At 40.2% G+C, this 144,179-nt stretch overlaps 3 protein-coding genes across 6 annotated transcripts in view; 1 reads left to right on the plus strand and 2 right to left on the minus strand.

Moving 5' to 3' along the window:
- ZYG11A (zyg-11 family member A, cell cycle regulator) overlaps window positions 1-9,711 on the minus strand; it is a 74,631-nt gene extending 64,920 nt beyond the window's left edge. The window contains exon 1 of the mRNA XM_046660451.1: window positions 9,622-9,711. Within this exon, the coding sequence (XP_046516407.1) occupies window positions 9,622-9,711 (90 nt within the window). The remainder of the gene's footprint in view (window positions 1-9,621) is intronic.
- A 16,210-nt stretch (window positions 9,712-25,921) lies between these two features.
- ZYG11B (zyg-11 family member B, cell cycle regulator) lies at window positions 25,922-112,031 on the minus strand. Of its 4 annotated transcripts, none has more exons than XM_046662763.1 (15): window positions 111,820-112,031; window positions 110,406-110,500; window positions 89,201-89,366; window positions 79,073-79,827; window positions 64,398-64,538; window positions 61,402-61,578; window positions 60,452-60,516; window positions 56,040-56,139; window positions 55,747-55,797; window positions 53,041-53,202; window positions 52,888-52,935; window positions 43,164-43,361; window positions 42,980-43,032; window positions 41,561-41,658; window positions 25,922-27,492 (listed from the first exon to the last, which is right to left on the minus strand). In XM_046662763.1, exons 3-15 carry the CDS (start codon window positions 89,211-89,213, stop codon window positions 27,302-27,304), a joined length of 2,052 nt encoding a protein of 683 aa, XP_046518719.1. In that variant the 5' UTR covers window positions 89,214-89,366; window positions 110,406-110,500; window positions 111,820-112,031; the 3' UTR covers window positions 25,922-27,301. The 4 variants fall into 4 exon arrangements, with proteins under 4 accessions (XP_046518719.1, XP_046518720.1, XP_046518718.1 ...); XM_046662764.1 differs by lacking the exon at window positions 111,820-112,031 and adding an exon at window positions 110,604-111,810; XM_046662762.1 differs by lacking the exon at window positions 110,406-110,500.
- A 21,069-nt stretch (window positions 112,032-133,100) lies between these two features.
- The window catches only part of LOC124238854 (cytochrome c oxidase assembly factor 7), a 13,255-nt gene continuing 2,176 nt past the window's right edge, over window positions 133,101-144,179 (plus strand). The window contains exons 1-2 of the mRNA XM_046660037.1: window positions 133,101-133,260; window positions 136,177-136,317. Coding sequence (XP_046515993.1) covers window positions 133,155-133,260; window positions 136,177-136,317 — 247 coding nt within the window. The 5' untranslated portion in view covers window positions 133,101-133,154. The remainder of the gene's footprint in view (window positions 133,261-136,176; window positions 136,318-144,179) is intronic.

Raw genomic sequence — 144,179 nt, forward strand, 5'->3', positions numbered from 1 at the left:
GCAGTGCATTATTGTGGTTTTCCACACCTCACTCTTACTATCTTTGGAAGTACTCCTTTAATGACACTCTTATTGACATACCCCTATTCTGAGTGTGTCATCTCTTCCTGCTGCCAGTATGATGTTAAATCTCCCAAATAAATATCTAGTTCATCCTCTTCTTTCTAGCTCCATGACCAATTTCTAACACAAGTCACTACCATCCAACTAAGAACATTGAAAAACTCCAAATAAGCTTCTCCACTTTGCTCCTAATCCTTTTCTAATCCATCTCTACTCGGAGTCTAGACTCATCATTTCTAAAATATAAACTGTACTATATAACTCTCCTAACTAACATGTTTTAATGTGTACAAAGTAAAAAAGCAAAATAAACAAAAAACTGTATTTCTATACGCAACCAATAACTGGAAAAGTAAATTTTAAAAATTTACAATAGCCTTTTAAAAACATCAAATATAGGCCCTACCCAAAAAGATAACAAAAATCTAGGTACTCAAAGTAGCATCCATAAAGTCCACCTTACAATAACATATCAGACATGGTAAGCAGCAAGAGAAAAAAAATAATAGTAGAAACAAATCCAGAAATAATTGAAATGACATAATTAGCAAAGACTTTAAAACAGATATTACAATTCATTGATATAAAGCAAAACATAAACATAATGATAGAATAAATATGGAATCTCAACAGAGAAATGGAAGATCTGAACAAGCTGCAAAGGGAACTTCTAGAGTGGAAAAATAAATAATACGGGGCCGGCCCCGTGGCCCAGTGGTTAAGTTTGTGCACTCTGCTTTGGCGGCCCAGAGTTTCCCCAGTTCGGACCCTGGGCACAGACATGGCAGCGCTCATCAGGCAATGCTGAGGCGGTGTCCCACATGCCACAGCTAGAAGGACCCACAACTAAAAATGTACGACTATGTACCAGGGGGCTTTGGGGAGAAAAAGGAAAAGTAAAATCTTTAATAAATAAATAATACATTAGAGAAGAGTATCAACAGACTAGACACTATAAAATTAGAGATCAGTGAAATTGAAGATAGTGCAATAAAAACTAAAGCAGAAAAGGGCTGGGGAAAAAAATGAAGAATAGAGTCCCAAGGGACAATCTTAAGCAGTCTAATATAAATGTGTAATTAAACCTCCAGGGGCTGGCCCTGTGGCCGAGTGGTTAAGTTCATGTGCTCCCCTGCAGGCAGCCCAGTGTTTCGTCTGTTCGAATCCTGGGCGCGGACATGGCACTACTCAACAAACCACGCTGAGGTGGCGTCTCACATGCCACAACTAGAAGGACCCACAACGAAGAATACACAACTATGTACCGGGGCGCTTTGGGAAGAAAAAGAAAAAAGTAAAATCTTTAAAAAATGAAAAAAAAACCCTCCAGAAGAGAGGAGATATTGGGGAGAAAAAATATTTTAAGAAACAATGGTCTGAGCAGCCTGGTGGCACAGCAGTTAAGTTCGCATGCTCTGCTTTGGCGGGGGATTCACCAGTTTGGATCCCGGGTGTGGACATGGCACCGCTTGGCAAGCCATGCTGTGGCAGGCGTCCCATATACAAAAGTAGAGGAAGGTGGGCACAGATGTTAGCTTAGGACCAGTCTTCCTCAGCAACAAAAAAGAGGACCGGCAGCACATGTTAGCTCAGGGCTAATCTTCCTCAAAAAAAACTAATAATTTAAAATTTAAAAGAAAGAAACAATGGTCGACAAGGACAATATGCTATACTTGGATTACAGGAAACTGTTTTGTAATTTAATATTTACTGAATTACAAAATTAATTCACTGGGTAGAAACAATAATAAAACAAATTTTAGGGTTTTCTTAAAAAAAAATGTCCAGGGACCGGCCTGGTGGTGCAGTGGTTAAGTGTGCACATTCTGCGTTGGCAGCCCAGGGTTCGCCAGTTAGGATCCCGGGTGCAGACATGGCACCGCCTGGCAAGCCATGCTGAGGCTCCAGGGTCCCACAGCCCCCCAGCAGGGAGGGCCTCTGCTTGCCATTGGCAGGGAGGCCCTGCACAGCATTTGGAACACCAGGAAGCTCCCTAGAGCAGGATTCCCCACAAGGCAGCAGCTTACAAGCCACCACCAGGCCTACGGACTCTGGCCGTGTCCCAGCCGAGGCAAGTGGCTCCCAGAGATCCTGTGAGAGTAAAGTGGGGCAGAGTAGAGCTCCGGTGAAACGACTACATAGCCCAGGGGGGAACTTCAGGTTCTTACAGCAGCCTCAGTGAAAGCCTCTGTACAGCACTAGTGGAGAGGTCCCGACTGGCAATCGCAAGGCGGGAAGGCCCTGGGGCAAAAGCAGCACAGCTAAGTGAGCTAATGACAGACTGCAGAATATACCCATAGCTCTGCTGGGACCTATAGTGGACAAGTGTGATCTGGTGGGCTCTGTTAGGGACAAATCGGAGATTATAGGTGATCCTGCTCCTGGCTGATGGGAAAGCCCACAACACTGCTGCAGACCACAAGGAGGGAGTGCGTCCAGGTGGGTTGCAGCAGTAGGCACCAGCAGCCTGAGGTCCCCTTGCGACAGCCCGCACAACCGACGAGGGACCCCACAGGACCACTGTGACTACGAGGAGGGGTCCAGACCCAGTCAGTAACAGCTGACAGGGTTCCTGGTTGGGGCAGTCTAAACAGCTGCCCCCACACACATACCAACTGCAACAAGTAGAAGCAGCAACTAAACTCTATCTGTATGCAGAGGCACAAACCCACGCCATCAAGCAGTATGAAAAAATATATTAAATCTCCAGAACAGAAGGAAAATGATAAGCATCCAGAAAACAATCCCAAAGACAATGAAATCTACAACCTAAATGACGACGATTTCAAAACTGCCATTATGAAAAAACTCAACGACCTAAAAGAGAATTCAGATAGACAACTCAATGAGTTCAGGAGCTATGTCACAAAAGAGCTTGACACCATAAAGAAGAACCAATTAGAAATACTGGAGATGAAGAACACAATGGAGGAGATTAAGAAAAATCTAGACTCTCTGAACAGTAGGGTCGATAATATGGAGGACAGAATTAGCAACTTGGAGAATAGGAATATAGAAATGCTGCAGGCAGAGGAGGAGAGAGAATTAAGACTAAAAAGAAATAAAGAAACTCTCTGAGAATTATCTGACTCAATTAGGAGATGCAACATAAGGATTATAGGTATACCAGAGGGAGAAGAGAAGGAGAAGGGGGCAGAAGGTCTGTTCAAAGAAATAATAGCTGAGAACTTTCCAAACTTGGGAAGAGAGATGGAACCTCATGTCACAGAAGCCAACAGATCTCCAAACTTTATTAACACAAGAAGACCAACCCCAAGACATATAGTAGTGAAACTAGCAAAAGTCAACGACAAAGAGAAAATACTAAGGGCAGCCAGGCAGAAGAAAATAACTTACAAAGGAAACCCCATAAGGCTATCAGCAGATTTCTCAGGAGAGACCTTACAGGCTAGAAGAGATTGGAATGAAATATTCAAAACTCTGAAGGATAAAAACTTGCAGCCAAGAATACTCTACCCAGCAAAAATATCCTTCAAATACGATGGAGAAGTAACAACTTTCCCAGATAAACAAAAGTTAAGGGAGTTCATCACCACAAAACCTCCTCTTCAAGAATTGCTCAGGAAGAAGCTCATTCTTGAAAAATCAAAAAAAGGAAAGGGGTTACAAAATCCAGAACAAAGGAGATAAGCAGAAGGACAATAACACAAAGTAACAGCTCTCCATCAGGACAAAATGCAAAAGAACCGGAAACCAAGTGATAAAATGGCAACAGTAGGCCCCCACGTTTCAATAATCACACTAAACGTGAATGGATTGAACTCTCCAATCAAAAGGCACAGGGTGGCAGGATGGATCAAACAACAAGATCCAACAATATGCTGCCTCCAGGAAACACACCTCAGCCCCAAAGACAAACACAGACTCAGAGTGAAGGGGTGGAAGACAATACTCCAAGCTAATAATGAACAAATGAAAGCAGGTGTTGCCATACTTATATCAGACAAAGTAGACTTCAAAGCAAAACAGGTAACGAAAGACAAAAAGGGGCAGTATATAATGATAAAAGGGACGCTCCACCAAGATGACATAACAGTCATAAATATATACGCACCTAACACAGGAGCACCAAAATTCGTGAAGAAACTCTTAACAAAACTAAAAGGAGACATCAACAGTAATACAATAATAGTAGGGGACCTCAACACCCCATTAACACCAATGGACAGATCATCCAGACAGAAAATCAACAAGAAAATTACAGAATTAAATGAAAAATTAGATCAGATGGACCTAATAGATATATATAGAACACTTCATCCAAAAACAGCAGGTTACACATTCTTCTCAAGCACGCATGGAACATTCTCAAGGATAGACCATATCTTGGGAAACAAAGCAAGCATCAATAAGTTCAAGAGGGTTGAAATAATATCAATCATCTTTTCTGATCACAATGCTATGAAACTAGAAATCAACTACAAGAATAAAGCTGGGAAAGGGCCAAAAATGTGGAGACTAAACAACATGCTACTGAACAAACAATGGATTATTGAAGAAATTAAAGACGAAATCAAATATTATCGGGAGACAAAGGAAAATGAAAACACACCGATGTCAAAGAGTGTACTGCCTACGTTTTCTTCCAGAAGCCTTATGGTTTCAGGTCTCACCTTTAGGTCTTTGATCCATTTTGAGTTTATTTTGGTGAATGGTGAAAAAGAATGGTCAATTTTCATTCTTTTACATGTGGCTTTCCAGTTTTCCCAGCACCATTTGTTGAAAAGACTTTCTTTTCTCCATTGTATGCCCTCTGCTCCTTTGTCAAAGATAAGCTGTCCATAGATGTGTGGTTTTATTTCTGGGCTTTCAATTCTGTTCCATTGATCTGTGCACCTGTTTTTGTACCAGTACCATGCTGTTTTGATTACTGTAGCTTTGTAGTATGTTTTGAAGTCAGGGATTGTGATGCCTCCCGTTTTGTTCTTTTTTCTCAGGACTGCTTTAGAAATTCGGGGTCTTTTGTTGCCCCATATGAATTTGAGGATTCTTTGTTCTAATTCTGTAAAGAATGTCATTGGGATTCTGATTGGGATGGCGCTGAATCTGTAGACTGCTTTAGGTAGAATGGACATTTTAACTATGTTTATTCTTCCAATCCATGTACATGGAATGTCTTGCCATCTCTAGTGGATACCAGGGGAAAGGTGGGGTGGGGCGTGGGCACAAAGGGTGAAGTGGTGCACCTACAACATGACTGACAAACATTAATGTACAACTGAAATTTCACAAGATTGTAACCTATCAATAACTCAATAAAAAAAATAATAAAAAAAAATGTAAACACACCGTACCAAATTATTTGGACTCAGCAAAGGCAGTCCTAAGAGGAAAATTCATTGAAATACAGGCTCACCTCAATAAGCAAGAAAAATCTTACATAAACAACCTCAAACGACACCTAACGGAATTAGAAAAAGAACAACAAACAAAGCCCAAAGTCAGCAGAAGGAGGGAAATAATAAGAATTAGAGCAGAAATAAATGATATTGAAACAAAAAAGACAGTAGAAAGGATCAATGAAACAAAGAGTTGGTTCTTCGAAAAAATTAACAAAATTGACAAACAGCCAGACTCACTAAAAAAAAAAAGAGAGAAGTCTCAAATAAATAAAATTAGAAACGAGAGAGGAGAAATCACAACAGATACTGAAGAAATACAAAGGATCATAAGAGAATACTATGAAAAACTATATGCCAACAAACTGAACAACCTAGATGAAATGAATAAATTCCTAGACTCATACAACCTACCCAAACTGAATGAGGAAGAAATAGAGAATCTGAATAGAACAATCACAAGCAAAGAAATAGAAACAGTAATCAAAAACCTCCCCAAAAATAACAGTCCAGGACCAGACGGCTTCTCTGGATAATTCTACCAAACATTCAAAGAAGATTTAATACCTATCCTTCCCAAACTGTTCCAGAAAATAGAAGAAGATGGAGCACTCCCTAATACATTCTATGAAGCCAACATCACCCTGATCCCCAAACCTGACAAGGACAACACAAAGAAGGAAAACTACAGGCCAATATCACTGATGAATATAGATGCAAAAATCCTCAACAAAATTTTGGCAAACTGAATACAGCAATATATCAAAAAGATTATACACCATGATCAAATGGGATTTATACCAGGGACACAGGGATGGTTCAACATCTGCAAGTCAATCAACGTGATACACTACATTAACAATATGAGAAACAAAAAACACATGATCATCTCAATAGATGCAGAGAAAGCATTCGACAAGATCCAACATCCATTTATGATAAAAACCCTCAATAAAATAGGTATAGAAGGAAAGTACCTCAACATAATAAAGGCCGTATATGACAAACCCACAGCCAACATCATACTCAACGGACAAAAACTGAAACCCATCCCTCTCAGAACAGGAACAAGACAAGTGTGCCCACTTCCACCATCAATAAATTTGATAATTCAGATGAAATAGGCAAATCCTAGAATGACAAACTATAAAAACTGACAATCTGTTAGTAAGTGCATACACATTTAGGGATGTTATGTCTTCTTGATGAACTGACCCTTTTATAACTATAAAATAAAATATATGAATAGCTCTATATAATTAAATTCCTCACCCAAGAAACATATAAAAACTTTTCCCCAAAGAAATTAAAGTCTCAATGGCTTTACTGGTGAGTTACACTAAAGATCTAATAAAGAAATAATACCAATCCTCCACAAACTCAAAAAATTCAATAGAGAAGTGTTCCCTATTCACTTTTTGAGGGAATTCACTTTCCTATTCATTTTTTGACGTTAGCGTTATCCGGATACTAAAATTAGATAAAATATTTCTAGAGAGTAATTTCCCTCATAAAACATGGACATAAAAATATTTAACAAAATATTAGCAAATAGACTCCTGCGAGACATAAAAATAATACATCACGGAGGCCGGCCCCGTGGCCGAGTGGTTAAGTTCCCTCGCTCTGCTTCGGCGGCACAGGGTTTCACCGGTTTGCCTCCTGGGTGGGGACACAGCACTGCCCATCACGCCACGTTGAGGTGGTGTCCCACACGCCACAACTAGAAGGACCCACAACTAAGAATATACAACCGTGTACCGGGGGGCTTTGGGAGAAAAAGGAAAACAAATAAAAATAAAATCTTTAAGAAAATAATAATAATAATAATACATCATGACCAATGGGGTTTATTCCCAAAATGTAAAGTTAAATTTGCAATCAATAAAATCCACCACATTAACAGAATAAAAACATACAATCTTAATAAATGCTGAAAAAGCATTTCACAAAATTCAATACACATTTATGATTTTAAAAAGAAAACTCTCAGGGCTGGCCCCCTAGCCAAGTGGTTGAGTTCATGTGCTCTGCTTGAGTGGCCCAGGGTTTTGCTGGTTCGGATCCTGGACGCGGACATGGCACTGCTTATCAAGCCATGCCAAGGCAGCATCCCACATGCCACAACTAAAAGGATCCACAACTAAAAATATACAGCTATTTATCAGGCGGCTTTGGGGAGAAAAAGGGCGGGGGGGGGGAAGAGGGATAAAAACTTTAAAAAAAAAAAAGAAAGAAAACTCTCAGCAAACTAAGAATAGAATAAAACTCCCTTAATTTGATAAAGGCATCTATGGAAAAACCTATAGCCAGTATCACACTTAAAGGTGAAAGATCTAAAATATAAAGATTTCTACTCACCGCTTCTCTTTAACAATCTACAAAAGGTCCTAAAAAACGCAACCTAAAAGGATACAGCCTTGGGTCTACACCATTTCTGTTGTAGTTTGGGACAGCGCAGGGGACCCGTGTGGGTGTGAACCGAGGAGCTAGGCCACTCCCCACGTAAAGCACCTGCATGTCCCTCAATGTTGCCCAAGCCCTCCCTTCCTCCCCCTACCCAACGTGGGGGGAGGGTGAAGGGCCAGTTACTGGGTGTTTATACAGAGTAGGTGGATTTTATTTCACACGCTTTTGAGTTAACGTTGGAAAACTAATCACAACACAAGCAGTTTCTAAACCAAAAATGACATGTTGTAAAAGGACGACAAACATTGGGTCAAAATGGAAAAAGAAAAAAAGGATATAAAAATACTTGCAGATGACAAGATGACAAAATCTTAAGAAATCTTCAAAAAAAAAAAAACCTACTAGAGAAAATAAGTGACTTTAGCAAGGCTGTAGGATACAAGATCAATATACCAGGAAAAAAGTTTACACGGAGTTTTAAAAAATATTCACAGTAGTATCAAAAACAGGGATAAATTCAACAAAATACGTATAAGATCTTTACACCAAAAACTACAAAACACTGCTAAGTAAAATTAAAGACGGCATAAATAAATGTAAAAATAACTATCATAGGGGAAAATGTATTCATGCATCGTGTAATTTTAACAACTAATTGAAACAAAATCTTACAAGGAAAATGAGTGTACATAGTACACGGCGGAGTCAGACAGAATGGACTGATGTGATCACTCTTCTTAAGAAAATCTTGTTTCGATTCCAATCAACGGCAACAAAAAATGCGCTCGAGACACTGTGATAGCACATACTCAAAACCCAGCTCACAAACAAATTTACAAATTATAGAGCAGCTTTTAAAAGGGAGCCCGAAAGAGTAGGAGGAGTCCGGGCTAGATCTCTGCAGGGCACAAAAGCCTCCCGACGAGGCGTTCGTCTGTGCAGCACAGCCTCCATCAGCACCTCCTGCCCTCCTTACTACTTTCGGGTTGAGCCTTCACTAGATTCTGAGTTCCAAGAGCCAGCCCCTTGGGGGGCCGTGGAACGCGGCCTGACATCAGAACGCCCGAAGTCAAGTCCACGGGCAAATTAACTAACTTGCAGAGTTCTCAACTTCACTACACGCCAGAAACACGGAGATGACCAACGCCTGCGAAAGACGAGATGAGCGGATTACCTTAGAGATGCTCTACTCGACACACAGTAGGCGCCAACACGCACCTTCGCCTTTTGCTCAGTTTAGTTTAACTGGCATGGCGGGGGGAGGGGGGGTCACCAACACGTGCAACTGCAGGACTTCCGGCTTCGGGGTTCCAGCTGCCACAATCGGGCTCAGGGCGGTCTCTCCGTTAGGGTCCCCCGGCCCAATGCCCCGGGGAGTCGCGGCATCCGGGGAGCACCCCGTCCGCGACGCACGCGGGGGACGCTCGAGGTCCGGTGCGTTCGGGTTCACCACGGCTACCACCGGCCCGGCTAGCGTTGCGCCCGGCGCTCCCGTCCTAACCCACGCCGCCGGCCACGCAGCCGCCGCCCGCAGCACGCGCAGGCCAGAACCCGAGACCCGGGCGGGCGCGGGTGCGAGGTCGGCGCGCTCGGCCCCGGGCGTCCCACCCGGGGCAGCAAACTCTCCTCCGGCGGGCACCTCCCCAGCGACGACGGGCGCCAGGCAGGGGCTCAGCCTCTCCAGACTTTACCCCCGCGGCGACCAAACAGCCCGCGACGACCGCCTGCGCCGGCCCGGGCCGGGACGTCCCGCCGGGGTTGGCGCGCCCGACGCCACCCCGGGGCTCACCTGCACCACGCAGCTGCCCTGGGCATCCTTCTCAGCGTCGGGAAGGGCTATGTTGCGGGGCGCCAAGGCCGGGTGCAAGAAGTGAACCATGGCGAGCCCCCGCCGGCCGCGCGTCGAGCACAGAGCCGGCGTTGAGCGGGAGCCCGGATCCCGCGAGAGGTGGGGCCGAGACTCAGCCGAGCCAGCCGTCGGGGCACCGGGTCGCGCACGCAGAGCTCGCACCGCACGCCGCGAAGCTTTTGAAACGCCCGGCGTGCCGACGCGCACGCGCCCGCCCCCGCCCCCGCCCCGCCCCGCCGACCCCTCCTCCGCCCGTCGGGACCTAACCGTCGTCCTTCGGCGCCCCCTGGGCCCCAGAGACCAGCCTTCGCCTGCCCAGCCGCCGCCCCCAGACCAGCCTCCCTCAGGCCCACGCCTCGGGGACTGACCCCGTTCCTGTCGCCCCTCGGAGGCGGGCCCGCAGCCCAGCTCTGTGGGGTCGGGAAATCGAGTAAAAGACCTTTCTCCTAGAACTCCCGCGACGGCCCCTCTCGTGTCGGTCCTCTCTGTTTCAACCCCCGCTGACGTGGAATGAATCAAACGTCGATCAAAACCGCTTCTCACCTCCCGACTACACAAGATGAACTCAGCTTTCCGGTGACCTAAAAAGTGCCAAGACCCTTATAACCTGCGCCCAGAAAGAAGCCGTGAGAGAGCAGTAACTTAGGACACGAGCTAATTTAAGAGAAAATAGGTCCTGGGAAAGGATAGTTCTCGGGAGTGTGAGCCGTGGATGACGTCCTGGCCAGGAAGCCCGGCTCAGCCATCTGCTAACTTGTGATCCTTGAGGCAAGATGCTTAATTTCTCGGAAGCTCGACTTCCTCTCAGTGAAATGGGATGAGAATGCGTTTCCGCATAAGGTTAATGTAAGGATCAAGTAAGACAGTGTATGTAAAGCATGTCACAATGCTCGGCACAGAGCAAGTACTTGATAAGTGGATTCAAATGTTAAAATTACTTTTCAATACAAATAACTTTCAAAATGCTTTCCTTTCACATTTATTCTTTTATTTAATCCTCGTACCAAAAAAAAAAAAAAGGTCCTGAGTAGTAGGTATCATCTCCATTTTACTCAAAAGGAAACTGAACACCTGAGAGGTTAGATAGACAAGCTAAGTTTTACGCACCTGAGGAGTGGAAAACCTGGGAGTCAAAATCAAACTTTCTGACTCCATGTCCGATCAAGATCCTTCTTTTTTTAAGTGGACGATTTCCTATCCTCTCTATCCTCAAACGTCCAACAGCTCCTCCCCCAACCAAACTCTCAGCTTCCTCTTTCACTGGGAAAAGAAAAGCAATGAGAAAAGAACATGCCCTGGGGGGCGTGGTGGGGGCGCTTTGCAGTGGTGATGAGGGTTTGGCGAGCCAAGGAGTCAAAAGATTAAGATTTCTTGGACTCTCAAGTTCTGGTAGTAGTGCTCCTTTATTCAGAGAAAAGCATAGGGACAGGACCCATGGGCAGTGAAGGGCTGCAAACATAGGTTGAGAGTAGGGCTAAATTTATAAGGCATAGGTATGTGAGTTATTTCTTTACAAGACAAAGGAAAGGTTATGTAAAAAAGTCGTTAGAATGGTATCAGTGCAGGTGGGGTCTGGTTACTGGGTGGTTCTATAACTTTGAATACCAATCAGGTCGCCTCAGGTCAGGACTTCTGATGCTTCCCAGAGGATGATACAGATGGCTAGGTAGGGCAGGACGCCTTGGGCTTCTCTCCCTGGGGCGGCCTGGATCCTCATCAGTGGCATAGGGGTCAAGTTTGTGTGCTTTGCTTGGGTAGCCAGGGGTTGGTGTGTTTGAATCCCAGGTGCAGACAGACGCAGCGTTCATCAGGCCATGCTGTGGCCATATCCCACATACAAAATGGAGGAAGATGGGCACAGATGTTAGCTCAGCAACAATCTTCCTCAGCAAAATGAGGAAGATTGGCAACAGATGTTAGCTTATGGCCAGTCTTCCTCACCAAAAGAAAAAAAGAAGAAAGAAAAACAACATCCCAAGCTCCCACCATCCTGTCTACTCACCTATTTGTATAGACTCTCCCCCTTTTTGTTCTCTCCTATTACCATGAACTATTTGTGCTCTTATCTAAGGCCAACACCTACACTTGTGCACTAGATCTCATTCCCTCTTGTTTATTCAAAGACATCATCCAGCAAAGTCCCTTCTTCCTCTTGTATTTTCATTGTTTCCCTTTTTCTTAGATCACTGCCACAGCACATAAACAAGCTGATACTTTTCCCATAATTAAAAACAAAAAGTACTGGGGCTGGCCTGGTGGTGCAGTGGTGAAGTTCACACGTTCCGCTTCGGCGGCCTGGGCTTCGCCGGTTCCGATCCTGGTGCAGCCATGGCACTGCTTGGCACGCCATGATGTGGCAGGTGTCCTGCATATAAAGTAGAGGAAGATGGGCACGGATGTTAGCTCAGGGCCAGTCTTCCTCAGCAAAAAGAGGAGAATTCACAGCGGATGTTAGTTCAGGACTAATCTTCCTCAAAAACAAACAAACCAACAACAACAACAAAAATGCTTCTTCTGACCTAATTTCTCTCTGCAGGTATTGCCCCTATATCTCTTCTACCCTTTACAGTAAAACCTCTCTAGCGTATGGTCTGTCCTTGCTTCTCCTATTTTTCTCCTGTCATCTTATTTCACCCCTACCACTCCACTAAACCGTTCTTGTCAAGTTCCAAGTTGCTAAATTCAATGGTCACTTCTCATTCCTCATCTTGACTGTTTAACAGCATTTGACCCAAGTGATAATTTCTTCTACCCTAAAATTCTTTCTAGGGGCCGGCCCTGTGGCCAAGTGGTTAAGTTCGCGTGCTCCACTATGGCGACCCAGGGTTTCGCTGGTTTGGATCCTGGGTGCAGACATGGCACCGCTCATCATGATGCGGGGTCGGTGAGCCGAGGAGTCGAAAGAAAGATTTCTTAGACTCTCAAGATCTGGCAGGAGTGCTCTTTTATTTAGAGAATAGTGTGGAATAGCATGGGGACAGGACCCATGGGCAGGCAGAGCTGGTGCTTGGGGACAAGACCCACGGGCAGTCAGAGCTCCTGCTGCTGCTGCTTCTGCTGCTGCCCCGAGTTGAGGGTTAGGGCTAAATTTAAGGCATAGGTATGTGAGTCATCTCTTTACGAAGACAAAGGAAAGAGCAAAAAAAAGTTAAAATGGTATCAGTGCAGGTGGGGTCTGGTCATTGGGTGATCCCATGACTTTTAGACAAGAATCAAATCGGATTAAGTAAAGGTCAGAAGCCACCACCCTAAATCAGTTACATGAGATTGCCAGACAGCAACCAACTTAAGTTCTTGCCTTCCCCATTGAGAGTTTCTAGGGATAAGGTCATCTCTCTTCTTCTTCCTGGTTCAGAGAGGGAGGCACCTTTTACAGATAGAGATTTAAATGTGTCCCAACAAGGGCAGGTTCCATTCCCCAGAGCCTCCTTCCCTGTCCCAGCCCATCAAAAGCAATCAGCCCAAAACAATCCCGATGCCAAAGAGTCATACCTTGGGGTGGCCAATTTCATGTCCCTACAAGCTCATCCCCCCCTTCCTTCACAAATGCAAATGTCTCTCAAAAGGGCAAGCAAAATTCCAGTCCTCAGAGCCTGCTTCTCATCTGTAGTTTTAAAAGTAACCAGCCTAAAATCCTCCTCAATCAGGCCACATTGAGGCAGCGTCCCACGTACTACAACTAGAAGGACCCACAACTAAAATATACAACTATATACTGGGGGATTTGGGGAGAAAAAGCAGAAAAAAAAGAAAGATTGGCAACAGTTATTAGCTCAGGTGCCAATCTTTAAAATAAATAAATTTTTAAAAATAAAATAAAATAAAATACTTTCTTCATTTGGCTTCCAGGATGCACCTCAACATGTCCAAAAGCAAACTCCTGATATCCTCTCTTTAACCTGCGTTTCCTATCGGTCTTCCCCATTTCAGTATGTGGGGACCTGGAATTGGCCACCCCAAGATATGTCTCTTTGGAATCAGCATTATTTGAGGCTGATTGCTTTTGATAAACTGGGACAGGGAAGGAGGCTCTGAGGAATGGAACGTGCCCTTTGTTAGGACACATTTATGTTTGTAAGGTAAATCTCTATCTGTAAAGGTGCCTCCCTCTCTGTACCAGGAAGAAGAAAGGCGATGACCTTCTCTCTAGAAACTCTTAGTCAATACCAAAGGCAAGGACTTAAATCTGCATTTTATTGTGCTAGTCTGGTAACCTCCTGTAGCTGACTTCCCTCCCCCTCCCAACGTTGGCATTTCTTTAAGGATTAAGCATCTTTCCTTAGGGAAGGAACTGATTGCTGCACTCACCTGTGACCGCCCAGCTCCAGACAATCGACTTGCCTCCTGCTACGCCCACCAAGATAGCAGACCATTACCTGCTGTGTCCATCAAGCAATGTGCCGACAGGGCAATCTTGTGACTATTGTGGGAGGGACATTTCAATCACATGTGAAACACCCCGTTTGGGGGTATATAACCACTATGTGCACCCCACTTCTTCGGTGTCCTTTCTTCCTTCGGGAAGAAAGGCCCCGAGCCATGGTTCCTCATAAAGCTTTGTTTAATTTTCTCTTGCTATTCTGTCTCATGTGAATTTAATTCGTTCTCAGGCCAGACGAACCCACATTTGGGAAGAGGAAATGTCTTCCTCCCCTACAAGTATATGGTAACTCCTTCCTTTCAGTTGCTTATGACAAAAACTTGGAATCATTCTTAACTCCTCCTTTATACTTATATCCCATATCTTACCCATTAGGAAATCTCGTCGGCTCTATCTTCAAAATGTATCAACAAACTGTCTTAGCTCTTCCACCACTGCTACACTGGTCCAAGCCCCTGTCATAACCCATTTGGATTTTTACAACGTCCTCCTATCTGCTTTCCCAGCTTTTATCCTTGCTCCGTTAAAATCTGTTCTGAACACAGCAGCTAGAGTGATCATTTTAAACAGTCATGTCGCCTTTCTGCCCCACTTCCTCCAGTGGCTTCCCGTCTCACACAGAATTTTAAAAATCTTAAGGGTAGTACTCTAGAAGGTTCTACATAATCTATTCTCTCCATGCCCTTCTCTCACCTCATTTTCTCCCCTTTGCGTGTTCTCCTCCAGCACCAGTGGCCGCCTTGCTGTTCTCATGGCTGTCTCTCTCACCTTGGCTACCCTCATGGCTGAGTCTCTTTCTTCAAGCTTTTGTTCAAATGTTGCCTGATCACTAAGACTTCCCTAACTGTGCCACATTAAATAGCAATCCTTACCATCATCACCACACCCTCCCCAAACTTCTCGGCCCTTTCGTTCTGCTTTCATACTTAACGCTATTTGTCATGCTATGTATGTCTTTTATTTTTGTTATTTTCTGCTTCCTCCTACTAGGAACAAATGTAAGCCACATGAGGGCAAGGACTTTGTTTTCTTGTATCCGTAGGCCTAGAACAGTGCCTAACTTATAGAAGGTAGTCCAGATTTGTTGAAAAAAATACATGAAACGGCTACCTGCAAAAAATGAGTTGTAGCTGTAGAGGGAAGTTTCTCTGAAATCAGAGGCAAGGTGGCATCTGTTTGTGGAGGGACAAGTTTGTGATAACTGCTCCTCTCCTCCGGCCTCCCCTGATCTCCTGTACGCCTATCCCTACCTATTCTTCAGTTTTCTTCTTCAATTTAACAGTTTCTGATGATTTAGTCCATGCTCCCAATTGGTCTGTTACCAGACTCATCCTTTCCAGTTCTTTATCCCCTTACAGTAAGCACCCTACCTAAAATACACATCTGATCACTTTCCCCTCCAGTTTAAAACATTTCCATGGCTCCCCATTGTCCTCAGAATGGAGTCCAAACTTCTTAGGATGGTTTTAGATGGCCCTCCATGACCTGGCTCCTGGTTACCTCTCTAATTTAAACCATCAGTATTCCCATTATAACCTCTCCTTGGGCCATTATGTACTGAAATTGTTTCAGTTTTAGAAATGTGCTTTTGCACATTCATTCTCATTCACTCTGCCTCCCCCTACTAAGTAATTCCTATTAATCCTTCAGATCTGACTTAAATGTCACTTGCTCTAGAAATCCTTCATGGACACCGCCTGCCTTCCTTGAACTCTGAAGAACGGGTAGGGGAGGGATAGTCCAGATACAGATAAATTGAGAAGTTTCAAGAAATTAAACTTCTGAAATGAAATTAGAAAACCATAGTCAAGATCTCTTTAAATTATGTTTGGATTTCTTTAAGAACTTTGTAAAATTTCTTAGGTTTTGTCGCTGTGAAGAATAGGGGAAAGATCACGAGCTTTGATGTCAAAAAAGCCTGAATTCAAATTCCATCTCCACCTCTCCTTTGGCCAGTTGCTTAACCTACGAGCTTCACTTTCCTTTTATGGAAAATGAGATAAATACCAAACTGGCAGAATTTCAAAAACTACAAGATTTTCTAACACCCTATGTGTTAGTTCTCTCTTCTCAAAAAGATAGGATGCTTTCTAAGGGAGAGTCATGTGATGCTCTGTGACTTTGAGCAAGTCTTTATCTCTTCATGGGCATCAAAAACACAAAAACCAGCTATTAAGATTTGTGATTTACACATATCTATGTCTATTAGTTTTGGTTTATTTCTCTCATTGTAGTGATTGGCAGTAAAATATTTATTATGGAAAGAGCCACCCCAGGAAGTAAAGAAAGGAGGAGTACAAAGTGTCAGCAGCCCTAAACAGGAAAGGATCAGCCTGGAGTTAAGAGGTCTCCCTGGAAGATTATTAGTAAGAGGTGATGCACTGAAGTAGTGAAATTGAAGAAAAAGAAACTGCTCCTGGGGACCCAAATTAACTAGGGAAATGGTTCTCTAAGGCTGATCCATAGACTCTTGCTCTCCTTTTTTTAAGTTATCACAGGTAGACAGAAAATGAGTAAAATAAGGGCAGATACCTATAAAACTAAATGCATCCATTTAAAGGACTATCCTTTATTCTGACACTATGTCTTCCTATTTATTGGTGTTAACATTCTTTTTTACCTGCGGAAGATTCGCCCTGAGCTAACAGCTGTTGCCAATCTCCCTCTATTTCGTATGTGTGTCGCTGTCACAACATGGCCACTGATGAGTGGTGTAGGTCCATGCCCAGGAACCAAACCCAGGCCTCCAAAGTGGAGTGCACTGAGCTTAACCACTAGGCCATGGGGCCAGCCCCTAACAATTTTTTTTAATGAACTTTCTCCACTACCAACTTAGGTCCAATTGGTGGGAGTGATGGGGAATTGGTGAATTAACTGTGGATTAACTGACAGAAGATAAACAGGAGAAAAATGTATTACATATATGGGAGTATCCTATAGAGAGAGTAGCTCCCAAAACATCTGGGGATAAAGGTTTATATACTGACTTAATAAGGTAGAGAGGTGGCTGGGAGCTTCCAAGGATGGAAGGTTCCGCTGAGTGTTGCTCATACAGTAGTTCCCCCTTAGCCACAGGGGATACATTCCAAGGCCCCCAGTGGATGCCTGAAACTGTCGATAGTACTGAACCCTGTGTATACAATGATTTTTCCAACGCATACATACATATGATAAAGTTTATTTATGAATTAGGCACAATAAGAGATTAACAACAATAACTTCTCTTTGGCATATCTGAATTGCCAGCATCACTTTGCTACCAAAATAAAATGAGTTCACTCCCTGGTGAGTTAAAATCAGGCTCTCTACCAGAAATAGTTGTCACATAAACCAGAGTATATTTGCAGCAAATAGGAGACCATGGGGAATCATTTCCAAAGTCGTGGCTCTCCCTGAACAAAGGGAAGCAGGTCCTTTTATTTCACGTGGGGAATGAATATTTAAAAGGGAAGTTTTGTCATCACATGCAGAGGCAGGTATTAGCTGGTGCAGGTGCAGTCTGAAAACAGGCTCTCACACACATTGCATGTCATACTAATAAGTCCTAGGCTCCTAGGGCGGAGAATACAGAATTAAGATGAGACAAAAGGCATTTTCTGGTCATCTTCAGGTCGTCTGTGCAGATGCTGCTCTTGCAGTGGGGCTCCATCTGGTTCGGGCTGGTTGATGCTGGTAGCTCTTCCCGACAGAGCTCTGAAAAAAACTCTTGAGGGAATGTGAAACACCTTTAAACTGCCTTCCAGCTGCTTATGGAATGCACTGGTAACAACTACACTTGTGTTTGGGGGCCATTATTAAGTAGAATAAGGGTTACCTGAACACGAGCCCTGTGATACCACAACAGTGGATCTGATAATCAAGATGGCTGCTAAGTGGGGCTGGCCCGATGGCGCAGTGGTTAAGTTCGCACGTTCTGCTTCAGCAGCCCAGGGTTCGCCAGTTCAGATCCCGGGTGCAGACATGTCACCACTTGGCAAGCCCCATGCTGTGATAGGCGTCTCATGTATAAAGTAGAGGAAGATGGGCACAGATGTTAGCTCAGGGCCAGTCTTCCTCAGCAGAAAGAGGAGGATTGGTAGCAGTTAGCTCAGGGCTAATCTTCCTCAAAAAAAAAAAAAAATTTATTTCTGAAATTTCCCATTTAATATTTTCAGACCTCAGTTGACTGCAAGTAACTGAAACTGCAGAAAGTGAAACCATGGATAAGAGATATTCTAGTGCCCAAGGTCAGTGTCTCCCTGACTGGAGATCTCCCTGGAGGTAGGGTTTGCGCCAGCTGACTCTCTTAAAGCTCTATTCTAGTCGGATGAGGGATGTTTAGATAAGGTTTCTCTCTGTTTCTTCTGTAGCTCAGATGCTTTCACGTTGAAGTAATCTCTATATCAGTTTGGTGGGTTGTTGGTCTCTTTAGCCCCATATTTTGGGGATGAAATTTTCTCCCCAAATGTGTAAAATCTCATGTTTTAGTGTAGGAGCCACTACAATAACAACACCGAGGGCTAGTGAGGTTGACAATCATAAACTTGGAAAGCTGTCAGTGGGCTCAATTCTTTGAGACAGGCCAAAAGGGTGCACAGGAATGGCCTTAATGGTTAAATCGGATTTGAGCTTGGCCGCAATGGTTAGATTGGACTTCTCTCCCTTATAGCACAGGGATTAAGAGCATAGATTTCAAGGCCCAACAGACCTGAGTCTTCTGTGTGACTCTAACACCTGCCTAAAGCTTGTGACCTTAGCAAAGTTATTTAACACCTCAAAATTTCCTTATCCATGAGGTGGAATAATTATCTTCTTTTCAAGGTTGTTGCAAGGCTTAGCTGAGAAAATAAACTTTAAAACGGCTTAGCATAGTGCTTGCCTTGATATACTTTCCAGCTACATTGGGATTCCAAGTCAACCATTGGAATCTACCAAATAATGAGTGGTATTGATACCAAACCTCTTAATCTCAAATTTGTGTGCCTGACGTGCAGTAAGCCAAACACTGAGACATGGGTGCTTGAAGATGGAGAAAGGTTTATTCGGATTGGCCAATACAAGAAGGTGGGAGCATGAGTTTGCTCAAATCTACCTTAAGCAGAGCAGAAAACAGGGGTTTTTTGTTTGTTTTTTAAAGATTTTATTTTTCCTTATTCTCCCCAAATCCCCCCGGTACATAGTTGTGTATTTTTAGTTGTGAGTCCTTTTAGTTGTGGCATGTGCGACACCGCCTCAGCGTGGCCTGATGAGCGGTGCTGTGTCTGTGCCCAGGATATGAACCTGCAAAACCCTGGGCCACCGAAGCAGGGTGCACAATCTTAACCACTCGGTCACGGGGCTGGCCCCCAAAACAGGCGCTTTTATAGAGCTAAGGGGCTTGGCAGGAGGAGCTTTGGAGAAACAAAAAGGTCAATAAGCCCCTGATCCATCTGACTTTTGGGCTTCAACGGCTGCTGGAGGCTGGCCATCTGATGATCACAACCTCCCCAAAGGCATTCTCTTTCTTCTGCAAAATAAGTTCACGAATCCTCCAGTCGCCTGAGTCACCCCTCAAATTAAACAAGAAAACAGCCAATTGACCAGATTCATCTAGGTCTATGTTGAGAGGCAATCTTGTTCTTATTGAATATCTACAGTAACCTTTAGGTCCTGGCTTCAGTAGTTGAAATTATAGACCCCTTACAACAGTACTTGGCACATAGCACTAATTGATTGACCCCAAATCCTAAACTATAGTTGATGTATTTCCCTAGGTCTTTAAGGGAGAAGACTCTTTAAATCCGCTGCTAGTATCCACAAACAATAGTAATGTGATTTATTTCATGAGCCAGTTTTGGAGGGCTTTTGATTATATCTTTGTCTTCAGGTTCAAAGACATCACTACTGAGATTGTACAAAGCAGCAAAGGTTGTACAAAGAGTGGGGATGCTGGCGTCAAAGCAGTGTCTAGGTTTACTCCACAAATTCCTCTATTTACTATCTGTGTGGTTTGAGGCAAGTCATCTGACCTCATTAGGCTTCCCCTCATCTGTCAAATAGGGGATAATTATCTTCCCTTACAAGGTGTTTGAAGGTTAGATTGAACAAAATACTTGGTTCATTCTTCATATTTGCAGTTTTGAAGGGCTTTAAGACTGAATTGATGAGAGGATAATCAGGCAGAAAATGTGTTTGGTAACTCCTTAATCTCCATATTCAAATATGACAATCACATTCCAGGTCTGTGATTGAAAATGGTCCCTCTTATAATGTGTATTGATGTAAAGTGACAGGAGAGCTAAGGTTTTTGTTCTTAGCTCTTATATTCACATCCCAGTCTAGGAGACACACTCAGTCATTAGAGACGGTCCTTGGGTCTTGACTGAGTCATTGCAAGACAATTTTAATCCATTTTTTCTTTCATTTTATTTTTGTGAGGAAGATTGGCTCTGAGCTAACATCTATGCCAGTCTTCCTCTATTTTGTATGTGGGATGCTGCCATAGCATGGCTTAATGAGTTGTGCCTAGGGCCATGCCAGGGATCCGAACCTGGGAACCCTGGGTTGCTGAAGCGGAGCAGGTGAACTTAACCATTATGCCACCCAGCTGGCTCCTGCAAGACAATTTTAAACAGATGTCCTACTGAATGCATGGGAGTAAGCCATTCATCTGCAATATATGGCCAGTGATGTCATTTCCCCAAACCTGATCCAAAGGCTGACTTCTGGAAGCCAAGAATTCAGTGGGGGTACGCCCATCCTGTGACTTGCTCTTTCATAGGAGCCTGTGTAAAAGCTGAATTTTGAGACTGCATTAAAATCTTAAGTTACAAGAGATAAAAATGATTAACATGAGTGCTCCTGTTTTCTGTCATTTGCCCCCCTCCTCTCAATTTGAGGAGTTACGCAGTTAGTCACACCAGTTCATTGGACTCTTCTGATGCAGATTAAGAGTGGGGAACGGGAGATGGAAGGGTAATCTGATGCAGATTAAGAGTGGGGAACGGGAGATGGAAGGGTAAGGGAGATGGAAGGGTAATCGGGAGGAAAGGAAGAATTTAACCAAGAGAGACTGGGCCAATCTACATAATAAAAACAGAAAATGAGAAAGGGTGGGGGAGGGGGAAGAATGGAGGAAGGCCTCTCATTTTTTCTCTTTGAAGTGATGGCTATAGACAACACAGCTCAACAACTTGTTTGGTTAAATATGACCCAGAGGTATTTATTTTGCTCAGTATGTTCGGCTCATAGTAACACCATGTTACTACTAAGTAAATTATTCAACAGACAATAAAACGTTAAGAAAAACTAATAATTATTATCAAAATTATAAAAAAACTACTTGTAAGAATCCTATAACCCTAACACATCTAATCTCATGTTTATGTATTAGTGAAACGGTGGTATTTGCAGTGCCCATTCATTAATACTTCTATAGCCTCTAAATACTAATGCTGCCCTAAAGTACCACCCTCAAGGACAGTCTCCACTTCTCTGACCATTTGGTGCACATTCTTTTCTGTACCATTCATTTGATGCTTAATCACATATTTCCTAAGATCTAAGAAATCTCATACTATTATGTAACAATATGGTGGGGAGGGGGCACCCAGTGGATTCCAAGTTTGGAATAAGAATTGTAGTGCAGAGTCTGTCACTGACTTGCTGTGTGACTTGGGCAAGCTCATTTTACCTAAGACTTAGTTTCTTCAACTATAAAACAAGGTTTCTGAAACCAAAATCACTAAGGATTCCTCCCAGCCATGAGGTTCATGTGTTATACTTTGTTTTTTGGTAACCTCCTTCACTAAATTCACTTAAACAATACAAATTATATCAGTTAATTATCTCAATAGTTTTGTGAATGAATGTCAACCCAAATATTATGTTCTCTAGGAAGTCTCCTTGGACTGCCTAAGGGGTGCCCAGTTTGCATTAGGTGTGGTCTCTGTGCCTCTATAACAAGCACGGTGGACTGTCTGTTATACAATGTTAAATAATATTTATTTATCTGTTTACTTATCTTTCTTCTTCTCCATAAAGCAGTCAGTTCCAGGAGGGACTTATAAATTATATAAGTTGCAACATTTCAACAGGATCTAGCATACGTATTTAATGAAATGAATAAATGGAGCTCCAGTACTAGAAACATTTGCAGTAAAATCGTTGATCTTTTTCAGCAAGCAATTGTTACAAGTGGATAACTAAGGAATCTGAATCTTGCATTAGTATTAAATTGTAAAGCAAATGTCTAGAATCAAAGTAGACAAGACACATTACATAAAATTTTAACATTTATTTAGGCAAAAAAAAAAATTCCCCAAACAAAAATCTGTACACACAACATTAATACCTAAGTGATGTCCTGATTTAAAATATAGCATGATTCATGTACAGAACACTCCCATTCATCTGGCCACAGTGAGAACAGTGCCTTCAGTCCAGATAATTGAGAGAGCCTTTGAAATGTATACATATTATACTTTCTAATGAATTTTTCATATCTTTTGAAAGGAATTAAATTCTTCCATTAGAATTCAAGCAAAAGACAGCTTTTTCACACTCAAAGTCACTGAGAATTTGACAGTGGGACTTCTACACAAGTCAGGGATTTTTAAGTTGTATTCTCACAGATTATCTGAGAGCATAAATCTTGATATAACATCCTCCCATTTTTAAAGGGAAAAAATGCTCTCAAGAATTTCCTGCTTTTATGAAAGTGTCTCAGCTTTTATTAGCTAAGTAGCTTCTTGCTTCTACAGTGATTAAAATCAACTTAAAAGAACCCAATTTGAACAGTTTTCCCAAAAGTAAGTCCCAAATTAAGCACATACTACTAATGAACTAGATTTACGATTTCCCATACAATAATTTTGATAAATTTGGGACTTTTTAGATATTCTTAACAGCCAGTCTGTCTAGCTATAAAGTTAGGTTGTGCTGTTCAAAAGAGCTTTGCTTCATCCTGAGAAATGAGAAACAGCACTGACTTTCCCATAATGAACCCCAAAAAACTGGGAAGGGGAGAAACAGGCAGAGAAAGCTCTTCTAAGGCTACCAACCAGTTAACATAGAGTGTCTTAGGTTAAGATTTGGAAATCGAAGAATGTAGAATTAGGAGTGTACCATGTCATGCAAAGTCTATGAAATACTAAAAAAGATAAAGCATTTACTCATTTAGAGCCCATTCAGCAAATTTTCCTATCATATTGCTATTCTCATCACTGGATGAAGGGTGGATTTGCATCATTCCTAAAATGAAGAGTTCATGAGTTAACACTAAAAGTTAAAAATGTGTCAATACAAAGCAAATGGTAAAGATTAAACATCCAATATCCACACAATCATGTGAAACTGCTACAATGGATCTGAGAGGGAAAGCTGAAGTTGGCAAACCTCTCCGTAAGCTGTCTTAGAACACTACTCTGAGGGCTTAGCCACATAAAATCCCCAAATAAGTAACACACAGATAAAACTGCCCACATCAGCTGACAGTATGATACTGCCTTCAACTTACACGTTTAGTTTAATAATACTGTTTATCCCAAGATAAAAGTTGCATAATAATTAAATAATGTAAACATAACATTAGAGGGAGAAGAAGGGTGGGTTTCAACATACACAAAACAGTAAGTTTGTTTTCCCTGCTATTCATGACCTCTTTTCAACCTCGGGTGCTGCTGCACATTGTTCTATGGGGGGGAAGTGGGGGGTGTCATGCTTTAAAATACTAAGTCAAAAGCATGGTTCATCAATCTAATCTACCTTAATTTAGCACATAAAATGCGTTTTCATTAAAATGTGCTCCAAAGGACTAGAAGATGGCCCAATCTTATCTTGACACATGGCATAATTAAAAACACAGCCAAATCAAAGTGACGAGGGAGAAAAAGGGCCAACTCAAAAGGTCCCATTAGTAAGAGCAATTTCCTAGGCTGGATATATAGGATTGCTATTTTTAAATATGAATCTTTGATTACTTGGAAGTTCGCAAACCAAAGATATCATGAAATTAAGTTTCCATGGCAGCTTTACGGTGATTCACCTCCACCTTGGATAATTCACTTCAGTTGACTAGTGCCACTACATGGCATTTCCGTCCAGGAGTGAGGAGCAGCAATATTTAAGGTCAATTTCTGGAACTGTGGGCCTGATATGATTTTAAAAATCCTCGGCTAAGATCAGTAGTCACTGAGTCCTTGGCCAGAAAGTAAACCCATCCCTTATTATGACTTATTTCATATTTCTTTTCAACTACAAAAATAAAAATGATTTTTTAGAGTACAAAGACCATAGCAAAACTTACTTGATGGAAGGAATGAGATGCCTTGATTATTTTTGCTTTAATTGTTCTTGTTTTATTCAATGACACCAACATGCATCAGTATACTCTAAAATGTCTGTTTCCTTTAGCAGATCTAAACTTTGCTGCTGCTTGTGGACTGATGTAGTGATATTGTACAATATCTGAGCACACCAATGATTTGAGCAATGAGTGGTTCACCCTAATCTAAATTGTGCTTGAAACAGCACCTCTAAGCCATTGAAGAAGTCATCCTTGAAGGTACCAAGGACTGTTACATTGTAGCACACAAATGCAAAAGGAGGCCTGATCGATTCTAACTGTAGAGACAAGCCAGTTACGCCTCATAATTTCAATATATATATATCTACTATATTTTAGCCAGATTCAAGACTTTACAGATGATTCTGTGCCTTAAACATATACACAATTTTAAAAACCATCCCAACCACAAAGGCACTACAATTTTTATATATTTGGGATGCAATTAATTATTTTGCTTTAAGACTCGGATGTATCTGGTCATTATTCACTGCTCAAAGTAGTAAACTTAAATTTAACTTTAAATACTTCTGAGTCTTTATCAACAAGTTATTCTGAGTAATGAAAAGATTTACTGTTTTCTGTACATTTTTAGCCATTTCTGAAAACAATTTATAAAGAGAAAAACCTAGGATTAGCCTATAAAACATGCACTTTTGTCTTGAACAGGATATGAGAAACTTGATGCAAAACGTCTCAAATAGGCTGTCTCTTAACTAGACAAGCTAAAAGACTTGGAAATGGTCGACATAGCTAGCAACTCCCAAGCTATTGTAGGTATCCTATTTTCTACATTTTGCCTTAGACGTTAAAATTCAGAAAAAAGAGGAAAAATTTAAAAGAATTTTCCATTTCCTCTGAAATAGACAATCTGTGAAAATTTATCTTGCATCTATAAAAATTCCTTACATCAATTAAGTCAGAATTAACCTACAATTTAATATGGTTTTTAGTGATTCTAAATACCTATTTTGTTTTAGTTTTCATCCCTGTGAAGGAGTACCAAATGATTCAAGTATGATTATTGTGATAGTGGTACGAAACGTGTATGACAAAAATGTTATCAGCATAGTAACAAGCCAGCTCCTTTCTAAATAAAAATGTTTCTGAATAATCACCATAATTCATATATACCATTTAAAAATCTCTACTGAAAACATTTTGGCCATCTATGAAAAAATTCAGTCATCTGAGATTGTGATTAACCTTATTCACAAACTAAAATTTAAAATGGGAGCCAGCCCTGGTGGTGTAGTGGTTAAGATCCGGCACTCTCGCTTAGTTCTTTCCTGGTCGTGGAACCACACCACCTGTCTGTTAGTTGTCAGACTGGCGGCGGCTCACAAAGAAAAATAAACTAACAACTAGGATACACAACTATGCACTGAAGCTTTCTTTCTGTTTTTTTTTTTAAATATAGGTGTTACATAGGAGACATTTTAAAGATTTTATTTTTCCTTTTTCTCCCCAAAGCCCCCTGGTACATAGTTGTGTGTTTGTAGTTGTAGCATGTGGGATGCCGCCTCAGCATGGCCTGATGAGCGGTGCCATGTTTGCGCCCAGGATTCCAACTGGCAAAACCCTGGGCCGCCAAAGCGGAGTGTATGAACTTAACTGCTGCGCCCTGGGGCCGGCCCCCTGCACTGAAGCTTTAAAAAAATTTCTTTTTAATGGAAATTAAGTTCCATGGTGAATTGCTGCCTCTCAGCTGCCATTATTAATATAATGATAACTGATTCTTTACTATACTGTAACAAGTATCTTAAAAGAAAGGCAATTGTCTAAAAAATAACCCATCAAAAAATATTTCCTTTTATGCACTGCAACTAGAATCATTACTTCTAACAATAGTCTAATTCTTCTCGTTCATTTTTGGCAGTGAGATGTGGACATCTTTCTCCAACATGAAAACATTAAGATACATGTATTTTGAAACAAAAGGAAATAATTTCTTGTGGCAAAATTTACTGTTGTTAATTGTATTGTAACTGAGCAGGTAACACCATGTGTAGTCTATTCCACTGAACAAAATGACTTTGAAATAGAGGGAAAAGAATGCTCAGTTCTAACAAGAGACAATTTTTTCTAACATTCACATTTTCACAACAATATGACATATAGAGATTCAGACACTTAATCTTTAACACAGAATGCTGTAATATCACACTGTGATGCTTGGGGAAATATTTCTAGAGAGTAACCAGCAGTCAATGTAGGAAGCGGCAGCCCATGCTTCCGGCAATAAAAATAAACTACAAACTACTGGTCACTGTCTCAGGAGAGGTGGGCCCCAGAAGGATAGCCTGTCCCGGTTTAAAAACTATACATACCATAAGAGCAGACCATTTCCCAATTCCTAAAATCTATTCTTCCTTAATAGTTTTTAATATATTTTTCTGCCAGCCATCCAGGCTCCAGCCAGTGAGTAGCTTTCACAAGGAGAGGACTCGGATTTCCATTCTTTCACACTAAGAAGGACATCTTATAAAAGGTACACAGAGAATAAAGGCATTTTATACAGAAGCAGTATAAAATTTACAACTGAAGCAGTGCCAGAAATCAGGTTAACAGCTTATCTGAAGCTGCAAATTGATTAGAAGGGACTTTAAGATCAAAAAAGTCTGGCCTAAGTGTTCGTGCAAACTTTATCATAAAACTGTAGAATTTCAAGCACGGGTAAGTTCAAACACTGAAAGATGTGGAAAATTTCCTAAAAGGCAATGATGAAGGAAGAGACCCTTCTTGCCTTGTAAGTTAAAAATCACAAGACAAATTAGAGACTGTTCACGTGGGCAGTACTGTACATCATCAACCCCTAACCGAGCTTTTGACTCTCGTCATGGAAGCTTCCAAGACATCACAGAGGGTAAGAGATTCCAAATGAACCTATCACAAAAAGGATCCCTGCGCCTCCGTTATCCAATTACCTATGGCTGTCAATTGAGTCTGGCCTGGGGCTGCTTTTTACAGGGAGGTGGTCTCCCATGGCGTACAATGTGTTTTTCTAAGCTGTCCAGAATGGCCACAGCAATCTGTTGGACATGGGGATCAGTCTGTTCATGTTCTTTGATGTTGTACAAATGCTGCAGCCCTCCTTCCTCGATCAGCATGCTGCAATACCTTGAGGCTGAAAGAAACAGGACAAAGAGCTTTTCTTAAAACCCTTAAAAATTATTCCACAAAAAAATGAGTTCTTTCGTTGCTTAAATTTTAGGTGTTTTGTTATTGACCACTAACATATGCTGCAGCTTGAGAAACACCTCTGTAACGATGTTATGTCTACACTGCAAGGCCCCACACATAAATGATACACATGCCATTTATATATATATGTATTTTAAATATTTTATATAATATATTTAATATAAAAATATATACATATTTTTTTTTTTTGACTATTTTAAGGATTTTATTTTTTCCTTTTTCTCCCCAAAGCCCCCCGGTACATAGTTGTGTATTCTTCGTTGTGGGTTCTTCTAGTTGTGGCATGTGGGACGCTGCCTCAGCGTGGTCTGATGAGCAGTGCCATGTCCGCGCCCAGGATTCGAACTAACGAAACACTGGGCCGCCTGCAGCGGAGCGCGCGAACTTAACCACTCGGCCACGGGGCCAGCCCCAATATATACATATTTTTAAATCATAACTTTAAGACATAGACAATCTGGAAAAAAAATTTCTTTGACCCAAAATCGTACGTAAGACAGGTACTACACTTTTATGCATTGCCTATGCTTTTTTTTTTTTTTTTTTTTTTTAAGATTTTATTTTTTCTTCTTCTCCCCAAAGCCCCCGGTACATAGTTATGTATTTTTAGTTGTGGGCCCTTCTAGTTGTGGCATGTGGGACACTGCCTCAGCATGGCCTGATGAACGGTGTCACGTCCGTGCCCAGGATCTGAACCAGCAAAACCCTGGGCCGCCAAAGCAGAGTGCACAAACTTAACCACTCGGCCACGAGGCCAGCCCCTGAAAGTGCTTTCTTGAGATGAAAACTACTCATGGTGCAGATGCCGTAAACATTGTTGAAACGACAACGAAGGATCTAGAATATTACATAACCTTGCTGGGTAAAGCAATGACAGGGCTTGAGAGGACTGACTCCAATTTTGAAAGAAGTTCTACTGTGGGTAAAATGCTACCAAGCAGTATCACATGCACAGAGAAATCGTTCGTGAAAAGAAGAGACAATCGATGCGGCAAACCTCACTGCTGTCTTATTTTAAGAAATTGCCGCAGCCGTCCTACCTTCAGCAACCACCATCCTGATCAGTCAGCAGCCATCAACATCGAGCAAGACCCTCCACCAGGAAAAAGATTTGACCTCGTTGAAGGCTCAGATGATGATCAGCACTTTGTAGCAATAAAGTGTTTTTTAATAAGGGTATGGACATTTTTAGAAATAATGCTATCACACACTTAAGAGACTACAGTATAGTGTAAACATAACTTTTATATGCACTAGGAAACCAAAAAATTTGGGAAACTCGTTTTTTTTGAGGAAGATTAGCCCTGAGCTAACATCTGCTGCCAATCCTCCTCTTTTTGCTGGGGAAGACTGGCCCTGAGCTAACATCCATGCCCATCTTCCTCTACTTTATATGTGGGACGCCTACCACAGCATGACAGCATGGCTAGTCAAGCAGTGCCATGTCCACACCCGGGATCCAAACCAGCAAACCCCCGGCGGCCAAAGGGAACATGTGAACTTAACTGATGTGCCACCGTTCCGGCCCCAGGAAACTCGCTTTATTACAATATTCACTTTATTGTGGTGGTCTGGAACCGAACCTGCAATATCTCTGAGGTATTCCTGTACATATGTGAGTTATAGATGTGTAATATTTTTATACCTCTGGATGGTACTGTCAACATTAATTTGTAAAAAAGCTCCATTTGATTGGCCCAAAGAAAAATAAGTGCTTATATGAATTAAGTATTCCTAAAATTCTCAGAAATATAATAGAAACTGGGGCCGGCCCCATGGCCTAGTGGTTAGGTTCAGTGTGCTCTGCTTCGGCAGCCCGGATTTGGTTCCTGGGTGTAGACCAACATCACTAGTTGGGGGCTATGCTATGGCAGCAACCCAGATACAAAATAGAGGAAGACTGGCACAGTTGTTAGCTCGGGGTGAATCTTCTGCAAGCAAAAAGAGGAGGATTGGCAACAGACGTTAGCTCAGAGCGAATCTTTCTCAGCAAAAAAAAAAAGAAAGAAAGAAAAGAAATATAATAGAAACTAACTCAAATGCTTTTCTGGATCATGTGATCTGGGAAAATATTCAGTATTAAAGCTAATTTAAATTGTTGGTTTAACAAAAATAGACACATATATTTAGAGTTATTAGCATTAAATATAATACGAACATACAACTTTTATTTACCTGGGTTTATCAGTCAAATAAGCTCATGTTATCCCTGTTATGAAATTTGTCAGCAAGAAAAATAACTTGATCTCTGTGGTATGTCTATGTAAAAATAGTTTACAAATCTTTTTGGTAACCTAAAGCCTTAAAGTTTTGCTAAGTTAAATTAAACAATGGCTAGTCATTAAACATCTAGATTATTTCCAAATAAGATACTAAAACACTAATGATCGAACATAAGTTTACCCACTTTTGGTTTCCTTTTGCAGAGACACTAAAGATATTTGGGTCTATTAGTAAACATGTTTTGTGCCACACTGAAAAATTGCTAGGAGAAAGCACATTTCTAAAAATTATAAAAAGTATTTATACATTTGCCAAGACACAGAATGCTAATGTAACAGTTCACAATTGTTTATTTCTTTATTTTCACTAGAAATTAAGGTTTTTAATGGTTAAAAATTTTAATACAGATATGCTACTAGAAATGATAAGGGAAACAATGCGAGAAAAGTAAGATGTGTGTTTCCAGTAAAAGAAGAAACAAGGAGTGCAAATGCATTTTGGTGAGGGAAAAGAAAATAATTTTGTCCTAAAATGAGACTGGTTGTTTCAAAATGAGAAAGAGAAAAAAACATAAGACAAAATTTGAATGAAAAAAAGGAAAGACAGTTGTAGAAGGTTTATGGAAAAGATATCTTGGAAAAGAAATTTTATGTGTGGTCAAGCTGGCTAAGATTGGAATGGATATAATTAAGTTTAAAAAAACAAGAAATGAGTTTTATTACCAAAAGTAAGTGGGTGCAATATTAGAATTTGGGTTTCTCTCTGTTAAAAGAACAAAGTTTTCTTGGCCTATTGGTCTATAAGAGATTGGTCTGATAAGAGGTTATAAAAGGTTTTTCTTTACTTTTTAATTAATTTGCATAGAAAACAAAGATTTTCTGTCATATCAAAATAATTTCCTGTGTTTCATGGTGTCTTTTTTTCCTAATTTAAAATGTATAATTGAATAATTGATTTTTTTTCAGCTTTGTTGAGGTATGATTGATAAATAAAAACCGTATATATTTAGGTTGTACGACATGATTTTTTTTAAAGGTATACCTGAATAATTTTTTTTTTATTGAGGTAACATTGGTTTATAACATTATATAAATTTCAGGGGTAACATTATTATATTTCGATTTCTGTGTACATTACATTATGTTCACCACCCAAACACTAATTCAATCCATCACCACACACACACACACACACACACACACACACACACACACGTGCCTAATCACCCTTTTTGCCCTCCTCCCTCCCCGCTCTCCCTCTGGTAACCAACCACCAATCCAATCTCTGTCTCTATGTGTTTGTTTGTTGTTGTGGTTGTTTGAGGAAGGTTAGCCCTGAGCTAACATCTGCCACCAATCCTCCTCTTTACTGAGGAAAACTGGCCCTGAGCTAACATCCGTGCCCATTTTCCTCTACTTTATATGTGGGACGCCTGCCACAGTGTGTAGGTCTGCAGCTGGGATCTGAACTGGTGAACGCTGGGCCACTGAAGCAGAATGTGTGAACTTAACCGCTGCGCCACCAGGCCAGCCCCTGTTTGTTGTTGTTTTTATCTCCTATTTACAAGTGAGATCACATGGTATTTGACTTTCTCCCTCTGATTTATTTTGCTTAGCATAATACCCTCACGGTCCATCCACTTGTCACAAATGGCAACATTTCCTCTTTTTTATGGCAGAGTAGTATCCTACTGTGTATATATACCACATATTCTTTATCCATTCATTCCTTGATGGGCAGCTAGGTTGCTTCCAAGTCTTGGCTATTGTGAATAATGCTGCAATGAGCATAGGGGTGCATGTATCTTTATGCATTTGTGTTTTCACATCCTTTGGATAAATACCCAGCAGTGGAATAGCTGGATCATATGGTAGTTCTGTTCTTAACTTTCAGATGAATTTCCATACTGTTTTCCATATGAGCTGCACCAATTTATATTCCTACCACCAGTGAAAGAGGGCTCCCTTTTCTCTACATCCTCTCCAATACTTGATATTTCTTGACTTTTTAACGATAGCCATTCTGATTGGTGTGAGATGATATCTCATTGTGGTTTTGATTTGCATTTCCCTAATAATTAGTGATGCTGAGTATCTTTTCACGTGCCTGTTGGCCATCTGTATATCTTCTTTGGAAATATGTCTGTTCATATCCTCTACCCATTTTTTGATTGGGTTGTTTATTTTTTTGTTGTTGAGTTGTATAAGTTTTTTTTTTTTTTTTGAGGCAGATTAGCCCTGAGCTAACTATTGCCAGTCCTCCTCTTTTTGCTGAGGAAGCCTGGCCCTGAGCTAACATCGTGCCCATCTTCCTCTACTTTATATGTGGGTTGCCTACCACAGCATGGTGTGCTAAGCGGTGCCATGTCCGCACCCAGGATCTGAACCCGCGAACCCTGGGTTGCCGAGAAGCAGAACGTGCGAACTTAACTGCTGTGCCACTGGGCCGGCCCTGGTAGGGTGTTTTGTTTTTGTTGATGGTTTCCTTTGCTGTGCGGAAGGCTTTTAATTTGATGTAATTTGTTTATTTTTTGTTTCCCTTGCCTAAGGAGATATTCAAAAAGATACTGCTAAGACTGATGTCAAAGAACATAGTACCTATGCTTTCTTCTAGGAGTTTTACAGTTCAAATCTTACATTCAAGTCCTTAATCAATTTTGAGTTAATTTTTGTATATGGTGTAACATGATGGTCTACTTTCACTCTTTTGCATGTGGCTGTCCAGTTTTCCCAACACCATTTATTGAAGGGACTTTCCTTTCTCCACTGTATGCTCTTGGCTCTTCTGTCAAAAATTAGCTGTTCACAGATGTGTGGGATGCTAAGCCTTCCTTATGCTGTATTTGTCTGGGTACGTAAGAGTCCTAGAAACTGTATGAATTTCCTAGAAATTTGATATGTCCTGGTATATCACTGGTCAGTCATAATTCTATTTATTATCTTAAAATGTTGCATATCACAGAAATAACCAAATATCCTTGTCATTTCCATTATAACAAACTCTCATGAGATCTTTAACCCTGGGCATTTTTTTAAGTCTTTTGTCATTTACAGAGAGTTATTGTTTTACTATGATGCTTTTGCAAAAGTATTCCTACAAAAGCGCTTCATTCTCTAGGACTTTCATGGAAAGGACTTTGACAAGTACAGGTTTCTAATACCTTTGTGATCATAAAACTGAACTAGGTAAAAATTTCTAAAACTAATAGAAAAACTAGATTCAACCAGAACAAGTATTAATTACACAAGACTGAACAAACTGAGGACGATGATTATAATTTTGATGACTTTTTATTTGAAACGTTGCTGGTTACTTAACGTTTTGTTTTTTCCACATTTAAAGAAACCTTTTCGGGGTGGCCCCGTGGCCGAGTGGTTAAGTTCGCGCACTCCACTTCAGTGGCCCAGGGTTTCACCAGTTTGGATCCTGGATGCAGACATGGCACCGCTCATCAAGCCATGCTGAGGTGGCGTCCCACATGCCACAACTAGAAGTACCCAGAACTAAAAATATACAACTATATACCAGGTAGCTTTGGGGAGAAAAATAAAAAATAAAATCTTAAAAAAAAAAAAAGAAACCTTTTCTTTTAAGCTACCCATGGCTTACAGCAATTTGGTAAAGTATGAAATATTTACTTTTGCTCCCTACCTGATCCCTCCAGGATTTGGAAATTCTTGAATATACTTTTTGTTGCAACATAGCTATTTGCATAAGTTCAATCAAAATCTGTTCTCCTTATAACAGGACACAATTGGAAACATTCGCTGTATTGCCAAGGCTTTGACTAGAGTGCCATATTCGAGAGAGACGTGTATAGACTCAGATACAATCAGTAGCTTTAAGGAACTGCTGGGAAAAATCGGCCTGGTACCTTTCTTAAACGGTTCCCAGCAGCCTTACCAGGTAAAATCTGATGGCAAGTCCTTGCCTTGGTTTTTTGGACTCGGAAGATTTCAAGAGTTCATTCTGAGATTCCTTATGAAAAGTTCCAGCAAAGCAGTCTTAAAAAGAGCTTATATGGCCAATCACTATTCTTGTTGCACTTATATCAATATCAGGCCAAGTTTAATGCAAACAAATTAGTTTTAGTGTGATTATCTTTGGTAAGAAGACAAAAATGGGGGTAATTGCAGAGAGAAAAATTATGTTTGCACCTCTTATTTTTAATTAATTAATTATTTATTTTTTGAGGAAGATCAGCCCTGAGCTAACACCTGCTGCCAATCCTCCTCTTTTTGCTGAGGAAGACTGGCCCTAAGCTAACATCCGTACCCATCTTCCTCTACTTTATATGTGGGATGCCTACCACAGCATGGCTTGACAAACAGTGCCATGTCCACACCCGGGATCCGAATCAGTGAACCCTGGGCTGCCGAAGCAGAACGTGCGCACTTAACCGCTGCACCACTGGGCCGGCCTGTTTGTACCTTTCAGACGTTAGATTTTAGTCCTGTTAATTGTTTTCGAGGTTTTGTCGTATATCTACAAACTTGACTGGATCCTGAATTATTCTAGTTTCCTCAAATTTATGGCTACAACTCTCCAAACTAACATTCCCAATTCTCTCCCACTCTTCTCATTTGTAATCACTAAGAACGAAGACTGCCCTTCGATCTCCTTGGAAGGGACTATACCAGGTCCTCCTCACTAGCCAGATGGCAACCAAACTTCAGGGACTTGAACCTTGGGTACACATCTCACAGCTAAAGAAGGCTCCACTGGGGCTGGCCTCGTGGCCGAGTGGTTAAGTTTGCACGCTCCGCTGCAGGTGGCCCAGTGTTTTGTTGGTTCGAATCCTGGGCGCGGACATGGCACTGGTCATCAAACCCCACTGAGGCAGCGTCCCACATGCCACAACTAGAAGGACCCACAACGAAGAATATACAACTATGTACCGGGGGGCTTTGGGGAGAAAGAGGAAAAAAATTTTAAAAATCTTTAAAAAAAAAAAAAGATTGGCGCCTGAGCTAACAACTGTTGCCAATCTTCAAAAAAATAAAAAATAAATAAAGAAGGCTCCACTTGACGTTTGGTCCTGTACAGACAGTGGAGACCTCTGAATCAAACTGCTGATAAAGAGAAAGAGCTGACATCGATGTAGACTGCTTCCACCCAAGATGCCGGATCAAGACTTCATACTTTAAACATGAAACCCTTTCTTCTTTCTTTCTTTTACTCCGGCACTGGCTTGGAAGGATAACATCATCATCCATATCTCCCAGGCCATTGCTAAAGGGGGTGATCTTTCAGACTGCTGGATTTGTCATAAAAAACTCTGATCTGTCCATTAACAATGCCACCTTAGCAGGAGTGGTTTGTGTCCTGACAGGATTTATTTTTATCTGTGGCGGTTATCATGCTCCTTGGGCCTATGAATGTCTGGAGGGCTGGTGCATCACCAGGCAATGCCTTTTAGGTTACCTGACTGTGCCCCTGACTGTTCACAGACAGACTGAGTCATCTCACTGGTCAACAACCCTGAATTGATACTGTCGAGTCAGAAAGTACCTACCAGGAGGGTTTCATGATTCGGAATTTCCTTCCTTTGGCAGGTCCCTACTTCACTGGTTACGAATGAGTACAAATGAGGCTATGATTAGGAATCTCTCCATAACTCTTGAAAATATTGCAGAATCTGTTGCGAAAAAGCGATAGCTGCCCAACAAAAATCCTTAGACTCTCTGGCCAAAGTTGTTCTTGATAATAGGATGGCCCCTGATCATCTTTTAGCTGAACAAGGAGGTGCCTGTGCTGTGGCCAACACCATTTGCTGCATCTGGATTAACATTTCTGGGGAAGATGAAACTCAGGTACATAGATCACTGAACAAGCCACCCGGCTTAAGAAAGTGACTCCTTCACTGGCGTCTTTCTTTGACTTATTTGATTCTGATTGGTTTGAATCTTGGGGACCATGGCTCTGCAGTACACTCTAGACATTATCCCGCTTATCACAATCATAGTAGTCTCCCCGGCATGCTGTATTTTCTCAAAAGCCTTAAATGCATGTTCACAGCTGCTAACCACCAAGCAAATGATCTCCCTAAGACTGGTATACCAGAAAAGCAATGAAGAAAATGACTGACTAAAAAATTATGAGCCTAAAAGTTGTGACCTGTGAATATAACAGAGATTCAGAAAAAAAAAGTCATGGACTGTGAACGTCCCACAGAGGATGGGTAAGAGGTGGGACAAGTACTCAGCAGTCGCTGAGAGTGGCGCTAATGTCTTACATTTTTATCACATCTCTCAGTTTGGCTGACGGTCTGATCAAAAAGGGGTGATCGTTCAAAAAGAAACAACAGGCCCAAAATGGAGTAATTTGTGCTAAGCCCCACGTCAGCAAATCAAGAGTTAACACCTACCCTAACTGCAGTTTCAGCCTCTCCCAGGAATGTGATCTTCAGCCAGTCAGTCTGGAATTACCTGGTCAGCACGAGCAAGGCAATCTGCCTGACAGAGCCCCACCTTCTCCCAAGGAAGGTGACCTTGCGCGAAACTTTCTGCCCTTTGTTTGCATAACTTCCTTGCCTTGCCTCTTTCTGCCCATGAAAGTCTTCCATTTTGTACAGTTCCTTGGAGCTCTTTTCTATGTACTAGATGCTGCCCATTTCATGAATTGTTTAATAAAGCCAATTAGATCTTTAAATTTACTCAGTCGAATTTTGTTTTTAACACTATATTGTAGGTCCTTTGCATTTCTATATGAATTTTAGAAACAGCCTGTCAACTTCTCTTCAAAAGCCTGCTGAGATTTTGTAAATCTACAGCAAATTTGGGGAGAATTGCCATTTTAACAATATTAAGCCTTCTAATTTATGAACATGGTAGGTCTCTCCATTTAGTTAGGTATTCTTTAACATCTCTCAGTAATGCTTTGTTCAGCACACAGGTCTTGCACATCTTTGTCAGATATATGCCTAAGTATTTCATAGTTTTTGATGCAACTATAATGTCACTTTTCCATTTATATTGGTTGTTGCTGGTATACAGAAATGCAACTGATTGGTGTACATAGATCTTGTATCCTGGAACCCTGAGACACTCACTTATTAGATCTAGTTGCCCTTTTGCAGATTTCATGGGATTTTTCTACATAGATAATCACGTCATCTGCAAATGAGAACAGCTTTACTTCATTCTTTCCAATCTGGATGCCTTTTATTTGTTTCTTTCCTGATCCTACTGGACAGAACCTCCATTACAATGTTCGATAGTGGTGAGACTGGATACCCTTGCCTTGTTCCTGATCATAGGGAGAAACATTCACATTTAATTTTTCACTATTAATTTTGATGTTAGCTGTACGATTTCCTTAGATGCTCTTTATCAGGACTGTATGCCAACATTTGTCAAATGCTTTTTCTGTATCTACTGAGAGGATCAAATTGCTTTTCTTTCCCGGTCTGGTAGCAGGATGAAAAACACTGATTTTCAAATGTTAAACAACATTGCATTCCTGGAATAACCTCCCGGGTCCTTTTTATAAGCTGTTGGGTTCTGTTTGTTAAAAAATTGTTAAGAATTTCCTCATCTATGTTCATGAGAGATTGTTTAGTAATTTTCTTTTCTTATAATGTCTTTACCTGGTATTGCTATCAGGGTAGTTCTAGTGTTCTTTCTTTTTTTTTTCAGCTTTCTTTCTCTCTAAGCTTCAGTTTGCATAGCTTCTGTTCAATTTCACTGATCTTTTCTTCTGTGTTATCTATTAAGTTCCTGTGGATTTCATGTCAAATATTTAAAGTTTTAGCTGTAGCACTTCTGTTTTATCTTTTTCTCCTCTTATTATTCATTTGTTCTTTAAAATCTTGGATTATATCTATAAATAAATGTTTTGAAGTTCTCTTCTGCTAATTCCATCATCACCATCATTTCTGGGTCTGTTTCAATTGCCTGATTTTTCTCCTGGTTATAGGTCACATTTTCTAAGCTTCTTCCCTCATCTAGCAATTTTTGTCAGATACTAAACATGTTGTTGACTGTCTAGATTGTGTTGTTTTTTTAAAAAAAGTGCACACTCTTCCGCTGGCAGATAGTTTATTTGCAGAGCAGCATGACCATTTCAAGACTTGTTTTTACACTTTGTTAGGGTTGCCCTAAAGAAGCCTTTATTTGGGGGCTAGTGTAATCTCTTCTAGTTCTTTTGACATCTGTAATGAATGCCTTGGGTACTAAGTTCTTTCTACTGTTTAGAACTCGAATATTTCCCAACCCTGTGTGACCTCCAAATGTTCAGTCAGCAGTTCCTTGGTATTTGTTCTTTTTCAGGCCTCAAGGAGTCTCACCCTAGACATGCACAGCTTAGTTTCAGTCAAAGACTCAAGAAACCCTTATGAAGATTTCTGGAGTTCTTTCTAGATGTAGCTACCACCTCTGCATTACTCTATCCCACAAATTCCAGGCACCTCAGTCTTGCCAAACTCTGATTTCTGTCTCCTCAGTTCAAAGAGTCAATGAAATTGCTGTGCTATACTTGGTTTCCCCACCCTAAGCCTGGTCTGGTAAATGCCTCCAGGAAGAAAGCCAGGGAGACTGTAGAGCTCATCTTATTTGTTTTCCTGCTTTCAGGGACTGGAATCCTTGCTGTCTTTTGTCTAACGTCTAGAAAAAAACTGTTTCAAATTTCCCCTCCAGTTTTCTATTATTTATGGCTGGAGGGCTAGTCTGGTACAGTTATTCTGTCATGACCCAGAGTATAAGTTTCTGCTTATATAATTTTCTGTCATATCTTCTTCACTTATAATGACATGCAAATATTCCACTGTCTGAATATTCCGACATTATCTAACATTTCTCTATTGCTGGACCTCTAGGTTATTTCGTTATTTGCTATTATAAATAATGGTGCCATGAATATCTCTATAAAAACAAGCATTTGAGTATAATTTTAAAATTAAAAGGTAGACTACCTAAATGTTCAATAGGGAAATGGCTACATAAATTACTAAGTCCATTTAATAAATGGATAGCCATACGTTATGGATCATACTGTGTACCCCCAAAAGACAGGTTAAAGTCTTAACCCTCAGTATTTCAGAATGCGACCTTATTTGAAAATAGGGTTGTTACTGATGGGATTAGTTAAGATGAGGTCATTAGGGTGGGCCCTAATCCAATATGACTGGTGTTCTTATGAAAAGTGGAGATATGGACACAGAAACAGACACACACAGAAGACGATGTGAAGACACACAGGGAGAAGACGGCCTTTTGACTAGAGAGATGTATCTACAAGTCGAGGAATGCCATGAATTGGCAGCAAACACCAGAAGCTAGAAAAGGCAAAAGAGGATTCTCCTCTCAAGCCTCCAGGGAAAGCATGGATCTGCTGACATCCTGATTAGACTTCTAGCCTCCAGAACTGCAAGAGAGGACATTCCTTTTGTATTAAACCATCTATCTGTGGTACTTCTTACGGTAGCCCTAGGAAACTAACACACCATATAGTAACGATTATGTGATTATTACAAATGACAGTGTCAAAAACTTTCTAAAATATGGGAAAAGGTTCATCATAATGTATGAAATAGGCACTATTATTATTCCCATTTAACAAATGTGGAAACTGAAGCCCCAGGCTTAATAATTTTCTCAAAAGGGCATACATAGTAAGTGCTGGAACATGATTTGAATCCAGGTAGATTCCTGTGTGCTCTTAATCACTATGCAATAGTATCTCTTAATCATTAAAAGCCATAAACGGCATTAAAACTTTTTAAAGCAAAGTGAGAAGTAAATTCCATTTAAATATAAACAAAACAAGCCAGGAGAGCAAGAAAGTAGGAACCTGAACTATCTGAGTTGAGATAAAATATTCTAACATTCCCCCAATTACAGTGCATTTTAGAATAAATTCTTCAGGGTGGTCATTCCATAGAATAAACTTGAAAGAATAGCAATACCTCAAGTATTAACAAAAATAAACAGTTACATGAAAAAGCACTATTATCTACTTATTATTTTTTATTTTCTCCTATGGAACTGTAAAAGTGCATCCTTGAATAATGAGGACAGAAGGCTAGAGATTATAGAGGCTTGGCATAAGATGGGGTAGGCTCAATAAACTAGGGAGTTCTCACAACCTGTGGGTTCAGCACAAGAAGATAATTTTTAGGGCAGAGGCAGTTTAATGAGGCTAATGAGGCAGTCTTATGTTATAAACAAACAACTCTGCTTCTGGGGAATTTAGTAAGAGCAGCCAGAAACCCTGCCAGGTGGAAGTTCAGGTGGTTACAAAGCAGTTTTCTCTGTCACATCCCATTCCCTAAACCCTCCTCCTCTGTCCACCTGACACAGACGACCTTTTGCTGACTTGCCTTTTTGTGGTACACACTGAGTTTTCATCAAAGAATGCAACAAGAAAGAATCTAACAAAATGTTACTGCTATTTGCTATAAGACTATTGTTAAAAACAACTCTTGGGGGGCCAGCCCTGTGGTGTAGTCATAAGTTTGCGCACTCAGCTTCGGTGGCCCAGGGTTTGCAGGTTTGGATCCTGGGCACTGACCTACACATCGCTCATCAAGCCATGCTGTGGTGGCATTCCATATACAAGAGAGGAAGACTGAAACAGATGTTAGCTCAGGGCCAATCTTCTTCACCAAAAACTCCCCCCCAAAACAAAAAAACACAACTCTCAGGGCCAGCCCCACGGCCTACTGGTTAAGTTCAGCGTGCTCCACTTCAGTGGGCCAGATTCGGTTCCCGGGCACAGACCAACGCCACTCATCAGCAGCCGTGCTGTGGCAGTGACCCACATACAAAATAGAGCAAGATTGGCATGGATGTTACCTCAGGGCGAATCTTCCTCAGCAAAAAAAACCCAAAAAACAACTCTCATATTTCCTATATAAGGCCATTTACAATATGGCCCCTATTAAGGTCCTATAAAAGGAATTTAATTTGTAGGTAACTGCTCAGAAAAGCTTTACTTCCATCTGAGGATATGGAATGTTTTTTCCCCCTTATATGGAAAGAGAGCCACGTAGCTGATTATTTGGAGTCCAGCCACAAAAAAGTATATGAATCACCATGAACAGCCTACATATCTACATTCTATTTCTACTCTTTTCCCTCAAACCTTTAATGTTTTTTCAAATGATTTTTCCTTGTTCCTGATTATTTATTTATTTATTTTTTAACATAAAAAAATTTATTTATTTACTTTTTTGAGGAAGATCAGCCCTGAGCTAACATCCACTGCCAATCCTCCTCTTTTTGCTGAGGAAGATTGACCCTAAGTGAACATCTGAGCCCATCTTCCTCTACTTTATATGTGGGACGCCTACCACAGCATGGCTTGATGACTGGTGCGCATAGGTCCACGCCCGGGATCTGAACCGGCGAATCCCAGGCTGCTGAAGCAGAGTGTGCCAACTTAATTACTACGCCACTGAGCCAGCCCCAGGAATGTCTTAAACAATGGAATTTAGTATGGATGAGGCCTGGGCACTGGAATGCACCATAAACACTGGATCTCCTTAAGACCTTGTGCTCAACATATGGACTCACTGTAGGCTCCTAATCTCTATATTCCATAAGGTTAAAAGAGTGTGTCTCATTCACCAGTGTCATTCGGTATCTAGTATTGCCATTCTTTCATTCTGAAAGAATAAATCTAGTTTATAACCTAAAATTCTCTTACATTGTATTGTTTAAAGTCTCTGTCCCTAAAACTTACTTCAACACACAATTTAGAAATGGCTTTCCCATGTAAGGAGAATTTCACTTGAAACAGAAAGACAAATTTCTCTTTTTGGTACATACGATTTTTGCTGCAGACATGTTGCATAGCCCAAACTGCCCACAGCTGGACTCCTGGTGTCGTGAAACAGCCAAGTAATGGGAAAAATGGATTAAAGGACCTAAAGGTCAAAAGGAAAGAATAAAAGTTACATCTTATACTTAGTTATTTCCTAACACAATAATTCCATTCTAGAAACCACATTCTACTATTTTTAAACTAGTGTAAATGAGCTATAGAACATCTTTTCTTCGTCTTAGCCATTTGAAAAAGGATCATATTCACACAAAAGTCTTGGGACAGAAGATGGAAAGTGATCAAAACATGGTAGTAACAGAAAAAAAATTTTTTTTTAGATTCTTTTTTTCCTTTTTCTCCCTAAAGGCCCTGGTACATAGTTGTACATTTTTAGTTGTGAGTCCTTCTAGTTGTGGCATGTGGGATGCTGCCTCGGCATGGCTTGATGAGTGGTGCTAGGTCTGCACCCAGGATCTGAACCAGCAAAATCCTGGCGCCACCAAAGCAGAACACACGAATTTAACTACTTGGCCACGGGGCCGGCCCAGAAAAAAATATTTTTTTCCAAAGTACTTTTTTGGTCTTGAAGATACATACTTGAAGAACAGCAGACCTTGGTTTGGAAACTTAGAAAAGGAGAAGTTAGCTGATAATTAACCGGTAGAACGCCATGAAGGTCTAGAATTAGCCTTTCCATTCCACTGGTCCTCTGCCCCAAAATGGACAGAACGTAAGTTGGGAGAATCAAAAACGTTGGCGCCATCAGCATTTATGAAGTAGACAACAAAAATAAGTTGTAATAATATTTATGCAGCAATGCGTAATACTTACATAGCTATCAAGTCACCTAATTGTCATAAACAGAGTTGGGAATCCAGTATGCACTTTCATAAATTTTTATAAACTGTTTCCTCAAACTAATCTGGTGTCTGGTTCTTTCAATGTCACCTTTTTTAGACCTCTGCATTAATACACTGTATCCTCTTCCTAAAATCTTCTGCCCTTACTTCTTTCTCAAAACTCAGCTCACAATCCACTTCCTCTGGATTTTCCAGGACAGATTTAAGTATCTAATGTTTAGTTTCATAGCACTCTTGTAGCACTTTCATATAACTAGTACAATAGTGAATTATACCTGATTCACATTTGGTCTCCCCTTACTAGGCTGTAAGGTTGTTGTGTGCAGGCACTGTGTCTTACTCATCTTTGAATTTCAAGAGTATAAAAGAAGTCCCTGACACTTGTCTTCAAAAACTGTAGAACGAAGGACTGAGGAATGATAGGTAGCAGAAAAAAGTAAAAATACTTTTTTTAAAGCCAATACAAAGATGGATGCCTCAGGGAAAAACTATACACCCAGTAGGAATGATCTCTAGGCAAGCAAAATGACTAGATTACTGGCTTAATATTATCTTGCTAATTACCTGTATGCTACCATCTCACACTCTGGAGTCGGCCATTTCAAAATAGCTGAATGCTGCAAGATACAAGACACAAGAAAGGATTACAACATTTATTTAGCACTGCATTATTGCATTATGAGGCTTTGATAGTTTAACCACTACGAATGTTGTTTATATGCTTCCAGAAATCACAAAATGACCCTACCAGATCATCCAGAAGAGAATTTCTCTGGCTACGGCTCAAAGTCCAAGCTTGTTCACCTCTAGATATTAAATGGGCAATAATTCCAGCTGCAAAGTAACTGACTTCCACTTCAACACTATGTAGAAGGCTACTGATGTGGTCTATAAAATCCTTCCACATTAATTCAGAGTGCAATTCTTGTACTTCAGCTATATTGTTCTGGAAAAAAAAGAAGACATAAAAATCAAAGTTATATGTTTAGCAAATGGCTAAATGACCCCCAGCATTCTAAGAAAGAGCAGAGACTGCAATGATTTAAACATGTAGCTGCATATGGACAAAAGGTGAAGATTGTTGCTGTGTTAACACAGTGGGATTATGGGTGATTTTTTCCTCTCCTCCCCAAACAATAAAATAAAGAAACAGTAGTGGGTTCCTTTTCAGGCAAAATGGTGAACTAGATAACCTAAAAATTTACCGCTATAACATATGTAGAAATGCTGGGTGAAAAATAGCTAGCAGCCTTTAAATATCTAACTTTATTTGCTGGGATAAAAAGCAAACAAACCCAAACTAGAGCAGTAACAGGCCATCACTGACCTGCAGGAGCAAGAGAACCGGGTTTTAATAGCCGTGCAAGAGCAGAAGGTAAGGGCTAGAAATTGGAACTGAGACTTCGCATACAAGGCAAGGACTTTCAAAGCGTTAAACCTCAATAAAAGAGTCGACTGGCACAGATACGTGAAAAAGAAGCCTATTATATAACCTGGGCTCTGGCCTAAAAGTAGAAGTCTTCCCTTGTAATTTACAACCAGAGGCCTGCCCTCATGCAAGATTGTAGTTCAAATTTACACCATCTGTGTGGTCTGGAGAAACTCCAAGCTGAAAAGCAACAGCAAGAGAGGTAGGAAGAAAACCAGGAAAGTTTGTTTCTAGAAAGCAGAGAGGGGTGAGTGTCTCAAAAGGACGTAGAGATTACCAATTCTGAATAATGTGGAGAGCCTAAGTAAGATGAAGACAAAAAAGCATCCATTTGGTTGAGCAATATAGTGATCTCATGTCTTAAAAATTTCATAGCCTTAGACCTCCACCGAATGCCAAAGTTTGCCTGCTGGCCTAAAGAAGGTAGGTATCTGGACTTGGGGTGTGGTGGCTTCCCCAGGCAGTACATAAGGAAGACCTCTGTTCACAGGGGAAACAACTGAGGGGTTTCCAATTTATACTGTGATTGATCTCCCAAAGGATCTAAGATCTAACTTATCTCAGCACTCTGAAGATTAATCCTTATTCTTAAAACTTCATTTGATCTACTATGAAATCATAATTCTCTTCCTAACAGATTTATTCCATTTCTTAGAAACCAAAAACCCTGGTCTTTTCATTGTTAAGAGACTATTCACTCCCTAGCTTAAATCATTCTATAAGAAATGAAAATGAAAGGCATCATGTCCAAATGTATTCTTTGTAATGACCAACAAGTTTTCTTCTCCAACCATGAAAAAGAGTGAGGGTAGAAGAGACAAGTTTAACTATACTCACTACATGAATGTGTATAATCTTGTATTTTTCTATCGCATCAATGATTAATCAAGGTCTCCTATGTCCCTCTCTAATCGCACATATTTATACAAGAAAAGGCATTTCACATTAATTTTTTATTATTTATATTTTTTACATAGCATGTATCATTTTTATAGCGACACAAAAGGAAAGGAAATATATGCCATTTAAAACAAACAAACGAGTAGGCCTCCATCTCCTCCAAGCTTGGGGAAGCTTGATAGAAAGAAAGACAAAGACCCCACACCCCTGGAACTCAAAGCCCCACAGAAGACACATCACAATGCTAAATTACTATTCACAATAAAAACAATCCATGACGAGTAAGAATCAACAAACAATAGTTGATTAGATCCCCCAAGAACCTCATATAATACAACTACAAGATAGTAACTGATAAAAAAAAGTAAATACACACACACACACACACACACACACAAGAAAACACAAAGACAGGGCCAGCCCAGTGGCACGGCATTTAAGTTCACACATTCTGCTTTGGCAGCCCGCAGTTCGCCAGTTCAGATCCTGGTGTGGACATGGCATCGCTTGGTACGCCATGCTGTGGTGGGTGTCCCACATATAAAGTAGAGGAAGATGGGCACGGATGTTAGCTTAGGTCCAGTCTTCCTCAAAAGAAAGAAAGAAAACACAAAGACACCACTATTAAAACAAAAAACAAAAAGGAAAAATTCAGAATAGAACAAAATAGAACATCAAAAGAATTATGGCCATTCTTTCCTGCCCTAAACAAGTTACCAGAAAACCAGACAAAATATATGAGAGAACTATTTTCAGACAGTGGATAATAGGCTATACAGGAATGTGATCCCTGAGAGAAGGTATTCAAATGGGGCAGTTTCCAGATTGCTGTGTATGTAAAGGAAATCTAAAGAGAAAGAATCTGGCAGTTTTGCTGAGTTGAAGAGACAGAGATCAGAGTTCAGGGTGGCCAAGGCAGCAAACATTTGTAGAACAGAGTACTGAAATGGAAAAAGCTTGAGAGAGAGAGAAAAAGAGTGAAAGACACCTGCAGAGGGATGCCTTCAAATCTTTGGTTGAGTATTGATATGGGGTGAAACTCCATGAGGCTAGGGAAAGAATCACCAGAAAGCAGTGCATGAACCAATCCCAAAGCCACACACGGTTAGGAATAGTTCACATTCCCATCAGCCAGAGTGAAGAGATCTCATAATAAACAAAACATTGGACAGTAGTAGGGTTAAATCATATATCAGCCATAGGGTAAAGACTGATCTGAACCATTCTAACAAAGTAGATAAATAACCTTTGAAAGGAATAACTTGATCTGCAAGTAACTTAACTGCATGTCAGACAAAATCCAAGATTCTTTAAAGGAAAACAATAAAATCCAGCAATTAGCAATGTAAATTTCACAATGACTGTCATCCAATCAAAATTTACCAGGCATACAGAGCAAGCCCTGATGGTCCAGCGGTTAAAGTTCCACGCTCACCACTTCAGCAGCCCAGGTTCACTTCCTGGGTGCAGAACCACACCACCCATCTGTCAGTTGCCATGCTGTGGCGGCAGCTCACATAGAAAAACCAGAACAACTTACAACTAGGATATACAACCATGTAGTGGGGCTTTGGGGAGGGGAAAAAGAAAATGGGAAGGTGGCAACAGATGTTAGCTCAGGGCCAATCTTACCCTGCAAAAAAAAATAGTTACCAAGCATACAAAGATCAGGAAAAAACATGACCCACAATCAGGAGAAAAATCAATGAATAGAAATGACAGAGATAACAGAATTAGCAGACATGGACCTAAAACAGCTACTATAAATGTTATAAATATGATTCAAGTTGAAAGGAAAATACCAGAAGGAGAAAAATGAAGATAAAAAAAAAGATCTAAATGTAACTTCTAGAAATAGAAAAAACATATATATATCTGAAATGAAAAATATACTGGATGAGGGGCCGGCCCCATGGCTGAGTGGATAAGTTCATGTGCTCTGCTTCAGCGGCCCAGGGTTTCACCGGCTCAGATCCAGGGTGGGGACCTAGCACTGCTCATCAGGCCATGCTGAGGCAGCGTCCCACATAGCGGAGCCAGAAGGACCTACAACTAGAATATACAACTATGTACCTGAGGGCTTTGGGGAGAAGAAGAAAAGAGAAAGAAAAGAAGATTTGCAACAGATGTTAGCTCGGGGCCAATTTTTAAAAAAATATACTGGATGAGATTAACAGCAAATGAGATGCAGCAGGAAAAAAATCAGTGAACTAAAAAACATAGCAACAGAAAACATCCAAGTCAAAAGCACAGAAAGAAAGAAGAGAAAAACTGGGAAAAAAGTCAACAGGTACTTCTGTGACATGTGAGACAATATCAAGCAATCTAAGATATTTGTAATTGAAATCTCAGTAAGAGAGGACATGAGAGAGGGTACAGAAAAAAATTTTGGGGGGCCGGCCCAGTGGCACAGCGGCTAAGTTCACACGTTCTGCTTCAGCAGCCTGGGGTTCACTGGTTTGGATCCTGGGTGTGAATGTATGCACTGCTTGTCAAGCCATGCTGTGGCAGGTGTCCCACCTATAAAGTAGAGGAAGATGGGCATGGATGTTAGCTCAGGGCCAGTTCTCCTTAGCAAAAAGAGGAGGGTTGGTGGCAGATGTTAGCTCAGGGCTAATCGTCATCAAAAAATTTTTAAAAAAAGAAGAAAAAATATTTGAAGAAATAATGGCCAAAATTTTTCCAAATTTGATGAAAATTATAAACCCAAAAACTCAAGAGAAAAAAATGCCCAGTTAGACATCAATAGCCTGAAACAATTTACCTTTTGAAAATGAAAGCGAAATAAAAGACTTTTTCACACAAACAAAACCGAATGAAAATTCATCACCAGCATACCTACACTAAAATAAAATTGTTTTTTTTGAGGAAGATTAGCCCTGAGCTAACATCTGCTGCCAATCCTCCTCTTTTTGCTGAGGAAGACTGGCCCTGAGCTAACATCCATGCCCATCTTCCTATATTTTATACGTGGGATGCCAGCCACAGCACAGCTTGGCAAGCAGTGCCATGTCTGCACCTGGGATCTGAACCAGTGAACCCTGGGTTGCCAAAGTGGAACAAGCGCACTTAACCACTGTGCCACCAGGCCGGCCCCTAAAGAAATTTTTGAAAAACTGATATAATATGGTTGGTGCAGCCACTATGGAAAACAGTATTGAGATTTCTCAAAAAATTAAAAATTGAAATACCATACAACCCAGCCATCCGACTACTGGGTATCTATCTAAAGAACGTGAAATCAGCAATTCCAAAAGTCCCATGCACCCCTATGTTCATTGCAGCATTATTTACAATAGCCAAGACGCGGAAGCAACCTAAGTGCCCATCAACAGATGACTGGATAAAGAAGATATGGTATATACGTACAATGGAATACTACTCAGACATAAAAGAGGATAAAATCGTCCCATTCACAACAACATGGATGGACCTTGAGGGTATTACATTAAGTGAAATAAGCCAGATAGAGAAAGACAATCTCTACATGACTCCACTCATAAATGGAAGTTAAACATGTAGACAAAGAGAACAGATTAGCAGTTACCAGGGGAAAGGTGGGGTGGGGGGTGGGCACAAAGGGTGAAGTGGTGCACCCACAACATGACTGACAAACAATAATGTACAACTGAAATTTCACAAGGTTGTAAATGATCATGATCTTAATAAAAAGTAAAAAACAAACAAACAAACAAAAACTGAGTAATATGGGAAATATGCGGATAAATATAAAAGACAAATTTCTCATTTTTAAACCTATTTAATGGAAGATTGATGAGGACTCCTGCTTCTGGCAAAGATGGTGTAAAAGGGGCCAGATTTACTCTCCTCTGTGAAAGAACTGAAAAAAACACAAACGTGAAACAACAGTTTTCAAGGCACTGGACATTAGGTAATAAAGGACAGTAACCTTTAAAGATGGAAAACAAACAGGTGAGACATTGCCTTGAGAGGATTTCTAGGCTGCGGCACAAAGATACAGAACTGAAGCAGAGCCCAGTGCAGACTCATAGAGCTGAAGAGATGGAGCTGAGAGTCCAGGGAGCCCAAGGCAATTCACAGGACAGAAGAGCAGAGAGAAGAGCACTGCCCAGAGGGAGAATCCAGTCAGCTGCAGAGAGTGCCACTCGACGCAGCAGAGCACCAATCAGAGCACGGCTGTGAGGGAAGTATTTGAGGGCAGAAAAAGAACCATCAAAACAGAGTAGAGAGCAGCTCCCGGCACTCACCCAGGGCCAGGAATAGTGCTTGTTCCCATCATCCAGTCTGGAAAAACTCTTCATTCTCAGGGTACTGTGTGGAGGACTCAGGAAGGTCTTGTCTCAGTAGTACAGAATAATTAGCCCTAGCCTGAGCACTGCTCTGAACCCTCCTAATAAATCATAAAAGCAGGATCCAAAATGATCAAAGTGTTTAAAAGTTAATTACATCCCAGGACAAAGCTTAAGAATATTTTATGGGAGAACAAAAATATCCAGCATCCAACAAAGTAAAATTCACAATATCTGGCATCCAATCAAAAACTACCAGGGATACAAAGTGGCAGGAAAACACAACTCAAAATGAGGAGAATAATCAATCATTTGAAATTGACCCAGAACTGACACAGACATTAAAATTAGCAGAGGACAGTAAAACAGTTATTAAAAATATATTTCATATGTCCAAAAAGTTAAGTAGAAACATGGAAGACATAAAAAACAAACCCAAACTGAACTTCTAGAGAAGAAAATGACAATATCTAGAATGAAAAATACACTAGATGGGGTTAACAGCAGATTAGACACTGCAGAAGAAACAATTACTGAATTAGAAGGCATAACAATGGAAATCATCCAAACTGAAACATACATAAAACAAGAATAAAGAAAATTAAAAGACCACCAGTTAGCTGTGGGACAATTTCAAGCAACTTAACATATGAGAAATTAGTGTCTCCAAAGGACTCCAATGGGTTGGGGGCAGGAGGAGCGGTGCAAAAAAATTTTTTTTGAAGAAATAATGGCCAAAAACTTTTCAAACTTGAAAATTATACACCTATAGATCCAAGAAGCTCAATGAATCCCAAATACAGGGAACATTAAGTAAATTACAGCAAGACACATCATAACCAAATTACTGAAAATTGTTGCTAATCTTAAATCTTAAAAGTAGACAGGGGAAAAAAAATCATGCATATACAAAGGAATAAAGATAATGATGACATCAGATTTCTCGTTGGAAAGATGCAAGTCAGAAAAAAGCTAATCAACATCTTTAAAGTACTGTCAACTTTGAATTCTCTACCTGGCAAAAATATTTTTCAAACAAAAAGGTTAAATAAAGATGTTTGCAGGGGCCTGCGCAGTGGCATAGCAGTTAAGTTCACATGCTCTGCTTTGGTGGCCCTGGGTTCACCTGTTCAGATCCTGGGCTCAGACCTATGCATCGCTTATTGGGCCATGCTGTGACAGGCATCCCACATATAAAGTGGAGGAAGATGGGCACAGATGTTAGCTCAGAGCCAATCTTCCTCAGCAAAAAAAAGAGGAGGATTGGGGGTGGTTGTTAGGTCAGGGGTAATCTTCCTTAAAAAAAAGGTGTTTGCAGACATATAAAAGCTGAAGATTTCATCATCAGCAGACCCACACTATACAAAGCTTCAAAGGATGCCTTTTAGGCAGAAGGAAAATGAAACCAAATGGAAATCTAGATCTACACGAAGGAAAGAAGAGCCTCAAAAATAGCAGCTACTTGGTAAACATATAAGATTTTAAAAATTATTTAAATCTCCTTGAAAGATAATCAAGATTTTAAATAAAAATAACAATGTGTGGTTTATAACGTATGTAAAAGTAAAGTGCATGACAACAATAGCATAAAACAAGGAAGATCAGAAATGGAAGTCTATTACTGTAAGCTTCCTACACTATATATGAAATTGCATAAAATCACTTAAAGGTAAATTGTGATTAAAGATGTATACTATAAACTCAAAGAAATAATTAACACAACAAAGGAAAGAGGAATATCTAATAAGCCAAGAAAGGAGATCAAATGGAATCATAAAAAAATACTTAACCAAAAGAAGGAAGAAAAAACAAAGAAGAGACGGGACAAACAGAAAACAAACGCCAGGGGCCGGCCCCGTGGCCGAGTGGTTAAGTTCGTGTGCTCTGCTTCAGCGGCCCCAGGGTTTCGCTGGTTCGGATCCTGGGCGCGGACATGGCACCGCTCATCAGGCCATGCTGAGGCGGCGTCCCACATGCCACAGCTAGAAGGACCCACAACTAAAAATACACAACTATGTACCGGGGGGCTTTGGGGAGAAAAAGGAAAAATAAAATCTTAAAAAATAATAATAATAAAATAAAATAAATAAACAAATAAATAAATGATCCAAATAGCTCAAATAAAAAGCAAAGATTATCAGGATTGGATAAAAAAGTAGGATGCAAAGTATATGCTGTCTACAAGAAACACACTTTAAATACAAAGACAAATATAGGTTAAAAGTAAAAGGATGGAAAAATATAAACCATGTTAACATTAGGCAAAAGAAAGCTGGAATGGTTATAGTAAGAGGAGACAAAGGAGATTTCAAAGTAAAGGATATCACCAGAGATGAAGGTCATGTCATAATGAGAAAGGGATCAATTAATCAAGAAGGCATAACAATTTTGTTATTGAACCTAATAATAGAGCTTTTTTTTCACAGAGCTTTAAAACACATGAGGCAAAAATTGATAGAACTGTAAGGAGAAACAGACAAATCCACAATTATATTTGGAGATTTTTAAACCCCTATAGATAATCGCTAGAGCAAGTAGGCAGAAAATCAGTAAGAATATGGTAGACTTGAACAATATCAACCAACTAGACCTGACTGACACTGACAGAACACGGAACATTTGCAGAATCGAACAGCAGCAGATTACACATTCTCCTCAAGTACACATGGGACATCGACCAGGACAGACCATATTCCAGGCCACAAACACAACACGAGTCCCAATAAATTTCAAAGGACTTACATAAAACAAACTATGTTCTCTGACCACAAAAAATTAAATCAGTCAATATCTCAAACTAAATTATCGAAAAAAATTCAATCAGAGTAATGGAGAAAAATATGGAAGGGAGCATATGAGGTTGTATTAATTACCTCATGGAGATGAACACGATGGAAGGTTGGGGACAGAGTTTTAAACTTTTTAAATACATTTTTGCACTATTTCACTAGTTATAGTAAACATGTATCCTTTTTAAAATTTAGAACAAAAAGATTTTAAAGCCCTATGAGATCTCTCTGAATCCTTAAAATAATTTCCCTTTTTCCTCTTCCGAAGACTTCAGCCAACTTCTGTATCTAAAATCCTATGAACTCGGAATAAAACAATCAAATACTATAATTTATTTAATACTTCCCTATTACTCGGCATTTAGGTCTTTTTACATTTTCTACTTTAGACAACTAAAGCTATAGCGAATAGACAGATCCTCCTTAAATGCCAGCCCTCAGCCTTCCCCAAATCCATCTCTCACTGCTCAGTATCTCATGCTCTTGCATCCGGAGAACAAACATTAATCTACATTCTTTTTACTCACTAAGCTAATCTACGCCTCCTATGATCTCATTCCTCAAGAGCTGAGGTCTGTTCTAAAATGGCTTTTATCAAGTAGGTACTTTGCGTGTTGCAGTGATTAAAGGTGATAAAAACATTTAATCCCTCACCTTTGACTCAAAATCCTAGAGAGCTCATTTTAATCTATATCCAATATCTTTACAGAATATCTTATTTGTTAAGCAGTCCTTTAAGCAGTAATCGTTAATTACCAAACATAGCATCTAAGAACCCTTGTTGGCAATATTTTTAAATAAGATCTGTTTTTTCTGATTATAAAAATAAAACATGCTCACGGTGAAGCTTTGTGCTATACCAAAAAATAAAAAGAAAAGTGTGTAATTTGTATTTTTCCTTTTAATGTGGTGAAAATCTTAATACGCATATTTAGTTTTATAGTCTGCTTTTTCACTTAATTATATTATATATACTTTCTAATGTCATTAAGTGTTTATAAATAGAGTATCAACTTTCAATGTATTACCTCAGATGGAAAATAATTACAGCTTAGAATTTAGCAGGAAATGCTTATATCTTACCAAAAGTCCTAGGACTTTCTGCTGGATGGATGACTCAGTTGGGAAAGACTGTAAAAGGAAAGAGAAACCTGTAACTATCTAAAGAACCAAATATAATAAATCAATGCTTAAATCAACCAACGTCAAAGCTGTCGGCTAAATTCCCATTCTAACCTCTAGAACCCTCATGAAGAGTTCTAACCCTTGGTTTTCAATAAAGTGTCTGCATGTGGTTGGCGATTCATCTGTGAGGTTCCAAAGTGCACTCAAAGTAAACTTCAAAGTAGTGTCCACTGAATTTTGATTGGTTTTCTGCTTCACTATTTGAAGAAGTTGCTGAAAGAAGGAAAATAGAATTAATTTCTCTTTATTGAATTGTTATTGCAATTAGTGGTAATAACCATAAGTCCATGAAGATTAGTCTCATGGCTTAAAACATTCCCTATAAAATGTTTTTCATAAGTACAACAAACAGTCTCTTGGATCAGACTTTTCCTTCAACGAGAAAAAAGTATAAGATCTTCATAAATATTTCTATATTATTCTGATAATACCTATAATCTAATTGCCTGTACATAAAGTGAACAACAAAATGATAAAGCTTAGGACCAACTATCTTACCCAATTGGTCATAACATACACTCATTTCAGATCCTGGGATGAAAATAGTGGAGGGGGAAAAGGAGAAAGAAGCTAATATTTATTAACCATCAGCAAATTATTTCCTATATTGTAGTAATGTTATCCCCATTTTTCAGGAGAGGAAATTGAGTCTAAGAAATATTAAGTAATTTGATCACGGTTAGCTGAGTAAGAGAAAGTAAGAACTGAAAGACCCAGTTCTATCTAACTCCAAGTTTTCCTTAAGAAAAAAAGAAAGGACAAACTACATACAATAGTTAGAGAATTTAAGTCTATATTGGATTTAAATAAGATAACAGCTTTGAAATTCCATTTGTAAATTATTTCTCTCTTAGCTTTAAACTAAGAAATTTAAGTTTGAAAGATAAATGTTTTAAGACCTACATAAGGCATCCATAATTCCATTTTTAGATTACACTTCTGGGGGTAAAAGGGAGCTCTACTAAAACATACAGAAGCAAACATTAATAAACACTATTACTTAAAGATATATAGAATTCAGGAAAAAATTTTTAGGGAACACAAACATCTAGGTGCAATTATGTAACTTAACAGTATAGTGGCTAAGATTGTGCAGCGCTAGAATCAAGGTACTCGAGTTTAAATAGAAACTCTACATCTGACTAACTTCGCAACCTTGTTTGCCAATTGAATTCTTGTTTGCTCATCTGTAAATTGCAGGTGATAATTACGAACTAAAAAAAAAAAAAGGCAGCTATCAACATCATTATTACTACTACTAATTCCTGCTTAAACCAAGCTTAATTTTCCCCCAAAGCATGAGTGGACTACTTTCTTAAAATCTTTGAATATATCTCCAGCCCAAATTACTGAAACACATGTATAGCAATAAAAAGTCATATTTAAAATTAAAATGTCATTCCTGAAAATAGTAAAAATCAGCATCCTTCTCTACTAATCTAACATATATTGTATTTTGTGTTAGGCACTTAGTATATATTCCTTTAATTAATCTTGTTTTCCTTTTCATTTAGTCTTCACAATAACTGCATAAAGTATTTTTTCTATTCTTTTCTTTCTTTCTTTCCTTTTTTTTTTTTTTTTGGTGAGGAAGATTGGCCCTGAGCTAACATCTGTTGCCAATCTTCCTCTATTTTTTGTATGTGGGATGCTGCCACAGCATGGCCTGATGAGTGGTGTACAGGTCTGCACTCAGGACCTGAACCTGTGAACCCCAGGCCACCGAAGCAGAGTGTGCAAACCTAACTGCTACGCCACCAGGCAGGCCCCTGTATGAAGTATTTTTTATCACCCCTAAGAAAATTTATTGACTTGCCTCAAATTACACAGCTAGTAAGTGACAGAATTCGGAATAAACCCAGATATGTTGACTCCAGAATTACTACTCTTTTCATTACACCACCAGAGCCATCTCTCTTTACATTACTTTTTTTATTCATATCTATATTATTATACTTATTAGATTGTATTAAATTGTCTATACAGCTATTTTCTCTACCATACTGTGAATTTCTTATGGACAGGAATTATAGATACAATTCAGTGAATCCCTAACCACCAGTAAGGTGGTAGGTACCTGTTGATACTCCATACATATTTATCAAATGAATGACTTACTCTCTCATTACATACATGATTTGTAAGTCATAGAAAAAGGGAGTCTCTCCTTTGACTTTTCCATCTACTATATTATTGTTAAAACATGCCATGCCAGGATTGTAACAGCAAGCTCACTCCTAAGTGGACTTTTTGCCTCCAGTCCTCTCCAAGACACTGTTAATATTTATTCTCTTTAAAGCATCTTAACTTTTCACTGTTCATTATATTATTTCCACAACTAAGTGTAAGCAAGCAAAATCATACATCAGCTAAATCTTCTTCTTCCCAAAAGCATCTAGTACAATCTTATGCCTATAACAGTGTCTCTACATTTTCTTTATAAATAACAAAATCACAGAATTTTAGAACTAGATAGGATCTTAAGGCTTATTTAGGCCCCAATGGTTCAGGCAATTTGTCTAAATTCACAAATTGAGTTTACAAGCTAGATCCTAGGTCATCTGACTCCTAGTTCAGGGATCTTTCCATTTCCAATAAGGAGTAAAGCTGTCTCTATGAAAAGAAATGAATACACTCATTTAGAAGTAACAAAAATAATTTTTTTTAATATAAAATGTCAGAAGATACACAACGCTGCCTGAAAACAATAAAATGAAAACTGTCTAGTGGTCTGCATGGAGGAGACAACAGACTTACTCTGACAATGAAGAGCTCAGCACCAAGCTGTGCAGTTTGTTCTGTAGAAAGCTGCAAGTGAGCAGAAGACAAAGTAAATGCCCAAAGACTCACTAGTGTGAGCTAACACCACTTACAGTCACAAAGACTACGATCTCTGATCGACTTGGAATTCTGCAATAGTGAATGCAGCTTGAATAAGCAGGCTGGCAGAGAGGCTTACAGACATTTCTGGCAAACAGATTTTGGGAAAAACAGTAACTAGAATGAGAAACAGCTGCCTACTGAAAATTATTCAACGAAAGTTCAGGTACCTTGGCAGCCAGGATGGAAATGATAGCAACTGCCATCCTCTGCATGTTTTGATCCTCATGGTTGCAGAGCCACTGCATGACAAGCTTGGCTGCCTCAAATCTGAAAACACACAAAGGGTTTCATAAATTAATCCTGGAGGCCCAGGTACAGTTTCAGAACTCCAGCTGGCAATTGATGCTACAATTTAGGTGAGTGAGAAGGAAAAGGAAAATTCCTCTTAACTGATAGAAAATAAAAATGACACTTAGTGTTTTGGAGATGGTACCTCATTATTAATTCTGACAACACTTTGTAAAGAAACAAGTTTGGAAACCATGGTCAAAACTATCTGGCATTCATCTTCTAGAATTACAACATTTTTAGTCTATATTTCTATTCTATAGTGATTTTTAAAGATTATATTTTTTCTTTTGCTCCCCAAAGCCCCCAGGTATATAGTTGTGTATTTTCAGTTGTGGGTCCTTCTAGTTGTAGCATGTGGGATGCTGCCTCAGCGTGGCCTGATGAGCGGTGCCACGTCCGCGCCCAGGATTCAAACAAGCGAAACCCTGGGCCGCCGAAGTGGAGCATGCGAACTTAACCACTTGGCCACAGGGCCGGCCCCACTATAGCGATTTTTATACTATAGTAATAATTGATTATTTTCTGGGCTCCTCACAGTACCTGGCACAATGGGAAGATTCATCACTCACAAACATTTACTGAGCCCATGCTTTGTGCCAGATACTGTTCTTGGTGCTGGAGACAGAGTAGCGAACAAGACAGAAAAATATTTCTGCTCTCATACAGTGTATTCTCTAGTGGGGAAGACAGATAATAAATTGTATAAATAAGTAAAATGTATGATATGATTAGGTACTGACGTGTGCTAGAGAGAAAAAAATAAAGCAGGAAAAGAGAGGATATGAAATGGTGAAATTTTATGTAAGGTAACTAGGGAAGGCCTCACTGAAACTTTTGAGGAAGAAAGAAGCCAGCCATGTGGATATCTTAGGGGAAAAGCATTCTAGGCAGAGGGAATGGGAAACATAACAACCCCTAAGTGGGAGTGTGCCTGGAGGTTTTGAGACAAGCATGGAGGCCAGTGCAGCCAGAGCAGAGAGAACAAGGGAAGGAGCAGCACTAAGAGATGAGGTCAGAGGTAACAGGGGATCCAGATCACAGAGTCTTAGTAAAGAATTAGCTTTTACCCTGAATGAGACAGAAAGCCATGGAAGGATTTTGAGCACAGATATGACAAGAACTGACATGTTTTTAATAGGATTATTCTACCAGCTGTGTTTAGAATAAACTTCAGGAGGGCAAAGACAGAAGCAAGGAGAGCAGTTCAGAGGCTACCACAATAATTCAGCAGGGAAATCACTTTTAGTCTAGCCCAAGTGGTAGAAGTGGAAGTGAAGAGAAACTGTCGAATTCTGGATATATTTGAAGATAGAGCTGGATTTGCCAAAAGACTGAATGTGGGGTGTGAGATAAGGAGAGAAATTAAGGACAACACCAAGGAATATATCTGATTATCTTACCCATAATTTCATCTTTCAAGACTTGGCTCAAATAACACTTCCTTTGAGAAGCTTTCCTTGACAAGTTTATCATTGTCTTCTCACTGCTCTTTAGCGTGTGTTTGCAACTCAGAGAGCTGCGATTAGCTAAGACTCACCTGAATCCCCTATTGGCCAGTGAGGGAAGGGATCATATCTTGTTTAGCCCTTTACACCAAGAACCCAATATAGAGCTTTACACACAAATAGTGTTTTTTGTTTGCCTGTTTTGTTTCTTTAAGGAAGATTAGCCCTGAGCTAACATCTGCTGCCAATTCTCCTCTTTCTGCTGAGCAAGACTGGCCCTGAGCTAATATCCATGCCCATCTTCCTCTACTTTATATGTGGGACACCTGCCACAGCATAGCTTGCCAAGCAGTGCCATGTCCGCACCCGGGATCCGAATCAGCGAACCCCGGGTTGCTGAAGCAGAGCGTGCGCACTTAACCACTGTGCCACCAGGCCGGCTCCACAAATAGTGTTTAATACATGTTGGCTGAATGATTATATTGATGTAAATTATTCCTCTGCAACTTCCCTCAGATGTACTGTTACTTCCTTTCTCTTCCCAAAGCCATCTCTGAGCAAGCCCATTACTGGCATGCCACAGTAGATTCCTAACGGGCTTCTCTGCCTCTATTGTTTCCCTTCATTTGTGCAAACACGTTGGTAATAAATAAATCTGTCAGAGGACTCAGGTATGATGTCACTCCTCTACTCACAGCATTTTAAGACTCTAGCAATGGACCCATACACTCAAATCTTTTTTCCTGCCTACTCTATGATTACTGCAAAGTGGACTGCTCATTAGTCCCGAAACATGCCCACAATCATGAGGTAATATAGCCTGGCAGTTAAGGGCACAGATTCTGAAGTTGTTTGAATTTGGGGTTTGAATTCTAGTTCTACCTAATGCTAATGGTAATAATAAAATAAATTATTTTATCACGTGAGGCAATGCAGTGAAGTCGTTAAGAACATCACACACTTTGGAGTCAGCCTGGATTCAAACATCACCTCTATCACTTACTAACTTTGGGACCCTGGGCAAGTTCCTTAATCTCTCCAAATTTCAGTTTTCTCATCTGTAAAATAACAAGATCTATTCCATAGGATTGTTGTGAGGATTAAATGATATCACATACAAAGCTTAGACTTAGTATAGAACTTGGCACATACCAAGCCTTTGACACAGGTTAAGTTTTACTAGTATTATTATTGACTTCTTGACTTCCTCTATGCCTCATTCATGCATTTCCCACAACGTAAAACAATCAGCTCAACCAGTTCTCATCTTTGAAGGAATACAGCATGGACGTAAAAAGTAGAGGCTCTGGAGCCACTCTGGATTTAAATCTAAATTCTACTACTTACTATCTTCTCACCTTGAGCAAGTTACTAAATCTGTGCCTCTGTTTCCTCATCTGTAAAATGAAGATTACAAGAGCAACAATTTCAAAGGACAGTTGTAAGAATGGAATTAGCATATGTAAAGCACTTAGCACAGTGCCTGGCAATAGCAAGTGGTTCACACACGTTAGTTGTTACCTTTATTATCTCAAATGCCATCACTAACATGAAATCTTTAATGATCACCAATCAGATGGAATCTTTCCCTCCTCACCTGGGGGCCCAATGCATTCTGCCATCCTCTATTATCAGAAATTCTGTCTTCTATTTACTCATTCATTCATTCATGCATCCATCCATCCAACATCCATTTAAGCACTAGAGATAAAGAGATTAACCAATCACAGTCTCTGACCACAGAGAAGCTCAATTCTTCACGGTGCATTGGCAAACCACAGCCCACTCACAGTGACGTTATAGCTGTGGGCCCGGCTGTCTGTTTTCTAAAGCTTTATTGGAACATACTTACCCCATTTGTTCATATATTGTGCTGCTTCAGAGGTACAACGACAGAGTTAAGTAGTTGCAACAGAGACTCTATGACTCATAAGCCTAAAATACTTATTATCTTGTGCTTTAAGGAAAAGTTTGCTAACCCCTGGGCTAGTTTACAATTTTCTTAAGGGGAGTGACTATATCTTTCCTACCTATGACTTCATGTGATCAGTACAGATGCTCAATATTCATAAAATAAAATTAGTAATCTACATGAGATATACGTAGTTGTATTTTTATCCAAACTATTTATTTCAAAAAGTAGATGAAACACCTCATTCCTCAACCAGGTCAGATAACAGTGCACTGTTAGCCAAATAAAAGCAGATCACAGTAAAATTTCTGCTTGAGAAATATACTTTTCATTACAACATAAAATATAAATTTATTTTTGAAATACCATTATTAAAAAACTATTTTAAAATAGTAAAATGAAAAAAATCACCTTTTCAGCTCCCAAATCATGACATCTCAGAAAACAAGGGAATCCTTTATACTTACTGGAATCCAACTATATGGCCTCCTTTAACCTCTGCTTAAAAAGTTTCTTCTATAATTCAATATCAAATAAACAATAAGAATAAGGTATGACACAGAGGAAAGAACACTGGACCTAGAACGAGAGATGTGTGTTTCTAGCCTTGCAGTTACGGGTCAAAAACTATGGGCAAGACACTGAATCTCTGTATGCCTCAGTTTCTCTGGCCCACAATATTCTAAAAACTATATTTAGTGGACATTCTAAAAACTATAAGCAATATAAATTATCAAGCATAGGGCTATGAAAACAGGGGCCAATCCGTATCATGAATGTCAGAGCACTAAATTAGAGAAGAAGATTTAGCATCCTATAAGGCAATGCCAATCCCATCCACTTGATTAATTGTACACCAGAGATATTTAACTGGGAAGAAATGAGCCAAGACAGATTTTACCCCATTTTAAATTCTAGGGTTATCACTTGCCTGTTAAATGGAACATCTTGAAGGATCCGGTCACTGCAAAGTGAAAGGAGGCAATTCTTTTGTAACTAAAGAACCAAAGAGAGAAAAGAAAAATCATGAATAAAATATTGGTTTGTTATTTTCTAACCTGGGGTAGCCTCTATAAAAAAAGGAAGAAGCCACTGATGAAACACCACTTATTTCTTATTTATTCTGCCCACCTACTGTTGAAAGACTGATTTCCACTAGACACATATAAGTTTACTTGCATATTTTTTTTTTTTTGTCTTTTCCATTAGATGAGAAATAGGATAATTCCAGCTAATCTCCCTCCCTTCTGGTGACCTTTGGGTGGATCCTGCCTTGTCTTCTGTCCACCTGGCATCCAGAGGCCGCGAAAATCAAAGCCTAAAGTTCATCTAGTTTGTCAACTGACCTCAATGAGCGAAGCTGGGTTTAGTGATCCACTCACCAATCTGAGTTGCCAATTTTACTTAGTGTTCGGCCTCTGAGTATTTTTTACTAACTTGCCAACTCACTGCTAAATTTTAAGAGTTAAAAATATAATTCAAGCAGCATTTTTAGTTTTCATCCTGAGGACAGGACAGATTATGCAGTCCACCACACTGCTAGAAATAGAAAACCCACGTCTTACTCATTTCTGTATCCCAGGACTTGAGAGTGCCTAGCCCAGAACAGATGCTCTATGCCTGTTTGCTGAAATCATCACAAACTCAAGATCTGGGTGGAAGATGAGTTTATATGGCTTGCACTATTTCCTTCAACATCTGGATTTAAATACTTTTAAGCAGGGAACGCACTCTTTAGTTTTCTACTTCTCTGTTGTCCTATACTCAGTCATACCACAAGTTTATTACTTTACAGACGTCAAAGGCATTTGAATTGCCAGCCTTGGTCTGCTAAACTGAACTGTAGAAGGACTATCTGAATGAGAATTCCCACATGTCTACCTGCTGGTGATTGGGGAAATGTTCCATGGCTTTGAGCAGCAGATGGGTCACGTCAGCCAGGAGTCGAACAGGCATTCCTGCAGCGAGATCCTGCTTGGTTAAGTTAAACACACAGGCACTCGCAGCAAGTTGCACTGGCAAATTCATAGGGTGGTTTCTCATCCCAGTAACCACAAGCTGGAAAAAGAATTAGTTCTCTTAATCCACCTTATAAATACAAGCCCTATTCACATAGCAACATTACCTTTGTTGATCTATAATAGTTTTTAAGATGTCTTAAGTATATATTTTTTTTTTTTTTGAGGAAGATTAGCCATGAGCTAACTACTGCCAGTCCTCCTCTTTTTTGTTGAGGAAGCCTGGACCTGAGCTGATAACCGTGCCCATCTTCCTCTACTTTATATGTGGGACGCCTACCACAGCATGGCGGGCCAAGCTGTGCCATGTCCGCACCCGGGATTCGAACCAGCGAACCCTGGGCTGCTGAGAAGCAGAATGTGCGAACTTAACCACTGCGCCACCGGGCCGGCTCCAAGTATATCTTTTTTATCCTCATGTGCAAAGAGCCTAGGACAAAGCAGTTACTCACCAATATTTAGTTCCTGCCCACCTGGTCAAGGTAGGTATCAAGCTGTTCATGTCCAGAGATTTTTCTGTCAGGCTAATGAATCTTTTCTATTCAGGTAACCTCATCTTTGTATTTCCAAGATCTAGTACAGTGCCTGTTACATGCTAAGCACTAAATAAATTCTTACTGACTTGACTAGAGTAAACTAGTGGCACACTTCACTTTCAAATTCCAACATTCACTTCTTTGAGAACAGCACTACAGTTAGAGTACAATAAAATCCATTCACTTCCCTCTGGCCTAGATAACTATTTCTCACTTTTTCTTCTCTCCTTGAAATCCCAACAAATCCTCCCCATTCCTCACTATCAGCTGAAGACCTCGCTCCAACTATACCGAGAAAACTGAAGCCAATCACAAAAGAACTTCAGATTCCCACTACCACATGCACCCCCCTTACCAGCACACACACATGTATCTGCTGCCTTCCTGTCTGTTACCATAAATGATCTTTTTGGGCTCCTCTCTAAAGGTAACCCTTCTACTTATATGCTAGATCCTTCCCCTCTTATCTACGCAAGGACGTTGCTTCATCTGTTCTCCCTTCTCACTCCTACATCAATTTTTTATTCTGTACTGGACCATTCTTATCAGCATACAAACAAGCTAAGTTTTCTCCCATCTTAAAACAAAACAAAACCACCCAAAAACCTGGGCTGGCCTTGCAGCCAAGTGGTTAGGTTCGTGTGCTCCACTTTGGCGGTCTGTGGTTTTCTGGTTCAGATCCTGGGTGCAGGCCTACACACTGCTCATCAAGCCACGCTGTGGTGGCATCCCACATAGAAGAACTAGAATGACCTACAACTAGGATAATATACAACTATGTAGTGGGGCTTTGGGGAGAAAAAAGAGGAAGATTGGCAACAGATGTTAGCTCAGGGCCAATTTTCCTCACCAAAAAAGCATACTTTAAAAACAAACAAACAAAAAATCTACTTCCTCAGCCAAGTATCACCTTTTTGCTTTGTTCCACTTTGCAGCAAAACTCCTTAAGAGAATTGCTTATATTCTTTTCATTTCTCTCTGCATCATTCTCTGAATGAATGAATGAATGAGTAAATATTTCAGATCAGGACTAGAGGTCTAGTCGTTTGCTGCTCAGGTTCACAGTAACCCAAACTAAAAAACATAACGCAGAAAGCAAGTGCCAATATCTTCTGGTACGTATGGAAAGGGTAACAGGTGTTGGGGATAACATCCTAGGGACTGAAACATTACTGGCTCCTATGCAAGCACCCCGTTCTCAAAATTTAAGATACCTGGGAGGTTAAGTCATTTCTGGTTCTGCCATTCATTGATACTTAACCTCACAGACCCTCAGTCACAAAATCTGTAAAACAAAAGATAAAACTTATCTCTTGGGACTGTTGTGCCCACTCAGTGAGGTACCAAACATAACAAAGTCCTACACTCACTGGTCTCAAAATTGCATGGGCATAAAGATTATCTTGGGGGGTTATTAAAATGCAGATTCCTGTACCTCATCCAGCCCTATAGAATCTAAATTTCTTGGGTGGGGTTCACAATTACACTTTTTAAAATAAACAATATTCCAGACTTCTGGTGGACAAAGGACCACATTCTGACAAATAACTGCTCTAAGCCATCAACAAAATTAAGAATCTTCCTTTCTTAGCCTTCAAAAGCTGTCTTGGTTAAAATACTTTAATTGAGGAATAATACAGATTAGTTATGAAAGCATAGGAAGTTCATCAATGATATGGAAAAGTGCCTTCTGGAAATCCAATACTATATTTCATTTTTTTTTAAGATTTTATTTTTTTTTAATTTTTTTCCTTTTTCTCCCCAAAGCCCCCCAGTACATAGTTGTATATTCTTCGTTGTGGGTCCTTCTAGTTGTGGCATGTGGGACGCTGCCTCAGCGTGGTTTGATGAGCAGTGCCATGTCCGCGCCCAGGATTCGAACCAACGAAACCCTGGGCCGCCTGCAGCGGAGCGCGCGAACTTAACCGCTCGGCCAGGGGGCCAGCCCCAATACTGTATTTCTAAAAAGACCCTATACGGAAGCAATACAAGGTGAATATACAATGCAGTGTCCTGATTCCAGTCATATACTTCTATTTGCCACTAGCTGGTGAAAAAAGATCACACTGGTTATAGGTTTTAGGCAGTTAATATGAACAGGAAGGCATTTACATTGTTTAATGAGACTACTATAAAACTTCAATAACACTATGTAACTACGTTCTTTCTCCTTTATAGCTGATAACTAAAACCACACATCATCAATCCCATTACAAAGAAAAATCAAAGACTAAAAGCAAATTTTCACCAATGTTCTTCACAAAACTATCATCTATCCAGGGAGAGAATTTAAAAATTTCTGTATCCAGTTTCTTACTCTTACCTTTAAAATTTCTGGCTTTGTTTTTTCCATCACATGAGTCAGGCTAAACAGGTGAAACAGAGCTTCCCGGACAAAGAATGCTCGTTCACTGTACCGCTTCAATGCTTCTGCAATCTGAGTTTCATTGGCTTCTCCAGACACCTTTGAACATAGCCAGAGGTTAGCTTTTAGGATTCCTTTCAACTTTCTAACTTTCTTTACCCAAACATCACTTGTATAGATGGCATCCAGGATAGCTATGTAAGGCTTGAAACAAATGGAAATGATTACTTTCCAACCCATCCAGAACAGGCATCCTGTGGAGGGGCACAGATGCTAAAGAGATGTATTTTAGATAGGCTCAGACCCTACTATAAGTCTGTGGGTAAAATTCTCTATACTCCACCTAAAATAAATCTCAAGATATCAAACACTATTTATAAGGTCTCACTATGTGATTAGGTTCCCATGTGCCTCTTAAGGTAACCCTCTCCCCTAACTCACAATACTACAGCTACATCGGCCTTTTTTTCTGATCTTTCAATAGGCCAAGCTCTTTCCCAGCAAAAGGCCATTATATATAATATCCTCTCTGACTGAAACCTTCCTTTCTTTCTTTGCCTGAGTAATTTCAACTCATCCTTCCCGATTCAAGTTAAATTATACTTCTTGAGAGAGGCCTTCCCTAACCCACCAATTTCAGTCAGGTCCCCGTGAAACATCTCCTTCATAGCTATTACCATAATCCCCCACTAGACGGACCCACTCACCAGTGTACCCCAACAGCTAGCATTATGTGTGGCTCAGAATAAGCACTCAATAAGTATTCATCAAATAAATGTATTAATTAACTTCCCCAGATCTATCAAGCTCCCATTCAGCATCAAGAGGTTCTGTTCAAAATTAAGTCTATCTCAGAATCTCCCATTTACACAGGTTAATATACTTATCTTAAACTATGGTTCACGTACCCTTGTGTAACCAAATGTATATAATGGGAAGTGGGTCTTAATAAAAGTAATCCAACTAATAAGTGAAGAAGAAATTATTAGAATATCACCATGATCCCCAATGAATTAACAGAATGAGGTATTAAGTGTCAACAACTGCAAACATCAGAGAAAGAAAAACAACCAGACATTATTGACTTCCCTAATGAAAGAGCACAACACCTAAGGGTCCTACTGAAGGGATCAAACATGAGTCCGATTAAGCCTCCAAAATCCAGCTACTGATTGCCACATAAGACAAAGAGAGAGAAATATGTACCATGAGTATACAATCCAGAAAGTTCAGATCGAGGGAAACTTCACAAGTCAAGAGCTAGATTCTTTAATAGACAAATTCTAAGGAAAAGAAAAGGGTGGAGACAGAACCTGTAAACTAAAAGATACTCAAAAGACCTATAATTTTGAAAAATGAGCATGATTAAGTGCCTAGAGATCAAGAGTTGGGTCATAAAACTACAAAGAAAAGCAAGGACATGATTATTATAAAAAGCAGGCCTGAGGTTGCGTTTGTAGAGAAGGAGGGCGTTGTGATCAGGATGGGGCACACAGAAGAGCTTCAGGGTAGCTGACAAAGTCCTATTTACTGTATTAACCTGAGAGATGGTCTCAAATGTGTTCACCTTATTTTCACTCATTAAGCTATACATTTGTTATTTACAGTCTTTGTATCTGTCTTATTTTACAATCAGGTAAAAAAAAAAAAAACATGAAAAAAACCCTGTCATTCAGAGATATATAATCTTCTCATTAAGTTGGAAGACTGAGTCTTTTTTGGCAGTAGCATTATACAAGGTGACACAAAAATAAATACTTTAAAAATATATTACTCAGTAATTAGGTTTTATGTGAACGTGTAGTATTCAAGTGGGAATGTGCAACTTTGAGGAAACGAAGGGCTGCATCATGGCTGACATTTCAAACACTGATATGATATGCTACAAAGGTCTAATATGAATTATACTACAGTACAGACATGTGCCAACTGACACAAGGCACATGCTGAGTATTTGTAAGACTGTGGAAATAACAATGGAAATTTCTTTACAAAATGCTTTTTAAACTATGTATGCATAGTACACATATATACACATTGGTCTTAACTATGTATTCACATACATAAGCAGTTATTGTATAATAAAAATTTTGCAAAGTGTTCAGTTCTTTTTAAATCACTCTGAACATTTTCCTAGATTATGTTAGATTTGGAGAGACAATGAAATGCTATGTGAGCTAAAAGAGATTTTAGGAGTGACGTCAGCAACATGGCAGAGTGAGCTGTTCCCTTTATCTCTCCCTCTTTGAACTACAACTAAATGGATATTCATTGATCAATGGAGGATACCAAAACAGTACAACAGGATGCCTGAGAGACCCACACAGCTATACATCTGAAGGTGGACAGACTACCCCCAGGAGGTGGTGGAGATAGGTGGCCACTCTCCAGCGCCCCCCAGCCGCCCTGTGCACACAAGTGACTGCTCTCCTGGCTGGAGGGCCCATAGCACCACTGTGGCCACAAGGGTGGGAGTGCACCTTGGTGCAACTTCAGGAACAGGTGACAGCAGCCCTGAGCCCCTGCATGATTGCTTTCCTGTCCAGTGGAAGAGCCCACAGTGCAGCTGCCACCCATGGGCCCCAGGGAGTGGCCCAGGCTCAGACCCAGTGTGGAGGCCCTGCCCAGCAAGCACAACAGTTACTGAGACTTAGGAGGAGATGGCAGCAGATCTGTGTGCTGGGGCAAATAAGTTCCTGGCTGCCGCGAACACCCAGAGTACTGCTGCAGCCCCAAAGAGGGGAGTGGGTCTCGGCAGGACTGTGAGAACAGGCAGCAGCAGCTCTGAGCCCCTGCATGATCGCTTTCCCGTCTGGTGGGAGAGCCACAGTGCCGCTGCAGCCTCCAGGGAGTGGCCCAAGCTCAGATCCAGTGAGGAGGTCCTGCCCACCAAGCACAACAGCTGGTGTGACCGAGGAGGAGACAGTGGTGAATCTGCATGCCCAGGTGAATGAGTCCCCAGCTGCTGCAAATGCCCATAGTACATTAGACCGCAGCCCCAAAGGGAAGAAAGCATCTTGGCAGGACTGTTGGAGCAGGTGGTGGCAGCTCTGAGCCCCGTGTGATTGCTTTCCCATTTGGTGGGAGAGTCCAAAGGGCTGCTATGGTCCCAAGGAGTGGCCCAGGCTCAGACAGACACAGCTGACAGGGACTGCGGCGGGCTCAGAATACACAGCATCTGCCTCCCACAAGTGGTGGCAGGTGGAATCTGCGATCAGATATTATCACCATGCAAAGGTGCAAATCCATCCCATCAAATACTGTGAAGAGGTATATTAATACTCCAGACCAGAAAGAAAAAGACAAACACCCAGAAATCAATGCTGAAGGCACAGAAATTTACAATCTAAATGAAAAAGAATTCAAAATAGCTATTGTAAAAAAACTCAACAAGTTACAAGGGAAGTCAGAAAGACAGTTCAATGGAATCAGTAATAAAATTAATGAACACTGGGGTCTGGCCCAGTGGCACAGCAGTTAAGTGTGCACGTTCCTCTTCTTGGTGGCCTGGGGTTCGCCGGTTTGGATCCCGGGTGCAGACATGGCACTGCTTGGCAAGCCATGCTGTGGTGGGCGTCCCACATATAAAGCAGAGGAAGATGGACATGGATATTAGCTCAGGGCCAGTCTTCTTCAGCAAAAAGAAGAGGATTGGCAGTAGTTAGCTCAGAGCTAATCTTCCTCAAAAAAAAAATATTAATGAACAGAGGGAATTCTTCACAAAAGAGATTGAAAATATAAAGAAAAAGCAATCAGAAATGTTGGAGATGAAAAACACAATAACAAGACAAAGAAAAATCTGGAGTCCTTAAATAACAGAGCTGATTTATGGAGGACAGAATTAGCAATTTAGAGGACAGAAATACAGAAATCCTTCAGCTGGTGGAGGAGAGTGAAATAAGACTAAACTGGCAAAAGTCAATGACAAAGAAAAAATATTAAGAGTAGCAGGGCAGACGAAAATAAACTACAAAGGAACTCCTATCAGGCATTCAGCAGATCTCTCAGCAGAAACCTTACAGGCTAGGAGAGAGTGGCATGATATATTCAAAATTCTGAAAGAAAATAACCTTCAGCCAAGAATACTCTATCCAACAAAAATATCTTTCAGATATGATGGTCAAATAAAAACTTTCTCAGATAAAAAAAAGCTAAGGGACTTTATCACCACAAGACCTCTCCTACAAGAAGTGCTCAAGAAGGCCTTCATACCTGAAAAAAAAGAAAGGGTTTACAAAGACTTGAGCAAGAAGATGAATAGGCAGACAAAATCAGAAAAGTGCAACTCTCTATCAGAACAGGTTAGCAAACAATTTTAACATTCAAGATGAAGGGAAGGAAAACATCAAGAATAAATGTAATCACTTCATTTTAACCACAAACTCACAAGACAAAACAGAATAAGTTGTGACAACAATAACTTAGATGAGGAAGAGTAAAGGGATAGAACCTGCTTAGAATAAGGAAATAAGAGGCTGTTAGAAAATGAGCTATCTCAGGGCCGGCCCTGTGGTCAAGTGGTTGGGTTCCCATGCTCTGTTTCGGTGGCCCAGGGTTTCACTGGATCGAATCCTTGGTGCAGACGTGGCACTGCTCATCAGGCCATGCTGAGGCAGCAGCAACCCACATGCCACAACTAGAAGGACCCACAACTGAAAATACACAACTATGTACTGGGGGGCTTTGGGAGAAAAAGGAAAAATTAAATTTAAAAAAAAAAAAAGAAAAGAAAATGAACTATCTCATCTATGAGATCTTTTAAACAGACCTCACAGTAACCACTAAATGAAAAATCAGAACAGAGACACAAACGATAAATAAAGAGAAAACTGAGAAAACCATCATAGACACGCACCAAACTGAACTGGCAGTCTGAAATACACAGGACAAGAAACAAGGGAAATATAGAACAACTGGAAAAGAAGTAATAAAACGGCAGCATTACACCTTCATTTATCCATCCAATCACTCTAAATGTAAACGGGTTGAATTCTCCAATCAAAATACACAGAATGGCTGGATTGATTGAAAAAAAAAAGACCCAATAATATGCTGCCTCCAGGAACACATCTCAGCTCTAAAAACAGTCACAGGTTTAGAGTGAAGGGATGAAAGATGATACTCCAAGCTAAGAGCAAACAAAAGAAAGCAGGTATTGCCATACTTATATCAGAAAAACTAGAATTCAAAATAGAAAAAGCAATGAGAGACAAAGAGGGACAGTATATAATGATAAAAGGGACACTCCACCAAGAGGACATAACACTTATAAATATATTTGCACCTAACACAGGAGCACCAAAGTACATAAAGCAACTATTAACTGACCTAAAAGGAGATATTAACAGCAACAGAATACTAGTAGGGGATCTTAACACCCCACTTATTTCAACGGATGGATCATCCAGACAAAGTCAACGAGGAAATACTGGAACTAAAAGAAAAACTAGACCAGATGGACTTAATATATATAGAACACTCTATCCAAAAACAGCAGAATACACATTCTTCCCAAGTGCACATGGAACGCTCTCAAAGACAGACCATATGTTGGGAAACAAGGCAAGCCTCAATAAATTTAAGAAGATTGAAATCATATCAAGCATCTTTTCCAACTATAATGCTATGAAACTAGAAATCAACTACAAGAAAAAAGCTGGGAAAGGGACAAAGTTGTGGAGACTAAATGACATGCTACTGAACAATAAATGGATCATTGAAGAAATGAAAGGAGAAATCAAAAAATATCTGGAGACAAATGAAAATGAAAATACACCATACCAATCATATGAGATTCAGCAAAAGCAGTCCAAAGAGGGAAATTCACAGCAATATAGGCCTACCTTAGCAAAATGGAAAAATCTCAAATAAGCATCTTAAACTACACCTAACAGAATTAGAAAAAGAAGAATAAACAAAGTCAAAGTCAGCAGAAGGCGGAGAATAATAAAAATTAGAGCAGAAATGAATGAAATTGAAACCAAAAATACAGTAGAAAGGATCAATGAAACTAAGAGCTGGTTCTTTGAGAAGATGAACAAAATTGACAAGCCCTTAGCCAGACTCACTAAGAAAAAAAGAGAGAAGCCTTAATTAAATAAAATTAGAAATGAAAGAGGAAAAATTACAACAGATAACACAAAAATACAAAGGATTATACAAGAATACTATAAAAAAATACGCCAACAAATTGGACAATCTAGAAGAAACGGATAAATTCTTAGACTCATACAACCTCCCAAAACTCAATCAAGAAGAAACAGAGAATCTGAACAGACCAATCACAAGAGATTGAAACAGTAATCAAAAAATTCCCCAAAGATAAAAGTCCAGGACCAGATCGTTTCTCTAGAGAATTCTACCAAACATTCAAAGAAGATTTAACACCCATCCTTCTCAAACTATTCCAAAAAATTGAAGAAGATGGAACAATTCCTAACACATTTTACGAGGCCAACATCACCCTGATCCCAAAGCCAGACAAGTACAACACAAAGAAGGAAAATTAGAGGCCAATATTGCTGATGAACACAGATGCAAAAATCCTCAACAAAATATTGGTAAACCAAATACAGCAATACACTAAAAGGATAATACACCATGATCAAGTGGGATTTACACTAGGGACACATGGATGGTTCAACACCTGCAAATCAATCAATGTGATGCACCACATTAACAAAATGAAGAATAAAAAACACATGATCATCTCAATAGATGCAGAGAAAGCATTGACAAGATCCAACTTCCATTTACAATAAAAACTCTCAATAAAATGGGTATAAAAGGAAAGTACCTTAACCTAATAAAGACCATATATGACAAACCCACAGCCAACATCATACTCAATGGGGAAAAACTGAAAGCCATCCCTCTGAGAACAGGAACAAGACAAGGGTGCTCACTCTCACCACTCTTATTCAACATAGTATTGGAGGTTTTGGCCAGAGTAATTAGGCAAGAAAAATAAATAAAAGGTATCCAAATTGGCAAGGAAGAAGTGAAACTCTTGCTGTTTCAGACAACATGATTTTATATATAGAAAACCCTAAAGAATCCATCAGAAAACTATTAGAAATAATGGGGCTGGCCCCGTGGCTGAGTGGTTAAGTTCGTGCACTCTGCTGCAGGCGGCCCAGTGTTTCGTTGGTTTGAATCCTGGGCGCAGACATGGCACTGCTCATCAAACCACGCTGAGGCAGCGTCCCACATGCCACAACTAGAAGGACCCACAACAAAGAATATACCACTATGTACCAGGGGGCTTTGGGGAGAAAAATAAAATCTTTAAAAAAAAAAAAAAAAAGAAAACTATTAGAAATAATCAACAACTACAGCAAAGTTGCAGGATACAAAATCAACTTACAAAAAAAGTTGCATTTCTATACTCTAATAACGAACTAACAGAAAGAGAACTCAAGAATACAATCCCATTTACAATTGCAACAAAAAGAATAAAATATCTAGGAATAAACTTAACTAAGGAGGTGAAAGACCTATACAATAAAAACTATAACACATTACTGAAAGCAATCGATGATGACACAAAGAAATGGAAAGATACTCCATGCACATGGATTGGAAGAATAAACATGGTTAAAATATCCATACTAGGGGCCGGCCCGGTGGTGCAGCGGTTAAGTTCGCACGTTCCGCTTCTCGGCGGCCCGGGGTTCACTGGTTCGGATCCCGGGTGCAGACATGGCACTGCTTGGCAGCCATGCTGTGGTAGGCGTCCCACGTATAAACTAGAGGAAGATGGGCACGGATGTTAGCTCAGAGCCAGGCTTCCTCAGCAAAAAAGAGGAGGACTGGCAATAGTTAGCTGAGGGCTAATCTTCCTCCAAAAAAAAAAAAATCAAAAAAAAAAAAACAAAAAAAAATATCCATACTACCTGAAGCAATCTACATAGTCAATGCAATCTCAATCAGAATCCCAATGACATTCTTCACTAAAATAGAATAAAGAATCCTAAAATTCATATGGGGCAATAAAAGATCCTGAATAGCTAAAGCAATACTGAGAAAAAAGAACAAAGCAGGAGGCATCACAATCCCTGACTTCAAAATATACTACAAAGCTATAGTAACCAAAACAGCAAAGTACTGGCACAAAAAGAGACACACAGATGAATGGAACAGAATTGAAAGCCCAGAAATAAATCCACACATCTTCGGACAGCTAATCCTTGACAAAGGAGATAAGAACACACATGGAGAAAGGAAAGTCTCTTCAATAAACGGTGCTTGGAAAACTGGACAGCCAGATGCAAAGGAATGAAAGTAGATGGATATAAATGGATGAAAGACTTGAAGGCAAGATGTGAAACCATAAAACTCCTAGAACAAAATATAGGCAGTACACTCTTCGACATTGGTCTTAGAAGGATCTTTTCGAATATCATGTCTACTCAAGAAGGGAAACAAACAAAAAAATAAACAAATGGGACTTCATCAGACTGAAGAGCTTCTGCAAGGCAAAGGAAACCATGAGCAAAATGAAAAGACAACTCAGTAACTGGGAGAAAATATCTGCAAATCATGTATCTAACAAGAGGTTAATCTCCAAAATATATAAAGAACACATACAACTCAACAACAACAAAAACAAACAACCCAATCAAAAAATGGGCAGAGGACATGAGCAGACATTTTTCCAAAGAAGATATACAGATGGCAAACAGACACAAGAAAAGATGTTCAACATCACTAATTATCAGGGAAATGCAAATCAAAACTACAGTGAGATATCACCTCACACCTGTTAGAATGGCTATAATTGCCAAGACAAAAATAACAAATGATGGAGAGGATGTGGAGAAAAGGGAACCCTCATACACTACTGGTGGGAACGCAAACTGGTGCAGCCACTGTGGAAAACAGTATGGAGATTTCTCAAAAAATTAAAAACAGAAATACCATATAATACAGCTATCCCACTACTGGGTATTTATCCAAAGAAGTTGAAATCAACAATTTAAAGAGACTTATGCACCCCTATGTTCATTGCAGCATTATTCACAATAGCCAAGATGTGGAAGCAAGTCAAGTGCCCATCAATTGATTAACAGATAAAGAAGACATGGTACATATATACAATGGAATACTACTCAGCCATAAAAGAGGACAAAATCATCCCATTTGCAACAACGTGGATGGACCTTGAGGGTATTATGTTAAGCTACATAAGCCAGACAGAGAAAGATAAACACCATGATTTCACTCATATGTGGAAGATAAACAAACACATGGACAAAGAGAACAGATTAGTGGTTACCAGAGGGGAAGGGGCTGGGGGGTGGGCATAAGCGGTAAAGGGGCACACGTGTATGGTGACTAACAAATAATAATGTTCAACTGAAATTTCACAATGTTATAAACTATTATGACCTTAGTAAAACAAAAAAAAATTTAAAATTTAAAAAAGATTGTAAGAGGGAAAATGTATAATAATGAGTTCAGTCAGATGTCTTTTACCCACATTTGGTTGATTGCAACAGCTTTATAATATCTTACATGAAATACAGCCTCAAGTTACCTTTGCATATAAATAAAAAACTTTTTGTAACTGGAATGTTAAATACTCTAAACCAATTTCATTGCCTGTATGTTTTATTCAGTGATCAACACTTCTTTAGCCAGTAATAACCCCTCAAATCAAGCAATCTGGCTCCTCAAACTATAAGCATCTTCAATTCAATCATTTTCATATGCTTGATAAAAAGAAACAAGTGTCTGTATACATCAGTTCTGCAAACAATTTAAAACAGAGAAAATGTCCTTAATCACTAAAATAAGCCTTATTAATATTTAATATATGCATTAAAACTTACATTTTAAGGAAAAATTTTCTCATAGCACTTTGTACATAACTCTACTATAGCATCTCTCACACTGGATTAAAGCTATTTTTAAATTTGTGTCTCCTCTCCACTAGACTAGAATTTCTCAAGAGCAGGGGCACTAACTCAGGCATCTTTAAAAAGTACTTAGTAAATGTTTTGTCTGTTTTTTTGGTGAGGTAGATTGGCCCTGAGCTAAAATCTGTTGCCAATCTTCTTCTTTTTCCTTGAGGAAGATTGTCGCCGAGTTAACATCTGTGCCAATCCTCCTTTATTTTTTCTATGGGGGATGCTGCCACAGCATGGCTTGATGAGCAGTGTGTAGGTCCATGCCCGGGATCTGAACTAGCAAACCCCGGGCTGCTGAAGTGGAACGTGCACACTTAACCATTACACCACCGGGCTGGCCCCTGTAAACGTTTTCTGAAATGGATCAATTCCTCTGTTTAAAAAAACTTCTATGTACCTTCACTGGATGTTGAGTACTGCAGTTCAATATAGGAGTCTTAGTTCAAGGGAGGAGTTTAGGCTAGAGACAGAAAGTTAGGAGTCATCAGCACATAGGTTTAAAGACTGAGGCATGGACCACTCCAATATTTAGAGGTCTGAGAGAGGAGGAAGAACCAATAAAGGAAATTGAGACTGAGCAGTCAGAAAAGTAGGAAAAAAGCCAGAGAAGTGTGATATCCTAGCAGCTAAGTAAAAAAAAGTATTTCAAGGAGGATAAGATCAGCTGTGTCGAATGCCACTTTAGATCAAGACTGAGAAGTAATACTGGGTTTAGCACATTTCCAGTCATTCTCAGGAACTGGGAACCACAGCTTGGCAGACAACCCCAGAATCTGGGAATGTGGTGGCCAAGAAACCTAAGAATCCTAGTTGTGGAGAAGTGGAAGGTTCAGGAAACTGATGGTGACAGAAGAGCAAATTGGGTGGGGAAGAAGCGATGACAAAGTTGGAAATGCTATGGTATGAAAACCCTCTGTGTTGGGACTATAAACTGAGAGGAAAACAAACAACTAAGACACTCAGAGGCAATGAGATGTGGTGGAAAGGACACATGCTTTGGAATCAAATAGTCTGAGGACCCAAGGGCAGGCTCCAATATCAATGTGACCCTTAAGAAAGGCACTCCCTTGGGGCCAGCTCCATGATGTAGTGGTTAAGCTCATGTGCTCGGCTTCAGCAGCCCAGGGTTCATGAGTTTGGATCCCAGGCGCAGATCTACACATCGCTCATCAAGCCATGCTGTGGCAGCATCCCCCATACAAAATAGAGGAAGATTGGCATAGATGTTAGCTCGAGGCCAATCTTCCTCACCAAAAAAAAAAAAAAGAAAGAAAGAAAGAAAGAAAGAGAGGAAGCCATTCCCTCTCGCTGAGGACAAGAATACTTCCTTCACAGAGTCAAGAGATCAAAATAAGTTATCCATATCAAAGTGTAATACACAGACTGTTTGTTCTTTATAACCACCCACTCAGAGTACCACATAATGCCTTATAAAGAATACTGGAGAGTCACACTGTCTCTATTTCTTGCACCCTTTAGTGCAGCCTAAAAAACTGAGGCATGTAAAGCCAAAAAGTCAATCTAAACTAATGAAAAGCACCACAACACTAAGACAATCATTTCAGCCAAGTTTTTCCATCAACTTTGCTATAGCGGACAATTCTAAAAAGGGAGACACGGCAATCTCACCTCTCTTCCCTTACCATGACCTATAGTTTTCCAGTTCTCAAATCAATATTCAAACAAATAATTTAAAAGAAACACCAATTTCTACATATAGTTGAATAAAGAGCAAAGTTGTAATGATCTCTTTTTTAAAAAATTATTTTAAAACAATGATTGTCAACTTTGGCTGTATATTGCAATCACCTAAGGAGCTTTAAAAAACACTGATGCCCGGGTCCCACTTCCCTGTGGTTCTGATGTAATTGTCCAAGATCCCCAGGTGATTTTTTTTAATAAAAAATTTTTTTCCAGCTTTATCAAGATACAACTGACATGTAAGATTGCCTAAGTTTAAGGTATACAACATGATGAGTTGATACATGTAAATATTGCAAAATAATTACCATGATAAAGTTAATTAACACATCCAGCATCTCACATAATTACATTCTAGGTAATTCTCATTGTAGTCAAAGTTGAGAATTACTGCTTCAATGTCTACAGAGGTGGAAATTAGAGAATGATGGCCAATAAAGTAGATGTTTCCTATGGCCAAGATTTCAAAGCAGTAACAGTTCCATTTGTGAAATCAAACTGTTCCACAAAAGCATTGTGGTATACAGATGTCCTACTAGCCACAATTTAAAAACGTAGGCAATTCACTCTGTTGGTTGTAAGAAGAATCAGCAAAAATCATACTGTTCTGGGATCACAACTACTATAGGATTTTCCCCTTGAGAAGATTATTTAGCTTAATGTACCGGGAACACATTTCCTTCATCCTTTGGGATGCAGGTCAAGCTTACCTCTTCTAGGAAATCCTTCCTCAACTACCAGCACACAGGGATTTCTTCCCCTTTAATTTTTACAATTCTTCGCTGTCTGATCCATTTGTTAGAGAGTTAAGCAACATTAAAACAGTAATTTACATTTTTATGCTTCCTTCATCAACAAGCCCTGTGCTTGAAATCTATCTCGTTCCATAACAAGTTGTTAGGTAAGTTCCTCACACTTCTAGTTGCCCTGCACCTGGCTGACGTGACCTGGCCACACCTGGCCCTGGCACCTACTTCTCCAGCCTCATCTTATCATTCTGACTTTCTACTGTTGAGCTCTAGCCACAGTGGCCTTCTTTCAGCTCCCTGGATATACCACGCTCCCTCCAACCACACACCTTTTGCATTTATTATTCTCTCTGCCTGGAATGTTGTCAACCAAGTTGCTCAAGATCTCCACTCATTCATCAACTTCTCGGAGAAGACTTAAACTAAGTTGAGTCTCTCTGGTAAGTATTCTCATAAATAGCACTGTGTATCTTCCAGAGTCTTAGCAGTTTAAAGCATATATGTGTGCATAGATTATATAAATACATATGTATGATACACAAATATACATATTTAAAACACACACACAGCATATATTTGAATGTTTGACTCTATTACTAAATTACAAGCTCCATGAGGGCAAGACCATGTCTGTTTGGCCTCACCATCAAATCCACCATGTCTAAAACAGTGGCTAGTGCACAGAGGTACTTGACAAAATATTTATTGAATGAATAAATAAGAAAGTGACTCAAAATCATTAATCATTTTCTACATTCTTTTTTTTTTTTTTGAGGAAGATTAGCCCTGAGCTAACATCTGCTGCCAATCCTCCTCTTTTTGCTGAGGAAGACTGGCCCTGAGCTAACATCCATGCCCATCTTCCTCTACTTTATATGTGGGACACCTACCACCGTATGGCGTGCCAAGCAGTACCAGGTCCACACCCGGGATCCAAACCGGCAAACTCCGGGCTGAGAAGTGGAACGTGTGTACTTAACCGCTGTACCACTGGGCCAGCCCATCTACATTCCATTTTTTTAATTTTTTATTTATTTTTTTGAGGAAGATTAGCCCTGAGCTAACTACTGCCAGTCCTCCTCTTTTTTGCTGAGGAAGCCTGGCCCTGAGTTAACATCGTGCCCATCTTCCTCTACTTTACACGTGGGACGCCTACCACAGCATGGTGTGCCAAGCAGTGCCATGTCCACACCCAGGATCCGAATCGGCAAACCCCAAGCTGCCGAGAAGCGGAACGTGCAAACTTAACTGCTGTGCCACCAGGCCGGCCCCTACATTCCATTTTTTAAAGTCTAAATTTACAAATCTCAGAACTGAGATGTTTATAAGATGTTTATAACTTATCTTTCCTTCTTTTTTGAGATCAGTGATCGTTGCTCAAAAAAGATACCTTGCCATTTTGGTCACAATATCCACTTCTGGGCCCTCCCTGACTCTGTTCCAGGTAGCAACAAAGGATGCTTCTGCTTAAGCGTTACAGGTAGTAAGGAAAAAAAATGGGCTCTGGAACAAGACTGATGCAGATCCAAATACTGGTTCTGAACAATAGTAAATCATATAATTTCTATGAGTCTGTGTTTTCCATATATAAAATGGAGTTAATACCTATCAATATAAAGCATCTAGAGGATACAGTGTATCCTTACCTGTGATCACATCATCACCACTCCTATCAGACTAAGCTCCACGGAGGCAGATCCTATATCTTTTTAATTTTTGAATCCCAAGCTGTACCAAGCCCAATGGATGTTTGCTAAACTGAATTTAAACCATTAGGCATGAGAAACCTTAAGAAAAGCAAAATTTTACCATTTCTACAGTAGAGATCTCCCTGGAGAACTTGATCTCCCATTAGATCCTTGATTCAATAAGGAGTTTCTCTGAAGTGATCCATTAGAAATGGTATGTGTAAGTGGCTCAAAATATCTAAACATTACCATCATGAGAACTATCATTTATCCAGGGCCTACTATGTGACTTGCACTTTACATGTATAATTATTAATTTTCAGAAGAATTCTGCAAGATAGAAATGATATCTATTTTATTAATAAAGAAACGGAAACAAAAGAGTTACATGATAGTTTGCTCTGGGTCATAAAGCAAGTAAGCTGGGATTTTAATTAGGACTCTGACTCTAAAGCAAGGCCTTTCCACTATACAATGACCTGTTTCATGAACTTGTTCCATATATTAGACATTCATCTTAAAGGAGTCTTATGCAACTAAGACATTGGTCAGCCTGACAAAATAATACATTTTTAAAGTCTAACCTTCAAATGTCCTTCGCCTGTGAGGAATTCAGAGTAACCAGCATCAGTGGCCAGCAAACCTACAAACTGCATGCTGGGTCGTTGTTGTATAAAGGCTTCAACAGCTTTATCTGTCACATGCTTTCTCCCAGAAACATCCAGGGAGACAAGGTTGGGTAGGATATCCTTTTGTTCTAGTAAGCGAAGAGCTATGTCTGACGTAAACTGTTTATCATCTGAAATATCAAGATGGTTCAGATGTTTTAGTTCCCGAACAACATCCAGTATCTGAGTAGTTGTCATTTTTAAACATTTCAAGTGGTGCATGGTTAAAGACTTGAGTCGGTCTTTGCAAGCCAGCAGAGCCGTGATGTCTGTGATCGAGGTGTTAGAAATATCCAGGCTCTCTAATCTTGGTAATGAGGCAACTTCAGCCAGGTCTTCATTATAAAAGAGAACGTTGGTGATGCTTAATGCTCGAAGGCCAGAAAGTCGGCTGAAGCACCGCTCATAAGGATCTTCGAGGGAGAGAGTTAATGAGTTCAGCACTAGGCACTGGAGATTCTGCTGGATCCATTTGTTACTGCCAAGCCCACTGATGATGTCTGTAATTGTGATGTCAGCATTCACTCCTGTGGCATCAAGTTCTACCAACTTGTGGTGGCAGAAAGCTTTCCGGAAAGCAACAGCAGAGATCTTGGCTTTGCGAATGCAAGCTCGCTTTAAGCGCATCTGGTTGCCCCTAAAAATACCTACAGTTCCATCATTTAGTAGACCTGGAAAAAAAAGAAGCAGCACTTTAGCTTCAAAAAATGGTTAAGGAATAGCTGAAATTTCCAGCATACTTTCTATCTCCAAAGCACTCCCGTATAACAATATTTCATTTAATATACATAACAATTCAGTGAGGTAAAAATATTACTTACAATTTATAGATCAGCAAAATGGGGCTCAGAAAAGTAGCTTTCCAAGATCACAGTGCTAGCAAGTAGCAAGTGTGGTAGACATTACTGATATTCACTAACATCTGGTTCACCTCACCTTCCTGGACACATGAACAACTACATTTTCCAGCCCACCCTTGGACTTAGATGAGACCATGTATCTAGTTCTGGCCAATGGGCTACAGGCTGAAGAGCCAGTGCCTGATTTTCCATGCTATCTTTTCCTGCCATGACAAATGAGGAGCCTTCATGTTCTAGACAGTGTAGCTTTATGAGCGTGGAGCCTCCACCACCCCAGATCCTGGGGCAACCATCAACCAGAACCCTCCATGGACTTGCAGCACTTCTGTACCATGAGTGAAGTATAAAGTTTGTGTTAAGCTGCTGGATCTGGGGGGTTAATATGTTACCAATGCATTTCTAGCCTATCCTTTAAATTCACTATACATTATTATACACACAAACACATATATACACACACATATAAAGCAATGTCTATAACTCATTATTAAACTACTAGCTAGATCTGAAATCTCATCAAAAGGATCTAGAGGTTATAGTCCCTCCCTGTCAGATGAACTCAAATAAAGTAGACACAGTAACCTCTTGAAGTCCCTTAGAGATCTACCTAACTACCAATTAATAACACCAGAAGCATATGATGCTTTGGGGCCACATCTACCCCAGGAACAGCACATACCAACTAAACATTGACTGTGGGAGAAATAACAGCCATGCCAATCAAGGGTAGTCTAAGAACAGTCCAGGGCCAGCAAACAGTTGGCACCAGGTAAATAAACAGACTGGAGTCAAGGGAAGAACTCTAAGCGGCCCCTCAGCAGACTCATACTAAAGATACAGCTCAGGCTGCCAGCCACTCACCCTTAAATTAGAACTGAAGTATTTTTTGAAAGGGAGCACTGCTCTCTAGTGGATTTTGAAGATTTAATTATCGTTAAAGAGTTAAAATTTAAAAAAAACTTTTACAAAACCTGTCACATTGGACAAAAATGACTAATTATATGTTAAGAATTCCATTATTCTAGGGACCAGCCCGGTGGTGCAGTGGTTAAGTTCGCACGTTCTGCTTCAGCGGCCTGGGGTTCGCCGGTTCGAATCCCAGGTGCAGACATGGCACCGCTTGGCAAGCCATGCTGTGGTAGGCGTCCCACATATAAAGTAGAGGACGATGGGCACAGATGTTAGCTCAGGGCCCGTCTTCCTCAGCAAAAAGAGGAGGATTGGCAGCGGATGTTAGCTCAGGGCTAATCTTCCTAAAAAAAAAAAAAAAAAAAAAAATTCCATTATTCTAGAGCTATGCTGTCTAATACAGTAGCCATTAGTCCCACATAGCTATTGAGCACCTGAAATGCAGATAGACCAAATTGAGGTATGCTCTAAGGATAAAATACAGGCCAGATTTTGAAGATTTAGTACAAAAAAGATAAGAACGCAAAATATCTCATTAATAATTTTCTATATTGACTATGTTGAAATGGTATTTTGGATATATTGGGTTGAATAAAATTATTAAAATTAGTTTCACCTGTTTATTTTTACTTCTTAAATGTGGCCACTAGTAAATTTAAAATGAGAGACATGGCTCTCATTTGTGGCTCCTGTTATATTCCTATTGGCAGTCTATTCGAGACAGTCTTTTAAACTAGCTGAACTCCAATTCAGGGGGTAAATTTGACGGTGGGGGTTCCATCTACTGAACACTTATTAAACAATTACTATATGTCAAACACTACCAAATGTTGTGGCTACAAAGAAATATGAGGTATGCCCCTATACTCAAAGATACAAAATTCCATGGAGCAAAAAAGTCTCAAACATGGCAAATCTCAAATTGAGATATATGGTATACCAGAGCCAAGTACAAAGTACATAGAAGAAAAGAAAAGGAAGCAATCCAACACGCCTAGAGATCTGGAAAAGATTTGATGGATGAAGTGATCTTTGAGCAAGTCCTTCAAAGATGAAGGAAAAATTCAAACATGGAGAAAGAAGGTGAGGGCTATTAAAGGAAGAATAAATGGTATAAACAAAACCTTAGAATACATTTATCGAATCATTATGTTGTACACCTGAAACTAATAAAATGCTATATATCAATTAAATCTCAATAAAAAAGTGCAAAAAAAAAGCTCTTAGAGATGTGAAAGCACATCACATGGTTAGAAAATGGCTAGTAGTTCTATATTGCTTGAACATAAACAACTAGAGCTATAAGATGTTTCTTTCCCTGATAAAGAGGGAAAGAAGAACACAGATAAAGACCTACATATGAGTGAGAATGTGATGCATTTCTGGAGATTTAAATATGCAAGTGAAGTGAGACAAGAAATGAGGCTGAGGAGGTGAGTTGGGGCTAGACCACTCTGAAAGGTCAAGAGAAGAATATGGACCAGCTACGGACCTTGGAACCCAAAGAACAACATGGTGGAGTTCCTGGGTTTTGTTCTTGCCCCATACATCCCAGACTTGAAGAAGTTGGCAACCCAGAAACGTCAACAAGCAGACAAAAAAAGATCCAAAAAAATCTGCTCACTCTAGCCAAAGCACCAGGAAAGGGGTAGACTAGCAAGACAGAAAACTTTTAGAGTAACTAACTCACTTCAGCCAAACACCACAGAAAAAAATTGTGGCCCCACCCTCACTCACACCAGCAAAAGCCAAGAGGGGAGGCTAGACTTTCACCCTCGCTGGGCTTTAACTAGTTGCCCAATCTCCCAACAGGGAGGTGTTAGAGAAGGCATAGTAGGGAGCCAGCGCTTTCGTTTCTGCTGGGTGCTAAGAGCCACTCTCTCCCCTGTGACGTCAGTGAAGCCATCTGGGGAGCCTGGACTTTCACACCCACCTGGCAGCAATGAGGTGCTCCTCCTCCTCCCTGCTTGGGGGGTGTCATAGGAAGCCTTGTGAAGAGTCACGACTTTCACCACTGACCAACAGTAATGAGGCCACCGCGCCCCAACATGGTGTCAGTGGAAGCCAACTGGGAAGGGAAATCAGGTATTCACACCCCTCTCAGCTAGGGAGGCATCAGTAGAGTCCTATAGGGAAGCAGAACCCCAACCCCTGCACAGGAGTAGTGAGGAGCCCCACATCTTGGGTGTCAACAGATATCAAGTAGGAAACCAGAACATTTACCCTAATTACAAGGCAGTGCCTCCACCCTCTGCTGCTGGAGTGGAGTGAGAGACAAACTAAAACAGAAGAGTCTCATAACATAGTACCTATAATGTCTAGATTTTAATCAAAAATCATCGTCGTACCAAGGACCTATAAGATCTCAAACTGAAAAAAGACAACCTATAAATGTCAACACTGAGGTAACAGAAATGTTAAAATTACTTGACAAATATTTTAAAGGAGCCATCACAAAAATGCAGAAGTGAGCAATTACTAATATGCTGGAAACAAATGAAAAATAGAGTCTCAGCAAAGAAATAGAAGATATAAAGAAAAACCAAATGAAAATTTTAGAACTGAAAAATACAACAATGGTTGGGTTCAATGACAGAATGGAAGGAACAGAGGAAAGAATCAGTGAACTAAAAGATAAAACAATAGAAGTTACCCAATCTAAGCAACAGAAAAAAAAGAGACTAAAAAAATACTGAACAGAGCTATTTGTCATTGAAGTCCCAGAAGGAGAGGAGAAAGTGGGTGGGGTTGAAAGGGTACTTGAAGAAATAACGGCTACATACCTATCAGCTTGGCTCAAATAAAAAACTAGTAATAACACCAAATGCTGGCAAGTAGGTGGAGAAACTAGATCAATCATATGTTGCTGGTAGGAGTGTAAATGGTACAGCCACTCTGGAGGACAATTTGGCAGCTTCTTAAAACCCAAACATGCAACTACCACACAACCCAGCAACAGCATTCCTGGGTATTTATCCCAGAGAAACTAAAACTTATGTTCACACATGCTGTACATGGATGACTACAGAATAATAATAGTCATAATACTGGATATTATATTCATAATAGCTAAAAACTGCAAACAGCCCAGATGTCCTTCAGTGGATGAATGGTTATACAAACTGATGTATCCCGTAACACGGACTACCCCTCTGCAACAAAAAGGAACAGACTAACACACACGACAATGCAGATGAATCTCCAGAGAATTATACTGCGCCCAAAAGTCCAATCCCAAAAGGTTATCTACTGAATGATTCCATTTTTATAACGTCCTTGAAATGATAAAATTATAGAAATGGAGAACAGAAATGGTTGCCAGGGCTTATGGAGGGGAAAGAGGCAGGAGAGAAGTGAATGTGGCTATAAAAGGGCCACATGAGGGATCCTTGTGGAGCTGGAAATCTCGACCATATCATGTCATAGCCTGGCGGTCACACCGTACTATGGTTTTGCAAGATACTACCACTGGAGAAAGAGGCTCATCTGTGTTATTTATTATAACTCCATGTAAATCAACATGTAAAACATGTAAAAAATGCAAAGTTTAATTTTAAAAAAAGAGATAACTGAGGAAAACTTGAAGGTGTGTTGACATGGAGTTAAGGGAATTCCATCTGATGGCTTCAATTTTCTTGGCAAGGATAAATAGCAGAACGTCTGAGAAGAGCAAAGAATACCTGAAACGACCGTTGGGAGCACTGGCTAGCTGATCAGGAAATACTCAAGAATTCCTGGGCAGTGCCAAGAAGCCCCACCTTTATATTGCCTCCTTATGCAGGTCTCAGCCTCGTTATTGCCTCCTTGGAGAAGCTTTCTCTGACCAGCCAAGCTAAAGCAGATGCCTACCTTTTTTATCCTCCCTTAGAGAACCATGTTCTTTTCCCCTCGGAGAATCTACCACAAGTTGTAGCTCAGGTTTGTTTGCTTCTTAATTGTGTCTCCCACTGGACTATATGCTCCATGACGGGCAAGATTCATGTTGTGTTCAATATTGTACACTCAACACCTAACACAGTGCCCGGCATGCAACAGGTGTTCAACAATTTTCTTCTTCTCTGGAGCTTCCTTCTCATACATTTTACTTTTATTGGGCTTCTGCATCCACTAGTAACTCCTTTCACAATACATTAAGGACATTCCACTAAGGACCCTTGTAAAAATCAAACATAAAAAGAGACCCTGAGTTAAGATCAATGTTTTCCTTGTTTATGCCACAAAATAAATTCACACTTTCTTTTTTTGAGGAAGATTAGCACTGAGCTAACATCTGCAGCCAATCTCCTCTTTTTGCTGAGGAAGACTGGCACTGAGCTAACATCCATGCCCATCTTCCTCAACTTTATATGTGGGATGCCTACCACAGCATGGCCTGCCAAGCAGTGCCGTGTCTACACCCGGGATCCTAACTGGCAAACCCTTGGCCGCCAAAGCAGAGCGTGCGAACTTAACCGCTGCGCCACCGGGCCAGCCCCAAATTCATACATATTTTTAAATGTTAGTTTTGTTTTTAACAGCTGAAACTTCAGACTCTTCAGTTAATTAAGACTGATTTTAATCTTATAGTGACTATCACAGTGCCTTACGAAATCTGCTCTCAAATTTTGAGATTGTATACCTACATTTAGTAAAATGGGTAACCCCTGACCTCTTTGGGTCAGTCTACATTAACCGAATTTTTCTAATAACTAAGTCTGAATAAGTATAAATGCCTAGGTTCGAGAGTAACAGAATTAAAAGAGCAAGGAATTTAAAAAAAAAAAAAAAAAGAGCATCAGATCTAGAAACTAGTCCTGTGTTTTTGAGTCCTGGTTCCAACATTTATTTGCTAGTTGACACTAAACACTACACGAATTTCTCCACAAGTCTAAGATTCCTTATCTGTAAAATGTGAATTATATCTCCCTCACAGGAATTGCTGTGAAGATTAAATAAGGCAATATACATAAAGAGCATCTTGCAAACTGAAAGCACACAAATGTCATTAACCATATCTGAAGGACATCTTTCTAGATTACCTTTTCTTTCTTTTAAAAATAAACACACTGGGGGGCCAGCCCAGTCGTGTAGTGGTTAAGTTCGTGCACCGCTTTGCCGGCGGCCCAGGGTTCCCAGGTTCAGATCCCACGCATGGACCTAGCGCCACTCATCAAGCCACGCTGTGGCAGCATCCCACATAAAGTAGAAGAAGATTAGCACAGATGTTAGCTCAACAACAATCTTCCTCAAGCAAAAAGAGGAAGATTGGCAACAGATGTTAGCTTAGGGTCAATCTTCCTCACAAAAAAAGAGAAAAAATAAAAAAATAAAAAGAAACATACTGAAGAATCACCTGTCTTTCTCCATGAACAATAATCATACTTACTAACTGTATTTAAATGAAATCTTCCTTTGCTGTCACACTATCCACTTGGGTTATTAGTTAGCCTGTCCCCTTCAGATTATCAACTCTTAATTTGCTATGGTCAGAGAACCAAGGTAATTAGGACTGTGTATATTTAAGAATCAATACACTCGGGCTAGCCCCGTGGCTAAGTGGTTAAGTTTGCCTGTTCCATTTTGGTGGCCCGGGGTTTGGCCGATGGGGATCCTGGGTGCAGACATGGCACCGCTCATCAGGCCATGCTGAGGCGGCGTCCCACATGCCACAACTAGAAGGACCCACAACTAAAACATACAACTATGTACTGGGGGGATTTGGGGAGAAAAAGCAGAAAGTCAAAAAGAAGACTGGCAACGGTTGTTAGTTCAGCTGCCAATCTTAAAAAAAAAAATTTTTTAAAAAGAATCAATATGCTCGGGTTTCTCAAGGGCTTCTTTCAATAAGTAAAGGACAGAGCCTAAATAAAAAGATTTTGCCCCAAAATATGTTTTACTTCTTTCTGGTTTAGGCTATAGAAAGCTGGGCTGACCAGGATTGTGACTTCCAAAATAAGTGGTCAGATAAGTGACTCCCAGATAAAGGGTACTAGTCTGGGAGTACAAACCTTCAATCACCTAGAAAATCTATTTTGCTGTTCAAAGATACAATCCATAATGTTTCAAAAGATAGTACTCTTTTCAATTTAATCCCAAACCAAAAGGCTGAAAATGTCAAGGTGCATCAATTTGGATTAGGTAGACAGTATAACACACAGGCATTATCATTAGATGGCAAAATTCTTATTCTGATTCCCGGCTCTTACACACACCTTTTTCTGGAAAATTTTTAGCACCGAGACACAGAATGAGCAAAGATTATGACATGAGAATTATAGATCCCAATAAATAAAACTTGTCAGCATCAGGCCTATCTTAACAAAGACTGCTACCAATATCATTAATCCTTCGAAATGGGTAAATAGGTAAAAAATTTTAAATGTAAATAATATGTTAAGTATTTTCTAAAATCATTATGTTATTTAAAAAATATATTACCAATTTTAAAAGCATTCATGGAACAACTTCTTTCTCAAATATTTTATTATGAAAATTTTCAAACACAGAAAAATTTATGAAACAGCTTTTAAAAATTGTGACAAGAATTGGCAATATGTTCTTTTGCATATTGTCAATAGTATCCACTGTTGATTGTTTGAAGGTGGATATCATTTTTACAAAGAAATTAAATAATTCAGAACACTTTTTGATGAATAAGACAGATAATCACATTGGAGTAACACAAATAGGGGCAGCAAGTTACTTCAGAAGAACCTCAGTTTCCTCATCTGAAGGCAGCTTGAAAAGAAGCAGCAGAAAACACATTTTGATCAAGCATATAACCTCTCCTCTCCAAGATACTACTCTGGAGGACAATTATTTAGTTACACTTACTTAACACAACTACTTTCATTATTTTACCTATATGAAAGTATTTGCCACAGTGTCTGGCAATGTCTTACAAGGTTTCAATAAATGTTAGCTGCTATTATTAGCTATCAGTAGCTATATTTCAAAAGGGATCTGGCAAAGTTAAAACTTTAGTTAACATTTTATTCTTTTGTTTTATAAAACTTGTTATATGTATATATATTTAAATTGAATATGCTAAGCATTATCATTAAATTGAGACTAAAAAGAAACGTTAGCACTGGCCTAATCTCTTAAATTGTTGTGCAGTTTTGTATGGGACCTCTAACATATATAGTACCTACTGAAATTTACCCTAGTTCCTTTGGCAGGTTGGAAGAATTCAAAGAGACCATAGACTTGAGCAGTGAAAATCAAGGAGTGCAGATGTCTTCTTCTTTCTTAAATTATTCCAAAATGCCTCAATTACAGCCTCATTTCTCCCATCTTTCCTTGGAATGCATTTTCTGCATTCACGATTGATACATATGTATATATGTGTGTGTATATATAAAGTTACAATACAAGCGTATAGCATAACCTGGCATCTAGGAACAGGGATACCTTTAATGTAGGTGTAGGAAGGTTGTGTGGCACAGTGAAAAGAGCAAAGATCTGGAATCAGACACATTTGTATCTGAACCAAGACTTCACCATTTACTAGCAGTGTGACCCTTAACAAGTTACTTCTCTGAATCTCAAGTTCCTTATCTGTATATAAATGGGATAATAATAGCTACTTTACAGGATTTTTGAGAAAATTCAAGGAAAACATATAAAATGCCTGGCATGTAACAGGCAATCAATAAGTGCTAATTATTATTATTGCCACATTTTCATTCTATTTTATAGTTGTAGACAAATTATATTTCCTACTTGTAAGAGTTTATAAACCCTAAGTATACAAAGGGTATTGCATGTCTTTCAACTTAAAACTTACACAGAAGTACCAAAACTCCTCAATATACATAACCAGAATTTCACAGATAAGACTTTCTCAACTTATTTTCAGAATTCATTTTGGAAAATAGAAGTACTAAATTAGCTATTATTTTTGATTTCAAAAGTCAAAAGCAGAAACTAGTTTTCCATAACAGTATTTATTGATTCTCCCACTGCCAAAAGAAGATGTAAGGTATTTTATACCAGTGGACTTCTAAAAGGATATTTTGGAAGTTAGAGAAGTTATTTTTGCCACGAGAATGGCTTCCCAAAGCAAAAAAAAAGAAAAGAAATGATTTGCCCAGATTAGAAAACAAAAATGCTTATTCCAAATTACACAGTAAATGGCAGGAAAGGCAAAAATAAATGAAATCCTTTTCCTGGAATCAGGCTCATCTAGCCTTTTCTGTTATTTCTAAGAAAATAATTAAATGGTACAGCAGTACTTCAAAATCCAATGCCAATTAACAGCACATAATTTTTGTTTCCTCTGTTTATTTTTTACCATGAAAAGCCATGGTCTGAAGCAGTCGATCAGCCACCTCCTGTGGGAATACTCCAGGTTCCTGCAGACACAACGTTCCATCTTGTCTTTCTGAACAGAACTTCTCAAGGTGAGTAGTCAGGAAATTCAAGCAGATATCAAGTAAGGAATAGGGAGATGCCTCCTCCTTGGAACCCAGGTAGAAACATAAAGGGAACACAAAAGTCAACAAGTTTAGTTTCCAGAAAAGAAGACAGCAAAACATTCATTTACTCCTTCAACAAGTATTTTTACTCAGTGTCTATGTAATAAATACTGCATTTTTTTGGTTTGTTGTTAGTGCCATCAAGTTGATTCTGACTCCTAGCGCCCCTGTGTACAGCAGAGCGGAACCCTGCCCAGTCTTTTTTTTTTTTTTTTGTCTTTTTATTAAGATTATGATAGTTTACAACCTTGTCCTGCCCAGTCTTTTTGCTCCAGTCTCTCACTTTCCGGCACTATATCAGACAACGCTCCGCTGCTATTCTTAGGGTTTTCACGGCCAAGTCTTTCAGAAGTGGGTGGCCAGCCCCTTCTTCCTAGTCTGTCTTAGTCCCGTGAAAACTGTCCACCATGGGTGACTCTGCTGGTATTTGAAATACCAGTGGCATAGCTTTCAGCATCACAGCAACACACAGCTGTCATAGTATGACAAGTGACAAATGGGTGGTGTGGTTTCCCTGATCGGAAACGAATCCGGGCCGGGGTGGTGAGAGCACCAAATCTTAACCACTAGACCACCAGGAGCTGGCTAGATACTGTGTTCGGCAGTGGGAATACAACACGTAAACTCAGGTTCTCAAGAAGCATAAGAAGTGAAACATTTAAACAAATATTTACATAAATACTATTAAATCCTATAATTGAGGACATATTAGGTAGCATGTAAGCACATAGCAGGATGCCCTAATCAGTCAAGGATGGACAGAGAAGACCTCGGAGGCACAGCAGATTAATCTTCCTAAATTACCCCTAAGACCCTCCCCTGCTCAAACCTTGGATGGACTTCCATGGGTCTGAAAACAAAATACAAAATTCTTAGATTCTTACACTGTTGCCTGAGTCCTTCCAAAATCTAGCCCCAGTTTACTTTCCAACTTGATCTCCCACAGAATCCCCAACCCAACTGGATAGTTCAAATATGATAAATTTATTTGGGTAAAAGAATTTGCTATAGGTGTTAGCATCCTAAAAAAGAAGAAGGTTAATTCAGTTATTCCAGTCTGAGGAACAAAGAACTAATCAAATAAGCAGAAAGATTAAAGTGTAAGGGTTTTAATTATAAAAATAAACACTCTAAATGTCCCCAACAACAATAATATAATGAAAATATAACTACAGCAGCTACCATCCACCAGGTGCTTTCTATACGACTCTGTGAGTGCTCTACGTGAACTATCCAACATTTCATTGATTCCTCACCCCTATTTTACAGAGTACTCAAGCATTACCTTCATTTTTGCATACTGGAAAACTGGCTCAGCAAAGTAACATCTTTCTCAGCATTCCAAACACAGTAAGTGACAAAGTGTAGCTTCAAATCAAAAACTGATTCAGGAGCACAACCTTAACCACATTATACTACACATGTGGTATTTTAATGGCTGAATAATATGCATTCTTTAAAAATTAATGTTCAAAGGTAGATTAATCACATAGAAAAATACTCATAATACAAAGTAACGTACAAAAATTAGTTTATAGAACTTTCTCGACCTGATAAAGGACATCTATAAAAAACCCAGTTAGTATCATACTTCATATTGACAGTCTGGATATTTTCCCCCTAAAATCAAGAATAAGACAAGACGTCTGCTCTTACCACTTCTATTCAACATTGCACTGAAGGTCCTAGAATTAGGCAAGACAAAGAAATAAAAAACATACACATTGGAAAGGAAAAGTAAAACTACCTCAATTTGCAGATGACATAACCCTGTACAAAGAAAATCGTAAGGAACTAACACACACAAAAAAATTATCAGAACTAAAAAAAATAAGTTCAGTAAGGTTGTAGGATATCAGATCGATATAAAAATATCTATTCTATTTCTATACATTTACAATAAACAACCTGAAAATGAAATTAAGGAAACAATTCCACTTACAGTAGCATCAAAAAGAACAAATACGGACAAATTTAACAAAAGAAGCATAAAGTTAAAAAATTAAAGGCCTAAATAAATGGAAAGACATTTGTATTCATAGATCAGAAGACTTAATGTTGTTAAATTGATCTACAGATTCAATACAATTCCTACTAAAACCCCAGCTTCATTTTTTTTGCAGAAATTAACAAGCTGATGTTAAAATTCATATGGAAATACAAGGAAACTAGAACAGCCAAAACAATCTTGGAGAAGAACAAGCTGGAGGGCTCAAACTTGTCAATTTCAAAACTTACTTAAAAGCTACAGTAATCAAAACAGTGTACTGGCAGAAATAGACATATAGATCAACAAAATAGAGTGGAGAGTTCAGAAATAAACTCTCATATTTAAGGTCAACTGATTTTCAACAAGGATGCCAGGACAATCCAATGGGCAAAAGAATAAGTTTTTCAACAAATGGTGCTGGGACAACTGGACATCTACATGTAAAAGGATGAAGATGGAGTCCCAACCTCACATCATATATAAAAATTAACTCAAAATGGATCAAAGACCTAAATGCAAGAGCTAAAACTATTAAGCCCTTAGAAGAAAACACAGGTATAAATCTTTCTGACTTTGGATTAGTTTCTCAAATATGACACCAAAAGCACAAACCATCAAAGAAAAAAACAGATAAATTGGACTTCATAGAAATGAAAAACTTTTGTGCTTCAAAGGTCATCATCAAACAACAAAAGACCCCAAATAGCCAAAGGAATTCTGAGAAAAAAGAACAAAGCTGGAGGTATCACACTCCGTGATTTCAAAATATACTACAAAGCTATAGTAATCAAAACAGCATGGTACTGGCACAGCAACAGACACACAGATCAATGGAACAGAACTGAGAGCCCAGAAATAAACTCACCCATCTATGGACAGCTAATTTTTGACAAGGGAGCCAAGAACATACAATGGAGAAAGGAATGTCTCTTCAATAAATGGTGCTGGGAAAACTGGACAGCCACATGCAAAAGAATGAAAGTAGACCATTATCTTACACCACACACAAAAAGTCACTCAAAATGGATTACAGACTTGAATGTAAGACCGGAAACCATGAAACTTCTGGAAGAAAACATAGGCAGTATGCTCTTTGACATCAGTCTTAGCAGCATATTTTTAAGTACCATGTATGACCAGGCAAGGGAAACAACAGAAAAAATAAACAAATGGGACTACATCAAACTAAAAAGCTTCTGCACAGCAAAGGAAACCATCAACAAAACAAAAAGACAACCTAACAATTGGGAGAACATATTTGCAAACTGTGTATCTGATAAGGGGTTAGTATAAAAAATATATAAAGAACTCATACATCTCAATAACAAAAAAACTAACAATCCAATTAAAAAATGGACAAAAGATCTGAACATTTTTCCAAAGAAGATATACAGATGGCCAACAAGCACATGAAAAGATGTTCAACATTACTAAATGTCAAGGAAATGCAAGTCAAAACTCCAATGAGATATCATCTCATGCCTGTCAGAATCACTATAATTAACAAGACAGGAAATAACCAGTGTTGGATAGGATGTGGAGAAAAGGGAACTCCCATATACTGGTGGGAGTGCAAACTGGTGCAGCCACTATGGAAAACTATGGAAATTCCTCAAAAAATTAAGAATACAACTACCATATGATCCGGCTATTCCACTGCTGGTACTTATCCAAAGAACATGAAAATACGAATGCATAAAGATATATGCACCTCTACATTCACTGCAACATTATTCACAATGGCCAAGACTTGGAAGTAACCTAGGTGCTGATCAAGGGATGAAAGGATAAAGAAGATGTGGTATATAGACACAATGGAATACTACTCAGCCATAAAAAAGGATGAAATCTGGCCATTTGTGACAACATGGATGGATCTTGAGGGTATTATGCTAAGTGAAATAAGTCAGAGGGAGAAAGTCAAATACCATATGATCTCATTCATAAATAGAAGATAAAAACAACAACAAACAAACACAGAGAGACAGAGACTGGATTGGTGGTTACCAGAGAAAGGGGGAGAGAGAAGGGTGAAAGGGGTGATTAGGTACATGTGTTTGGTGATAGACTATAATTAGTCTTTGGGTGGGAACATGATGTAATCTACACAGAAATCAAAGGATAATGATGTACACCCAAAATTTATATAATATTATAAATCAATGTTACCACAATAAAAAAAAAAAGGTCATCAAGAAAGTGAAAAGAAAATCTGTAGAACAGAAGAAAATATTTGCAAATCATACATCTAATAAGGAATTTGTATCTAGAATACATAGAACTCAATAATAAAAAGACAATTCAATTAAAAATAGGCAAAGGTCTGAATGGACATTTTTCCAAATACAAATGACCAATAATCACATGAAAAATGCTCAACATTATTAGTCATCAGGGAAATGCAAATCAAAATCACAATGAAATAACACCTCACACCCACTAGGATAGCTATAACAAAAAGGCAGATAATAACAAGCGCTGGTGAAGATGTGGAGAAACTAGAACTCTCATACATTGCTGGTGGGAATGTAAAATGGTGCAGCCACTTTGGTAAACAGTCTAGCAATTACCATATAACTTAGCCGTTCCACTCCCAGGTATATATCTAAGAGAAATGAAAACATATGTCATATAAAAACCGGTACGTGAATGAATGTTTAGAGAAGCATTATTCGTAACTGCTGAAAAGTAGGAACAACCCAAATGTCTATCAACTGATGAATAGATAAACAAAACATAGTAAATCTCCACAATGGAATATTATTCAGCAAAAAAAAAAAAAAAAAGAATCCTGATAACATCATACAACATGGATAGACCTCAAAAACATTATGCTAAGTGAAAGAAGCCAGTTACAAAAGACCACATGATTCCATTTGATTTATGATTCCATTTATACAAAATGTCCAGAACAGGCAAATCTATAGTAGAGACAGAAAGTAAATTAGTGGATACCTAGGGCTGAGGGAGGGAGGGTTGGAGGACAATGAAAAGCGAATGCTAACAAGTTCAGGGCTTCTTTTTTGGGGTGATGAAAATGTTCTGAAATTGCTTGTGTTATAGTTTCACAACTCTATGAATATATTAAAAACCATTGAGGGGCTGGCCCCACAGCCAGAGGGTTAAAATTCTGCATGCTCTGCTTCAGCAGCCCAGGTTCACGGGTTCGGATCCAGGACACAGACACACACCACTCGTTAAGCCATGCTGTGGCAGTGCCCACATACAAAATAGAGGAAGACTGGCACAGATGTTAGCTCAGGGCTAATCTTTCTCAGCAAAAAAAAAAAAAAAAAAGAAAGAAAGAAAGAAAAGAAAAAGAAAAAAACCCCATTGAATTGGATATACTTTAAATGAGTGAGTCATATGGTATGTAAATTTTATCTCAATAAAACTGTAATAAAAATTAGTTTATAAAACTGTAAACACAAGACTAGAAATAAATACATCAAAATGTTAATAGTAGTTAACTCTGGGTGATGTGCTATCAGTTGTCTTCTCTGAATAAATCAAGCTTTCTATACAGCATGTGATTTCTATCATCAAAAAGTTATCATAAAATACTTACATGTTATTTTACAGTTTACAAAGTGCTTCCACATTGACATATTTGATTTTGTTGTAACTGAGTAAGGTAGGTATCAAAGCCACTATTTTATAAATGAGGAAACAGACTTCATAAATGGTTGGCCCAGTGTGGCAGACTGTTAGCTGCCAACTATAACATCTCTTCTTCCACATTAATACAATCTTTTATTTTCACCTGAGCACATAACTCCCTGTAATACAGCTACATATTCCAGGCTCCTCTGCAGCCAGATGTAACTAGGACACATTAGAAAAAATTCAGAGGAAATAATTCATCAAATTCAACTTCTGCCTCACAGAATTTTGCTTATTCTTATTTCCTGAATTGTCACTATGAATTCTTCCTGCTTTTTCTACTCTTCGTTGTATCATCCTCCTAAATTTTAAAATTCATCACCCAGATGGTAAATTACACCTTTCACCTCAGTTGGTAAATTTCAAGATAATCTAATAATTTCGCAGAAGAGAAAATAAATCAAAGTTGGGTAACTGTCAGAGGGGAGACATATAAACCTTCTAAGTACATAATTTTTATAAGTTATTTTAGCAGAACAAACCCAGGCAGTAATATATGAACACTCAGAGTATTTCATTAATCATTCTAAAAAAATTTTTCCAACTGGTAAAATTTGTTCAACACGGAACAAAAGCAGGTTTTTGGAACCCACAAATTTTTCTTTTCAAAGAAATTCCCCCTTATCTCTGTCAGTTCCTATTAGTAAGCATAAGACTTTCCTAGTCAGCTGCTCTTCTGCTGGGACGTGCATCTGCCTAATAGTTAATAGCCTGGGCTTTGGAGCTAGAGTGTAAATCCCAACTTTTCACTTGCTAACTGTATGATATTATAGAAGATACCTAACCTTTCTGTTCATCAGCTTTCTCATCTTATAATAAGGATAATAATACCTACCTCATAAAGTTGTTGAGAGGATTAAATGAGATAAAACAGGAACCAGAGAACTTGGGATAATGGCAGTATGTCTGGAAACACACTGCTTGTAAGGGGCGGAGCCAGGATTCAAACCCAGGAAAAGTGGCTCCAGAGCCTATGCCCTTATCTGCTGCAATATACTATCTTTTCAACTTTAAATACTAATTCCAAAAATATTATCTTACCTGACACTCAAAGCAGGTCTGTGATGTGAACAAGGATAATCACCCCCATTTAAAGACGAAGAACAGAGAGGTTACATGTTAAGCCAGTGACAAAACTAGAACTATACTCAGGTTATCTGAAATCTACTCCAAAACCTACGCTACCATCGTGATTTCCCCAAATCCCCGTCATTTAAGCTAACAAAGAGGTACTGAGAGATCATGTTTCCTATTTTATTCTTAAACAAATAGGAGCAGCACAGGAAGACTACCAAAGAAAGGACAAAGCAGAAGCTGGAATTCAGTGTCTAAACAATTCATCTCTTGGAAATTCCTGCTCAGAGGGATTTTTTCCTTAACCAACTAGGCACGCCCCAGGCAGAGCAAAAACAAAGCTCCTACTAAAAAAGTAGAGGAGAAAGGAGGTCAAGTCTGACTCCATTTGATCAAAGACTAAACAATTCCTAGGAAGAACAAACAGGAGAGTTCTTTTTAATTAATCAAAATGGCTTCTACTCAATCTGGCCCAACCCGGCTCTTTAATACACAGCTCTTATCCTAGCACTCTTCGTCTAAAGAAATGATCTCACTGACAAAACTGATATGACCAGGCAAGGGATTATTTCTTCAGGAGAATTTGTTGTATTTGTTTAGGCAAGAACGGAAGAGGAACTAACGCTTTGGTGAAAGAACTAAGCTGAACATACAGTTTGAAATATCACCCCCTAGTGGTGACAGCTGAGTAGTAAGAACAGAGAAACTCTCAGAGGGAGTGATCAGAACAGAGAACTCAACCCTAGAGTCAACTATCACAAGCACAGCGGGCAGAAGGGCAGGGTCCCTGAACCACGGCTGAGAAAATCTCCTATGGCAAATAGGAAAACAACAACCCCAGTCTGGAAGAACAGCACAGCCCTTTATTGAACTTTTTTTGGTTAACATGGTGTTTTCTGGAACAGGATATAATCCTGATGTTGTGAATCATTCAAATAAAGTTTGCCCAGATTGGTCCTCTCAAATTCTATGATGGCCAGATTGTAAATTGGCACAATTTTTCTGGATAAAAAAGATTCAATAACAATCTTAAAAAAAACCTATACTCTTGATCCAGTACTTCTTCATCCAAGAATTTACCAAAAAAAAGGAGAAATAATCAGAGATATTAACAAAGACATTTACAGAAAGAGATTAATCACAGTTTTTCTGACCAAAAAACCCCACACTAAAATAGGGGGAAATGGTAAGCAAATTATGTTATATCAACTTCACAGAATATTATACAGTAATAAGTATGTTTCTGAATAACTTTTAATGACATGGCAAAATGCTAAGAATAAAATATTAATCTAAGCTAAAAAAAAAAAAAACCTGTATATGCAACAGGATTTCAATTAAACATCTATACAGGCATAGGAAATGATATTGCCTGAGAAGTTATTTCAGAAGATTATAAATCTACTTCTAAACAATATATTGTGGTAAATCTATAGAGAAGAACAAGGAAAAGATTTAAAAAAAAGGACAGTGGATACCTTGGGGGTGGGGGAAATGGCACAGAGGAATGTGGCCCACAGGGAAAAACATGGCAGTGGTCATGTTCTATTTCTTAAGTTGGATGCTGGGTTTTTAGGTATTTATTTACTAGGTTCCATGGATTACATAAATCTTTCCTATGGTATTCTAAGTACATCAAATTATTAAAAATGGACAAAAGACAAAAACAAAAACTTGTGGAAATTAAAAAAAGCTGTGTTCAGGCTTCTGCTTTTCAAATATTATAAGATAACCAAACAACAGCATCAATTTTATCATTGGTGGTCATATTTTTCAATAATATATGTATTCAAACTAGTAAGAATAGACTTTTTAAATTAGATTCAATAAAATTATTTTAATTTTGAAGGAGAATGTGTGTTTGTGTCCACACACGCACACTTATTTCTCCTCAATCTGCTGTAACATAGCTTCTCACCACGGTTCTTATGCACTTTCCCTATGCAGTCTTATGGTCCCCAGAGGTTTTACCACCTGATAATGATGGACTGGGTTGGAAGGGAGTTTTGAGAGGGTTTTCAGGGGAAAGGTAGGGAAGCAGCTATGATGAATAAGGGAAGTACATAGGAATAAAGAGGGAATTTTTAGAAGCATATCTGTGAACTCTATTATACTTCACAATGTTCCAAAATTTGCCAATAAAGACTTGGAGTTATTTTGAAATGACTTTTGAGCTGCAGGATTATGTTCCAGGGATTATGACCTTACTCTGAGACTAGACTACATAGTCAAAACTTAAATAGTCATACATAAGCAATTAAGGACTTTCTCCCACTATTAAAGCTAGGTATACAGACACATCTTCTCTTCTGCTCTTGCCTTTAGATATCACAGAGCAAGGCTTTGAAGGAACAACAACAAACAACAACAACAACAAAACAGGAGAAAAGAATGACTAGACTGAAAGAAGGTCAGCGGAGGTCTTGACATGCATGGCACTACCTACAGGAGACACAGAACACTCTCAAATGTTGAAAAGAAAGAAAGAAAAGTAATAAGGAGAATCTTCGACATTAAACATCTGTCTAGCACTTTAATTTATAAAGTCTTTTCAAAACAATCATTATGACTCGGTGAGGTAAGGAGAACAGAGATTATTTTTGCTGAGGTTCAGAGAAGGAAATGTTACCAGTGGTAGCTGATGAGGATCAAGGCCGCCCCACAGAGAGAAGGTCAAGGCGTCCTGCGCTACAGAGCCATCTACATCATCCTCCAGGAAGCATAGGATGTCCTGACCTGATCCGACCTGATTTGTATCCAAAGTTATAGGACCAGCCGATAACCAGACCCCACCTGCACTGATATCATTTTAACGACTTTTTTTACATAATCTTTCCCTTGTCTTTTAAAGAAATAACTCACATACCTATGCCTTATAAATTTAGCCTTACCCTCAGCCCATATCTGCAGCCCTTCACTGCCCATGGATCCTGTTCCCATGCTGCAGCTCTTCACTGCCCATGGGTCCTGTCCCCATGCTATTCTCTGAATAAAGGAGCACTACCACCAGATCTTGAGAGTCCAAGAAATCTTCCTTTCGACTCCTCAGCTCACCGAGCCTGCATCAGTAGCCATGCCTCCCTTTCTTTAGATATGCTGTTCCTTCTCCTTAGAATGCTCTTCCTCACCTGTCCATCTGTCAAATTCCTACTCATACTACAGGAGCCAGTAGATATGTTCACTCCTCCATGATGCTGTCCCTCACATCCCAAAACCCAGGCAGAGATAATCACACGGCAGCTTGTGCACAGTTCTATTACAATTATCTACTGCCTAACTTTCATTTGCTTAGATGGCTGTCTCCCCCTCTAGACTATGAGTTCAAGGAAAGATAGTAGTTCTCAAAGGATTTTTGTCTGTAGCCTACTTAGGTGGGGCAAAAACCTTATGGTCTACCAATCTCTCTCGGTTCCCAAGTTTCAGAGGAAAACAGCATTAACTATGAAGTATCACTACAAGGAAATGTTTTTTTCCTTTGGAGAATTAACTTTGATTTTATTGTACTGGAACTGTAGATTAACCCTGTTCACTACAAGGAAATTGTATAGACATCTGCTTTAACAACAAGAACATGGATGTTTCCTATTTGAATAACAATACATTGTCAAAGTCTAAATTTAGAAATTTTTATGTCAAAAGTACTATCAATGCAAATATACATCATCACACACTAGGTTAACCAAATAAATCACAATAAATGATAGCAATAATAAAGTTAAATTAATGATAATTCATAATTAAGATACAAAACTAGCAACAATATAAAAGTACCACCAACTCAGACAACACTACTGATGCATCGATTACAAAGCTCTCTTCTGAGAAATCAGGAATCCCAACAAGCTACATTTGTACACACGTAGTAGGAGCTCGCAACACTTCAAGTGTGAGACAGACTTCTTCATAAAAGACTACAGTCCTCAGTAAACTCTAGTAATCTAACTTTAGCTACATGATTACTAAATTGTAGTAATTCTTAATAATTCACTAAGTAGTTCTCCAGTATGGAACCCTTAATAGAATATAAAAATTACTAGTGTGGAAAACCGCATTATTTACCAGGCCCTAGAAGTTAAGGAAAGAATTTTTAGAATAGGTCATCATCCATCAGGAGCTCCGTGTCCTAAGCATGGAAAACCACTGGGCTTAGGACCCATGCCCTATCCATTTCTGTATCCCATGCTCTGGCACAGAGCAAATGCTCAGTGTCTATTGAGTAAGTGAATAAATGAACTACCTATAAGCAGATTCCCCACTTGTGAACTACTGCTTCTTATAAGAACATGGCACACCTGGGGGCATGAGGCAATGAAACAGGGCAGAAAAGGGAGTAGAACAGCTCCTCAAAACAGCTTTTCCATCTTACTACTTTTTGAGGCACATACTAATTTCTACTAACAAGAAAATGTCTGACTGAGACATCAACCCTCTCGTTCTCTCTCTCTCTCTCTCTCACACACACACACACACTCCAGGAAAGACACACATGCACGTATTAGCAGTATATCTTTTTGGTTGGCTTTCCATTTCTTCAGAATCCAGCTCCTTACCTCCCTGACAACAAAGAGGATCACTACTTATCTATCATTCATTAAAATTCTAGGTCCAGTATTCCTCCTCCTAACTGCAATGCCTCTGGCGAAGCTACTTCATTTTCATGCCTCAGCTTCCTTATCTGTAAAATGAAATTTGTAATACTTTTCCTTTCACTTTATAAGGCTATTGTATCAAATGAAATAAAGGACACAAGTATGCACTGTTTACTGTAAGACATTGTTACCAGCATCATCCACAATGTGTGTTTTTCCTTGCAACTAACCAGAAGAGAGACCTCATTACTCAGAGGTTCTGAAGGCCACAGGCTCTGTCTTTCACGAGTCTCATACAGACAATCACTAACTCTTCCTAAACCTTCTCATGGTTTTCTTTTAATCTCCCTTATAATTTTTTTTTTTGCTTTCTTATACTCCCCTTCCTTGAAGTATTTAGTCATTTACACAACACTCAGCTTAGAGGCATTCTCAGTCACTTGCACATCACTTAGTTATCTATTTTGTTGGTTGGTTTGTTTTAGATATTTAAAAGCTTTCTTCTGTTACTGTACTGCCAGGGTCATGGCAAGGAAGCATTACAATATTCTAGGCAGTGGCCCATCCATTTCTACCAATCGGGGAAGTGGGCGACACTGGGAATTGACTACTTATAGCAATTGCAGTCTCCTGTTGGAGGGTTTCCATTGCTGCTGGTGTGACAAATAATGAAATAGAGCCTCATAGATCAGGCATCTTCTATTCTTGGGAAGTGAGGCCCCATAAAATGCATCCAATAAATTACTTGTTGAAAGAATTAGTAAATTACTACATGCTAACATCTCAAAACTCATTTTATTTCTCCTCATGAGACAATACTACAGGAAACATCTGATATAAAAAGTAATAAAATTGCCTTAATTCCTCAAGACAGATCTTGTGGACCTCAGAATCACTGAGTAATAAGGTCTCTCTTTTGGTTAATTAAAAGGAAAAATACACTTTATGGATGATGCTGATAACAATATCTTACAGAAAACAAAGCAAATTCATATCCTTTATTTCATGTGATATACCCAATAACCTTACAAAGTGAAAGGAAAAATACAAATTTCATTTTACAGATAAGGAAGCTGAGGCACAAAAATGAAGTGACTTTTCCAGAGGCATGTGGTTACCAAGAAGAATACTGGACCTGGATTTGAATTCTAGTGGTGTTACACTCAAATTATCTAGCTTTTCTAACCCTCGGTTCTGTCCTTTGTAGAATGGGGATAATATTAGAACTTATCTCTTGATGTTAACATCAGGATGAAGTGAGAAAGTGCGTTTAAAGCTCCCGGAACAAGGCCTGACAGAGTAATCACTCAGAAAATGCTCCCTTCCCACTTGCTAGCCGTGCCCTTGCACGAGTAACATAACCTTAAGCTTCAGACACACAGGACAGCAGCTCACGGGTGTAGATTCTCAAGGGAGACTTTTCCCATCCAGAGTCCACGTCAAGACAAACAAGCTTCTTTGTCTCCCTACACCATCTGCAGATATTTTTCAGTCCACCTTTTCATGAAGGGTTTGTGCATTTTAGGGTCCTGGCTTTACGTAACTGTCTCAGTCCCAACCGAATCAGGCTCAAAAATCTCATCTCCTGCCTGAAAGGTTCCTAAGACTGACAAATCCTCCAACAGAAGACAATGGCTTTGATACTGCTATTTTTGCATCCCTGGATGATTTTTTTCCTGAAGATTGGGCCAGGAACCAGGTGACTACAAATATTACAAACTTGACAATTTTGATTAGAAATAAAATTTTTATTGATATCTCTCTGAAGGACTATGTAATACTGTGGTGAAAAAATGTGGGCTTGGGCATCAGATTGTCTGGATTAAAATGCCAGCTCTACCACCTACAAAACAATGTAACTTTAGGCAAGGTACGTAATCTCACCACACCTCAGTTTCATGATCTGTAAATGCAGACAATAACAGTACCTACGTTACAGGATTGTTGTCAGAATTAAATAAATTCTAAGTGCAAGACACTTAGAATAGTGACTGGCATATATTAACTGCTCAGTAAATGTTAGCTATTATTATAGAATATAAACTCCACCGAACAAACACTATGTTTTGTTCACTGCTGTATTCCTAGAGCCTAAAACAACACCTTCTACATCGTGGGCACTAAATGTTTATTGAATGAATAAATGAACAGTCAAGCACAAATTTACTGTTAGATGTATTTAAAATACTTATTTGCCCCTAGAGAAAGAGACTATATGTCCAGAGAGAAATATTAAGTCCCAAGTCTAGCTATGAAATTAAAGAATAAAATCGAAAGGCAGACAAGTGTCATTTGAGTTCACAGGTATAAGAAACTTCAGATACTGGACAATCTTCGACTCCTCATTTTAGTAGTACTCTATGGGAAATCTCTTCTTAGTTTACGTGGGTTTTTTTCCCCTAGTATTTTCTACTACCGATTCAACCAAGTCAGACTTCCAGGGATAAACATCTAATATAACCTTAGATGTGATCTAATTCCTTTACCTTCCCCTTCCCCAAACACAATCATTTGATAAATGAGGAAGAAAGTCTAGAAGGTGCTATCAAGGACACAAATATATTGTGCTCGTGGGCACAGATACACTGAACTATTTGGCATGGACTCTGGGGAGTTGTTTTCTTTTTTAAAAATCACGAACCACTCTTCAGAGATCTCTAGACGCCAGATAAAAATGCAGGTAAGGCAAGGTCCTTGCACATATCACTCCAAGGCCTGGTCAGTGTGGCAAATGGCTATGTGCTAAAGGGCAAGGAGCTAGAATTCTATCTAAAAAAGAACAAGGCCTGGAAAGGTACATAAATCCCCTTCCCTTCCATCCTAGCTCATGCATAAAGCTATTCTAAGAAACAAAACAAAAATTCAGGTCAGTGATCACCAAGCAGATGAGCAGATCATAGGAATCGCTAACTCAAAAAGATACTTTAAACATTATTTTCCTCTTAACTACCAGCATGAGTTTTGAAATATAATACGGTAAGCAGAGAAGCCAGGTTAATAATGGAAAGAGCACTGGGCTTGCAGTCAGTCCTGGCTCGGCTACTTACTAGCTGTGTGACCTTAGGAAAATAAATTAACTTCTCAGTTTTCTTATCTGTAAAATTGATGCTAAACCTCTATCTTGACTACCTCACAGAATGGCAGTGAGGAATAAATGGAATGTACAGGAAAATATCTTTAAAATACTAAAGTACTATGCAAATATTAACATAATTGAATGAAGGGTTTCTGGTATGAAAAGTTCGGTAATATATTCAAAGAGATAAGAGATCAAGTTTACGCAAAACTTAACCCTGTAAAAGCAGCTTGCTCTGATCCAACAGTATTATAGTTAATAGAATGTATCTACTAGAACAGTTACGTTTACCGTGCTGGAATATTACTACATTTTTTAAGAGGTGGAAGGGATCATAGAGAGGATTGAATACAACCTCTTCATTTCAGAGATTTAAAAATGGAGGCAGAGAGGTGAAATTATTTGCCAAAGACCTATGAAAAGAAAACAACCGACATTATATAACCAAGAACATTCAAACCTTTTTTTAATGCCCTTAGAAAAGGAGAATATGACATTGAACAGGCATTCAGATGCTGGAGGGCTAAGAAAAATGTTTATACAAAGGAGAACTGGAGACAGGAAAAAAGAAAAACCAAAAGATCTTTATATGGAACTAAGAAAATGTTTAAATAACTAAGCACCCCTCTACCAGCAACTGATTCTTTATTATCTGGGTTTAAATATTCTATTCTCTGGAAGGACAACTTCACAAATTATAGACAAGTAATTTGTAAGTATTTAAACAAAGTGATATTGCCTTGCAATTCATCTCGAAATAAGTTGGCTTCCTCCCCAACTCTTCCTGCTGAACTCTCTGGACAAAAACATTTATCCAAGGTCAAAGGTACCACTTAGGCTAGTCAGAGAACCTACCTGATCCAACATTTCTTACCCATCAAACCTCTTTTTCCCCTCAGGGGATCTGTACAGAGTGTTCACCTTCCACCCCGCCCGCCTTTCATAATTCTCATCTGCTAACATCGCCTTATGCAACTCTTTACAAAGTACACACACTCTTTCACTGAACTAATATTTATCTACTTATTTATAAGGCAGTATGCTAAGTGCTTAAGACGTGAAGTTGAAAACACACAGTACTGTCCTTCCCCTCAGAGAGCTCACAATCGGGAAACACAGTCACCCTCGTTAACACCACCACCACCACTGCTGTAACCCAGGCAGTACAAAGTACAGAAGAAGCAGATGGAAAGGAGGAACCCAAGGCTGTCTGGAGGTAAATGAAGGCTTCACAAAGCAGATAGGGCTTAAGGGGACATTTGAAGGTTAAACAGATAAGAAGTCACAGGGGAGACAGCATTCTAGTCAAAAGGAAAAGTGTAAGCAAAACTTGGAGACAGGAAAAACAGCATGACGTGTGCTCAGTATTACTGAGCATAAAATGCAAAGACTAGTTCTCATAAAATGATTACATCATTAAAGGATGAGATCACAAGGGTGCTAGTATACTATGCAGAACAACTACTTGCCGAGCCCCTACTATGTGCCACACACTACCAAATACACAGGATACAAATCTTTGTAGACCCCTTGCTATCCATATGTCTGGTCACCTGAGTTGTGCAGTACAGCTTGTACGGCCACAGCAGCCCCATAAGACCACCGTAAACTAGCGGGGCCCCAACTGCAGGCTCCTTAAGTATTGGGAAGAGTCTACAAATTCATATGCGTACAAGTATGCTCTGTACACAGTAACACCTTAAAACACACTATTTTCAATGCATAACAGATGCTGTTAGAATTAGAGTACAATATCATTTTTAAATAATACTGAAGTCCTACCAGGCTTTTGCCTTTTTTCCCCTCAATTAATGTATTCTGAAAGTACATTCCTGTCATGTCTCCCTAGCTGTTCAATGGTCACTATTGAAAGGTATCTAAATGCTAAAGACAGAATGCCATTCAATATCTGATATTCTCCTTCGAGTGACTTATAAAAGGCAATTTGGCAATATGGATCAAGAACCAAAAACCTGCACACTCCCTCTGACCAATTTTCTTTCAATAAATATCAATTACTTTTATAATGAAAACAATGGTACAAACATTTTAGATGCCTGAATTCAGTAGATTCCTACAACCTCATAGAGTCCAGGGAAGGTGTCTGAAATAGCACAGGCTTGGAGGTCAGACAAACTTGTGCTTGAATCCTGCTCTGTCACTTATTAGCTATTTGACCACAGGGAAGTTGCTTGAGTTCTCAAAGCCTCAGTTGTCTTATCTGTGCAATGAGAAAACATGATCAACCTCACGGAACTGTGAAGATTAATTAGTACATCATCTGATACACTGTGTGCTCACTAAATGAAAGCTATCGTATGAGATCATGCTTCTCTAAATACATGTCCCAGCATTCAAGAATTTTGTTTTAACATTATTTTTCTATTTTAATTATTAGCATTAAAAATATCTTTTAGTTCATTGCAAATGTTGACAACTTTTGCCACTTATTGGTTAAATGTGTTTTTTAAGGGCTAGCTTTAGAAGCTATGAACAAAGTAGCATTCTAGTCAGCATTTCCCAATTCATGGATTGCTCACGTCATTAAATTCAATATTGATGTCTACTTCAAATTGTATATTTTTGACCATTTACTAAAGTAATTATTTAAAATTTTCTTCTTAAAAATGAAATAAGTTTGAGAGTATCCAAAAATATATCTACTGAACACGTGTGAATTAGTGGAAATTAGGAGACTGGCTCATGATATTACAGTCACTCACTTGTTATAACTTCATCTGAACAGCGAACATCACAGTAGTTTTAAACTATTTTTATTCTTATAATGAACTGTTGGTTAAAGACAGAAAACACAAGCTACAACGATGATGAAATAAGAGTAAAAGAGTGCATTTATTTCATCAGAATTCTTAAATGGTACATCAAGACATTTCAGTATTTTTTTAAGAATTAAAAAATGAAACATGGTGATAGTTATATCCAATTTGGATTTTCATTTATTCAAAATGAACTATTCATACTTCCAATGTTTTATTTGTGGAGACAGGCTTGCAAGTAAACCTGCAGCCTGGAACTATTCCTTTTATTTTGTCATTTAGAAACAAAACAGAACAATTATAAAAACCTGTTGATTTTTTCAATACAAAAATGCAAGAATTCCAAATTTAAGGTTAAAAAGTTAGTTCTTATCTATTTTGATGACATAGACATAATTTCAACCTACATTGTAATATATATTCATTTACAATATGACAATGCTTATCTTATGTTAATGTATCATGTTAAACAGGAAAAGGTTGAAATTTGTTTTAATGTATTTTGTCCAATGTATGATTAAATGAACTACATATGTAACTTAAAAATAAAATATATTTTACTTAAAATTACTCCTTTCTCATACTACACAAAAACTATTAAACAAATTAAATAAAGTTGGGAAGTGTTGATTCTCTCTACATGACCTTTGGGAGACCAGCTTGTAAACAAAGCGCTCTGATATGATAAATTTACTTTGTTATAATAGTCTCATAAATCCGTCAAGGCAGCATATATGAAAACTGAGGCCCAGTGAGCAAAACTGCAAAGCTATTAGTGATTCCGTGCCTCGTCTATAACTCTATATTAATCCCTGTACGAAAAATTCACTTAGCCAAAAAGTGGTGTGCCAGAACTTCATATTTCATTTCCCTAATATTCTCCTTCCTCTAGTTTAAATGACCACCACCTAACAAGGTTAGGGTGCAAGTTCACACACTTACTTTTCACCCAGACTAGTCTAACAGCTCTTCCCACTCCAAATCATATTTCACATTGATTTAAAGTAATCATCCTCAAAATCTCTTAATTATGATATTCCATCACACAATAAAACCTTTCAAGGTGCTCGGGGTCCTTACAATGAGGCCAAAACTCCTGAGCCTACGATTCAACGTCCTCCATGACCTGACCCTAGGCTCACCTAGCCTCATCTCCCAGCACTCTCAATGCTAGAGTCACATCATTTCCCAGAACACACATGCCTGCTTCTGTCTCAGCTTCTACTCTCAAGCTGGTCCCTTTGCCAAGAATGGCTTTCCTCCCCAAACTCTCACCCAATAAAACCTCACTTGTTAAAGCCTTCAATTCAAATGTCCCTCCCCAACAAAGCCTCCCTGACTTTCTGATCATCCCCAAAATCACTCATTCACGCAACAAATATTTATTGAGCACTTATTATGCACCAGGCACTATGTAAGTGTTAAGGGTACAACCACGAGCCAAACAAACATGGCCTCTATCTTCACAGAGCTAGTACTAATCTCAGTGAGTTGGTATAAGAATTAAATGAGGGGCCAGCCCGGTGGCACAGTGGTTAAGTGCGCACGTTCTGCTTCAGCAGCCCGGGGTTCGCAGGTTCGGATCCCAGGTGCGGACATGGCACCACTTGGCACACCACGCTGTGATAGGCATCCCACGTATAAAGTAGAGGAAGATGGGCATGGATGTTAGCTCAGGGCCAGTCTTCCTCAGCGAAAAGAGGAGGATTGGCAGCAGTTAGCTCAGGGCTAATCTTCCTCAAAACAAAAAAAAAAGAATTAAATGAGATAAAATACGTAAAGCACTTAAAATAGGGCTATATACAGTCATGTTCAATAAATATTAGCTATTAATGTTGCTGCCTAACCATACCATCTAAAAGTTGCCATACTCACATATACAATATCACTTTCTATGTTACCCTGATTTATTTCTTCTTAGCACTTATGACTACCTCTCATTATAAATTTGCTTTTTATTGTCCACCCTCCTCCCCCACAGGGATCATGTCTTTTTTTTAACTACTGCAAGCCCAGTGCCCAGACCATCACCTGGCCCTTAGCAGCCGGTCAAAAACCACCTCTTTAACAATGCTTTTTATGGTCTGGGAGTGGAGACAGACATTAACCAAATAATCACAACAAGAAATATAAAATTACCATTGATATGTCTTCTATGAAAGAGGGTTACCTAAGGAGTACGACTTAGGTTTTTTTGAGGGATAGGCAGGGCAGACGGAGTTTCCTTGAATTCCATGAGCTTAGAACTCCAGGATATGCAGAGCTAAGCAGCCAAGAGAATCCCACCACAGGTCATTCACATATACCATTCCTTCTATTTGGTTTTCCACAACACAACTCTTATAATTTAACCCTTCACTTTTCTTCCTGTAAGTAAGACCCTCCGGGAAGCCATTCCTGACTATCCCATACCATGACCCCACAATTTTTCCTTCCTTAGCACTCTTCACATTAAAAATTACTCCTTTTGCTTGATATCTATATTATCCACATACATGAGATACAAAAAAGGCAGGGACCACATCTGTTTTATTGTTTGTAATATCCCCAATGCCAAGACAGTCAATGGCACTCAAAAAACTGTTAGATGAATAAAAAGTAAAGTCTGTATGTTGGACCAGTTGTTCTCAAAGTGTGGTTCACAGACCAGGAACATTAGCATGACATGGGTACTTGCTAGAAATGCAAACTCTCAGGCCCTTGTCTAGACCTAATAAATCAAACTCTGGAAGTGGTGGCCCTCAGATCCTCCAGGTGATTCTGATTCATGGTCAAGTTTGAGAACCCCTGTCTCAGATATCTCAACTATTCAAAACACAACAATGAAAATTTTGAAAAAACAAAGCTTTATAATAATGTCCAAGTCTATTTATTGAGTGCGTACTACATATATTGCACGAGGAAATTTTTTTTTTTTTTTTTTTAAAGATTTTATTTTTTTCCTTTTTCTCCCCCAAAGCCCCCCGGTACATAGTTGTGTATTCTTCGTTGTGGTTTCTTCTAGTTGTGGCATGTGGGACGCTGCCTCAGCGTGGTCTGATGAGCAGTGCCATGTCCGCGCCCAGGATTCGAACCAACGAAACACTGGGCCGCCTGCAGCGGAGCGCGCGAACTTAACCACTCGGCCACGGGGCCAGCCCCTGCACGAGGAAATTTTTAAAAAGTAGACTCTACAGATAATTCCCAGCTCATAAGCTAATATTTTGCCTTCTCTTCACCTATCCCATAGATACACTCTTACTCTGTGTGTGTTTTAACGAGCAAGGAAAAGTCAAACTAGTTGGAGGCAAAGTCTAAACCATAATCATGCCTAATACATCTTTCTAGTCTCATTTTCTACTACACATCCTCATTCTTGCATCTCTCCATGCTACATAAAGGTAATCCTGCAATAAATCCTAATTACTTTCTACTCATCTTCATAACAAAGCATCCTTCCCCCTTCCAAAATGATCTATATAAATCCTATTCATCCTTCAGGCCCAGCTCAAATGACACTTTCGGATCCTAAATATCCAAAAAGGTGTGCATAATTTCTCCTCTGTATTCACATGTTCATTCTCAGTGGGAGGGTCAACACTTCCAAAAACAAGCAATTTAGTGTTTCAGGTAGGACAGCCCTTTATTCTGAAGAAATCGTCACATCTTTCTAAATTTCCTTTTTCACCAAAAATAAGATTCTCAAACTCACTTTTTCCATGTAGTCCACTAGTTGTCTCAAATTTCAGTTTAGGATTATACTTGTCAGATAGGAAATGGGATCAAAAAGTGAATCATTCAAGCATCTACTTGGCACCCTGGGCACTGGGAATGACAGGAATAAGTAAGGCACAGTTGCTGCCTAGAACTCACATTTCAAGGGGAGAAACAGGTTAACACACAATGACAGTGTGATAGCTTGAGAATGTGAAGGGCTGTTGTGGAGGCAGACACAGGAGAACGACAACCTAAAAATGCAGAGTCAGTGAGTTAGGGAAAGTTCACAGATTAAACGATTTTATAATAAACTACTTTCAAAAACAGATGAGGGAAAAATAGAAATTGACTAACCTCCTTGGATAACATGATTACAAGGACTCAGTTTTGACTAGAAGGTCTTATTCCTCCCAGAGACCAAAATTTAGATTGCTGCATATGATGGAGCAATGTGTTCATTAAATGTACTGCAAAGCATGTGTAACCCAACTCAGTGAAAAACCAACTGAAGCCCCAACCTCTTTTGCAAGGGGAAGGAGAAAATAAGCAAATATAAGGGTCTCCCAAATAAAGGCAGAGAGAGCAAAACAAAGGAAGGCATCAGAAGGTATTAAAGAGACTGTCACAATCTAACTGCCAAGCTGATTTTCACTCTTCAGACGCCTTGGACTCTGCCTCCAAACAAAAACAAAACATTTGTTCTGAGGAACAGTCAAGCCTGTAAATAAACATTTTTAAATTTCCCAAACTGCACCGCCACATTAAACGACGCTCAAAATAAAAATACATTTCAAAACATTTTTAGTTATTTCTGTCAAAAGGCTGGGTGTCTCATAAGGTCATAGCATGCATGTCACCCCATGTCTCACTCCAAGACACACTGCCACTCAGGTTTTGCAATCCCACTCGGTAACAAGGCTTCCAAGCTCCCTCTTCCCCTCTGCATAAAAGAAAAGGAAGAAGAAAGCCTACGAATCCCTATCCGCCAGCCCTACAGTTCCTGGGAAGCAATCGCCCTCAAATTGTTCCTGCTTAGACCCCTGAAGCCCGTAGAAGGAAATGGGGACAGCTGCAGGCGCGGGGGAGCGAGGACATCCGATCGGGGGAGAGGAAATGTGGATGATAGAGGACGAAGGGGAGAAAAGAGCCGGAGAGGAGGGCGCAGTGGAGATAAAACGATGAAAGGGGGTAAGAAGCGAGAGCAAAGAGCAGGAGCGAAACACAGGGAGGAAAAAGAGGGAAGGAGCAGAGATCCCCAAAGAGACGAAGAGACAAAATAAAATGGTCGAGGAGAAAAGGAAGGTCGGGATAAAGGACGAGGAGGGGGCGGCAGAGGGGACCGCGAAACAGGCTGTCACAAGGGTGATAAAAAAGGGTGTCACCAGGGAGGAGAGAGGTTAAGGTGGGGGGTGTCACCCCAGCAGGTGGCCGGGGAACGCGGGGAAGGAGGAGCGGGTCACGAGCGCGCGGTAACAAGGGGGAGAGGTAAAGGCAGGGCGCAGAGGGGGCCCCAGCGCTGGGGAGGCGCAGGCCCGCGGGGGCCGGGCTCGGGCAGGCCTCGCTCCCTCACCATGGCTGCGCCGGCCTGGTCCTCGGGCGTGCAGCCTCTGTCCCGGGTTTGGCGGCGGGCCAGGCCTGAGCCCGCCCCCAGGCTGAGCCGGCGCGGGGGCTCCAGGAGGCTCGGGCGAGCGGCGGCTCCGGGCTCGGCCCAGGCCTCGGCCTCCTTCCCTCACAGGCTGGAAGCGCAGCAGCCGCAGCCGCAGCCGCAGCCCGACCCGGAGCGCAGACTCCGCCCCCGAGACGCCCCGCCCCTGACCGCCAGCCCCAGCTTGGCGCCGCCCCCGCGCCCGCCGCGCAGGCTCAGCCCAGCAGCCCGGACCCGGCTCCCGACCTCCGGCTGCTCCGCGGGCTCAGGTCCTTCCAAGAGACACCCCCTCAACCCTGTCTTCCTTTAAAAATAAGAGCTTTAAATATTACGTCATAACCGGAGACTAGAGCGCTCACTCGTTTCAGTCACCTGTAGACCCCTGTGCTTCAGGTTCATTGTCATTTATTGCTATTGTTATAATTCTTGGTGATTCAGTTCTCTTAGATGATTCTTCCAATGCCCTGATCTCTCGGCTCCTCTCCTCCAGGCATTGCGCTCGCCTCTGCCTGTCACTTCCATACTCACACCTTAGGTCTTCTCGTTACAAATATTTGTAAGCCTTCTGTAATCTCAATTTTAATCATCCAACTCACCACAACCTCTTCCTTTCTAGCTCTCTTTCTGTAACACCAAAATCCAAAAGTTCTGCAATTCCGCCAAGACTCAAAATCCTCTGCTCCTACTACCTTTTCACTATTGCTCACACTACCCTTATATCCTCACTTCCTTCCTTGAAAGCTTAGATTCTCCTGTCCATCATGAAAATCATTCTTTCATTTCTCCAGTCCTGCTCTCCTTTCCTTGCACTCGGCTGACGAACTCTAATCCTGAACCTGCAGCAAAACGAGGGAGAGTGGAGAAAAATCCGAAATCCGAAACCCGAAACCGTACTGACTGGTCTCCCTCTAAATTTGATATCATCCTCCTCCAACAGGCCCCTAATGCTTGGCTGTACTACTGCATTTCTCCAGTTCCCTACGCTCTCCTACCTTGGTGGATAACTATTTCCCATCTCTCTTCAACCATTCCTCCTTCATCCTCACCTGACTGATGATTTTGTTACCAATTCACTGAGAAAATGAAGCAAAAATAAGAACATCTACAAGTTCCCATGTGCCACCATGACTTCCAACTGACGTATGACTCTGCTCTGCCTGTAACCACGCTCCTACGCTCTGCCTTCCTTTCCTTACTGCAAATGAACGACTTGTCTTTTAGCTGAAGTCAAACCCTCCTCAGTTCCTCTCAAACTATCTATGCTAAAAGACTTGGCTTGGGTTTTTTTCCCCAATCAATCACAAACCTAATTTTTGTAAAACGCAATAAAAATTAATTACTAGAAAAGTTAAATTTAAAAACAGACATTCAAAATGCAAGCTCAGATTTTTTTGCCATCTTAATTATTTTTAAATGTACCGTTCAAGGGCAGTAAGTACATTCACCATCACCACCATCCAGCTCCAAAATTCTTTTCTTCTTGCAAAACTGAAACTCTGTACCCCTTCAACAATAACTCCTTATTCCCTCCTTCCTCCAGCCCCTGATGACCATTCTACCTTTCTGTCTCTATGAATTTGACTACTCTAGGTCAGATTTTTTATTATTAGATCCAACAGACATAACATTTTTCTGTCAAATTGCTATAAAAGTTTCTAAATATTTACTCTCAATTTCTGCCACCAACTGGTGACAAATTGTTCAGAGACCATCCCTAGTCCACAGATCACACTCTGAGTAACAGAGTGTTAGGTCTCATAGTCTCATTTTCTCAAAAACATCTATCCAGCAATTCTTCCTCTCTTCTACATCATCATTTTTCTATTTTTCTTTCCCATTGACTTACCAACATGAATTTATTTCTTCTATCTCAAAAACAAACAAAAAAAAACCCCACCTCTCTTGACCCAGCTTGACCCTCCATCTACTGCCCCATTTCTCTGCTCTCCTTTACCGCAAAATGTCTCTCAAAGGTAGCTTTTGCTGTACTTGATGTCTTGATTTCCTTTTTCCCATCTTCTGTGGGACCCTGTCCAGTTAAGCTTTTACCTCCACCACTCTACTGAAATGCTCTTATTAAGGTCACTAGTGACATCCATTTATTAACAACAGTCAAGTCTCAGTGTTCCTTGACCTATCAAGAGCACTAGACACAGCCGATCATTTCCTCCTTCTTGGTTACCATGACACTCCACTCCCCTGGTTCTTCTATCTCACTGGCTGGTCCAGGTTTCTCCACATTTCTTTGACCTCTGAATTACTGCAGTGCTCTAGTCAATACTTTGACCTTTGACCTTTTCCATTTATACTCACACTTTGGTGATCTTATCCCATCACATTACTTTAAATCTGATCTGTGTAGTGATAATCCCCAAAATTACACCTCCACTCCAGACCTCTCTTCTGAATTTCTGGTTTATATATCCAACTGCCAGCTAAACTTCTCCCCTTGTATGTTTAATAGATTTCTATTATTCCTAGTAGCCACCCAATAGACTTCCCCTCAAGTCTTATTGGCCATGAATAAACCAAAAAATAGCAAAGAGAATAAGACCACCAATATTAGCTTAGACCAAACATGATTTACTCTCTGTGTCTGACCTGGGAACCACCTTCCCTGAAAACCTGGTGGTAGTAGAGGAAAATCATCATTAAACAAAGCAGGGTCTGCCATCAAGAGAGAATGAAGGGGCCAGCCCCATGGCCTAGTGGTTAAGTTCGGGCGCTGTGCTTTGGGGGCCCAGGGTTTCCCTGGTTCGGATCCTGGGCACGGACATGGCACTGCTCATCAAGCCATGCTGAAGCGGCATCCCACACGCCACAACTAGAAGGACCCACGACTAAAAATATACAACTATGTACTGGGGGGTTTGGGGAGAAAAATGAAAAATAAAAATAAAAAAAGAAAGAATGGAGCCACAGTTGATCTGTAATCAATGAGACAGAATAGGAAGTCCTAAAGTACATCAAAATATACATGGGAATTTAGTATGATAAAGGTAAAATTTCAAGTCAGTTAAAAAAAAAAGGTGAAATTATGTTTGGTATTAGAATAACTGGATAGCCATGTAGAAAACTTAACTTGTATCTACACCTCACACTATTCACCAAGATAAATTTGAAATGCATCAAAGATTTAAATGTAAAAAAAAAGTGAAATCAAAAAATACTTGAAGGAACCATAGAAGAAGTTTTTATAATTTCAAAATGAGAAAAGTCTTTTTATAATCTCAAAGAGAGAAAAGTCTTTTAAAGTACAAAACAAAGCCTAAATGCTATAAAAGATTGATAAATTCAACTATGTAGAAATAAAAAATGTCTATAAGGCAAAAAGCCAGTATAAGAAGAGGAAGGTGACAAGTGACTATATACATATGTTTACATTTCCTATCATAGGAAAATGGATAATTTTCATATTTATATACAGAGCTAAAATCAATAAGAACAAAAATACAAGCGGAAAAGTGTGCAAAAGATATGAACCAATAGTTCACAGAAAAAGAATAGAAATGACTCTTAAATGCTCACTCTTACTCCTAATAAGAGACATGTTAAGTAGAATTCCTTTGAAATGCTGTTTTTCACCTATCAGATTGACAAAGATCTATAAGACTGATAAGACACTATGGGGGCAGTTTGACACGTACTCTCATATTTTGTTGGTGAGAGTATAAATTGGAACAACTTCTGTGGAAGACAGTTTGGTGGTGATATTAATCAAACTTTTAAATGCATATTCCCTTTGACTCAGAAGTTCCACTTCTAAAAATTTAATCTTCACATATGCTTAAGCATATGTACAAGCTTTGTAATAGCAAAAGATGAGAAACAATTTAAATGTTTATTAACAAACATTAATAAGCAGTTTATTAATAAACTGCTTAAATAATAGTGTATTCCTACAATGCATACTCTGCAGCTATGAAAAAGAATGAGAAAGTCCTTGGTGTACTGATATAGAATGCTCTTCAAGATCTAGTGTTAAGTGAAAAAGCAAGGTCCTAAATGATGTATATTGCATACTCTCATCCCTATAAGAAATGATGGTAGTAATATATATTCCTAATTGCTTATATATGCAGAAAATATCCCTGGAAGAATTGAACAGAAATCAATATCATCGATTGTCCAATTGCTGCTAGGGAGGACAACTGGATGGCAGGAGACAGGTAGGAGGGAGACTTTTCAGAATATAGCCTTTTGTGTATTTTGATTTTTATAATTACAAGAATGTACTACCAATTCTAAAAGTAAGTAAAAATTCAAAAGATAATCATTTTGAAGCACTTATTTATTTTACAAGTAAAATAATTTTTTGCAATGAGGAAAGACTTTATCAATGTTCCTAATTTTAAGCGATTTCTTACAGGCTTTTATTCTTGTTGAGTTAATTAGGGCTGGATCAGTAGTTACTCATCATCAGTTTGGTGAATATAATCAACCTCCTTTGGCAAACAAAGTTTATAACTTAGTGAACCAATATCATTTTCTACAACAAACATTCTAACAAATGTAGTTGCCTATAATAATTCATAATCTCAAGATTACAAATCGAAGTTCTTTGGAACTTTTAAAATAAAACTTTGGATATTATTGGGAAGCTCTGCTCCTTTTGATAAACATAGAAACAACTTTATGAGGAAAGATTCAGAGTAAGTATAGCTTTAACTTAAATTCAATGACAAATGGTATATAATTACACACTATTCTTTCCTCTTATCTATGTAAACAGAAGTTAATGGTTAATTCAACGCTTTGCCCTCTCAAAAATACTTGTACCCTTTCAGAATTCCTGCTATCAAAGTTTGTGGCCCTTGGTCTCAATCTAACTATAATCGAGAGTTGAATCTAAGGTATTCAGGGCTTATGATAATTTATTTTCCCAGAAAGTTAATTGTTTACAGAATTTGGAAGATTCCTTTATATTCTTTTTTTTTTTTTTTTTAGGAAGATTAGCCCTGAGCTAACGTCTGCTGCCAATCCTCCTCTTTTTGCTGAGGAAGACTGGCCCTGAGCTAACATCCGTGCCCATCTTCCTCTACTTTATATGTGGTACACCTACCACAGCATGGCTTGACAAGTGGTGCCGTGTCTGAACCCAGGACCTGAACTGGTGAATCCTGGCCACCGAAGCGGAACGTGCACACTTAACCGCTGCGCCACGGGGCCAGCCCATTTCCCTCATATTCTTGAGTGATAGCTGTTATTATTATTATGAAGAGAATATCAAGTTGTTCCATTTTGCTCTAGAAGATAGAGCTAGAGGCAGAGAGGAGGGGAAGCTATAGGAAGGAAGATTTCAGTTCAATAAAGGGAAGAACATTCTAAGAGCAAGAACTATCCCACATGGAATGGGCTAATAGTAAACTCTTGGTCACTAGGGATGTACAAAAAGGGGCCAACGGACAAAATGTTGGGAATAGATAGAAGTTTAAAAATGAATTTGATGATTGCTCAGATTCCTTCTAATTCTAAAAGTCAGTGGTTCAAGAAAGTTAAATGGGAAAAGGCAAAAGCAAAGATTAGGAACTTCAGTACAACTCACTTATTTCCAACGCAGGATTTCCTGTTATTTTTAACATTCAGTGCTCTGACTCTTTAAGGGAAGGAATCATTGTAAATGTCTACTGTCTTTTGTACTACTCTGTTGGAGCATGAAAAAGACTCCCAGTTAAAAATAAACAACTCCTTCTTAACAATTTAATAAGGGGAAGACAAACTACTGAGTGTGATGAAATTTCAGCGGGCTACTACTGAGCATGAGGTAGTGAGCTACATTCCAACCACTCAGAACCTGAGACTCAAGGCAGAAGTTTCCGATAAGCATCATCTATTAAGAGAAGTGCCCCCTGGTTGGTGGCTGGCTACTCTCTGTGTACAGCTAGGCAGTATCAAAGGGGTTTTTCCAGGGCTGAAAATAGCAATCCAGATACTAACTCTAGCAATCCCTCACAAAGTCACAGCAGATAGTTTTCAAGAAAGCAGTTATCAGCCAGCCTCACATTTAATCCTCACAACGATCCCCTGGGACTGGTAGAAGGGGTTATTATCCCATTTGATAGGTAAGAAAACACAGGCCCAGAGATAGGAAACCTCACAAGTCAGCTGTGGGCGAGCTAAATCTGACCCCAGAGCTCATTCCACTACTTCACAGCCTTGGAGAGGACTGAATTTCTCTCTAGGCTAGGAAGGCCCAGGTGAACAGGAGGTCTTTCTAATGTGGAGTTAATTTGTTACTATAATGCAAAGTAAACTTTAGTGTCTATCGGAATCAGCTGGAGCGCTTGTTAAAACAGTTTGCTGGGTCCCCGCCCTGCCCTGAGTTTCTTTCTTTCTTTCTTTTTTTTTTTTTTTGAGGAAGATTAGCTCTGAGCTGACTACTGCCAATCCTCCTCTTTTTGCTGAGGAAGACTGGCCCAGAGCTAACATCCGTGCCCATCTTCCTCTACTTTATTTGTGGGACGCCCACAACAGCATGGCTTTTCTAAGCGGTGCCATGTCCGCACCTGGGATCTGAACCGGCCAACCCCAGGCCACCGAGAAGCGGAACATGCGCACTTAACCACTGCGCCACCGGGCCGGCCCCCCAAGTTTCTGATGTATTAGGTCTGGGCTGGGGCTCAAGATTTTGCATTACTAGCACATTCCCAGGAGAAACTGATGATGCTGGTCCAGGAAGACACTGGTAGAGCCACTTTCCTACTCTATCCTTCATACTGTCTTCTACCAGACACCAGAGGGCAAATGAAGATGATTTGAATAGAAAAACACAAGGGTTTTACACCTCTCTAGATTACTGCTGAGGCACAAGTGTATTGTCTCAGGATGAGACTGAGGAGCACTGTGCCAGGAGTCAGAAAAGTTGAATTCTAATCCCTCTTCTGACACCGGGCAGGTGGGATTTGATACCTTTAAGGCGCCTTGGAACCCTGAGATGCTGAGGCCGTGGGCAAATCTTTCCTTTCTCCAGGGTGGTCTGATGGTCTATAAAATGTCCTGAGGAGACGAATGATCAGGAGGAGTGACCTCCATGGTCTCCACCGATTCTAATGTTCTGCTCTGTACTTGTCAAGCCGGAGTCTTGACTTCTCTAGTTACCTATACCTCCAGGGTGGACAGAGAGTAGCCAATATGTAACATGGGCCACAGGAACTCTGAGAAATCAGAATATGCACGGAAAATCCTCCGCACATGACAGCATCGAGACTTCATGGGGGAGTTGGCGAGAACTCCTGACTGTAGAATTACAAATCCTGTCTCCGGAGAAGGGAAATGGGTATTAAAAATCAATTAAGTATCTTCTTGTCCTGTCTTAACTAAAAAGGAACAATGTATAGAGGGTTTTGTACAGGAAGGAAACAAACTCCTTGGACCTCTAAGTACAGTGATGTCAAATGAGCCTCCTTCTCTGACTAATTGGGCTGAGGCAGAGGTCTCCAGTAAGATTTTACTATACATTTTACTATACTCTTTGAATATAAATTACAAGTCACTCCTAGATTTTCCTGACTTCTAGTGTAGATAGATAAGGTTAATTCCTAAAGCTTGTAAAATATGTTTCAGAGAGTTGCATAAGGGCACAAAACATATTTACTGTGAGAAAGGGCATTAGTTTGAGAAATATGCCTGGTATTATTGACCTAATCTATAAATGACCTCTCTGGTGTTTTCTTTTTCTTTTCCTTTCTTCATTCCCCAACACATAGTGAAATCTCTGGGCGTAGAAAGCAGTTTGGCAGTTCAGTTTTCTTTTTCCTTCTGAAGTTGCTGGATTTATAATAAAGGTGTCTTTAGCTGTTTTTGACTCAAACATCAAGGTGAAGTGTATTCCATCGGATAAGAGATCAAAGCCCTAGGATGCAGAGCTTAAAACTTTAAACCAAGGAGGGGAGATGAAGGCTGCCCAAACTTCCGGTGTAAAGGGTAGGGAGAAGTATGTGCCCAAGGTGGGCAAAGAACTGACCAGCAGGTGAAGTGTCCAAGTGTCAGAGCCACATTCTAAGTCACCTGTTTAGGGATGGTGTCTCTCCCTCTTCATTGTTGTTATCAGCTAAACACATTGGTAGAAGACCTTGGTCACCTGACTCAGCCTTCACTCTATTGCAGTAATTGTCACAGTGGGGTCCCCAGACTGCCAGTGTCAGCATCGCCTGGGAACTCATTAGAAATGTAAATTTGGAGCCACCAAGACCAACTAAATCAGAAACTCTGGGTGTGGGGCTGAGAAATCTGTGTTTTAACAAGGCTTTCAACTGATTTTGATCCACACTAGTTTGAGAGCCACTGGGCTATTGAAATTCTACAACTTGGGTGACTCCACCACTCACCTCAGTGATTCATCGGCTCTCTGCTCTTTGACCTCCTCTGTTCTCATGACTCTCCCTCCCACTGCAGCCACCCACTCCCACAGCTGCACCCTGGATCTTGTCAAATTCAAAATTCCTTCCTGTCTGAAGTCTGAAAACATTCTATACAAACTCTTCATCTTTGTACTCTCTGTGCTTTTCTTGAATGGTGACAAACTCCTCGATGGCTTCATGGCTAGCTCTTCATGGCTTCCATGGCTTCAGACAGGGAACGGCCAGCCCCATATTCTGATGAGTCCAAAATTTTTCTCCCAAGCTTCAGACCTCCACATCCAATGCCAAATGCGGCCTGGATCTCCCACTGGTATCTCATAGCAACAGATCAAAAGACTAACTCCTTATGTTTCCCCAAAACTTGTTCCCTTTTTTGTGCTCCCTGTCTCAGGAGCTGAGGCCCACAAGTGAGTTCTTTAAGGGTGACCTGGGAGTGATCCTTCACACCTTCCTTTCCTTCACCCCTTACAACAAAGCAATCAACCAAATTCCACCAATTTTACCTCCTAGGGGCTCATATGCAATTATTGATTTATTCTTCAGCAGATATTGAGGCTTTTGCAAAGCCCTTCCCAGACCAAGAACTCTATGGGTGATTTCTCGTCTGTTCCCTCCCCCTTGATATCCCTATCACCGGTGCCTATGTTGTTCTCAACCCTGACTTCATGTTAGAATCACCTAGGAGGCTTTCAAGACCACAAGGCCTTCACCCCCCACCCAGATAATCTAATTTAACAGAACTAGGCTGGGATTACAGAATAGGAGGTTTTGGTTTTTTTAAGACTTTTTTTAGGGAAGTTTTAGATTCACAGCAAAATTGTAAAGAAGGTACAGAGATTTCCCAAATACCCACTGCCTCTACACATGTAATAGCCTGCCCCATTATCAAAACCCCACACCAGAGTGGTACATTTGTTGCAGCTGATGAACTTACACTGACACATCATAATCGCCGAATGTCCACAGTTTACATTAGGGTTTACTCTTGGTGTTGTACATCCTATGGGTTTGGACAAATGTGTGCTATCTATCTATCGTGATAGTATCATAAAGAGTATTTCCCCCACCCTAAGAATCCTCTGTTTTCTGCCTGTTTTCATCCTCTCCTCCCCTCAACCCCTGACAACCACTAATCTTTTTACTGTCTCCATGGTTTTGCCTTTTCCAGAATGTCACATAGTTGGAATCAGACAGTATGCAGCCTTTTTGATTGGCTTCTTTCACTTGGTAAAAGTGATAAGCATTTAAGTTTCCTCCACGTCTTTTCGTGGCTTGATAGCTCATTTCTTTTTAGTGCTGAATAATATTCTGTTGTCTGGATGTACCATAAGAACTGGAGTTTTTAATTTTAAGCACCCCAGGTGACTCTAAGGGAAAGCTAATTCTAGACTTTATCTTTTCGCACCCTCTAGAAGAATTTGGAGAAACTACGGTCCTCCTCATGCATTTTTAATTTGACAGCTACATTTTTATTGTCAGTTTAGTAAGTGCTTACTGAACACTCTTGCTTTGCTGTCCTGGGACTCTGCCTCGGAAGCCCTGTATATTCAAGTCATCTCTTTCAATGGTGCTCCAGACACTTTTACCCCCCGCGCAGTACTCTTACAGCAATATTCAGGATAGGTGAGAGGTATATCTTTCCTTTAAGGTGAGAGAAAAGTTGTTGTGAAAGAGGAGAAATAAAAGGCATATTATCAGGCAGATTAATTTTAGGAGAATGTACACATAAAAGTTTGGGATATAGAAATTATTCATGCTTGTGCACCCCTAGAAAGTCTTCATAAACCTCCAGGATTGTGGGTTCCCCTGTTTGGAGACTGCTGCTTAGACCATTTTAAAGATTTTTTTCCCCTTTTTCTCCCCAAAGCCCCCCAGTACATAGTTGTATATTTTTAGTCGTGGGTCCTTCTAGTTGTGGCATGTGGGATGCCACCTCAGCATGGCCTCATGAACAGTGCCATGTCCGTGTCCAGGATCCAAACTGGTGAAACCCTGGGCCGCCAATGCGGAGTGCACGAACTTAACCACTCAGCCACGGGGCCGGCCCCTGGTTAGACCATTTTAGTAGCCTCACTGGTCACTCTGCCACCAGTCTTTTTTTTGAATATATAATTCATGTGCCATGAAACTTACCCTTTTAAAGTATATAATTCAGTGGTTTTTAGTACATTCACAAAATTGTGCAACCATCACCACTAATTCCAGACATCCATACCCAATAGCAGTCACTCCCCATTCCTTCCTACCCCCAGCTCCAGCAACCACTAATCTATATTCTATGTCTATGGATTTGGCTATTCTGGACATTTCATATAAATGGAATCTTATGATATGTGGCCTTTTGTGTCTGGCTTCTTCCACTTAGCATTATATTTTCAAGGCTCAATTATATTTTAGTTTGCGTTTCCCTAATGACTAATGATGTTGAACATCTTTTCATGTGCTTAAAAGCTGGCTCCAGTCTTAAACTTCTAATTCAACCCCCATTGCTATCAAAATTATCTTTCTAAACCATATTGCACTCCTGTTTGGAACTTTTCAATGGCTCTAGGTCTCCTATGGAATAAGGGCCAAACCCCTTAATTTGACAACTGGGGCACTTCTCCACCTGGCCTCTGTCTATGTCTTGGGCAACAACACCTTCATTCCACGTCACCTAGCTCCATTCTAGCCATACTGAACTACTCGTAGTTCTTGGAATATATAGTGCTATTTCAAGGCCCCGTGCATTTGCTCATAACATTCTCTCTGCCAAGGAACCCTTTCTTGCTTTCTTAAAATATGTCTTCCACTTGCTCTTTGATACTAGACTCCTGTGTCTCCTCCTCTGGAAGGCCTTTGCTGATCAATCCCTCATTGATTAATTAAGGATAATTAAGTTATTATCCTTATTAATAATTGTTATATTATTAACTTAATATTAATTAAGTTAGATGTCCCTCATGAGCTTCCCTCCACAGCAGTACTATATTGGGGTCGTCTCTTTTGCTTGTCTGCCCAACTAGGCTGTGAGCTCCTTGACTAGATTCGATTTATCTCTGTCGTCAGGGCCCAGAACACGTCCTGACTGGAGAAATTAATTTTATGGGATCCTCATGGCCCTCAAATGCCCGCTGGCTGAAGTGCTAAGAGCTTGTTCCAGTTCCTCAGGAGAAGGCAAAGCCAGCTTACCTTTAGGGCATCTTAAAATAGCCCAGACTACTCAGACAGAAACCTTCTCCAATCATAGGAGTATGTAACAGGTGAAAGATAAGATATTTTTAAAAAGAGTAATATCAATAATGGATTAACATTAATCCATTTGGGGCCATCTCATCAGCTACGGGTACTGGAGTACCTTTCTTACTGTCAAGATGTGTTACGCACGGCTTTCACTCTCACGCAATCATCTTATTGAAGAGACCACGGAGAGCACAGTGCTGGTTCAGAGCACAGACTGTGAGTGTCTGCCTGGGTTTCACTCCCAGCTCCAGACTTACTAGCTGTGTGATCTTGGAAAGGTTAGGTGACATTTCTGTGTTTCTGTTTATCTATAAAATTGGTATGAAAATTACATTTACGTCTTCGAGTTCTAGTGAGGATTGAGTTACTATATATAAAGCTTTTAGAACAGGACTTGGCGGGATACGAGTATTAACTATTAATATAAAATCCTTCTGCCAATCCTACAAGCTAGATATTACTATCCCCATTTTACAGATGAGGAAATTGAAGTTTAGAGAGAGGAGTGACTTTTTCAGACTCCCAGGTCTGGTAACTGACCCAGACCTCATACTTGATGTGCACATTTTCTCACCTTTAACCCTTCCCTTCTGCCATTCTCTGTCAGGGCAGGGTGGGAGAAAAGAAGAAGTGGCAGCTAGTTTGGAACAGTCGCCCCAATCAGACTATTGTAGCTTTGTCCCCACGGTACCCTCTGTAGAGGGACATCTGTCCATGTCCTGCAAATCATGCCTCTGCCACGCACAGTGTATGTGTGTGTGTAAAATTCTACTTCCCCAGGCATCCTGGCCTGTCTTCTACTATTCATTGTCCTAGCCTTTTCCTAGGAGGCCATATGCATATAAATAATTTATTCTCCAACAAATATTACATGAGGCTTTGCAAAACCCTTCTTAAACCTGGAATTCTATGGGTGGCAAATTCCCCGACTAAGGATAACTTTTTTTTTTCCTGCTGAGGAAGATTAGCCCTGAGCTAACATCTGCTGCCAATCTTCCTCGTTTTTCTTTTTCTTTCTTTCTTTTTTTTCTTGAGGAAGCTTAGCCCTGAGCTCACATCTGTGCCATTCCTCCTCCACTCCATATGTGGCTTGCTGCCACAGCATAGCCAATGAGAGAAGCAAGTCTGCTCCCAGGATCCAAAACTGCAAAGCTGGGCTGCTGAAGCGGCCCGTGCCAGACTTAACCACTACACCACAGGGCCAGCCCCATGATAACTCTTTTACTCTACATTCTTTCCACTGGATCATGTGCCCAGAAAATAATTCTCCTTTGTGTCATGTTATATGCCGGACACTGAGGACACAAAAATGAATAAGACTCAGTCCCTGCCCTCAAGGTGCTCAAGTCTTGCGGGGGGAAAAGATAGACAACAGCAAAAGAATATGATCACTACTCCTATGTGGGGCTGGCCTGGTGGCGCAGCGGTTAAGTTTGCACATTCCGCTTCGTCAGTCCCAGGTTTGCCAGTTCGGATCCCGGGTGCAGACATGGCACCACTCAGCAAGCCATGCTGTGGTAGGCGTCCCACATATAAAGTAGGGGAAGATGGGCATGGATGTTAGCTCAGGGCCAGTCTTCCTCAGCAAAAAGAGGAAGATTGGCAGCAGATGTTAGCTGAGCGCTAATCTTTCTCAAAAAAAAAAAAAAAAGAAGAAGAAGAAGCATGGCACCTACCACAGCACAGAGGAGGCATCCAGCCCAGCTGAGGGGTCAGAGCAGGCTTCCTAGAAGAGGTACTACTTGAGTGAGGCTTTGAAAGAGGAAGAAGAATTCCCTAAATAAGAGAAGAGGAAAGAGTATGCTAGGTACAGGGAACAGGTGTGAGAAGGCGCTGGATCATGAAACCAGATAACTATGTTTAGGCTTTAGAATAGTCTGGGATGCGGCACAAAGAGTATGCATCGAAGTGGAAGAGACAAAGCTGGAGAGGCAGGCTGGGCTGGGGCAAAGGTAAGGAGCTTATAATTCATCTTTAATGCTATGTGACATTTGGTTACAACTCTCTTCCTGCACAACTGCTTTTTTTCTGACAGTCAGCATTCAGTTGCATTTAGAAGTCCAGGTTAATCTACCCGTTTATTCATTCATTCACTCATCAATATGTACTGAGCACCTACTTGTATCAGTTCTTGTGTAGGGACAGGAGGCTTCAGGAATGGACGTTTGGGATATGACCCCCGAAATCTTGAAATCTTGTGAGTTTTTTAGAGGGCATTAAGTCTCAGCCGAAACTTGAGGTGATTTACCCTGACACTTGATCCCTTCCCTGCCCTTGATGTTGCAACCCGTTTTGTCATTTGGACTTCCCTGAGAATGCTGCAGTGAACCAGGTCGGGGGCACATGGTGGGAAGGGCTACAGTTGCAACAGCTGAACCCGTCAGCCTGGGTAGTGAATAAGTGCTGACTGTGCTCAGGCACATGGAGCCTCAGGATTGAGATGCAGGAGGAAGAGAATGTTAAGTCTCTGCTCTCCGGGAGTTCACAGTTTAAAAATGCAGAAAGTCAGACCTGGAGGACACATTAGAAACCATTAGTCTCATGGGATAAATGGAGCTCTTCCAAAGTGCTGACTATGTATTGGGACCTGAGACCTGGTTCCTATCATTAAGAAGCGCACAGTCTGGTTAAACAGGTGATGTAGAAACAGGTAATGACCACAGTGCTTCAGGAGGCGGAGGAGATCTCAGCTGGCTAACCACAGCCCACTGTCAACCAGTTAGGAAGGTGTCCTAACAAGGACTAGGCATGTGATGTCTGAGCTGGCGTCAAGGGTGTCACAGTCTGAGCTGAGGCTGGAGGAAGTGGGAAGAGAAGCCCACACAGAGAAAACAGCCTGAGTTGTTCAGAGAAGAGGAATGGGTCAGAGTGATTGGTTTGTCTAGTACAGGTGGGGAAGTATCGGGTGGAGTGGTAATCAGGAGCCTGATGAGAGGACCTTGAATGCGGAGCTAAGGATGTGAGCACTGTGGAGCCATTGGTTTCCAATATGGGGGTGACACTCGTAGGTGTCCTATGAGTCTGATTTAGAGCAATGCTTCTCAAACTTTATTGTGCATCCAAGTCACCTGCGGATCCTATTAAACTGTAGGTTCTAGTTTAGTAGGCCTGGGCGGGGCCCTAGAGTCTGCATTTCTACCGAGATCGCAAATGATGCCGAGGCTACAGATCACACTTTCAGCGACAAACATTTAGAGTTGTTTCCAATCTGTAAAATTTATCAGTTGAAAGTTATCTGATTAGAAATAGTATCTTAATTTTTCCAGCGTTTTAAGGTTGACAAAGAGATATACCTACGTTATCTCCTTTACTGCTTCAGCAATTGTTCCAGAGAGGTAAGATAAGGTAAGATAAGGATGCTTGTGTGAAGCATCCTTCAAACTTAGGTATTAAAGTTAGTCTATCTTCTCCCAGCATCGTGTGGGGTAGGGACTGAGAGTCCCATTTCACAGATGAGGAGACTGAGATCTGAAAAGAAAATGGACTTAGTCAAAGCCACACACTATGGCAGCGGCAGAATAGGAAGCAGAATTGAAGCCTCTTGCCTATTCCAGTGCTATTTCAGCAGGTTTCTATGTTGCTTCAGACATCCATTCATTCACTCAGTACAGATTTATCATACACCCACGACATTTCAGACCCATCACAACATGTGAATGTGCAGAAAGACATCTTTCAATAGCTGGAAAGAGTGAAATATACAAATGTAGGAGGAAAGAAAGGCTTATTGGAGAGCGTGGCTTGTCGAGCTGTCAGCTCAAAGGTGGATTATAAAAGAGGAGAGATATCAGACAAAAAAGATACCAATATTAATCTCTGACTTTTGTACATACATACATCAAGTATTTACCAAGCCCGACTCTGTACCAGGCCCTATGTTAGATTTTGATGACACAGGCATGAATCAGACAAGAGAGTTCACAGTTTAGTTTAATAGAGCATTTCACTGCTTACAAGCCCTTTCCCCATCATTAATAGCTGCCATTGGCTGAGTGCATAGAATGTGCCAGTGCTGTACTAAGGTTTATATATCATTATCATAATTTTCTTAACTAATCCTCAAAAATCTCTTTCGAATGTACGCTCCATGAGGGCGGGGATTTTTGTCTGTTTTGTTCACTGACGTATCCTTAGAATCCAGCAGAGAATCACATAATAGGTACTCAAAAAAAATTTGTTGAGTGAATTAATAAACAACCCTGTTACATAGATGTAACTATTACCCCATTTCACAGATAAGTGAACTAAGGAGCAGGTAGGTAAAATGCTTTGCTTGAGGCCTCCCGACCGGTAAAAGACAGAATTAAGATACTCTTAGAAGAACCCAGGACTGTCTGACGCTAAACCCAATGGTTTTACCCTGTGTATACTGGTGGTTCTCAAACGTTAGCATGCATCAGAATCACCTGGAGAATTTGTTAAAACACAGCTTGCTGGGCCGCAGAGTTTCCGATTCAGTACATCTGCGGTGGGGCAGGAGAACATTCATTTCTAACAAATTTCCAGGTGATTCTGATGCTGCTGGTCCAGGGACTGTTTTAAAACCACTTCTCTATAGCAAGCTGCCTCCCAGTTTCTCATTTATTCCCATAAAGTAAATAGAGTAGAGATTAATATCCCATGGCAGATGAGGAAAATAAGGCCAGAAAAGTAACACAACTCGTCCAAGTTCCCACAGCAAGTGTGGGATTCCAAGGTCAGTGTGGTTCTAAAGTCCTTATCATTCTTGATGAAACTTGCTGCCTCAAATGGACAAAGGACACAGAAGAAACAGGAGGCTGGGAGGAGGGAGGGGATGTGTTTGTCAGGAGGAGGTGAAGATAAAGTTGGAAATGTTACCATCCAGCTTGCTGCCCTGAAAGAAAAGTCCATGCTCTGCTGTTAACTTGCTGAGTGGCCTGGGCCAAGCCCCTTACTCTCTTTGGACCTCAATCCTCTTCTCCATAAAGCAGGGCACTTTCCAGCGGGCAGCACAGCCCGGGAGCCGCAAAGACAGGGAAGTAGAGTTTGCATTGAGTCCTGTTTCTAATTGCTTTGCGCTGGCTCGAGGCCAGGCAGGTCATGCCGGGACTACGCCAGGTGCAGTCACCGGGGCTGAAGCGCCAGTCTGAGCAGGGCGGAAGCCGGTCACGGCCTTTGCCTGTCTTCGGTGCGAGAGATGCAGGGAGGGAGGGCTGCAGGCTATGCCGGCACGGGCATGGGGGATTACTGACCACAGCAGGAAGGGCGGGGCGCCTCTACGGCTAACCCACCCAAAGCTGAGGGTGCCGGTGCGACCTTTAGAGGACGGAGAACTGATGCCCCCCACGGCAACTCCGAGAAAGCCAAATCATCCCAAGCAGGTGCACCGTCCGGCTCAGTTTAGACAAGAGCACCAATCCCAGGCCTTCAAAGTGACCTCATAGCAAACATGATTGGTCCCGTCTCTCTGCACCAGGAGGATCCTGTCTGCTCACTTAACCTTTGAGGAAGGCTTGGCCGGCTGTGTGACCTTGAAGAAATCACTTTACTTCTCTGAACCTCCTTTATAAAATGGAGATATGAATACCTACCCAGAAATGACCCATAAGACAGTGAACGTGTCTAGGGGAAGACGTCATGTCTTTAAAAACTACTTTTCTTATTTTGTTTGCTTACAGAAGTGGTGTATAATTATTATAACAATAAAGATGGAATACAAACCCTGGAAAGTCCCCTGTGCACTGTCCCCTCCCTCCTTCCCAGCCCATAGTTAACTATTAACAGTTCAATGTATTTCCCCTTGGAATTTTTTTCTATGAATATACAAATGGTTTTTTTCAAAACAAAAATTAAGTTATACAAGTTTTTTTTTTTTCACTTAACAATGAGTTTGAACATCTTTCAGTGTTGGTCTGAGTAGACCTTTTTCATTCTTTTTAATGTCTACATTGTATTCAAATCCCCTCTTCTTGGATATTTGTTGTTTCTATTATAAGAACAGCAGCAGGAACAACAACCAAAACTACAGCAAATATTTATTTGTGTAGGAATTTCTGTAAGACATATTCTTGGAAGTTGAATTTCTGGCTCAAAAATATAAGCAGTGGCCAGCACCGTGTGTGGTCGGATAACTTTAGATATGAGTCGGGTCGTCATGTAGATCAGCATGTAAGCCAGGACGCCTTGGGCTTCTCTCTCTGGGGCAGCCTTCGTCCACATCATATTGTACACTTAAAAATTTTTAAGAGGGTAGATCTCAAGCATTCTTAGCACAGTAAAATAAAACTCAAACAAACTAAAATACAAAGTGGCTATAGCATTTTGCGTTCCGAACAGAAACATATACAAGGGTTCCAGTTTTTTTACATCCTCATCAACATTTGGTATTGTCTTGATTATAGAATTCTAGTAGCTGTGTGGTGGTATCTCATGGTGGATTTTTAGTTGCATTTCCCCATGTTGAGCGTCTTTTGGGTGCTTGTCGCCTATCCATATGACTTCTTTGGAGAAATGTCTACTCAAATATTTTGTTTAAAAAATATTTTTAAAAAATTTTAAACATTGTCTTCTTATTGTTGAGTTGTAGGAGTTCTTTACATGTTCCGGATGCGAGTCCATTGTAAGATAGATGGTTCGCAAATATTTTCTCTCACCGCCCCCAAATACATAAGCACATTTAAAATGTTAATAAATATTACTAAATTGCTCTCTAAAGAGGAGGCACCAATCTATGTTCTCACCAACAGTATGAGAAGCCTGGTTTTTCAGCATCCTCACAAACATAGGATGCTAATCTTTGTTAATTTAAAAGATAAAAAATATCACACTGTAATTAGCCTTCCTTTAATCATTAGGAGAATCTCATCAAATGTTTATTAACCAGTGCTTCTCCTCTTTAAGAGTTGCATGTTCTTGTTGAAAACTTTCATATTTCAATTTTTCATCCCTTACGCCCTAGTCATTATTAAGCATCCAGGGAATGTTTGTTGAATGAATGAAGAGTAATACTGTGAAGAATAAATGAGATAATGTATCTAAAGTACTAAACTCATAATTAGTGATCCATTAATATGAATTGAATCTAAGCCTGGAGTTAGGAAGTGAGTGCTACAATGCTCTTGAATTCCCCCCATCCCACCCCAACCACACCCCCACTCCCTACCCCCACTCCCGATCCAGGATGGTTGCTGTGAGGTCTAGGATTCCAAGAGGCCTGGTTTCTCCCAGTCCTCTCACTGTATGTTTTAGGGTAAATCGCTTAACTTCTCTGACTTTCCATTTCTCTGCAACAGTCTGAACAGTGTCTACGAGCTGCATCATGCTTATTGAAAAGAGTTATTGGGTATGAGATTAATTTACAATAAGCATATATTCATGTATTACTTGAATAATTAAAACAAATAAATTTAAAAAGTAAATGCAAACATTTATAAGAATAGGGGGTTATAAACCTACAGAGACAAGGACAGGACTAAAAAAAGAAGCTGGCTGCTCTTTTGATGACCTTAAATTTCCTTTAAAAATATGTGACTTCATACTTGGCCCAGCCTCTCTTCCATCTTTCTGTCGCTCTCTCTGTCGCTCTCTACTGCTCAGGTGGTCTCACTTCAATGTAGTTCAACTCAGCAAATACGAATAAGGGAAAAGTATTATTTGTGGCTGGTCCCTGACTTTAGTTACCCACATCACCATCACCAAGCCCTCCTTTGTTCTTGGCTCTGTGACTGGCACAAGCGACACAGAGCTCACAGTCTGTTGGGGGACACAGACTTTCATGCCGTTATGGGAATGACAAGAAACATTTCTGGAACAGGAATGACTCTGAGCCAGGCACTATGCTAAGAACATTGCACACATGAACTTTTAGTGTTACTGACAGCCATGCAAGGGATCTGCATTTATAGGAGAGGAACCTGCCTCACAAATGTGATTGGATCAAGGTCACAATTTAGTAAACATGGGACGTGGATTCTGACTAAGATCTGTCTGCTCTCCAAAGCCAGTCCTTTCCTACTACATTATATCAGAATAAACCAAGTGATATGGAACACTGAAGTGGGAGCATCTAAATCTACTTTGGGAATGTGTGGTTGTTGCACCTGGGAAGGCTTCACAGAGGAGAAGATGTCTGATTTGGGCAGAGAATGGTGGTCCAGGCATCAAGAGCAGGAGTAAACGGTGACACAGACTTCAGACCTATTCAGAGAATAGAAGGTTGGGTGGGGTGTCAGGAAAGAGAGGCAGGAGATGAAGCTAGAATCAGATTGTACAGGGCCTTGAAGGCCAGGTTAAGGAAATGGACTTGAAATCAAAGGGTAGGGGTTCCCTACCTGGGGCATGTGTACTGGGAGTCTCCAAAGGAGATCAGGGGTATGAAAAACCACAGCTAAATGTGGCATATCACCTGAAATGTCAATTTTACTACAAGCCTTTGGGAAAAGGCAATCTCATCTTATCCTATGAACGATGTATTATAGAATTGAATGTAAAATTATATGAATTTTTAAAATAAAACTGGAATTTCAAAGACACTTCCCAGTTGCAGTAAGCTGCTCCCCAATAAGGAAGTGGTTGGAAGAAGGCCACTCTCCAATGCCATTAGGGACAAGTTAATGGTGGAGCCAGTTGGGAAGCGTTGCTATAGGTGATGGCAAACCATGGATTGAGCTCCTCTGAGGTCTCTAGACTAGGGCTGGACGGGATTCCAAGATGGATAGGAACTGACTCTTTGGAGGGTTTTCAGTCTAGGTTTTCTGGAACTGATGATTCTGAGCAGAACAAAGCAAAACCAGGTGACGTTCCTCTCTCTTGCCCTCTCCTTGACATGTTCCTCTTATACCTTATTATTATTTTATTTAATGTTTATTGCACTTCCTGTGTGATCTTGGACAAGTTACTTAACCTCTCTGTACCTCAGTTTCCTCATCTGCAGAATGGGGATAATAATACCTACCCCATAGTGTCACAGTGTCATCGTGAGAATTAAATGAAAATTGTATAAAGCTCTGAGAGCCTGAAACAAAGTTTAGCACTGTTTAAGCATTAGCTATTATAATAGCATTATTACTACACCGTCTACAGCTGCTGTGTTCCACTCATCATCTCCCACAGCCATTCATTCCTTAGGTCATTCGAGTTGGGGGCAGGGCTAGTTCTGGGAGGAATACTATGCAGATGAACCAGACTTCTCATTGCACTTGTACAAACCTACGAAAATTGGTTTGTTCAGCTACACCTGGCACATAGTGGGTGCTCAAGCGCTTGCTGAATGAATAACAAGCGTCTTCCTACTAAACTGCAAGCTCTTTAAAGGCACGGACCATACTTCCTAGCTGTTGTATTGCTAGAACCAAGCACTTGGTGAGGCCCACAGTAGGCGCTTAGGGATTACCGAACTAACGAACCAAAGGATAGAGGAAGGATAAATGACTGCAGGCAGAAAGTCATTAAGGCCACAAAGTTGGCACAGATGAAGCGCTGCAGAAAGACCGCCACCAGCTCTAGGAATGTGCTGAGCAGAAGAGACGCCACGCCCAAAGACCTTAACAGCGCGGAGGAAGCCGGCCCGCTGCCCTTGCCTTCCCGAAGGCCCCCGCGAGCGCCGACCTCGGCGGCACGCCCCGCCCCCGGCCCCGCCCCGCCGGCTCACGTGACCACGGGGGCGTGCGCGCGGCCCGGGCGGCGCGGCGGCGAGACCGCGGCTTGGCAGCCGGGGCCATGGCTGGCGTGGTGGACTTCCAGGACGAGGAGCAGGTGAAGTCCTTTCTGGAGAACATGGAGGTGGAGTGCCACTACCAGTGCTACCGCGAGAAGGACCCGGATGGTGAGCGCCGCCGCACGGCCGGGGCACACGTGGGGCACGTGGGGGAGGGGCGGGGGCTGGACGGGGCACGCGGGCGACCTCTGAGGGCGTCTGGAAGGCTCTGTGGGACCCTGACGACCTTGTGTGCGTCGCGGAGGGGCGGAATGGGTTCCACGAGGACTTGCGGGGCTCGCAGAGAGAGAACGCTCCGCCGGACCGAGCCTGGAGGCCGGGGCGGGGGAGGAGGAGGGCAAGTGCCTGGACCTTCAGGGTGGAGGGACTGGGGATACGTCCCAGAACAGATAAAATCGCCTGTCTCCATGGAGCTTACATTCCAGTGGGGGCAGCTGGACAACACACATAAGCCAATAAATGAAGTAGTGTGTCGAAAGTGATATATGTAATGGGAAAAAGAGCTGACTGGGGTCTCGGGAGTTGAGTAGGGCAATATTAAATTGAGCTGTGAGGGGGAATTATTGAGAAAGTGGCCTTTGAAAGAAGGCTTGAATAAGGTCGGAGAGATCTGTGCCAGGCAGAGGTAACAGCTAATGCAAAGGCCCTGAGGCATGAATGTGCCCCGCGTGTTCTGGGAACGTTGAGTTGACTTGAGTGTGTGAGTGGATGGTGGGGCCCCGAAGGGGTCACCCCGAGCAGCCAGTACCATTGGGTGATTTTCTTCGTCGTACCTTATTTTTTTTTTTTTTTAAGATTTTTTTATTTTTTCCTTTTTCTCCCCAAAGCCCCCCGGTACATAGTTATGCATTCTTCGTTGTGGGTTCTTCTAGTTGTGGCATGTGGGACGCCACCTCAGCGTGGTCTGATGAGCAGTGCCATGTCCGCGCCCAGGATTCGAACTAACGAAACACTGGGCCGCCTGCAGCGGAGCGCGCGAACTTAACCACTCGGCCACGGGGCCAGCCCCCGTCGTACCTTATTTTTATGACGGAAAAAAAAAGTGGCAGCGGCCCTACCTTCTAATAGCTTGAGTCTAGTTTCCAGAACATGATATAGCTATTTCGTGAAGCTGACACAGAGTTGCTTGTGGGTATGATGGTTTAAAAAGAACCCAGGATTGTTCTCTAAGGGCTGGCCCATGTCCTGAGTGCGGGGAGAATTCACAGGAGTTGGAGTCACTGAGGAGCAGGATGGTTGGGGAAGACTTCTGGGGGAGGTTGGAAGGAACAGGCAAGTGTTGGTTAAGTGGAGGAGAGGGTGGGAGGGGAAAATGCTGTCTTTTGGAGGTTGAAGTAAGAATGTAGTCAAAAAAAAGATTGAAGAGGGAGCCTGGGCCACAATGTATCAGGCCTTGAATGCCACGGTAAGGCATTTAGACTTTATTCTGTAGGCAGTGGAGAGCCACCTGTGTTTTGAGGAGTGAGTTCATGGTAGTGTACTCTGGGGAATACACTGAGCAATGGAGTGGGGAAGGGTAGGCATGGAAGGATTGTCCGTGGCGCTTTAGAAGGGGAGTCTGAGAGGAGGCTCTGGTTACTGTAGCTACTGGTAAAGTAGTTTCCTTCAAAGCCGTCATCATGCTCACATGGATTACTGAAATAGCCTTCTAACCTGACTCTGCATCCTCACTCCCTTGGAGTCTGTTCTTTACTTGCAAACTGATGTTTTAATTTTAATTTTGTTATCTTACATGTTTGTTTATTAGATTTTTCAATAACAAAAATAACGTGTTTGTTATCAGTGCTGGACTGTGTCCCTTCATGCACTTAACTTCCTCCGTATTCATCCAGGCATCTACAAACCTATTTACTACAGTAACCTTTTAAAAATGCACGTGGAATCATGTCCCTGCCCTTCGTAAAACTCCAGTGGTTTGCTAGTGACTTGGGATAAAATCCTAACTCCTTTGTATGTTCCACAAGGCCGTGTGATCTGGTCCCCGCCTTCCTCTGCTTGTTTCCTGCCCCTTTCCTCCTTGATCCAGCCACGTATACCTTATTTGTGTCAAGCTTATTCCCTCTTTTGGGTCTTTTTATTTACTGTTCCTGTGCCTGGGACTTTCTGCCCCCTTCTCATTTCATTCTCTTTACATAGTAGTTCATTCCTGTCATTCACATCTCAGCTCAGCCCTCACAGCCCTCAGGGAGGCCCTCCCTGACACCCAGCTGTGTTAACCATTCCCCCAACACGCACGGCAAACCATCTTATCATCCTGTTTGATTTCAGTCATAACATTTATTACTATAAGAATACATCTTGTTCACCTATTTACTTATTTATTGTGTTTCCTCCTCTAGAATGTAAGTTTTAGGAGGGCAAGTGACTGCATTCCCAGCATCTAGAACAGTGTCTGATAGATGCACATGGATGCTCGAATATTTGTTGAATGAAAGTGAACGAGAGATGAGTGTCGTGGTGGTTGAAAAAGAAGGGACAGAGGGGAGAGATGTTAAGGAGAGGCTTGCTGGGACTAGAGACTGCCAAGGAAAGAGGGTATTTCCAACTCTGGTAGCTGCCGTTTCTACTCTATCTCCAGGGTTCCTGTTCCCAGCCTCGCCAAGGAGTAAGGTAGCCTTCTGCCGAGACTAGCCCCTGGGCCCTTTTGGTTTGCAGTATGTTCCTGCTAAACTTCCTGAGAATTTCCAAGGCTAGCAGAGTTTCAGTCATGGAAGTCAGTGGGTCTTTGGGCCTGGCTGAGGGGGAGCAGAAGGATGCTGTCAGAAGGACTGGTGAGTGGTGGACCCAGCGCAGTGGCTGAGGTCTCCCCAGTTGGAACATTGCTCAGTCCCAGGCTAAGGGCAGACGATGCCATTTGTAGAATGCTGAACACCTGCATTCCTTGTGGGAAGGTCACCTTGCCACACCTCGGGAGGAGAGAGGCTGGTCCTAAATAAAAGACATTCTGGCCCACCACACCTGGACCCTGCCCACTGCCGAGCAGCAGCCCCGGACGTGGAGAACAGCCTTGCCCTTTCCTCACAGGTTGCTATCGGCTCGTGGACTATTTGGAAGGGATCCGGAAGAATTTTGATGAGGCTGCCAAGGTGTTGAAGTTCAACTGTGAAGAGAACAAACACAGCGATAGCTGCTACAAACTGGGGGCCTATTATGTGACTGGAAAAGGTAAGGAGGCTCCTGCTTTCTTTGGTCCCTGTCATTGATGGTAGTGCTAGCATCACGTTCCTGGGCCTGATACTGAGGCCTCTATGCAGAAGGGTCCTCACAGGCATTGCGGAGGCACTTTGTAGGAAAATTTGGAGACGAGTTTGGCAGAGCGATGAGGGGAAGAGCACAGCCTTTCAAGTTAGGCAGCCCTTAGAGAGTCCTGTTTGCAGGTAGTGAGACCTTGAACCAGTCACTTTAACTTTGTACCTCACTTGTATTACCTGTAAAATGGAGAAAAAAGAGTACTTGCTTCATAGGGTTATTGTGAGGCTTAAATAGGATAATGTAGGTAAAGGCACCACCATGTGCCTGGCACGAGGAAGGGACCAATAATTAATTCCCTTCTGTTTATCTTTTCTTCTCATGTCCTAGTTGCAGTTATCACTAGAATAGTGAGTAGTGTTGAAGCTATCTTTTGCTAAGTAACAAGTTATCCCAACAAACATTATTTCACATAGTTTGCATAGGTTAGGAATTCAGGAGTGGCTTAGCTGTGTGCCTCCAGTCTCTCATGGTTGCAGTCGAGACATTAGCCAAGGAACCAAGGCTAAAGTCATTTGAAGGCTTGACTGGAGCTGGAGTTTCCAGTTCTAAGATGGCTCCTCACAAGGCTCTTGGTGAAGGCATCTGTTCCTTGCCAGCTGTTATCAACAAACCTCAGTTCCTTGTGACATGAATCTCTCCATGGGCTGCTTGTGAATCCTCATGCCATGGCATCTAGCCCCTCTCAAGTAAGTGATCCAAAAAAGAGCAAGATGGAATCCACAATATTTTCTTTTTGAGGAAGATTGGCCCTGAACTAACATCTGCCACCAATCCTCCTCTTTTTGCTGAGGAAGACTGGCCCTGAGCTAAGATCCTTGCCCGTCTTTCTCTACTTTATATGTGTGATGCCTGCCACAGCATGGCTTGCTAAGCGGTGCCATGTCCGCACCCGGGATCCACACCAGTGAACCCTGGCCGGCTGAAGTGGGGCACGTGAACCCAACCGCTGTGCCACTGGGCCGGCCCCACCACAGTGTCTTTTATGACCTACCCTTGGATGTCACACGTTCTTCATTTCCACCACATTCCATTTATCAGAAGTGAGTCAGGAAGTCTAGCCCACACTAAGGGACGAGAATGTAAATTCTACCCCTTAAAGGAAGGAATATCAAAGAATTTATGGGCATATTGTAAAACTGCCACAGTAGGGAGTGTGACCTTTGACAGGCAGCTATTCTTTTTGCTCACTAGATCTTGAGCTTCCTAAAGATGGTATAATTCATTCATCCCTTGTTTCTGGTGCCTAGCCAAGCCTGGTTAGAGAGAGATTCAGTGAAAGTTTGATGAAGAAGATGTCTTTAAATCTCTGGAGCCATGTGGATGATTTCCGCTTTCACATGCACATTGGTTCTGTGGTAGTCTCTGTTTTGAAGAAAGTTTAGCATCAACAGGAATATCATCGTTCCTTGGTGGAGCAGAGGGGCATTTCTTTGATCTAGTAATTCTCTTACTGTCCTTTCCTTAGGAAGTAACTGGAAATGCAAATAAAGATTATGTGCATAGATGCTCACCGAGCATTATTTATCTGGCAAAATTTTATTTTTATTAATTTATAATTTATAAGTAATACATAACTGCATATCTTATTTTTTTAAAAAACCTGTGTGCCAACAGCAGGTTAGTTAAATAAATAATATTACTTCCATTGGATGGAATCTTATTTAGCTCATTAAAAAATAATGTTTCTAAAGAGTTTTTGTTGATATGGGGAAAAGCTTTTGATATAATATTCAGTGAAGAAAACTAAATATAAAATTATATATGGTGTGAACTCAACTATATAATACAGTGTGCAAAAAACAAACATGTTCCTAGCTATTTAGTCTCTGGATTTGTGTTTTGGTAAAGTTTTGGATTCCTTTTGTCTTTATACCATATTTTATTATATTTCCACAAGGAGAAAGTTCCTTATTGAATTAGGGAAAACAAAAGAGGCTCTGAAATTATTTTCCCTTCTCTCGTTATGTGATTGATGATTGTGTACTGAGACTTTTTTTTGCTTAAGTGCCCCTTTGTTGAGCACACTTTAGCCTCTACTGTCTACAGTGAAGTAATGAATTAGATATGGACCAGTAGCAGGGAAGAAATACACTAATACCTGTTATACGTGGGAGAGCTTCATAAGCATCTTCAGAGAGAGAGAGACGTGTAAAGTGCCGTGGGGATTCAGTGCTGGGAGCGTATCATCATCAGGTGGTGCTGTCGTGAGGAGGAGGCATTGAAACTGGTCCTTGAAGGACAGCCTAGATTTTGTTGGGTGGAGGTGGAATAGAGTTATGTCTCAGGCAGAAAGAGGGTGAGCAGGTGTGAAAGAACACAGAATGTTTGGAGAACAGTCCTTAATCCTGTTAAACTGACATTCTTAAATACATTTCTCCAGGTGTTTAGACCAAAGTGGTCACAGAGGATCCTGTTAGCTGATCTTAGCTACTCGGGCTGTTTTGGATTACTGTTTAGCAGAACTTGAGCCCTGCCATATCTAAAAGCCAGTGCTTTTGGCTCTCCCTGCCTAATTCTGAGGCAAAGGATTTTCCAGTCTTTTTGATTTTGCCTTGTTCCTGAAAACACACCCAGTGCCCTTTCTTGACACAGACTGGTTAATAACTCTCCTTTTACCAGGGATAGCTTGGGACAGGGGAAAAAGTGGGAGGCCAAAGAATCCACTTTTAGTCCTGAGCACTAATTGACAGTGTGTTATTAGGCAAGGCATTTTCCTTCCCTGAGCTACAAATTCCCCACTGACAAAATTAGAGTAATAACGTCTGCTCATACCTTGTTCATAGGATTTTTCTGAGCATCAAATGAATCGGATGTGACTGCTTTGTTAAACTGTAAAACATCAGTGTGAACAGGTCTGGTTTGTATTGGTTGCTGCAGAAGTTACTATGGCTTGCACACTTAGAGTGACCCAAGGGATGTTTTGGCCACCTGTTCATCTATGGAATCAGCTTAAAGTATTTTTGTGAACCAATCTAAATGTTCTTTGAAAGGAAATAGAATGTAACTCTGACACACATCTCTTTGATAAAATATTACACAGCCAATAAAACAGATTTAAGGGGCTGGCCCCATGGCCCAGTGGTTCAGTTCGCACACTCTGCTTTGGCAACCCAGGGTTTTGCTGGTTCGGATCCTGGGCGCGGACATGGCACCACTCATCAAGCCATGCTGAGGCAGCGTCCCACATAGCAGAACTAGAAGGAGCTACAACTAGAATGTACAACTAGGTACTGGGGGGCTTTGGGGAGAAGAAGAAGAAAAAAAGAAGATCAGCAACAGATGTTAGCTCAGGTGCCAATCTTAAAAAAAAAAAAAGATTTAAGAAGGGTTTCTAGTGAAGAAGGCTCATAATTATGATGTATAAAAGCAAAACCAAACTACATGGAAAACATTCTAGGAGGAAATACACCAAGAATTAAATAGTGATGGTCTCCAAGTGTGACAACAATGGATGATTTTTTTCCTCTCTATTTAAGTCTTCAATTTCCTCTTCTAAAAAGTAGGATTACTTTAGAAAAGGAAATGAAGGCTCAGATAAGTTAATGGTGATAATCGCAAACAAATACTTATCTCTAGTCAAGACTGCTCTTGTGAGCTCCAGACTGCATTTGGGTTACTTGCTCACTGGAGAATTTGCTTGGAGTTCTCACAGCCATCTCAAACTTAGATCAAATATGGGACTCTTAATTGTTTTCTTCTCCCAATTTATTGTGCCCCTGTTGTCTTCCATTTTAGCAAGTGGTTTCTCCACCTAGTAGCTCATGGCCATTGTATCTTCAAAATATGTCTCAAATCTGTCCTGTCTCTTCCTGTCCTGCTACCATTCTTAATCCAAGCCACCCTCTTCTCCTGCTTGGATTAGAGGTAGGAGATAATGCAAGTCTCCAGTCTTCTTTCCATAAGGCAACTAAAATGAAATTTTAAGAATATAAACCATGGATTAGATAAAATATGTGAAGCAACTGTTTTCAGACATTGGACAACAGGCTGTGCAGTACTGTGATCCCTAAGCAAGGGAAATACATAAGGTGTGTCCCATCCAGGATTATTTAGGTTTTCTGCCTAGAAGTACTTTCCAGATTTTGCACAGAGGTAGAAACCAAGTAGAGCATGATGTGGTAGTCTTGCTGAACTGACCAGGCAGAAGTCAGAGTTTCTGGCCACCGAGGCAGCTGGAATTTGAAGGACAGGATACTAGAGAAAAAGGAGCTACACAGAGAAGGAGATCAAGAAATCCACATGGGGTGCTTTTAAGTCTTTGGCCCAATGTTAAGCTGCACATGCATAGAGGGGGACTCTGAGAGACCTTGCAGTAAAAAGTTAGTGGGGAGCTATGGACTGAAAAGAGATTTCAGAGGTATCACAGTGCTGGGAGTGGTTTGAATTCCAACCAGCCAGAGTGGAGAGACCTCATTGGACAACACAGATGTTCATCTGAGACTCCAGAAAGACCATGTCTTAGTAGGAAGACTGTTCTAGATCTACTCCAACAAAACTTAAACACAAGCCTCAAAAGGATCAGGCTGATTCGCCAGTAAGTTAGCTACCGGCCGGAATAAAACTCATCAATCTTTAAAGGAATACAACAAAATCCGGACTAAACAAAGTATCATCTACAATGCCCAGCATAAAAATAAGAAATTACTAAACAGAAAAAAAGCAGTCAATAGAAACAGACCCAGATATGACAGAGATGCTGGAATTAACAGTCAAATATCTTCAAACTGGTGTAATAAGTATTTTTAAGGGTTTAGATAAAAGATGGACGTAATGAATGATGGGAAATCTCATTAGAGAAATTGAAACTTTTAAAAAGAACCAAATGAAACCCTACAGTTGAAAAACATAATATTTGAAATGAAAAGTTCACTGGACAGGCTTAACAGCAAATTAGACACTTCAGAAGAAATTGATCAGTGAATTTGAAAGATCAGTGAACTTGAAGACAGGATTATAGATATTATCTAAACTGAGGCACTGAGAGAAAAAACAAAAAAAAAGGAATAGAGCCTCAGCTGTGGGGTTCAGTATCCATCAATTTAACACATGTACTGGAGTCCCAGAAAGAGAAGAGATTGAGGCAGAAAAAAATGAAGAAATAACAGCAGAAAAAATTTCCCAATTTGATGAAAAGTATCAGTCCACAGATCCGTGAAGCTCAAGGAACCCAAGCAGGATAACCATGGGAAATTACACCTAGACACATTATTACCAATTTGCTGAAAACCAAAGAGAGAAAATCTTAAAAGCAGTCAGAGAAAAAAAGACATTGAGGGGAACAATGGTGAGAACAGTGACTTCTCATCAGAAGCAATGTAAGCCAGAAGAAAAAGAACATGTTAAATGCGGGGAAAAAAACTGTCAACCTTGTATGCTCCTTTAAGCAAAAATGTCTTTAAAAATGAAGATGAAATAAATTCATTTTCAGGTAAACAAAGGCTGAAAGAATGAGTCCTTAGCACACTTATGTTATAAGAAATCTTAAAGGTGTTTGGGTTGAAGGAAAATGGTAACAGATGGAAACTAGGATCCATACAAAAGAATAAAGCAAACTAGAGTACGTGTATAAATATAAGACTTCTGCTGAGAAGGATTGGCCCTGAGCTAACATCTGTGCCAGTCTTCCTCTATTTTGTATGTGGGTCGCTGCCACAGCATGGCCACCATGAGTGGTGTAGATCTGTGCCTGGGAACTGAACCTGGGCCGCTGAAGCAGAGCATGCCGAACTTAACCACTAGGCCACAGGGCCAGCCCCAAGACTTCCTTATTTCTTAATGTCTTTAAAAGACTATACAGCAAAAATAATAGCAATATATTGTGAGGCTTATAATATATATAGAAGTAAAACAAAAAAGTAATATATATAGAAATGAAACATGACAACAATAGTCCTAAGGATGGAAATGTGGTAAATGAATGAAAATATACTGTTGTAAGGTTCTTACATTTTATGTGGTATAATACTAATTTATGGTAGATTATGAAAAGGATATGTATTGTAATCACTAGATAAACCACTGAAAAAAGAAGTATAACTAAAAAGCCAGTGATGAGAATGAAATGGACTATTAGAAATATAAGATTCAAAAGAACACAAGAAAAAAAGGAGCAAAAAACATTTGGGACAGATGGGAAACAAATAAGATTGTAGACTTCAACCCACCTATATCAAGGATTGCGTTAAATGTAAGGAAACACTCCGGTAACAGGTGTAGATTGTCAGGCTGGATTGAAAGCAAGAGCTAACTATATACTGTTTAAATATAAAGGTGGCAGGAATATATTCTCAAAAGAACTCAGAGGATATAGAGTCTATGAACTTTTCTAGAAAAATCTATGTGAAAACCAATAAAGTTAATCAAAAGAAATAATTCAGGAACGGAGAAGCTGTTATGAAAAGACTGGTGATGAGCAGAATCCATTTAGAATGAATATTGGGCTAATTAATTAGGGTTACCAGATAGAATGTAAATAATATAAAGCTTTAGGGCATGGAAACACTGTAACATTTATTGAGCACTTATTATGTGCCAGGCTCCTTGTAAGAACACATTTAAGCTTCCAACATATGGAGTAGATGCTATTGTCCTTATTTTACAGATGAGGAGAATCTTGTAGGCTTGAGGAGGTTAAGTGGTTTGCCCAAGGTCACACAGCCGGCAAGTCATGGAGCCAGGACTGGAGCCGAGGTTTTCTGGCTGCAGAGCCCAGACTACATTAACTACTATGCTGTGCTGTCTCCCTAAGTTGAAGTGACATAACCAACCAAAAGTACAAGGTGGGGCGGGGCTGGCCCTGTGGCCGAGTGGTTAAGTTCGCGCGCTCCGCTGCAGGTGGCCTAGTGTTTCGTTGGTTTGAATCCTGGGTGTGGACGTGGCACTGCTCATCAACCCCCGCTGAGGCAGCGTCCCACATGCCACAACTAGAAGGACCCACAACGAAGAATCTGCAACTATGTACCGGGGGGCTTTGGGGAGAAAAAGGAATAAAATAAAAAAATCTTTAAAAAAAAAAACAGTTTAAAAAAAAAAGTAGAAGGTGGGGGAGGAGAGATGAGAGGAAGTGTGAGATGCCAGTATCCTCACCTTTTCTAGTTGTGAGTCAGTACTGTCTAAAATTCTGTTCAAGAAAATAAAATAAAAACAATGATTCTAACCTTTTAATATTTTAAATAATCTCTATAACTCCAGGGGCCCATTTAGGAAATTTCTCTGTTGAAGAAATAGTCATTTGAAGTTCAGCAGGTTCTTCAATTTCACTTCAGTTTGGTTTTCTTCTGATAGATTCAAGTAAAATCTAAGTTAAAATTGTTATTTACGAATACCATATGTAATCCCATTTTTCAGAGTACTTCTATCTAGCTGTCCGTTCAGCCCACCAGCATTTAATCTGAACACGTGCTACAGACATGATTGGATTGGGGTTCTCGAAATGATGATGGTTATTTCTAGGTGGTGGATTTGGAGTGATTTCTTTAAAAAATAATGTTAAAAGATGGTTAGAATGTTTATGTTTTTAAGAATGGGTGATGGTACATGGGGATTAGAAATTTTCTGGAAAAAAAAACAAAACCTAAAGATAAAAGTGGGCCCTGTCACCACCTCTGCTTGAAGTGGCCCATCAGCAGTGTCCCATCGCTCCTGGGATTGAGTACAGGGTCCTTAACGAAATGCAGTGGACCCTGCGTCATCGGGCCCCTGCCTGCCTCTCCAGCCTCCTTTCCCCAGTGATTTCTGAGTTCCAGCCACATGGGCTCCTTTTCTCTCTCTCTTTT

Source organism: Equus quagga, chromosome 5 (genome assembly GCF_021613505.1).
Source record: "Equus quagga isolate Etosha38 chromosome 5, UCLA_HA_Equagga_1.0, whole genome shotgun sequence".
Lineage (NCBI taxonomy): Eukaryota > Metazoa > Chordata > Mammalia > Perissodactyla > Equidae > Equus > Equus quagga.

Coding starts and splice junctions, on each gene's coding strand:
- ZYG11B (XM_046662762.1), bottom strand. Junction 64,539..79,072: donor CAGGCGAAGGACATTTGAAG/GTTAGACTTTAA, acceptor CTATGTTCAAAG/GTGTCTGGAGAAGCCAATGA. Junction 52,936..53,040: donor TCTTCATGAGGGTTCTAGAG/GTTAGAATGGGA, acceptor TTCCTTTTACAG/TCTTTCCCAACTGAGTCATC.